The sequence below is a fragment of the Vanellus vanellus genome, assembly GCF_965231255.1.
Source record: "Vanellus vanellus genome assembly, chromosome: 6".
NCBI classification, from domain to species: domain Eukaryota; kingdom Metazoa; phylum Chordata; class Aves; order Charadriiformes; family Charadriidae; genus Vanellus; species Vanellus vanellus.
Window position 1 is genome coordinate 1,641,115 of NC_138911.1, and position 129,730 is coordinate 1,770,844.

Below are 129,730 nucleotides of genomic sequence, written 5' to 3' on the forward strand. Positions count from 1 at the left end.
CCAGCCCGGGGACTCGGGGAAGGGTCTCAACACGCTCCCCTCGACGCGCTTCACCCCCTGCATTGCCGGCCGGCGCGAGTGCTCAGGTCCCCTTCCATCCCCAAGGAGCGCAGGGATGCTCCAGCCCATGGGATGCCCACCGCCGGTGTCCCCAGGGAGTGACATTGCCCCAAGGAGGAGGAAGGGGACAGCCGTGCCGGCGGTGGCCCCCCACGCAGGGGTGACCGTTCGGCCCCGGTATCGCTGCCCGTCAGGCTGCCTTCCGCCGGGGCTGGGAGCTGCCGGAGCCGTGTGATCTTTAATCTGGCTTAACCCTATCTCCTCTATCAGCTCCGGCTTTCAAACCTCGAAACGCTGGGGACTAATCGGAGTCCCGTGCCGCCGCCGTATCTCGGCACGTGACATTGTCACTCCTCCGCACAATGGGTCATTCACACAACCCCCCCCCAAAAAAACCCCCTCCATCCTTCCCAGGGGTCCTCCTGCTCCCCTCTGGCCTCTGTTTGCCCCCCCGGCACCCCCGAGAGGGGATGCTCAGGTGCCGGCTGTGCTTCCCGCAGGCTGGTAGCGCTCCGGGTTTTGGGGGGGGGGGGGGAATGGACACAGGGGGACAGACCTGATCCTGCCCTGGCGTGACTCAGCGCCGCACCTTCTGCAGCAGAATTAGGTGGGAAATGCCCTGAGAGATGCAAATTTGGCTGCCCACCCCGCTCCTGCCTGCGCAGGCAGCCCTGGAGAGAGGGTTGAACCTTCGTCCCGGCTCCGGCACCCATCCTCACCGCCAGCCGGCCGGTGCCCCTCTCGGCTCTGCCCTCACCCACCGAGAGGTTCCTCGCCGGCTCCGTTTGCCAGCTTCCCGATGCCGAAATGCGGCTCATTAGCCATCCCGAGGGTCACGTCCCTCCCTGTTTACCCAGCATCGGCGCTGGTTCCAGCCTTAATTGGTGGAGGGGGGGGGGTTGGAGCAGCCGCAGAGCCGGGACGTGCCGAGCCAAGCGCGCCGTTTCCCCGCGGAGGAGCCGCTGCCATTTACCACCGCCGCTTTCCGAAGCCATTAACTTCGCTTTTGCTCTTTATTCTGTTTACCCTCCCGCCTGCCTCCCCGGCGCCGCGGCGTAAATGTGGTTACAGGCCCCGGGGAGGCTGTGCCGGTGGCGCCGGAGCGGGGTAAAGAGCCTCGGCCACGGCACCGCCACCTCCAACTCCAGGGATGGACGCTGGGATCTCGCTCCCTTCATGCTGTCCCGTTGTCCCCAGCCCCTCCGGGCACCTTCTCCCCCCCTCCCCACCCCACCTTGGCAGGACCTCAGCATCCTCCCTGCCTGGACCAGTGGAGGAGAGGGGTGGCAGCGGTACCCAGACGTGCCGGGCTCACCGAAGCCGGCACCTTTCTCCCTACAGCCCTCTGCGCCCATCCCGGACGTCATCTCCTGCGTAGGGACCGGCGGGCAGAGCCGGCGTCCCCTCGCCCTCGGGGGACCACGGGGTGCCACCGCTCCTGCCGGTTCCCCGCCTGATGCTGTGTTCTCCTCTCTCTTTCTCTCTCTCTCCCGCCGCCTGCGGGGCCGCCTGGGCAGGGAAGGCCGGATGGTGGTGTTATCCCTGGTTTTGGGACTCTCAGAGCAAGATGACTTTGCCAATATCCCCGACCTGCAACCCGCTGGGACGCAGCCGAACCAGCCGAACGCTCAGGGGGACAAGAGGTATGAGCGAGGAGCGAGGGCAGTCCCGCAGGAGGAGGAGGAGACGAGGGCTTCGCCCAGGGTGGAGGAGGAGGATGATGATGATGATGAGGAGGAGGAGGAGGAGGAGGAGGAGGAGGAGGCTGGCCTCGTGGAGCGCGAAGGTTGGAGCGGCACAGGGTGGCCCAGCGGGCACGGTGATGTCTGCAGCTATTCCCACCCCCCCCACCATCACCGGCACCCGCGGTTCTGCACCGGAGAGGACCCCCCCCCCCCATCCCTTCCTCCTCCCTCCCTGATGTCCCCCTCCTGCCACCCCCTGGCCGCCAGCCCCCCCCTCCCCCCCCCCCAAAACCCGGCTGCACGCTGCGGGGGGGCACACGCTCGGGAGCGGGGCGCAGGGCAGGGTGCCGGGGGGAGAATGGGGTGCAAGTTGGGGGAGGGGGGGCGCCCAGGCTCACCGGGACCCCCCCGATGATGCCGCGTCGGCAGCTGTACCGCATCCCATCCCAACGCATGTCTCGTGCGCCCTCCATCCCGGCGGAGCCGTATGCCACCCGGGATGGGGTGGGCAGCTCCCCTGGGGACGCGGGGACATCCCTGCGGTGGCGTGTGCCTCGGTGACCCCAAGGCTGAGCAAGCGGCACAGGTTGGGGGGGGGGGGGGATGCTTTACCCCCCCTTTTCTCCATCCCAGCAAGCAGCGCGGCACAGCCCCTCGCCTCCGGCTGCTCCCGGCCTTATGGTGGTGCCGAATGCTCAGCACCGCATCCAGCACCGGAGCCCGGCGAGGGCTGGCAGGAGCGGAGGGGCCCCGTGCCGCCGGGAGCGGGTGTTAATCCCCTCCGGAGCCGGGAGGAGGTGTGAAAGCCGACGGGCACTGCTGCCTCCCCGTGTGCTCGGCGTGTTAATGAACTGGCACCGGTTCTCGCCCGCCGGCTATTTTTACCCTGCTCGGCTTGGGTTCGCTCCATCTTTTAGCACTTCCCTCCCCGGCGTCGCGCTGCGCAGCCGGTCCCTTGCCGGGAGCACCGGCCACCGTGCCGTACCGTGCCGGTTGCCCCGTGCCGGGCGAGGGGAGGCTGGCTGCCGGGTATGGGGGTGGTGTGGGTGGCTGTGCCGCAGCAAGACCCTGCTCCCCGCTTTCGCTGGTCCGAAAACCCCGTCCCGCTGCACGCATGGCCTCCCCGCCTCCATCCCTCCCCCTGTTCCCCATCCTCCTGGATCCCAGCGGGACATGGGGGGGTTCGGCCGGCAGAGGGGACGGGCTCCGGCACCCTCCGCTCTCGCCAACCCACCCGGCGCTGCCGACCGCCCCTTCTTCTGCCTCGAAACGTCGTCCTCCATCCCTGTTTCTCAGCTTCTTCCTTCCAGCCCGTCCCCGGCGGCTCCAGCCCGGTGCCTCGGCGTGTCTCCCGTCCTGCCAACTAACCGCTCTCCGTCCGTCCATCCACCCCACTCCTCTCTCCCCCTTCCCTCCCGGCAGGCCGGCGGTGGACGACGCTTCTCCTCCTCTCTCTTGCTCTTTCCCTGCTTTTTCTCTCTCTCTCTCTCTCTCCCTCTTGCTGTCCGTGACCTCCGCCGGCGCGCGCCACCGCCCCGGCACCCGCGGCTGCACCGGCACCTCCTGACCCAGCGCTCTCCGCCGCCACCGGCTCCTCCGCCTTCATTTTCGCTCTGTTTTTAACCTGATTTTGCCTCCCCAGCTACCTCGGGCTCTCCGCTCCTCCCCGGGTGCCGTCCCACCGGGGTGGGAACCGCGTGTGTGCGTGGGTGTGCGAGAGGGCGGCCGCCCCGTGCCGCTGCGTGTGCCTCCGTCCCCATCGCCCCCAGGTTCTCCCGCCACCCCCTCCGCCCGCCGTCCATCGGCGCGTGTCTGCGTGCGCTTGGCGTGTCGGTGGGTGTCTCGTGGCATGCGTTGTGGCTTGGCCGTGCCGGCGGCGTGCTGCCCGCCGCTGGAGGGGGGTGTGTGTGTGTGTGTGTTTGTGTGTCCTGTCGGTCCGTCCGGTGGTTTGTCACCGTTGTCTTGGGCTCGGGCGGGAGCCGCGGTGGGGTGGGAGCGCGGGGTGCATCGTGGGGTGCCTGTCTGTGTGCGCATCCCCCCCCCTTGGATGTGTCCGCACCGCAGGAGCCACCCAGGGCTGCCCCGTCCCTGCCGCCACGTGCCGGTGGTGTCCCTCGTGGCAGCGTGGCCCCGGTGCGTGCCCGCCCGCTGCCATGGCTGCTCTGTCTTGTGCCCGCCGCAGCTCCCGGCTGCCCACCCTCCCGCCGGGCTTCTCCCTCCCCCGGCACCATGCCCGCCGTCCCGCCGGCGCAGCCCCCACCGACAGCCGGCTGCCGCAGCCGGGGTGTGCGGGGAAAACCGGGGCACGAGTCCTGGCTGCAGGACACCGCAGGGTGGAAGGGGGAGGGGGCTCGATGGCAGATGGCAAGGGGGACGGTTAACACCGGGCACCGCGGTGTCGAAGCACCGGTGGGTCGGCGGAGCACCCAGCGCCGTGTGAGGTGCAACCAGAGCCGCCGGCGCTGCTGGGGACACGGTAGCCACAGGGCCGGGTGGCACCATGGGCGCCGCGGTCGCTGGGAGGGGGACATGGGCGGCGTGGGACTTGCTGCCATGCTCCCAGGCGGCGCGCCGCACGTCCCGGGGCCCCGACGGCAGCGCGGGCAGAACCAGCTGCCCACACCGGCCAGGGTCCCGCTGCACCGGGAGGCTGCTGGGCTGCAGCGGGTGGCACGTAGCTGCCGGTGGCACAGCCCCGGGCATCCCTGCGCGCCAGCCGGCAGCCCGCCTCGGGGGCTGGCACAGCCCAGGCGCAGCGTCCGCCGGGAGAGGGTACCCGGGGAGCCCCTCGCCGTCTCCCCCTCGGCTCCCGGCCCCCTCTCCTCTGAGGCGCTGCCTCTCTGTCCCCAGGTTGCCGGCCGGCGGCAAAGCGGTGAACACGGCGCCGGTGCCCGGGCAGCCGCCGCACGATGAGTCCGACCGCAAGACGGAGCCGCGCTCCTCCGTCTCCGACCTGGTCAACTCCCTGACCAGCGAGATGCTCATGGTGGGTGGACCGGGGTGCACTGGGGAGGGCTTCCCCGGGGACGGCATCCCAGCCAGGCCTCTCCCCGCGCTCCTTTCCCCCCGCTCCTCCCCGTGCCCGCCGTGTGCCGCAAGCGCTCTTGCCACATCCCCGTCACAGCCGGGCATGGCGGCCGGCACAGCCGCGGCTCAGCCGAGGCGGCGCAGCCGGTTTCCCCCCCCCTTCCCCCGGGGCCGGTGCGAGGGAGAGGTGCCAGAGACATGAGGGACGGGCTGTCAGGAGGAATTTGGCTAATTGGTGCTCCACGTTGCTGGGACGCGTGGTGCCGAGCCGGGAGTCGTCTGAGGCGACGGCGGTGGCCGGGAGCCGGGGAGAGGCTGATGCCCTCTGACAGCTGGCGGGGCTGGGGGGGCCGGGGGCTGGTGTGAACCGAGTTCGGGTGCCAAAATTGGGGGGACAGGGGTGCGCAGAGCCCACACTGTTCATGTCCCCCCCCCCCCACCGGCACCCCGGCGCTGCGCTCACCGCCCTTCTCCCCCCGCTGCAGCTCTCCCCCGGCTCTGAGGATGACGAGGGCCACGACGGCGTCAGCCGGGAGAACCTGGGCCGCATCCAGTTCAGCGTCGGCTACAACTTCCAGGAGTCCACCCTGACCGTCAAGATCATGAAGGCGCAGGAGCTGCCGGCCAAGGACTTCAGCGGCACCAGCGACCCCTTTGTCAAGATCTACCTGCTCCCCGACAAGAAGCACAAGCTGGAGACCAAGGTGAAGCGGAAGAACCTCAACCCGCACTGGAACGAGACCTTCCTCTTCGAAGGTAGGGGCTGGGATGGACTGGAATGGACTGGGGTGGGAGCAGAGCGGTTGTAGGGCCCTCTGTCTTCCCTCCTGGACTGGATCAGCTCAGCTCGAGCTGCCAGCGTGGTGGCCATCGGTGATGAGATGGGTTGGCCAAGCCATCAAGGCCAGGTTGGAGGTGTTTGCTCTGCATCCCGTGAAGGTGACACGGGGGGAGGCTCCTTATCCCCCCAGAAGGCACCCATGGGTGGGTGCACCCAGGGGAGTTAGTCCGCTACCAGCCACCGTGGTGGCCATCGGTGATGAGATGGGCTGGCCAAGCCATCAAGGCCAGGTTGGAGGTGTTTGCTCTGCATCCCATGAAGGGAACATGGGGGGTGATGCATTTTCCCCCCAGCAGGCACCCATGGGTGGGTGCACCCAGGGGAGTTAGTCCGCTACCAGCCACCGTGGTGGCCCAAAGCCACGAGGGGTGCCCCATGATGTTGCCTGCTCCCCATCCACTGCCTGGTGCCACCATCTCCCCATCAGATCAAGCAAGGTGGGGTGGCACCAGCACCGGGTGTTGCTTGGCATGGCCGCCACGGCTCATCCTCTCCGTCTCTGGCACAGGGTTCCCCTACGAGAAGGTGGTGCAGCGGGTGCTGTACCTCCAGGTCCTGGACTACGATCGCTTCAGCCGCAACGACCCCATCGGGGAGGTGTCCATCCCCCTCAACAAGGTGGACCTCACCCAGATGCAGACCTTCTGGAAGGATCTGAAGCCGTGCAGCGATGGCAGCGTAAGGCCCTGGTCCCCCTCCCACCCCTTGGGGACAGTCCTCGAGGGGGGGCTACCCCTGTCCCTGTGGCGTCCCAGCGGGACGACCACCCTCTCGTTCCCCCAACAGGGACGTTTTCTGCTTTGCGAGAAGGTTCAACGTCCGATGGAGAGGTTTCTCTTCCCAAATCTTTATCTATAAATTAAGGCACTAAATAGCCCAAAGCGAGTGTCTCATTTTGGGTCAAAAAAGAGCTGTTTCAGGCAGATCTAAAATGAAAGTTTTCTTTATCTCCTGCCTCCGGCAAGACCGGAAAACGTCCCATTGGGGATGGCCCCGTTTCCTCCTGCCCTGATTTTCCATGCGGCCCCAAAGTCCACCCTTGGGATGGCTCTGGTGGGGGGGGAGGGTGTCCCAGCCCAGCACCCTCCTCCTGCAGGGGGACGCAGGACCTTTGGGTGTCCCATGAGGGCTTGGGCTGGGTGCCGCGACAAGGGGTGGGTGTTTTTGGGGCACCCACCTAACGGCCTCCGCGGGTCCTCCAGGGAAGCCGTGGGGAGCTGCTGCTGTCGCTGTGCTACAACCCCTCCGCCAACTCCATCGTGGTGAACATCATCAAAGCGAGGAACCTCAAAGCCATGGACATCGGGGGCACGTCAGGTACGAGCTCCGGCTCCCGCCACGCCGGGCACCGCTGCCCGATGCCCAGCCGGGGCTGAGAGCAGCTCCTCTCCCCCTCCAGACCCCTACGTGAAGGTGTGGCTGATGTACAAGGACAAGCGGGTGGAGAAGAAGAAGACAGTGGTGATGAAGCGGTGCCTGAACCCCGTCTTCAACGAGTCCTTCGCCTTCGACATCCCCACAGAGCGGCTGCGCGAGACGACCATCGTCATCACCGTCATGGATAAGGACAGGCTGAGCCGCAACGATGTCATCGGCAAGGTGGGTCCCGCGGCACTGGTGGGCGGTGGAGGGACCCCAGCGATGTATCTTGCCGAGGGATGGCAGCCGGGGACAGCCATGTCCCTGGCTGGTGGCGACCGGTGCCACCTCAAGCTGGAGAGGAAGGTGGAGCGCAGTGGGGGACCCTCGCGCCGGCTTTCCCCGGCCATCTCCGCTCACGGTGTGCCGGTGGCAAGGACTTGCCCGGCACAAAGCTGTGGTGGCCCCCATCCAGCGTGGCGAAGCCCCGCGCCTCCCACCGCGCTGCGGCACAGCCTGCGCCGGGCTGAGCGTCAACCTGCCAAAAAAAGTCTATTTATAGCCAGGCAAAAATCGAAGTCCCCGATGGCTCCTGTGTGCTGCCGGTGCCGGGTAGAGCCGGAGCCCCCCACCGCGCCGGCACCGTCCCCGGCTGCAGGGACAGGGCACAGGGCTCGGCTGGGGGTCCCCGGGGTCTGCGTCCACCACCGGATAGACCCCATCCCCCACGCCGGGATTACCCCACCCATGAGAGGAATGGAGGAATCCATCCTCTCTCGATTTGATCTGCGTTAAACCCATCCAGCTCTCCGCTCGTTAGGGTAACGGTGACAAACGAGCGCAGCAATCGCCGTTATTACCACTCGCCGCGGAGTCGGTGATGCCCCAAACGCGGCACCGTAACACGTAGATTGGGATAAACCCGGGGGGGGGGCGGCCACAGCGGCTCCGCACCCGAGAGGGACAGAGGTGCCGATGTCCCCAGAGGGGACATCGCCGGTGGCACAGGCACGGCTGCACCCAGGCTGGATGGACGGACAGACAGACGGTGCCCACGGTGTCTCCGCTTTGCATTAAAGCCGCCGGGAGCGTTGCGGCGTGAGCGCAAAGCGGTGCCGCCGGCGGCGGAGCCGGAGGAGGGGAGCGTGCCCTTCACGCCCCGGCCGCCCCGCCGCAGCCGGCAAACCTGGTAATCACTTTTGATTGCCTAATTAGCAACGAGCCCCGCTCCGGCACGACGATGCCGCTCAGCCAAAGCGGCGGCACGGGCTGCCCGGGGAAGGCTGGCACACGCGGTTTTCCGCGTCACCGTATGGAAAATCGATGGATAAAAATAACCCGGGGTTGGTGGCCACCGCCGCCGCCGGCACGCGCCGGGAGAGAGGAGGTTTGGGGGGCGAAGGGGGGAGCGGGATGGGGATGGGGGGGCCGGGAGCGGTGCCGGGGGGATGCCAAGAGCTGCTTGTCCCCGCAGATCTACCTGTCCTGGAAGAGCGGCCCCGGGGAGGTGAAGCACTGGAAGGACATGATCGCCCGTCCCCGGCAGGCGGTGGCACAGTGGCACCAGCTGAAGGCCTGAGCGCCCCAGGACTGCGGGGCTGGGGGGGCGTCCCCCTTCCCAAACCACCCCCCAACCCCCTCCTCCTCCTCCTCCTCCCCCCTCCGGGGCACCGGCGGGACAGCAGCACGGCTGGAGGGGACCCTGCGGTAGGAGGGGGACAGAGCATCCCCCCCCCCCCCCGGACCCCCTTCTTTCGCCTCTCCCCAACGCTGGGGTGTTGGGGGGGGGGGGGGGAACCGAAAAGGGCGCCAGAAGCGATGTCACCCCCACCCCCACCTCCCCGGTCCCCGTCTCCGTCCCCACCACCGGGCAGGACTTCTGCGAGTGCTTCCAGCCCCGGTCCCTGGGACCCCCTCTGCCCCTCCCCCTCCTCACCTCCCCCCTCCCCCCCCATTTCAGGGGGTCAGACTGTGGGTGCCAGAGGGTCCCCCCCCCATCCGTCCCTTCCCCTTACAGCTCAATAAAACCTCTCCGAGCCATCAGCGTCACCCAAGCGGGGCCACGGAGCCCCCATGCCCTGCCTCGTCCCCATCACCCTCCCCAAACCCCCCCCTGGCCGCACTGGGCTGGCAAAGTGGGGGGGGGGGTGGGGTGGGGGGCGGCGGGGGCAATGGCAGCCCCCTGCCCCGGGTCAGGCGCGGGCTGCTGGGATCGGAAGCCATGACACACAGTTCGTTAGCCAAAGCGGGCTCGTTTGCGCACTGCCTTCAGCCGGGTTTGATGCTTTACCTCCGTCTTCGGGCTCGGTGGGAGCGGGAGGTCGATAACCCCATCTTTGCCGGGGGCGGGGGGTGGGATGGGGTGGGGGGGTCACACACACTGTGCGGGGACACCCCCACCCCAGTATGTCCCCACGGGGCCGGGCAGGGGACTGGCGGTGGCCACCCCGGGGGGGGATGCTGAGCCCCAGAGCATCCCCTTCCAGCCAGGCTGGTCCAGACGCCGGGGCCGGCCGGGGACCCCCATGAGCCCCGTGTCCAGCACTGGGGTCCCTACGGGATGAGGGATGGCACCAGCGGTGGCGTCCCCATCCTGGGCAGGTGGCGTCCCTCGGGCCAGCCAGCCTGGCAGGAGCGGCGCCGGCAGCATCCCCGCGGTGCCTGTGTCGGGATGGACACGCCGGACCTTTGCCCGGTCCCCGAGGCTGAGGTGAGCGGGACAGGGGATCCCCAAAATGGGGACAGACCCAGCCGGGAGTCCCACGGTGTGGGGCACAGCGTCCTGGGGGTGACGGGGTGGCGAGCCCTCCTGGAGGAGAAGAAGAGGTGGGTGCTGCCACCTCCGCAGCCATCTCAGGTAGGGCACGGCCACCCGTGGGTGCGGGGGCACCCAGGGCCAGCCCGAAGGCATGGGGCCACCCCACCTGGCCTGGAGGGGGGGGACGGGGACGGAGTCCCCCATCCTCAGTCTTCCTGCTCCCCACCGTGGCACCCGCCACCTTTCGCCCCTTCTGTACCCACGGGGAGGACAATGACACCCCACTGCAGGGTGCCACCAAGCGGCAGCCCCCGGGTGCCACCGAGGCTACGGGATGTCCCCTTTTGGGGGGAGCTGTGTACAGCCGGAAACCCGGTTTTAGTGAGAGTGTTTCACCGCGTCACCATCGTCCCTGTCCCAACCCGGTACCCGGTGCACCCCACAGCAGGGACATCTCCGTGACACTTAATGCCACCCCACCGGGCTGCACGGGGCACTGGGGGGGGGGGGGGACGACACGACACCCACTTGAGCCCCCGAGGTGCTCCGTGTTTCTCCACTGCACGGGGGGGGAACCTGCACCACGACCCCCCCAAAAGTCCCCAGGGTGGCCAGCTTCTTGTTCCTCCTCCTGCCAAAGGGGACATCGCTGCCACCCCGGGGCCATGCGGGGACAAACCACCCGGGGACACGGTGGTGGCAGCGGGACCGTCCGGTGGCTGCAGCCGGGAAGGGTTCGGCAGCCCCCGGAGTCCCTCTTTAGACAATTTTGGACAATCTGGAGAGAAGTCATAATACTGCTACTACAGTAATAATAATGCTTTTAGGGACATTTGTATTTTTATCATATTCTCTCTTTTTTTAACATAAAAGAAGAGATTTACACACCTGGGGAAGGGGTCGGAGCTGAGGGGGTGGCAGGGTCAGGGCACCCCAAGGCCGGGCGCCGGCGGGGCTGTGCCAAACTGGGTGTCCCCGTCCCGTCCCCCCCCCCATCGCCCCACGGGCACCCCACTCCTCCGGGAAGGATTTCTTATTTGCCGTCGGCTCCCCGGGGCTTGTTGTGTTCATTTTTAACTCTAGAGCTCTTAGCCGTTATCTTGTTCAGGTATCTCTCTTCTTCATGTGACGGTAACATCCAACTGGTGTGTAAAATACAGAAAAACAGAAAAAAAAAAAAAAACCACACACACACACACACACAAAAAAAAAAACCAAAAAAAAAAAGACAAAAAAAAAAAAAATAAAGAGAAAAGCCCAGACCGGCTGAGGAGCGGCTGGAGCGAGGGGATGCCCGGCTGGCGATGCCATCCCGCTGCCGGTGGCTTTGCTGCTGGCCGGGGGGGGTGGGGGGTGGGGGGTGGCCGTGGCCCGCTGCCCCCCTTTTTTAATAACGGCGGGGAGGCCGGGGGGGGGGAGTACGAGGGCCGGGGCGCGCGGGTCAGGGCGCCTTCTTTGGAGAATCCTATTTTTGGGGAGCGGGGCCCCTCGTTTTCTGGAGGCAGCCCCTGTTCTCAGTAATAAAGGACAGTCAGTAACTGCCAGTGTGCCTCGTCTCTGGGCTTGGGGGGGGATAACGGGGGGGAGAGTGGGGGGGGGGTGGCTCCTGCGGTCCCCCAGCAGCTGTGCCCACAGCGAGCGCTGGTTGGAGTGGGGATGGGGGTCACAGTGTCACCTGCGCCTGGCTGAGCATCCCCTCCCTGCATGGAGCATCCCCCCAGCACACAGCATCCCCCCAACACTGAGTGTTCCCCCCAGCATCAAGCATTCCCCCCCAGCACCAAACACCCCCCTAGTATAGAGCATCCCTCCTAGCATTAAGCATCCTCCCCAGCATTAAGCTTCCCCCCCAGCATCAAGCATCCCCCCCCAGCGTCAAGCACCCCTCCCTGCACCGAGCATCCCCCCAGTATTGAGCATCCCACCCCCCGGGATCAAGCATGCCCCCCAGCACTGAGTATCCCTCCCTGCACTGAGCATCTCCCCAAATCATCAAGCATCCCCCCCCAGCGTCAAGCACCCCTCCCTGTGCTGAGCATCCCCCCAGTATTAAGCATCGCCCCCAGCACTGAGCATCCCCCCAGCACTGAGCATCCCCCCAGCACTGAGCATCCCTCCCAAATCATCAAGCATCCCGCCCCAGCATCAAGCACACCCCCCCAGCACTGAGCATCCCCCCCGGCATGGAGCATCCCCCCGGCATGGAGCATCCCCCCAGCACACAGCATCCCCCCAGCACTGAGCATTCCCCCCAACATCAAGCATCCCCCCCCAACATCAAGCATCCCCCCAGCATTAAGCATCCCCCCCCAGCATCAAGCTTCCCCCCCCAATCCTCAAGCATCCCCCCCCCCAGCATCAAGCACCCCTCCCTGCTCTGAGCATCCCCCCCACAATCGAGCATCCCCCCCAGCACCGAGCAACCCCCCCCTCCCCCCCCCCCCCCCCCCCGCATGCACAAGGACGTGGCGGGGACGAGGAAAGCCACCTGGCCAACCTGCAAGGGTGCAGGGTCAGGCCTGCTAACGAGGGCAGTTAACGAGGGCAATTAATAAGGGTTTATTAAGAGCAGCCCTAGAATGAGGCTCTTCCTCCAGGTGAGGTGGTTCCAAGTGGTGGTCGTGCTGGGAGGTGGCTCGCAGGAGCCTGCAGGGGTGGGCAATGGGGACTTTGGTGTCCCCCCATCCCCAGGGGACAACGCTGACAGCCGCAGCCTGCGCTGAGCCGGGTGACACAGCCAGCGGGTCCCCGTGGGCACCGACCGCGCCGGGAGGGTGAGTGCCCGTCCCAGTTGGGCAGGGGTTGGGGCTGGGACCCCGGCGGGGGGGGTGTGACATGCTGGGGAGGGACTGGAATATGGCTCCGGGGAGGGGACCACAACCTGGGCAAGGTGGCTGTTGGTGACGCGGGGGACACGTGGCTGCTTGGGAGCCCGGGGTGTTGGCTGGCACGGCAAAAGCTCGGGTGGCTGCGTTAAATAATTCACTGAACGCTGGTCTTGAATAAATAACGGAAACTCCAAACGCGGGGATGGCGGGAGAGCCGCGTCCTCTGTGCCCAGGATGGCATCTCCTCCGGATCTGCCTTTCAAGGGCTGAGATGTGGTGTTGGAGGTGATGGTGGAGAAGAGAAGGGGACAGACATCCCCTGGCTGGCTCCGGCATCGCGGCGGAGGTCAGGTCGCTGCCGCTCGCACCCGTTCAGGCTCTGGTTTACGTCCAACTGAGCCAAACCTGGAGATTTTGGCAGCGACAAACCGGCAACGGCATCGGTGCCAGCGAGCCCGGCGGCCGCCTGGGTTGCGTTACGCCGGAGACGGGTTTCTTTTATCAGGCTACATCTTCGAACGCGGCGAAAGGAAAACGCGCTTGGCCCCGTGCGGCCGTCCCGGTGCTCCTGTTGCACGGAGCCGGTCCGAACGGCAGCGGTTCCCCGAGCCCCTTTTCCCCTTTGCGTTGGCAGCCAGCGGGAGCAGATGGAAATAGCAGCGTGATCCCAGCTGCGGCGAGGCCACAAACCGCCGTACGCGGGGACGGGGGAGTAGGCAGGGATATATATAGAGACAGACGTATGGATGATGCACTGCGCGCACGCCTCGCCGGGTGCTGGGGCTCGCCGGTGCCAGCATCCCCCAAATACTTGTGCGTAGCAGCGACGTGTGAGGTTTCCGCTGACTGCGGCAGCTCCTGGCCCGCGTGTCACCGCGCCGGTTGCCACCGGTGCCGTGCCAACGCGGTGCCTGGACCCCAACCCAGCTCCTTCCCCACTGAAACCCCGGGGCTGAGAAAGGCTGGAGCGGTGGGAAAAAGCGACAGGGAGGCAGTGTCCCCCCCCCTCCCCAGGTGTCAGAGCTTCTGGCTCTGGTTCCTCCTGCGGGGACAGGCTGGTGGCACCCAAAACCACCTGCACCCCGTGGACTGGTGGCAGCAGATGGGTTGCGCGCGGCAGAAAAGGACATCTCGCTCGGAGCTGGGGCTCGGAATCTTCTCGGTCTCTGCCAGGGCCAGCACCCTGCGGGGACGATGGATAATTACCTGCTAATTAGCAGAAGTGTCTTCCCCAGGCGAAGCAGCAGCAGCAGCCGCCCCCCAGATCGATGGCGTGACCCCAGCGCACCCCTGGGGGCTGAAAGCCACCCGCTGCCATACTCAGCACCCCGGGGTGCCCCGTGCCGGGATGCTCTGCCTGCTACAAGCCACAACGGTGAAGGCTTCCCCAGGTGGCAGGAGGGACGGACAACCTGTCCCTGTCCCCAACAGGCAGACCTGAACCCAACAGGGGAAGAGCGAGCCGAGCTCCTGCCAAGCCCCGAACGCGCCGTCTGCGAGTGGGAATGGAAATGGGGCCTCGTTAGCGCTGCAAAGGTGGGGGCTTCGTCAGCCTCCGCTGTCGGAGAGGCTGGCGCCGACGGAACCTGCGCATCCCGCAGATGAGGATGCTCCGCTGGGTCTAAAATAGCCGCGGTTCTCGCTGCGGGGAGGGGTTGGCAGGAAAAAAAAAAAAAAAATCCGGGCAGCATCTGCCCCGGTGAGCGTGGGAGAGGATGTGGCAGGAGCGCTGGCTGCCTCCCAGCCACCAAACCCAAACCCCTCGCAATTAAAAGCGGATGCAAGGTTTGAAACCTCCAGCAAGCCCCAGCCCTCAGGAGGAGCATTCATTCAGGGCCGGGGCGGCCGTGCTCCCCGCCGGACCGGGATGGCTCTGTGGAGAGCGGGAGCACGGTTTGGGGACAGGCGGAGGAAAACGGGACTGCCTCGAACGTCAAAAATAAGAGGAGGTGGTGGTCTGGCACCAGAATGTGTCACTGTGTTTTAAGCGGCTCCCGAATAGGCTCTTCCCTGCCACAGCCCTCCCCCCCCCCCCCCGGAGAACAGATCCCATCACCGTTCTCTCCCTCCGGTTTGTGCTTTTTATTGCTTGAGTTTGGTACAAACAGCGCTCGGGGAAGGGGAGAGGAGAGACAAGGTGGCAGCCGAGGCTTCGGTACCCGTTTTGGGGCAGACAGAGCCGGAGCTGGGGCTCCTCTTTCCATACAGAGGCAAAACCCTTTCCAGGCTTGAGAGAAGCAGTGCTTGTGCCCAGGTGGAGTTTCCATCAGCTCCCCAAACTTTAGGACTGGGAGAACCCTGATAGGAGACCTCTCTCCCCATCCCCCAGCCCAATTCCAGCATCAGAATGGGGGTCTCAGGGGTGAGAAGGGCTCTGCGCCTTTGCTCTCAAACCCTGCTGCTTGTTGGGGTGACAGGGTCCGTGTGGGATGGATGTGAACCCCACGGAGCCAGGAGCGAAGGACACCTGTGGAGGTCACGGGGCAGCTGCAGTGCGTGGTTGGAAGGTCCCCGTGCTCGAGGATAGGCATTGTGGGGACACCCGACTCTCTGCGGCGCTGCACTGCCTGCCCAGCAGGCAAGTGGGGTCTGTGGGGTCACCCATCATGGCAGAGGGCCGTTTCCCCCATTCAAGGCACCCTGCGGTTAGGTGGGATACTCTAAGGTGGGCTCGTGGATCCCGATGGTGACCCACGAGCCTCGTGGATCCAGGCAGCAGCTCTTTGCCATCCTGAGTGGGAGATGCTGGTCCTCGGACCGTATGTTTTCCTTTGCGTGGGGGCTGTGAGCTTCCTTCTTCCCCAGCCCTACCTGGGAGACGGTGGTCCTTGGGAGCCCGGTGGAGGCTCCGCATCCCTCCGTGGTGCATCCCTGTAGGTGTCTGGCTGCAGCGTGGTGGCTCATGTTTCCCCTGGGGAGCCCGGCAGGGCTGCAAAGCCGCCCTCCCCATCCTCCAGCAGCGGGGAACCATCCCCGGGGGCCGCCGGTGGGGCCTCGGTGCCTTCGCCTTCCTCTTCCTCCTCCTCCTCCTGCTGCTGGAGGCTCTGTAGGCGCTCCTGTCGTGCCTCCATGAACTCCTGCGCCCCGTCGCCCACCAGCCGGACGGCGTCCCCGACGCACGGCGGCTGCCGGACGGGGTTGTGGTCGTAGGAGAGGAGGCGCAGGGCGGAGAGGCAGGTGAGGTCGGGGAAGTGGGCGATGCGGTTGCGGTCCAGGTCGAGGACGCGGAGGTGGACCATGCGCAGCAGGGCGGGGGGAAACTCCTCGAAACGGTTCCCGTAGAGCCAAAGGCCACGCAGGCCGGCCATGCGGGGCAGCCCGGCGGGCAGGCGGGTCAGGCGGTTGTCACCCAGCTGGAGGCTGCGGAGGTCGGGCAGGCGCAGGAGGGCGCGGGGGAAGCGGGCGAGGAAATTGCCCTCCAGCCACAGGCAGCGCAGGCTCTGCAGGCGGGCGAAGGCGGGCGGCAGCGCCTGCAGCCCGTTGCGGCCCAGGTAGAGGTGAGCCAAGCGGGGCAGGCGACACAGGGCCTCGGGTACCTCCATCAGCTCGTTGCCATCCAGCGCCAGGGTGCGGAGGTGCCGGAGGGCCGCCAGCTCGGCCGGTAGGTCCCGTAACCCCGCGCCGCTCAGGTAGAGCTTCCTCAGCCCCCGTTGGGCCCAGAGGGCCGCCGGTACCCGCCCTCCCCGCACCTCCAGCCGTTGTTCTCCCCCCTCCGGGCCCTCGGCCGCCGCCAGCCGGGCCCCGCGGCCCGCCGAGCCGCCGCTCCCCATCCCCGCCGCGGGGACCACGCCGCCGCCGTCGCCACGGCAACCAGCCGCAGCCAATGGGAGAGGGCGGTGGGAGGGAGGGCGGGGCTTGAGAGCGGGGGACACACCTCATTGGGGGAGTACCTGGGCTGCGCCACGCCCCCTTCCCGCGGCGCCACGCCCCCTCTCCCGCGGCTCCGCCCACCCCGTCCCCACCATTGCCCCAAGCCACCCTACTGGTGCCCCACCCTGCCCCATTGCTCCGCCCACCCTGTCCCCACCCTTGCCACGCCCATGCCCCGCCCTCCCCCTTTTCCTGCCTGCCTCATCCCTGTGTGCCCCGTCCGTCTCACCCCTCCCCGGGTGCTGGCCCGGGGGTGTCCCTCTGATCACCCACGTCCCCTGGGACACCCCCCCCTTCCCCCCCGGGAGCTGCTGCAGGGTCCTCATCCGTGGGTGTCCCCCCCCCACACCCCCCGGGGTACATCCACACCCCTCCCAGTGCTCTTCCACACCCCCACGAAGGCTGTTTGTACACCCCGTGGCCGGGGGGGGGGCTTGGATGGAGACCCCCATGCCATGGCTGCCCACCCTGCTGGGTGCTGCCGGACAGGCTGGGGCTCTCCTTCCTTCTTCCTCCTCCTCTTCCTCGCCCCCCACCCCACCCCCTCCAGCCCTGCCTGCTTTTTCCCTGCCGCAAATCAGCTGTGTCATCCCAAAAGCAGCGCAGAAAACCGGGTTCGTACAGCCCTCCAGCGGCTGCCGGCAAGGTGACACCCCCTCCACCCCACCCCCCCAAAAAAATTCTCCTGCCAGCCTTTGAGGGAGCAGGCAGCCCCCAAAAACGACAGTTGGGGGCAGCCACAGCCCCTCCACGGTGGGGGCAGGGGTGACAATGACACTGTGCCCAGGGAGGCTGGTTGCAGGTTTTATTTCTCCATGTGCTCCCAGGGACTCGGCGGGGGGCGGGGGGGGAGGAGGACACACGGGGATGGGGTGGTGGGATGGGGTCCCGTGGCTCACCGCCGTGCCCAGGCAGCCCGGCACCTCCCGGCTGAACCCGCTGCCTCGCTCGGTGCTGGGGACAGCCTGGGGGTCCTGCCTGTCCCCCTGCGTTTGGGGGTGGGCAGAGATGGGTGACACAGGGGAGGGGACCACCAACACCCTCAAACCCTCCTGGGGATGGACCTGGCTGCAGGAGCTTTGACACCCCCAAAACCGTACCGGGCTGGGCAGGAAGGGTGCGGTGGCCCTCTGCACCGTGCTCCCTGGATGCTTTGGGGAGTCCCTGGAGGTGCCACGTCTGCTGGGGAACTCACTGCCCTGGTGCGGAGGCAGGAAAGGGAGGACTCTTGGAGGTATCCACTCCCCAGCAGGTGGACGTGCCAGGGCAGGAGGCTCTGGCGGTCGGGGAGCCAGAAGGGCTTGAAGTGTTCGGTGGTGGTGGACGTGGCGGTGTCCTGGCAGTGGCTGTGGTGGGAGGCCAGCGTGGCTGTGATGGAGATGCCCCAAAACTTGTCCCCCTGTCCCCCCCTCCACAGAAGGGGTACCTAGCCCCCTGCTGCGCTGCATGGGTGGAGCAGGCAGGAGATGGCCGAGCGGTCGTTGGACACATAGCCGGTGTCGCTGTGGTGGCCGAGGCAGGGATGGAAACGTGGCTGGCCTGGGTGACGGCGGGGAGAGGGGGCTCAGCCCTGGGAATGAGCCCCCTCCTGCTTTAGGGGAAGCCTTCAGGACCCCCTACCGTGAGCCACCGAGTAGCTCGTGGTGTAGAAGTTCATGAGGTCAGCGCTTCCCCCAGTGCGTGCCTTTGCCGAGGGAGGGACGGTGCCCAGCCCCGCAGCAGGGACCGCAGCTTGGCACGGGGACGGACAAACGGACAGGCAGACACCATAGTAGGGCTGTCCCAGAGCAGCTCCCTTCCTGCCTGGAGGCAGGGGTGGCTGTGGAATGTGGACGTTGGGATTCTGACACCATCTCCTGGTAACCGGTGAGGTGACACATGGGGATCTCAGTCGCAGAGGGACTGTCACCGCTGCCTGTGGACCGCTGGCCCGGCTTGGACACCCCACAGAGGGCACCGGGGGAGCGGGATGCCCCACTCCAACCTCCTGTGGAAGGGATTACAGCCCCCTGGGTGTGGGGTCTCCTCCCCCAGGTCCCCAGAGAAAGGGTTTCGAAGGGACAGCTGGGAGGTGGAGACAGCAGTGAGGTGGCAGAGGCCAGAGCGAGCTCCGATTGCCTCTGCCTCCCCCAAGCACCCGCTCCCAACGCCACCGAAGATCAGAGCCCTGTGCCCACAACGCAGCAGGAGGACGGCAGCAGGGTTAGCAGCCATGGCTTTATTCATCATGCCCTGAAAGTCCGAGGGAGCCGCTGGCAGAGGAGGAGGAGGGAGAGCCTCAGAGAGGACAGCAGCGGTGTTTCCACGGGGCCCCGTGTCCCTCCTCTGCTCCAGGGGATGGGGAGGGAGAAGGTGCCCCCTCCCCCCCCATCAGTGGGATGGCTCAAAGAGGTACTCCAGGTCTGGCTGTCGCAGCCTCTGCTCCCTCTTCTTGTTCTTGGCGAACTCCCTCAGCATGGCCATCACATCGTTCTCAAATTCGGCCGGCGTGGGCTTCGCTTCTGCGGTAAAAACAGAAAGAGGCAGCAAGAGAACGGCTCCGTCCTGTCTTGAAGCACCCAGTACCACGGTCACCCTGCCAAGCCCAGCTCCCGCGGCCCCGAGCGGCGCCGATGCCCTGGCATCGGAGCGAACAGGGCAACGGGGAGCTGCACTGTACCTGTGGCCCAGTAGTAAATGTCCCAGTCATTGCTGGGCTCGTTGATGAGCCGGTCGTAGAGGTTCAGCTGCTGCTCGCTCATGCGGTTCAGGTTCTCCTTTGCAAAGAGGCTGGGAAGAGGACATAGAAGGATGAGCGCGGGTGACCGGAGGAAGACCCAGGCTGGCACACTGCTCCCGACCATGGCTGGTGCCCAGCGCTGTACATGAAGCCAGAAGAAATGGAGCAGCTGCGTCCAAAGTGACCTGCCTCCTGCCCTCAGCCCCTGCTCTCCGTTAACCACTACTTCAGTCCCGAAACCCAACTGGCTCTGCCTCGTTCATACATCCCAGAAATTACATACATCCTTCCCAAAGGATTTTGGCTCAGCCACCACCTCGGAGCTTTCCAGAGCTCTTGCATCCCTCCAGCCCAGCTGCCTCTGGCTCTGCCCCGTCCTGCCCAGCAGCAGCACTGATTGTTGCATCCCAGACTCAACCGAGGAAGCTCTTGCAGTGATTTATCCAATGGTGCACCCTTCTAACCTCTAAGCAACACCACATCTCTTTAGGTTTTGGATTATGGCTGTGCACTACACCACCGAACTCTTTCCCGCAATGCTCGGGACTCTTCCCTGTTAATTAAAAACCTGGGACAACTTTAAGGAGCTGAATTACACAGCAGCTACGCTCACCTCGACCGGCCTTTCTCCCTTAGCGCACCAGGGCTCATGTTACCCCTCCTGTGAAGCACACGCTATCCCTGCCCGCCCCTGTCTGCAGGGAATGAATTCTCAGGGTGCTGTGGGGAAGGACAGACAGCGGGGAGGTGGACAAGCGGCAGAGGGTGCCTGAGAAGTCGGGATGGAGGACAAGCACCCTGCACCTCACCTGAGCAGGATGCAGTTCTCCAGCATCCCCCTCTTCCGGCTCTCGTACAGCAGCCGGGCTCTCTTGGTCTTCAGTGGCTCGTTGGGACGCTCCTGCCAGGGGGGCAAGGGGATCTCCAGCACGTCCTTCCCCGAATCCGTCGGGGAGTCCCCGCGGTAGCCACGCTGCAGGCAGACCGGCCCCAAAATGCGCTGGCACAGAGCCCGCCCCGGCAGGGAGCAGAGCTGTGAAAGGGACACGGACAGTGTGGGGAGATGTCAGGCCTGGCTGTCCCAGCACAGTGGGTACAGGGAGATTCCGCAGCACGCACATGGCCCCCCCCAGACCCTGAGGGCCATGAACCCCCTGTGCCACCCCCCACCCACCCCCCCCGACCCTGCTGCCCCTACCCCTCCCCGTTCCCTTACTGCCCCTGATCCTGTGGCCCTTCCTCCCGGGCCCTGCTGCCCCCAAACCCCCATTCCACCCCCCCAAGACCCTGCTGCCTCCGATCCCACAGTCCCCCCCGAGCCCTGCTGCCCTTGATCCCGATCCCCTAACGCCCACCCCCCCCAGACCCTGCTGCCCCTGATCCCGTAGTCCATCCCCCCGCCGGCCCTGCTGTCCCCAATCACCCCGTCCCACACCCCACACAGACCCTGCTGCCCCAAATCCCCCCCAGCCGTCCCCCGGCTCTCCCCCTTGTCCCCGGACTCACAGTCCCCAGTAACACCCATTCGCCCCCCCAGTAAACTCACCCTGGCCGCCGCCATAGCCCCACGCAGCCGCTCTAGCCTCCGCCCGGGCCGCTCTGTGACGCGGAGGAGTTCCGACTCTATGGTGCGGCGGGAGGGGAGAGGGGGGCGGAAGGGGCGGGGCGCAGACCGGAAGGGGTGTGGCGTGGCGCGGCGGCGCTGGCGGTGGCGGTGAGCGCGGTTGGCGCGCGCGCTCGGGGCCTGCTGGCGGTAACGGGCGGGGCCGCGGGGGGAGGGGGGGGTGGAGGAGGAGGGGGGAACGGGGAACGGGGGGCCGGACCGGGGGGGGGGGAAAGGGCCGCGACCCGTAGCCCCCTCCCCTCCGCCCTCTCCCGCCCCCCTCAGGCCCCGCCGCTCGGCAGGGGCGGGCCGATATGGCGGTCTGGCCCCCAGTGGCGGCGGCGGCGGCGGCGGCGGCGGCGGCGGGGGGGGGGGGTGTCTGGGCCGGAGGAGCGGTGGCGGGCCCAGCTCGGGCCGGCGATAGGGCCCCCTCCGGGACCTCGTCGCTGGGGAGGGACTGCCCGGGGGGGGGGGGGGTGGGAGTCGGTATCCCCGGGTTTGGGGTCGGGGAGGGGCTGTAGGCCCCGGGGGGGCTGTTAGGTTGGGGTCGCCCCCTGGGGGGGAGATTGTTGCCTCTAGAGATGGGTAAGGTCTGGGGGAAACGGGGCCACGTTGCCCCTGGGGGTGGCCCTCAGTGAGGGTGGCGTCGGGGTGGGATTGCCCTCGGGGAGGGGGGTCCCAGGCAGAGGTCGAGGGGCGCTGCGGTCCCCGGGTGGGGTTGGGCTGAGGTTGTGGGCCCTCCTGGGGGGTTGGCTGCAGGGAAGCGGGGGCCACAGTCCTCTGGAGGGATGGGTGCGGGGGGGGGGGGGGGGGGGGCAAAGTGGACTGGGGGGACATGCGGAGTGGGTCCTTGGTGCCTCACTGACCTCCTTCTCCCCCCTCCTCTTGCCCAGCTGCAGTGCACCTTCCGTCTTCCTGCTTCACCCCGGTCCCAGCCCGGGTTCCTACTCCCGTCTCTGGAAATATGTCCGAAGGAGTGGATCTGATCGATATATACGCCGACGAGGAGTTCAACCAGGTGAGCGGCACGGCCGGGTGTGGGGCTGGGGGAGCAGATCCCCCTCGCTGAGGGGAGAACGTCATTACCTGCATCAGCCAACTCATTAGTGTGGATGTACACACCAGCTGGTGCGTATGCTCTGAGCGGAGGCAGAGGATACAACCGGTGTGCCCGGGAAAAGATGGCACAGCGCTGGAGAGTCCCTGTGGGGAACCGAGGCCTGGGACCCTTCCTAAATCCTGGTGGCTGCCATCTCGAGCTGGGAATAAAAGGTCTTTCTGTGGGTTTCACCAGAGGTTCAACACATCACAAAATATTTGGGAGGAGGAGGAGGCAGGGTTTGGACCAGAACATTTGCCAGGGCGGTGACGAGCGGGGATTGAAGGAGATAATTGCAGCCTGGTTGGAGAAATGAGAAATCCAAACTGGAAGAGGCACTGCCAGGGAACTGCATAGCGAGGGGACACAGAGCACAGAACCTGCGGGACCGCTGAGGCTGGGAAGCTGTGGCGGGGACTCACTGCGGTCGGAGAGGTGCCCGTGTGCCCCCTCTCCCATCCTGGGGCTGTCTGGGACACGCGGGAAAAAATGACAGAGAAGAGGAGGGAGTGTAACTGTTAGAGCAGAAGATTTTGGAGTTTGGGGATCTGTGAGAGCAAGTGTGAATGCAGGTGTTTGACTATTACAAACCTCTGTGGAAAGCCCGTGGAGGAAAGTTGGTCCGCACCAGAGAGCAAGCCGCGTGAACTGGAAGCAAAACCCACAGGGGAAGGAATCACCGTGGGCTCCCAGAGGGCTGAAGAGGAGCTGAGGGCTATAAACCCTTTGTTCTGAGGAGGTGGGAGGTTATCGGGGGAGAATACGCTGTGGGTTAGACCTTTAGGGAAAAGCAAAATGGCGGAAACCGTATTATCTGCCTCAGAGCTGAGGGGACTTCGAGGTGCTTTCCAGCCACCTGGGAAGAAGGAGGAGTTCTCTGCTGAGAGCAGTTGCCTTGGAGAAGGACAGGGTCGAAGCTGGCTGTAACATTGCCAAAATAACAAGAATCTTACTACAAAAGGTGAGCTGCAAAGCAAACGTCTGTGCTGCCTGTAGCAGCCGAGCAGCCCTGCCTGGACACCCTCTGACTGTGAAATACCACTTCCTGCATCCTTCCTGAAAAACTCCCGGAATAAACCCGATTCCCCATGTATTAAAGAATCTAATATTGTGCTGGGACCAAATGGAACTGCTCTGCCTTAGGAATTGTCTCAATGTGCATGTTTTCATGCAATTCACTTTTAACAGAATCAAGGAAATAGGTGTACCTGGACTTGGGAGCGGAAGGGAGAGCTGGATAGCTGCGGGAATAAGGGTGCGGAGTAAGAAAATGCATGGAGGTCACTGGGCTGGAGTTTAGAAGTGCACAGAATAACCAGGAAACTTCATTTGTGGCAATTACTCTGAACGCCAAAGGGAAGCAGTGAAAGCGGACGTGGTATCTACTGTCTGGAAAAGGAGAGCTGTCACCTTGACGGGTGTGAGTTGGGAAGTCTGTAAGGAAGGGAAGTCTTGGAGGACAACCGATGAACCACAGGAGAACCCTGCTGCTGCTTCAGGGGTGCTCTGCGAAGCCGGGCCAGTGCCTGCAGATAGGCTTTCCTGCAAAGACTCAGCCCCCGGGAGGCCTGGAACAGCAAAGGTGACAAAAGCGGTGGCTTAAGTTGACGCAGGAATGTCTGCTGGGGAGCAGAGAGCGTCTCTGATGGGTCTGGTTTGGTCTCAGTCGAGTCTCGGGGATCTTTAGGGGTAAAGAAGTTAAGCAGTGTTGAGAGGAAGACGGAGCAAGCCCGGCTGCACAGCGGGAAATGGCGTGGAACGATTTAACTGGAGGGTTTGGGGCGACATGACACAAAAAATCTTTGACACAGGCAAGTAGATGGAGGCTTCTTAAAGCTGGAAGTGATTATCAAGGCTGCCGACTCCAGTGTCTCGCTCGCCTCGGGCTGTGCGGCAGCAGGGAGAAACCCAGAGTTAATCTGTGCATGATGCCGCGCGTGGGATCAAAGCGTGATGGAAAGTTGCCCTGGCTGCCCCGTGGCACACCAGGGATGCCAGCGCGGTTCCAAATCCCACAGCGCACGTGGTAATTACCACTGATGATGCCCGGCTTCATCCCCGTGCACCTCGCAAAGCATCGCACCTGGGTTCAGAGCGCGTTTGCTGCGTCGGGGTTTGAATGGCAGTGAAGGTGTTCACTGGTGGGGTGGCACATGATGCAAGAAGCCTCTCGCTACCGTGGGTTTCGAGCAATGGGCTGCAAATTCAGTGTGACGGCGCTGGCAGAGGCCGGCAGAGTGGACTGTGAGCGCTTGGGCTGTGAGGACTTCTCCACCATCTTCCCATCAGGCTGTTAGTTTTTAAAGGAGAATGTTTTTAGAGATTTCAGAAGATCCCTGAGGATCTCTAAAAACTCCCAAGCTGAAGCATCCCCTAAGTAGCACAACTGAGGGGTTCTGAGCAATTTCTCCTCTAACCCCCCTATTTTCGTTCTTGACTTTCTGAAACTTTCAGGCAGAAATCTTCCAGCTTTGGGCTGTGTCCAGAGGCGCTTGGTGGGGGCAGGAGTGTGGGAGGCGGATTAAGCAAACAGTTGAGCTGTTTTGAGAATGAGTACAAAAATACTGCTCCCTGTTGAAATTCTTGTAAACTTTTTATCAGCTCTGCAGCTGAAATAGCCGGATGCAAAAGTTACAACTTGCCTTAGAAATGGATGTTGCTGTCAAGAAGAGTGTCTGGGGGAAAATGGTTTGATTTTTGTATTTCTGTGACCCTTTGAAAGCCGTGTGCTGAGCACCTTTCCCTGTCTCTCCCCTGAGCTCAGAAAGGGCTGTGTTGTATGTGTGTAGTTCCCTGACAGTCACAGTGTAGGGGATTTAACCGCCTCGTGCTCTCTCTAGCACAAGATGTTGTCCAAACTGCCTCTGAAGTGCTGGAATTAAAAATTTGGGAGCAGAGCCTCCGGTTTTTGTGCTGCACGGGACTTGTGTGCTTCTTCCCGTGGGACAAATACTGAAAGTAGTAATTTGTAGCATCAAGCGATGCTCAGCGCGCGCTGAATCCGGGTGAGCAATTAGTCTGAAGATCCGTAGTAAACACAGCACTTGCTGTACACTCCAAATTAAATATAGCCCAGAACAGAGTGGGAATTGGAAGGCAGATCTAGGACACTTGAGTTCGCAGCTCAGAAGCTTCCTCGGCGGCTGGTTCGTGCCGTGAAAGGCTGCGCTGCCGAGGGGAGGGGAGACGGCGTGCGCGCATCTGTGCGTGCCGACGGCGTGTGTAGCTCCTACCCTGAAGAGGGCTCTGCTGGCCCAAAAACGAGTGAGCTTGCGGTGGCGTAGCTGAGGCGAGCGGGGTTTGAGGATGGATGCACGGCCCCCAGGCTGGACTTGTGAAGCGCGTACCAGCCAAGGAGCGAGAGGTTCGTCCATTGAGGCCGTTTGGTTTTCCACCACTGAACTCTTGCCCTGGCGTGCTTACGAAAGGTGAGCTTTTTCCTGGTAGCCTCTCAGAGCAGCAAGTTGCGTCTTGCCCCCATTGCTCACATCCTAGTGAGGCAGTCCTCTGCTCGCCTGGGGCATCAGCGGAGGAGCGGACGGAAAAGCAAAGGGCTTGTAGATGAAGTTTGAGGGGTGGAAGATCAAGCCAGCATCAATCATCAGTGGGGTAAAGTTTCATGGCTCTGCTTCGTGGAGTATTCCTCCCTTGTCCACCTCCTTAGCTGTAAAAAATGCTCCAGGGTTATGTCAAGCGTGGCAAAGCAGAGCCCACCGCATTGTCTTCGGGGCACTGGTAATCCTCGTTGCTGGGGAAAAGAGATGTTGATCCCATTGCTGTGGGGCTCGCGTTAATACCTGGCCAGTTGGAGAGTTGGGCAGCTGGACTGGAGACGTGCAAGAGGGATTTCCGCATTGCTCTTCCGGGAGGAAGAGCAGATGCTGTGGTGGATTCCACGAGTGAGGAGTGGTCGTAAGCCTGGGGCACGGTGTGTTTTTGCGAGGCAGTGGAGTAGGGGCGAAGAGCAGTGCTGTGCTGGGAGGTGTCTGCTGGGCCAGGGGGGAAGTGCGGGGAGTTGTCATTACGAAAACGAAGTCCTGAACGAGGGACATACCGTGAAAGAGACAGCAGCATGCCACTGAGGGGAGGGGACAGGGCTCCGGGCCAGAGGAGCTGGCTCGTGAGAGATAACAGGCACCGGATCTGTTTGCTGTTGCTTTGTTCACGGCAGTGATTCACCACCTTCTCCGAGCTGTGAACGCACCTGAGACAAGTGGTTTGGGTGCTAAACCTTTGGGCTCGAGGCTTGTGCTGGCTAAGAAGAGCTCGTGCACACCGGCGCTCGGTGAATTGGGATGACTGGTTCACAAATAGTGAAAGAGGCTTCCTAACCTCCAGCATTGGGGGCACCTGCAGCAGAGCAGCAGCATGAGATGACTTTTAAGCATCTCCTCTGGTGGTTGCTGGTTGGCTTCTGCCGGACAATCAGTGCTGGGGGGTGTTGGAGGACTCCAGCAGAATGGGGCCGTCCTCCCGAGCCCCGTTTAGGCTCTTAACAGCCCACAGGTCTTCCTTCTGAGCTGCGGTTTCACCCTGGGAGTCTCCCCTCTGCGGAGGTGCTCACGGTCTTTCCGCTCACAGGACTCTGAATTCAGTAATGCTGATCAGATGGATCTGTACGACGACGTGTTAGCAGCCAGCTCGCAGCCCGCCGAAAGCCGCACCAGCAGCTCGGAGCCACCCCCGGAGATCCGCCAGGAGCCGTCCCCCAAGCCCAACAGCAAATCTCCCGCCATCCTGTACACGTACAGCGGGCTGCGCAACAAGAGAGCTGCCGTCTACGTGGGCAGCTTCTCCTGGGTGAGTGGCATCGCTCTCTGGCTGTGTTTGCCTGCCCAGGGGGTCTCCAGACCACCTGCGTGGGCAGTTTGGGGCTCCTGTGGTGCGGACGCAGGTGGGGGGTCCTCCAGAGAAACCCTCGAGGGGCTGCAGGGCTCTTTGGGGGGTGCTGTTCCCCCTCAGTCCACGCTGATCCGGTGTCCCAAGCTGGGTCATGAGCTGGGTTTGACCTTGTGATCCTGGGGGAAAAGGGATTCGTGGCCTTGAGGGGCTTCAGATCCAGTCTGGGGCGGCTGTAATGCCTCCCTCGCACCGGCTGCTGCCCCCACGGGGCTCTGCCTTCTTGGGGGCTGCACGGGCGAGTCTCCTCCCGTTGACAGATATGGGGACAGTCCCAGGAAGGCTCTGTCTTGTCCTGGTAGCCATGCCCAGGGCCTTTTTCAGACTTGAGGCTGATTTAAAATTCCCTGTAGGGGTTCTGAGGGTGTCTGTACTCAAGTGCGCTGCCCCAGCCCCCCCGAAGGCTGAGCCTGGGTTAGCTGGGGGGGCACTGGGGCCCAGCAAAGGGCTGCGTGAGCTGACACCGGCCTCTCCCCTCTTCCCCTCAGTGGACAACTGACCAACAGCTGATCCAGACCATCCGCTCGGTCGGTGTCTACGACGTAGTGGAGCTGAAATTCGCAGAGAACCGAGCCAATGGCCAGTCGAAAGGGTGAGAGCTGAGGGCGATGTTGGGGTATGGGGGAGTTAGGCTCTCGTGGCCACGTTTTGGGGGAGTTAGGGGGCAGCCGGTGTTTTTCCTGGCTGGCACAGGTGATGCACAGCCCGCCTGGAGCTGGGATGGTAAAGTGGAGACTCCCAAACAGCATGGGAAAGAGAGGAGGGCGCATATAACACCAAGCTGGGTTCAGCTGCCGGAGAAAGCGGCGGGAGGTGGTGGTGCTGGGTGGTCTCCACCAGCGAGGACGGATTGGAGCCCTGTGGGGTCTGGCGGGGGGTCCCTACCCGTTCCCAGGGGGTGAACGGTTTGGGGCTGGCTGACCACCGGGCTTTCCCACAGGTACGCAGAGGTGGTTGTCGCCTCTGAGAACTCAGTCCACAAACTCCTGGAGCTCCTGCCCGGCAAAATCCTCAACGGGGACAAGGTGGAGGTGAGGCTGGCAACCCGGCAGAACCTGTCACAGTTCGAGGCGCAGGCTCGCAAACGTGAGTTGAGGCGAAGGCGTGTCGGCGGGTACGGGGGGGTCTCCGTGCTGCGCAGCAGCTCCCGCGGGCCCCGCAGATCCCCAGCAAAGCTGTCAGGCTGAACCCCCCGAGACCTCAGGGTGGGGGGAACGCTGCCAGGAGTCTCTGGGGTTTTTTTCCTGTTGCTGCTGAGTCTGATTAGATCCTGACCCGAGTCTTTATGATCCCCTTTTAGGTGCTCACACACTGCGAAGATCCCTCGTAGCCTCCTCCTCCTCCTCTCCAAACTGAATGGGCTTAAGCTCTTCAGCCTATCAACATAGCTAAGACCCTCCATATCTATTAGTAGCTCTTCTCTGGATCTCCTCCAGAATTTGTCCATCCCTGCGGAGGTAAGGTGCCCAACACTGGACGCAATATTCCAGCTGGGGCCTGGCCCGTGGGCTTTCTACAATGGCAATAGGTGGTCCTCGCCTCACTCCGCAGCGATGTGACGCCCCAGTCCTGTGCCGGGGGGAGCTCTGCGGAGCTGCAGGGACTGTCTCGGCAGGAGCGTGTACGAGGAGGTCTTGGCCAGCTGCGGTCATTGTAGATCCCGTGGCTCGTTTCATGCAAGGAAAGCCCTTCTCTTTCTAAGCGCCCTGGCTGAGTTGCAGTGGGGTAGTTGTGACCTTCGCGCCCTCCCTTCAGCTCCAGTGCCCGCCGTGATCCGCTGCTTGGCAGCACCGTGCGGTTAGGCGGTGTGCCGACCTGCCCTCGTGTTTCGGTGGAGCAGGGTGCGTTCCCTTCTCCCACCCCTCGCCTCGCCGAGTTTCGGCCTGCCCCCAGAGGCCTTGCCACCGACACGGCTGAGCTCACATGAACCCTTGCTGCCGGCTCGGCAGCGCCAGCGCCTGAACGGTGCTCTGCTTGACGGCCGTAAGAGCGGAAATGCCCGGTGGGGAGCCGTGGCTCCCCCGAGAGGCTCAGGCAGAGGCAGTGCCCTCCATTGTATCTCTCCTGTCTCATCCTTGACACCTCTTTGGACACAGCAAGGGTTCCTGTCCCTCTCTTCAGGGGCAGATGGGCACTGAGTTTTCCTTCCTCCACTAGCTCCGTTGCTGTCGGCACTTGAGTTCTGTCCCCTTGTGTTCCTCCTCGCTCAGGCCTTTCCGAACCCATGTGCGGATCGCAGGCTCTCTGGGTCATTTAATGTCTTTGGGGATTCGGGACCCAGCGATCTCTCTGCTGGGGGTCTCTCACCATTTTTCGTGGCTTTTCGCTTCTGTCCCTGTAACCCGCTTGCTCGGCGGCTTCTGCAGAGCCCCGCTGGCCCCAGAACGAGCGTCTCCGGGGCATGTTGTGGGCAGCTGGGTCTTGCTGGAGCGCTGGTACCCTCTTGGAGGCACGTGGAAGCGGAGGCTACGTTTGGCTGGCTGGATCTTTCTCTGAGCACCTTTGAGCTCTCCCGAGGCCGGACCTCACGGGGCTGCGGGAGAGGACTGTCATTGCGCCGGTTACCATGGGTGGGGAGGAAGAGGAGGAGAAGGTCTCCGAGACCTGAAGGCCCTCTGGCCGCGACTCATGGCTCTTCCCTGTGCCGTTTGCAGGTGTGCCGCCGAGGGCCCACTCCCGGGACTCCGTGGACTCATTGGATGGCCGTGCCACGCCGACGGAGAATGCTTTGCCGCCTGCCCGCTTGGAGAAACCCCCCTCTGTCCTGCCTTTTTTCAACCGCCCCCCCGCCGCCCTGCCCCTCATGGGGCTGCCCCCACCACCGATGCCACCCCCGCCACCCCTCTCCTCCGGCTTCGGCGTCCCCCCTCCTCCACCCGGCATCCACTACCAGCATCTCATGCCCCCGCCACCTCGACTGCCCCCCCACCTGGCCGTGCCACCCCCAGGGGCTGTCCCCCCGGCCCTGCACCTCAACCCTGCCTTCTTCCCCCCACCCAACGCGGCCCTGGGTCCACCACCAGACACCTACGGCAAGGCCATGGCCCCCTACAACCACAGCAGGTGAGATGGGGCAGAAGGGGAGGGTGGGGGTACTAAATTTGGGAGGGGGGGGAGCTACGCTGACCCTCTATGTGCGCCTCCTATGCAGCCGGGAGCTCGGCCCACCACCTCCCCCTGTGAGCGAAGTGGAGTTTGAGGAGATCATGAACAGGAACCGGGCGATCTCCAGCAGCGCCATTTCCAAGGCGGTGTCCGGTGCCAGCGCAGGTAATGACAACCGTGTCCCCGTGCCCCTCGTGTGTGTCCCCCACCCCGCCGTCCTGCGGCAGATCCGCATCCCTCAGCGCTGCTCCGCTCCCCCAGGCGATTACAGCGATGCCATCGAGACCCTCCTCACGGCCATTGCCGTCATCAAGCAGTCCCGCGTCGCCAACGATGAGCGCTGCCGCGTCCTCCTCTCGTCCCTCAAAGACTGTCTGCACGGCATCGAAGCCAAATCTTACAGCACGAGCGCCAGCAGCAGCTCCTCCAGGTACGGACGGCTCTGGGCCTTGGAGCCGCGTGGGGGTGGCTTCGTTGAGGTCCATCCTCTGTCCCCACCCCACTGAGATCCTCCCCAGAGGTGACCAAAAGCTGCTGCTTCTTTTCTCTAGGAAAAGACACCGATCTCGGGAGCGCTCTCCCAGCCGGTCCCGCGAAAGCAGCCGGCGACACCGGGACCTTCTCCACAGTGAAGATCGGCACGAGGACTATTTCCAGGAGCGGAACCGGGAACACGAGCGACATCGGGACAGGGACAGAGAGAGGGACCGGCACCACTGAGACAGGTGAGCCGGTGCCGGGGTGCTGCCGTGCATGCCGCGCTGCCGTGTGGGGTCTCAGGGGGGGGGTCCCTCTCGAGGAGCGGGGGGCTGAGGTGGCGGGAAGGGTGCTTAGTGCTGCTCTTGACTGCTCCTCTTGTCTCTCCCCGCAGGAGTTTGGCAGTAAGTGGTTTTTAATGGACTTGTATCTCCTCACCTCGACCGGGACTACGTGACTGAGGCCGCTCCACCTCCCCCCCCCCCCCCAGCCCCTTCCCTGCCACCCCCAGCTCTCTCCGGGCACCCGAGGAAAGCCGTGCCGTGCCCCAGCGGGACTCCCACCGACACCTCGTGGCCTTGGGGCCTGAACCTTTGCCCGCACCCACCGCTACTGCTGCTTCCCGGGGAGAGGCGGGGATCCAGGGAACGCCCGGGCCACCCTGCTCCGCTCCGTGGACACTCGGACCCAAAGAGAAATGGTGCTTTTTTTCCACGGAGGGAGGTTTGTGAGCCCTTTCCTCTCCGGGGGTGGCCGGAGGGGGATGGATCCCGTGCTGTGCAGCGCCAGGGCTTGGAGGCGCACGGCTCCTGACACCACGCCTGGGTTCGCTGGAAGAGATACGGGGTTTTCTGCCACGTACCATCCTCTCGCCTCGTTTGGGGATGCTCATGTCCATGTCACCCTGTCAGTCCCAGCGTGGGTCGCCCTGTCCCGCGGGATGCTGCACCGCGCTCCTGCTTTATCCCCTCTGACGGAGTGGAAGCATGGCCGATTCCCTCCGTGGCCCTGCTCTCCCCCCTCACCCTGGGGGCAGCATGCCGGGGAGAGGGGGGGCTGGCGCTGGGCTGGGGGTCGCCCCCTCCCTCCGTCACAGCGTTCCTCTCCGCGGCATCACCACCTCCACACTCGTCTCCCAAAACCGGCTCAGAGCGCCGGCGGGGCCCTGCACAGCATCGGCCTCTCCCGCAGCGCTTTCCTTGTTTTAGAGGAAGCGGAGGAGGCAGAGCGCAGCAGGGGCAGGCTGTGACCCCACACACACCCCGTCCGGCTGCCCTCGGGGACCACCTGTCCCCCACGGGTGCTGGGGGCTCTCCCTTTCCCAACCCAGCTGCGCAACGGGCAGCCAGGCAGGAGCCCCCACCAAGCCCTGCGCCTCTCCGGGGCTGCGGCACCCCCCGCGGGTCCCTCTGGCAGGGAGAGGGGGGAGCCCAGGGAGGGTCGGGGGGAGCTGAGGAGATACAGGGTTACTTCCAAGGTGGGTGCCAGCCCCCAGGGCCGCCAGCCCCGCAGTATTGCCCTCTGAACTGTTGCTGGACAGGAGAAACCCGGCTCCGGAGGTCTTTTTAGGGTGAAATCCCATGAACAAACAAAAAAAAAACAAAAAAAAAAAAACCAACCAATCTTGTAAAGTACCGTGAGGTGCCGGCTTAGCGGGTGAGCGCCGGGGAGGAGCGCTCGGTGGGAGAGTTCTGTTTTGGGGGTTTTTTGTTTTGGATTTTTTTTTTTTTTTTTTTTACTTAACGACAAATTTTTAGTTTCTTTCCAAATAGTGGGGGAAAAGTGCAGAGCAAACCCCTATTAACCACCCAGCGAGGCGCTGCCCCCTCCTGCTCGCAGTGACTAGATTTGTTTGTCTTTCTGATAGGTTGGAAATTGTGTAATAAACTTGATGACGTTGTCAATCTTTTATACGGCGCTGTCAGGCTCTTCTGTTGCCTTTCCTCCCTATGATGGGCTTTTCGATAATGAGCTGGGTGAGAGTGTTTTAGGGCCACCGTAGGAGGGAAGAGCAGCGCTTGGGGACTGTTAGTGCCTCTGTGGCTGCTGTCCCTGACCCTCATCATCCTCCAACACTTCTGAGGAGCTCCTGTGCCCCCCGAGCCAGCTCAGGGGCAGCGCTGTGGGGCAGCAGTGCAGTGCTGGAAGCTCCTGAGCACTTCACGCCCAGCCTGCTTCCCCACTGGGGAAACAATGGGCCCAGGCACCAGGTAAAAATAAATATTTATTGGAAAATAGTGAATTATTTTGGAAGGCAGTAGAAAAAAAAAATACTTCTCCATACCTCAAACTGATCGGCATGTCGCAAGCCGTAGGGACTGCGTCCCGGGTGGCAGCGGGTTTGGTGCTGCCCAGCACATCCACTCGCACGTGCTGCAGGCGAAGCGGAGGGCAGGCAGGGTACGGGGATGTCCCCTGCCTGGTGTTGTCCCCTCCCTGGCGTTGCCTGTGGGCACCAGCATGGGCCTGGCGTGGGAGGTGGAGCTGGCACCGGTGCTCCCCAACGCCTTGTGTACCTGTGCCTCGTCCTTTGGCATGGCACGGGGCCTCAGTACGAATCTACGCTGCAAAGAAGTAAAGAGGGGGACATGTCAGCGCCAAAAGCCGCCTGGCAGTTCACCGTGCCGGTTCCTGCGGTGCCCCAGCGTTACCCAGTTCCCCACATGGCGTGGACGAGCAGCGGTACCTGGAGAAGGAGACCAGCGCGAGGATGCCCAGCAGCAGCTCCACGGCGTAGAAGAGGAGGAGGATGGCGTTGAGGATGGCTTCCAGGCGCAGGGCGTAGGTCTGCAGCAGCAGGTAATAGGCCGCCATCACGGCTGCCGGGACGGTCAGGGCCAAGCTGATGGAGAGTGGCACCTTCCGCTGGCACAGGTTGCCCTTCGACCCTGGGGGGGGCATGTGGTTAAGAGGGGGTGTCCCCTGCAGGGCCTGTGGTCTCCCCTGAGGGGGGGACATGGTAAATGGCACCACCGCAGTCCCAGCTCTGCCCCAGCGGTTCCTGTGGGGGCTCTGGAGCCCGGTGTCACCCCAGGGGATGCCACCCCCACCCCCCACTGCTGTCCCCAGGACTTACCGAAGAAGATGCGGGTAGCCTCAGTGCCGAGGTAGAGGAAGAGCAGCACCACGTCCAGCACCAGGTTGGTGAAGGGGTAGGGCAGCAGCAGCACTGCGGGCACAGCCACCCCCCGCCCTCAGGGCCTGGACCCACAGCCCGGCCCCGGGGCAGAGGGCTGCTGCCCTGGGGGTGGATGCACGGGGAAGGGGGTCCGGAGTTGGGGGGGGACTCACCCTTGTACACGAAGACGAAGGCCTCCAGGAGGAAGTAGGTAGCGCTGTACCAGCCGTTGAGGAACAGCAGGACCTGCAGCGGCGCCGAGGAGCGCTGGCGGCCTGCGGGCCCAAAGCGGCGGTGGGCGGGGGGCGGTACGGTCCGGCTCCGCTCCCCGCCCCGCTCAATCCCGCTCCAGGGCCCAGTCCAGGCTCCACTGCGCCTTAGCCGGCTCCCGGTCCCACCCCAAGCCCGGCTGCGCTCCTCCCACCCCCGCTTCCCCGCGGGTCCCGGCCCCGCTACCCACCGCGGCCCCGCACTCACTCCTGGGCGCCATCTTCCATCTCCATGGCAACCGGCCGCCGCCGCCGCCCTCGCTCCCGGCGGCGCTGGGCGGGAAAGCGCCTGGGCCGCTCTGTCCCTCCCTCTCTATGGTTCAGGAGGACTGGGACCGGTGAGCTACGGGTTCGAGTCCCGCGGCCGGCCGGGGCTGGGGAGGGGGCCCGGCCGTCCCCCGGTTTTGCCTCCGTTCCTACGTGGGGTCGAGCGTCCCACGCTGCCAAGTGGGACGTTCTGTGGCTGCAAACGCAGCGCTGAGCTGGGGTAAAGTGTGGGTAAGGCTGCCAGGGTGGCAGCCACTGTCACTGGGAGGGAAGGGAAGAGCCACGGAGGGGTCGCGGGGTGCACAGACATCAGGCAATTTCTGGAAAATACAGCCAATTTATTTCTTTACTCTTTACAAAACCACTCAAGTCCCAACAGGGGCTGTGGCGCCAGGACGGACCTTCCCACCGCACAGCCGGGATGCACCGCCAGCCTCCCACCGAGTCGCGACATCCGCAGGAGCTGCTCCAGCGCCGGCGGAACGGCTGTTCAGTGGGAGGAGGGTGGCTGAGCTGAAACTGTCCCCGATGGGGTCCGTGAGGTGCAGAGAGACGGCGGGAACTGCCGGGAAACCGATGGGAGAGACGGTGGGTGGCCCAGAAGCCGAGGGGAGCCATCAGCCGCGGAACTGCGCAAATTCCTTGCGCAGCCAGAGCGAGTCCTGGTAGAAGAGGGGGTCTCCCAGGTGCACCGCCGTCCTCTTGTAGAAGTAACAGTAGAGCACAGCCGCTGCGGGAGGGAGCGGGGGTGAGGGTGGGCCCCCACCTTGGCCTCACAGCCTCCCCAAAAAGGGGCAGGACCTTCCCACCAGGGAGCCTGCGACCGTGAGCCCTTACCCAGCCGTTGGAAAACAAAAAGGGTCTGCAGGCCTTCGGTCCACACGAAGCGGCCGGAGTCTCGCCACCGCAAGTTCTGAAACAGACAGACAGACAGACAGGAGCCGGGGAGAACCTGTCAGTTAGTTTGGGGGCTGTACATAGGCCAGGGGCGACGCTGCCAGCTCGGGGAGCAGACCCCCAAGCCCAAAGGTTAAGCAGCTCAGGGGGATTTAGCCAACGAGTCGGGACCTATTCTAGCTTCAGACTTCAGATCCTTGCAAATCCCTGTCAATCCCCTGCCCGGATGGCGTGGGCAGCACCGGCGCGGCCGCCTGCTCAGGCACCCTGGCACGGCGCGGCCCCTGGCCCAGCTCAAAGTGCTTCCCCCGTCCCAGGGCAGCAAGGTGGAGAAGGACCCTTGCCCAGAGGCTGGAGGTTGCCCAAGGGGCTGAGCAAAGCATGTGGGCTGCTCCTCTGGGGGCTGAGGCAGGGGAGAGGAGGGAGTTTAGATGAGGGAGAGAAGGGGAAGACAGCCTGGACAGGGCAAAAACCCCCAATAGCCCTCGGTGCCACTCCAGTGCCAGCAGGGAGGGGACCACCCCCAGGCTCTGAGCGCTGGCGTTTGCTGGGGATTAATCCCAGGTAATCCAGGAGCTGCTGTCACGGCCTTCAGCAGGGATTACCCCAGCGCGGGCTTCTGTGCCAGCACAGAGCTGGACCTGCTGGGCTTCCCCTGGGGAAAGAGGATTTTCCAGTATGTCACAGCCCTTAGGGAAAGAGCTGGGATGGGGCAGCTCCAGCTTGATGTCTATGGTGGGGTTGTGCAGGAAATCGTAGGTGGACACCGAACTGTCCCTGAGGTGGTTAGATTGTGGCTGCCTTCTCTTGAGGAAGGGACTGAAGGGATCAGGGGGTTGTGGCCAGCAAAGCAAGCAAACTGCTGCCCGTGCTGCCTGCCCTCAGGAGTGGCCCGACAGCCCCGAGCCCACCCCAGCCTACCATAACCCAGACGTGGAAGGAGATGCTGAGTGCCAGGTAGGCTGCCGACAACAGGATGGTCCCCTTGAACTTGTGGAAGAGGAGGTTGACCAGCCCGGCCTGGAAGACGAAGGTGTTGAAGAACATGAGGAAGATGATGATGACGTTGAAGAGAATAGCGATGTCCTGGATGCTGCAGGAGGAGAGAGACGTGGTGAAACCACAGCCCTCCTGCCCCACCGTGCTACCTTCTCCGCCTGCCCGGCACTCACATGAAGAGGACGAGCTGGACGGCAGGGGCCGTGCGGAGCAGCTCCGAGAAGGAGTTGACAAAGAGGTCGTAGAAAAGCAGGAGGAACTGCAGAAACAGCACCAGGCTGTAGTTGCTGGTTTGAAGCATTTTCCTTCTCCGGCGGTTGGAGCCCTCAGCCCCGGCATCCCCAGTGGCAGAGCCAGCTCATGGTCTGGAGCTGAGGGGCTCAGCGTCGCTTCTCGCTTCAACCAGGACCTGGAGGGGGAGTGGAGGTTTCGTTCGGCAGGGTGGAATGCACCCCTCCTGCACCTCCCAAACCCCCTCTGCCAGGAAACCCAAAGGAAGATCAAACCAACAGCAGCTCCTGCCAGTTTTTAGCATGCCGATGCAGATGCCATGCTCTGCCCCTGATCTGGAGGCTGGGCTGTCATGAATAAGCTGTCTCCATTCTCTTCTTACCACACAGAAGACTCAGGTTCAGTCTCTCCCCCAACTCTCCCAGCTGTCCTGATCTCAGGAAACAGACAGGAAGAAATGGTGGGACAAGGGAGATGTGCGAGTCCTGGGGAGCAGCGTCCAGGCAGGTTACTCACACCTCTTGCACTGGACAAACCCTAAACCTGCCGATGGCTCTGTGGGCAGTGCTGAGCAGGCCACGCTACAGGGGCAGGTTTGGGCATGCCATGTCCCAGTATTGCTCTCCTTCACCCCACCCCAGGACTACGTGCCCTGCCTTGGGGCAGCCGGTCAGAGAGGAGATGAGGACACGGTGAGGAAGCAGGGCTGTATGGGGACAAGCGAGGAGGCACGAGCCCTCCTGCCTGCTTCTCCCACCGCTGACAGCCATCCCGGGGTCCGCACTTCCTGGGGACAGCAGCACGGTGGGACGTGACACAGAGGGAGGTAAGTTGGTGCTCGCGGGGCGGGGAGGGTCCAGGAGAACGGGGCATCCCCTGTGTCCTGCTGCACTCAGGCCTTCCTCCTCAGAAAGGGAGCCACAGGGCTGGATGTGGGGGGGAAAGGGGCAGCTCCCCGCACCCCCAGGTCCCATGCCACCCCCAGGTCCCACGCCACCCCCCTTCACACAGCCACCACGCAGATGTCCTCTCCTTGCGTGGCCCCCGGGTTCCCTCTTGTCTCCCCACGCAGCTCCCGGCCTTGCCCCTAAGGAGGCCACAGCGCCACCGGGGCTCCCACAAGGCCGCCCCCCCTCAAGCTGCCGCCCCGATAGGCCGCCGTGTCCCCCCCTCCGGTGCATAGGCAATCCGCGGTGCCGGTGGTCCCCGCCGCCTCCCACCCTCCGCCCCCCGGCAGCGGCCCGAGCCCTGACCTGCGGCCGCCATCTTCCGTCTCCACGGCAACGGCGCGGCCAGCGAGGCGGGGGCGGAAGCGGGCGGCTGGAGGAACCGCGCGGGGGCCGCTCTGGCCGCCGCTCTCGTTGGTCGCTCGACCCGGGAGGGTTGGGCGGGAGCCACCACCGAGGCGGCGCCGGCCAACATGGAGGCGCCCGGCGAGGCCGAGGGGGCGGCGGGGGCCGGCGGGCGGCGGGCGGGGCTGAGGTACGGCCCCGGGACCAGACCGGGCTCCACGGCCCCGGGGCTGGGAGAGCCGTGGGGTCGGCTCCGTGTTCCCGGGGCCCGGAGGAGCTGCGGGGCTCTGTGTTCCGGGATCGGGAGAGACACAGGTGCCGGGCCCCGTGTCGCCAGGGCCCCGGGGGAGCCGTAGGGCCGGGCCCTGTGTTCCCGATATGGCGGAAGCTGTGGTGTCAGGCCCTGTGTTATCAGGTCTGGGGGAGCTATGGGGCCAAGCCCCATGTCCCCAGGCCCAGGGAAGCTGTGAGGCCCAGGCTTTGGGGAGCCGTGGGGCCCGGCCCAGGGGAGCTGTGCGGCCCAGGCTTTGGGGAGCTGCGGGGACAGGCCCGGGGGAGTTGTGGGGCCCAGGCTTTGGGGTAGCCATGGGGCCAGGCCCCCACATCCTGTGGCCCAGGCTTTGGAGGAGGTGTGGGGCCAGGCCCAGGAGAGCAGTGGGGCCGCTCAGCGCTGTGACGAGCATCGCAATGCCTCGGAGCGAGTGGGAGGCTGAGCTCGTGATCCCCACGTGGCGTAGGGGCCATGTCCCTGCCTCACGGTCCCATGGGGTGGCTGATGCGGGGCGGACAGGGCTGTCCCCCGCCCCGGGAGGAGGCATAAATATCTATTTCTGGAGGCAGATGCAAATCACCAGGCAAATAAGCGCAGCACCGTGCCTGCCAGTCGCCTACTCGAGCCCCATGGGCTGAGGGCAGCACCGAGGGCAGGGCTTTGCCAGTCCCGCTGCCCAGCCCAGACAGGATCGTGGGGCTGTTACCTGTGGGTCCCCCCAACTCTCGTGGAGCAGGTGGGGCAAGGGCTGGCCCAGAGCGGGCAGGGAGGAGCATGGGTGCTGGGACTGCCAGGGTCCGGGGCAAGGCGGTACGGGAATGCCTCCTTGCACCCAGCTGGGGCAAACCTTGTGCTGTGGGTGCTGTTGGAGGGGCACAAGGTGCTGAGGGGGGGTCTGAGAGGGAGTACAGATGGAAGGGGAACTGGGATGCAGGTTTGGGGTGCTGGGGGGGGATGGAGAGAGTGTAAGTATGTGTGAGAGGATCAAATCAGTGAGTTCTTGGGGACGATCTGGGGGTTCTGGGGGAGGGGAGAGACAGGAGACACCTGGACCCTCTATGAGGTTCCTTGCTCCTGTCCCCTAGGCACGGTTCTGGGGTGCAGCACGCCAGAGCGGTGAGGTGGGGTGCTGCCCAGTGACCTGGCTCTGAAGGGGCTGTTTTCGCCCTGCATGTCCCCAGCTGGCTGGCTCCAGCCCTGGCATCCTTCCCTGGCAAGGGAGCAGCTGCGCCAGGGCGGCCCTTCCTCAGGGTGCCTGGTTCCCCTTTTAGCCTGGCTCCTCCCTGCCGGTGTCTGCACACAGGCGAGAGCCCGCACGGTGTAGAGAGCCCCAGCGGAGGCTGAGCAGACGCCTTGTCCTTCCACAGGCACTGCCATCCCATCGCGGAGATGTTGGATCTGCCTTTTTTGCCCTTCTGCGCCTTCCTGGGCGGCCTGGGCTTCATGTGCGTGGCCTTCGTGAGTGCCTGGTGCCAGCACTGGCGCGGTGGCTTCGCCTTGGATGGCAGCGCTCAGATGTTCAACTGGCACCCGGTGCTGATGGTGACGGGCATGGTGGTGCTGTACGGTGCAGGTGAGCAGGGTGTGCGGGGTGGCGTGGTTGCGGCACGGCTCTTGCCTGACCCTCTTGCCCAACAGCGGCCCTGGTGTACCGTCTGCCCCCCGCCTGGAGAGGCCCCAAGTTCCCCTGGAAGGTGCTGCACGGTGCCCTGGCCCTGGCAGCCTTCATCCTGGCCGTGCTGGGGCTGGTCGCCGTCTTTCGCTTCCACAACGACCACGGGACGCCCAACATGTATTCACTGCACAGCTGGGTGGGACTGGCCACCGTGCTGCTCTTCTCCTGCCAGGTGGGTGCTGCTCCAGCCCCTCAGCACCCCAGCCCCTCGTCCCCGTCACCCTCTCACTTTCTCTCCCCGCAGTGGTTGGCCGGCTTCAGCGCCTTCTTGTTGCCCTGGGCTCCTACCTGGCTCCGTGCCCTCTACAAGCCTGTCCACGTCTTTTTCGGCTCCACCATCCTCATGCTGTCCGTGGCCTCCTGCGTGTCAGGCATCAACGAGAAGCTCTTCTTCAGCCTGTGAGCATTGTGGCGGGCGTGGGGAGAGAGCCCTTGCAGGGAGAGAGGCTTGGGAGGAGGGGGATGGATTGGTCTGTTCGTTGCCTCTAGGTGCCAGAAGTAGCATTGAGTGAAACCGAGCACAGGGCAGCAAAGGGAACTGAGCGATTCCTCCCTTAGGTGTGTGGTTAACCTGCACAGCTCCCTGCTGCAAGGGTGGGTGCGAGGTTGCATGGGCTTAGGGGAAGGTTGGGCACATCCAGGAAAGCTCTCGGTCCCTTTTCTCCCAAGGAAGAACGGGACGACAGAGTACAAGCGCCTGCCCGCCGAGGCTGTCTTTGCCAACACGCTGGGGCTCCTCATCCTCCTCTTTGGGGTGCTGGTCCTGGGTGCCCTGGCCAGGCCGAGCTGGAGGCGCCCCGACGCCGACTCCCCGGACTCTTGCCAGGTACGAGCTCCGCTGCGGGGGCACGCTGGGTGACAGGGTGGCTTTGGGGAGCCGAGCTGGGGGACATGCCTCACACCACAGCCCCGGCTGGCCCGTCCCTGGGGGGGGAAGGGATGGGGGGCCGGGCAGGGGGATGCAGGCACTGGGCTCACCCATGCTCTCCCCGCAGCCCCTGCTCACTGCCGAGCGCTGACGCCTGCGCGGCAGCCAAGGTCTCTCCCTGCCCTGCTGGGGCCGCCAGCCCCAAACTCTCCGTCCCCATCGCTCCCCTGCCTGCTCTGCCGGTCCTGCCCTCGGCCTGTCGCCTTGCCCTCACCGGAGACTCTTGCTGCCCATGCCCGACGCTCATCTGCCCGCAGGAGGAACGGGCTCAGCTCCCTTACAGCAGAGATGTGCTGCGGTGAGGACGTCTCTTTGCCTCTTTTGTGGCCTGGCCTTGGCCTCCTGCCTGCCGTAGGATGAGGGCAGCCACAGCGTGATGCTCCTGCCTGCATCCTCAGGCCTCTGCTTGCCAGTTCCTGCCGGGTCCAGCTGGCTCCTTGCGCCTGGACCTTGATCTGTGCCAAACTGGCTGCCCTTGAGCCCTCCCCGAACTGCACAGTGCCATCTTTCAACGCGGTGGCTGGAGCTGTCAGAGCCTCATCGGGTCAGAAGCCACCAAAGGAGCACCTCTGTGCCTGGCAGCGCTGCTGCCCCTGGACTATCTTCTGCATGGTGTCCCCTCCTTGGGACAGCAGGGATGGAAGGAACCCTCGCACTGTGCCTTGCCCTTCATCGGGCCGTCTGTGCCTCTCCCTCCGCCATTGGTGCGGGTGGTGGGACCAGCCAAGAAGCTTCACGGTGCCCTTGTGGACACGTAATAAACCGCTGGCTTCTGCAGCGCTCATGCGCCCGTGTCCTTGGGGACAAGGGGGGGGAGGGGGGGCAGGAGCTGGGACAGGGGAGGTGGATGATCAGGGAGCAGATCCCGGTGCTGGCTGACTCCAGCCATGCTGCCTGGGGTCCTTGTCCCCTCCGAGGGGCTGGCTTGTCCTCGCCTGGCTCCTACCCTCCCCTCCGCTGCTGGTAGCTGGAGCCCCCCTGGCAACCTGGGCTCACACCAGCCGGTCCCCCTCCTCACCCCCTCCTTGCCCCAGCTCGGGGCCACCCTGTGGTGCAGGGCAGGCTCTGCCCCATCCCCTGGTTTTATTTTGTCCCTTTCCCAGAGCCTCCTCCAGGCCCCGTGCCTGGGGCCATGTGAGCCCTGTGGTTTCCCCTCCCAGCACCCGGTGAGGAGAGCTTGTGGCCAGCCCAGAAGCTTCCTTCCTCCCCAGCGCAGTCACGCTCATGCTGGAGCACAGGACCAGCTGGATCAATTTTAAACTGAAAGAGGGTAGATTTAGATGAGATATCAGGAAGAAATTTTTCACTCAGTGTGGTGAGCCCCTGGCGCAGGTTGCCCAGAGAAGCTGTGGCTGCCCCATCCCTGGAGGTGTTCAAGGCCAGGTTGGACAGGGCTTGGAGCAACCGGCTCTAGTGGGAGGTGTCCCTGCCCGTGGCAGGGGGATGGAACGAGATGAGCTTTAAGGTCCCTTGCAACCCAACCATTCCACGATCTCCGCTCCTGTCCCCCTTCGTGTGGGAACATGTCCTGGAGGAGCTGGCTGCATCCCCACCAGCCCCAATCCCAACCATCCCATCCCCTTCATGTGGATGGATGCTCTGGGCCAGCTTAGGAGGACCACAAAGGTTTATTGGGGTTATGTGGGGCATGCTGCCAAGTCCCCTGGCACCACTGGCACCTCAGCTCCGCAGCCCCTCCAGTACAGCCCGCAGCACGGCCGCCACCGCCACTGCCCCCGGGTCGGGCTGCAGCAGCTGGGCAGAACTGATGTAGCTGGCTCTGCCCGCCCCGGCCTCCATGTGCTTGGTGGCCTCCGCTGCGGCCTCCGCGCTCTGCCGGGGGAAAAACGGGGTGCTTTTAGGATGTGGCCGGGACAGCTGGCGTGTCCCCGGGCCACCCCCGTGCGGCAATTCCCACCCCACCCCTTGCCAGCCCGGTTTCCGGCTGCCCGCTCCATGCTCTGCCTGCCGGGCTCCCCCTGCCCCGTTACCTCCACCGCGGCGGCAAGCACCGGCAGCAGTTCGGCGCCGGGGCTGCGCAGGGCATGCAGAGCCTGTGCCGCAGCGCACAGCGAATCCAGCTGGGAGAGATGGGGAAGGAGGCTGAGAGTCAGGGCTGTGGCCAGGCTGGCAGCCCCCGTGGCTCGTGGGCAGCGGGGTGGCTCTGCCCCACGTCCCTCGGGATGCCAGCACTCACCATCGTCCTGTCCCCTGGCGCAGCTCCTCCGTACCTGTGGGGGGTTGCAGGGGGTCGTCAGGGTCTTGTGGAGGGATTGGGGGTCCTGCAGGGAGATTGGGGGTCCCGCGGCACTCACCGCTGCATGGCTTCGATGCCGGCATCCATGGCGTCAGCCCACGCTGGGAGGTCGTTGCGGTTGAGCAGGGGCTGGGCGGCCGCCGTCAGAAACAACCCGTAGAGCTGCCGGGACACCATCCCCGTCACCGCCCGCGGTGGTGGCACAGCCGGGGTCCCATGGGGTGACAAGCCAGACCCACACCCCCCTCCTCTCGCCCCTTGCTCACCACGCCAGAGGAGCCACCCATCTTCTCCAGCAGCAGGTCAGCCAGGGCGGAGAGGAGCTGAGCCGGGGCTGCCGGTGGGGGCCGGGTGCGCACCCACTCCTGGATGGCTGCAGGGACGGAGGTGAGAATGGGCTGAGTGCGGTCCCTCAGCTCACCCATGGGGCCGCGGGGACCTCCACCTCCCCTGGGGGCAGCTGGGGACACCTAAGTACCACAGGGGCAACTGGAGATCTCTGTCCCTTGGGGACAAGCAGGGACCGCCACCTCTCATGCCTTAGGGCAGCTGCCACTGGACGCGGAGACACCTCAGGGCTGTGGTGACCCTGTCCCCTAGGAAGGGACAGCTGGGGGGGAGCTTGTTCCCCCCACATCCTGCTCCCCAGCTGGAGAGAAGAGTTCAGGATTCCCCGCTCCCCGAGAAGGGATGTCCCACGGAAGACCCCGCTCCTGGAAGGTGATGGCTGGGGCACCTTCTCCCCACGAATCCCCTGCCGATGGTCCCCCCCGGCCCTCCCCAGGGTGCCAGCACCCACCTCGGGCAGCCCGGGCGTGCGTGTGGCCGCAGTCCCCGTCACCCGCCGCACGGTCCAGCTCATTGAGCTTGTCCTGCATGTCGAGCAGGGTGCTGCACACCCGCTCCAGGACCAGCTGTGCCTGCGCTGCGCTGGGCCCTGCAGGGAAGAGACGTCACCCCTGTCCATCCCCGAGGGAGACAGGGAAACTGAGGCACGGGGAGGTGACAGCTCTTGGGGGACTCAGCCTCTATGGGGCTGCCCATACCTGTGCTGGTCTCACTCTGCGCGGTCCCTGGTCCCTCCTTCGGTGCCGGCACCTCCTGTCTCTGGCTCGTCGCAGGTGCTGCAGCCAGGTTGGGCCAAGCCATGGCCGTGGTCTCGGCATCTGGAATAGCAAGAGATGGGAGAGAGGCGAACGCTGGCGCAGCTGGGCTCTGCGGGAGCCTCACCAGCGTGTCCGGCAGCGCTGCCTGTGCAGGCAACCAGGCATCCAGCTCTGGGACGCCTCGGGACACCCCACTGGACCAGGTGTCCCCACCGGCCATCCCGTCACCCAGCACCCGGGGACATCCACGCCCCCGTCCCGTGCCACATCCCCGCTGGTGCGCACTCACCGATCAGCCCCACGAGCTCCTCGTCCACCAGCATGAGGGTGAGGGAGACCCCGGCCATCTCCAGCGCCGTCATGAAGGAGCCCACCAAGGCCCTGGCGATGCGGACGCCTCGGCTCTCTGTGGGCATAGCGGGTAGGGGGTGTCTGTGAATGGGGGGGGGGGAAGGGGGGGTGCAGGAAGGGTCCCCAGGAGCAAAAAAGCCAGGGAATAGTGCCCCAAGGTCCCCCCGTACTCACCCAGGCGGCGCACAGCTGCACCAGCCACGATGCCCAGCTCCAGGCAGGACAACCCACCCAGGTTGTTGACCACCAGCACCACGGAAGCTCCTGCAGGGCAGAGGACAGAATGAGACCCCCACCCAGAGGGTCTAGGGGGGCATGGAAGGCCAGGGGGGGCTCACCAGGGCTCAGGGGCAGGCGGGAGGCGTTGGAGGGGTCCGTCATGTGTGCCAGCATCGTCTCCACCGCCTCGTCCGCTGGCAGCACCTGAGGGGCACAAGGGGACCGTGAGGGCAGAGCAGGGGGGGGCGTTCAGGGAGCAGAAGGTGTGGGGGGGGACGGGGACACAACGGGGTTCTGTTCACCTTCATCCTGCGCACACCCGCCTCGCCGTGGATCCCTGCGGAGATGGGGCAGCATCACCCCTTGCTGCGGGCACCTCCCGAACCGGGCGATGCCCACTCCATGGCGGGGACAAGGGACACACAGCCCCACGGGGAGACATAGAGGGGACATGGGGTAGGGGGGAGAGGCTTCTCACCCAAACCCAGCTCCATCTCATCGTCAGCCAGCCGGAAGGTGGGCTTGGACCCCGGAACGCTGCAGGGGGACAGGCTGAGACCCAGCGTACCTTTGTGGGGAGGGAAAACGGGGTTAAACCTGGAGGATTTGGGGCTGGTGAGGGGCATTGAGGGGCTCTGATTTGCCCCGGGGTTGTGAACTGCCGAGAGGGATGGGGGGGACGGGGCTGGGGGACAAGGCACAGCATCCCCCGGGGGTCCCCACGGGGCAGCAAGGGGTCCCACATACGTACCCATGGCTTTTGCGGCCGCCGACACCTTCTCAACGATCTCGTTCAAGCTCGCCCCCGCCTCGGCCAGTGCCCCCGCCACCTGCGAAGGGCAGCAGTGGGTGAGGGACTGTCGAGCCCCATCCCCCAAAATCCCCCGTCTCCGTAGGGATGCGGTGGGGCCCTGGGGCCCGACAGCACCCTAAAAACCTTGTGTATGAGGACGGTGCCACACAGCCCACGGCGCCCGGCTTTCTTTGGGGCGGTGAAGGCACTGTCGTCCCCCACCACCACCATCTGCACGTCGGCCCCCTCCGCCCGCGCCCGCTCCAGCGCCAGCCCGAAGTTGAGCCGGTCCCCGGTGTAGTTCTTCACGATGAGGAGGGTCCCAGCTTGCGGGGGGAGATGGCGAGGCGAGGGGTGAAGCCATGGCAGGGGATGAAACCCCAACCCACGCCCCCCCGTGTCACCCTACCTGCGCCAGCCTGCGTCACCGCCCGGATGGCCGCCAGGATGCTGCCCACGGCCGGAGAGGTGAAGACGGCACCGGCCACCACGCCAGTCAGCATGCCCTTGCCGATGTACCCTACAGAGCGGGACGGGGTGCTCGGGGCTGTGCCGGGGGCAGCCAGACCGCAGCGGCAGCGGTGGGGGGCTCACCTGCGTGGGCAGGCTCGTGGCCGGACCCCCCCCCAGAGAGCAGGGCCACCCGGCCCCGTATGGCCACCAGGTCGGCACGCAGGACCACCCGGTGTCCCTGCAGGAGCCGGAGGCCGGGGTTGCAGGCAACCAGCCCCGCCAGCGCGTCATCGGCGCAGCACGCCACCGAGTTCACCAGCTTCTTCGGGACCTGGCGGCACAGAGAGGTGGCGGTGGTGGGGCACAGGGATGGCACCCCAACCCCACTGGGGTGGGGGGGGAGCAGGGGGCTCCCCGCCGCTCCGGGCTCACCTCCATGCGGGCCGTGTGGTGGAGGATCCTGTGCAGCCTTCAGCTCTGAGTCCAAACTCTGGTGGGAGGGCAAGGTCCACCAGCGGCAGGGACAGGTCCCCGTCCCACCCGGGGGTCCTGCGGCGTCAGCCTGGGCTGGCACGGGGATGGGGTGGGATGAGGGGTGCCTGATCAGAGGGGGGGAGTTGAGTTCAGTGTCATCCCCAAATGGGGACAACCTCCTAAAGTGGGGGTGGGGACACACCAGGGTGGGACAAGCCCCACAGCAGGGACTCCCTCATGGGGTGGGGGATCAAGATGGGAGCATCCCCCCAAAGAGAGACCCCATACTGGGGTGTGGGGGGGACTAAGGTGGGAGCACCCCCCCAGCGGTTATCCCCTCCAGGGTTGGGGGGTGACCACGGTGGGAGCATCCCCGTGAGCAGAGACCCCCTCCTGGGGCGGAGGGGAAGGGGGGACACTGCCCCTGGGGCAGAGGGGCACAAGGGTGGGTGCATCCCCCCCTTCAGGGACCCCTTTTTTGGGGGTGGGGGGGACCAGAGGGTGCGCCCCACCATCGGGGACCTCCTCTCTGCGTGGGACCTGGGTGGATGCACCCCCTCCCCAGCGGGGACCCCCTCTGGGGGTATGGGGGGGGGGGGGGAACACCAGGGGGTGCACCCCCTCCTCCCAGCATGGACCCACTCCCGGGGTGCAGCGCAAGGAGCAGGAGGGGGGCTGCACCCCGCTAAGTCGGGATATGGGGTGGATGGGGGGATCCCCCGGGGTGTGGAGGGACCAGGGGAGTGTGTGTGTCCCGTCCCCCCCGAGCAGGGACCCCTCGGAGCAGGGACCCGCCGGAGCATCCCCTTTCCCCACCTGCCGTCTCGCCTGCTCCTTAGGGTCCTCCCGGCCGCCTAGAGCGGCCTCGCCCCGCCCCTTCCGCTGACGTCGCGGCGGCGGCGGGCGGAAGGGGCGGTGACGGCGGCGCAGAGGCCGCGCCAGGCCCCGCCAGGCCCCGTTCTCGGTGCGCGCCGCGTCCTGCCCCGGTTTACCGACCTTCACCCGCCGCCGCCGCCGCCATGTCCTACAACTACGTCGTGACGGCGCAGAAGCCGACGGCCGTGAACGGCTGTGTCACCGGTACCGGCGGGGGAGAGGGGGGCGGCGTCAGGACCCCCGGCCTAACGGGGGGCGGCGGGGCCTGTGCGGCCGTGGGGGTGATGGAGGGCCGTGGGACACTGCGGGGCTGGAGGGACATTGAGGTTCTTGGGGATCAGTGGGGCACCGGGGCGCTGGGGGGTGCTGAGGCCCCCGGGGGGGTGTGGGGCACTGAGTGGGTCCTGAGGTCCCCGGGGGGGGTTGTGGGACACTGAGAGGATGCTGAGGTCACTTGGGGGGGTTGCGTAGCACTGAGGGGGTACTGAGGCTTCTGGGGCGGTTGTGTGGCACTGAGAGGGTGCTGAGGCCCCTGGAGGAGTTAGGGGACACTGGGGGGATGCTGAGGCTCCTTGGGGGGGTTGTGTGGCACTGAGGGGATGCTGAGGCCCCCTGGGGGGGTTGTGGGGTACTGTGGAGGGAGAGCCAGAGGGTTCCCTGAGGTCTGAGGGGTGGCTAGGAGTACACTGTGGTGCCTTGGGGTGTGCTGAGGTGTGGGTGGATCTTGGGGGGGCTGCGGGAGCACTGAGTGACCTGCAGGTGCCCTGAGGTTCGTAGGCGTGTTGGTGGAGCACCAAGGGTAGCTGGGGGGGAGGATGCTTAAGAGGTTATTGGGGTGCTGTGGGGCATTGAGGGAGCTGGAAGGGGGGTCTTGAGATTCTTAGGGGGATGCTGTGGGGCACTGGGGACTCGTTGAGGTTCTTGGAGGTGGTGTGGGGCACTGGGGTTGCACTGAGGATGCTGGTGATGCAGTGGGGTTTCTCTGGGGGACTTGAGGTTTCTGAGAGATTAGTGGGGTTTTAGTGTGTGAGGGTGAAGTGGGATTCTTGGGGGGGTTATGGAGCAGCAGAGGGTTGGGGTGCTGCGGGGAGAGGCGATGGTGATGGCTGTCTCTGTGTCTTGCCTTACTGTGAGGTCTTTTGGGGTGTTGCAGTGCACTCTGGAGAGGGAGTGTAGGGGAAAAGGCCCCCAGGAACGAGGTTCACTGGGGAAAGAAGGAAAGTCAGAGCTCAGGGAAGGTGGTTGCTGAGGTGGCCAGATGTTGTGGGAGGAAGATGCTGGGGTTTTGGGGTGCAGCAGGGAGGCTGGTACTTGGGGCGAGGCTGTAGGTTGCAGGCCAGACTCCCCAGAATCAGCAGACTCCTGCAGGTTGTTCAGTGAGAGCACCCCAAGGTGCTGTCTCGTCGCTTCTTTGTGGCTCAATAGTGATTTCTTCTCTCTGTTTCCCAGGCCACTTCACCTCGGCAGAGGACTTGAACCTGCTAATTGCTAAGAACACGCGACTGGAGATCTATGTGGTGACAGCGGAGGGGCTGCGGCCTGTCAAAGAGGTGGGGATGTACGGCAAGACTGCTGTCATGGAGCTCTTCCGCCCCAAGGTGGGTACGCTGTGGTGAGGGGGCTGCGTGCCAGCTGGGGAGGGCAGGCACGGGTGCGCCGGCGCCGCTGGCTCTGACACGCTCCTGAAGGCACGCCGCTGCTCTGCTTTCACAGGGGGAGAGCAAGGATTTGTTGTTCATCCTGACAGCAAAGTATAACGCCTGCATCCTCGAATACAAGCAGAATGGGGACAGCATTGATATTATAACCCGTGCTCATGGCAACGTGCAGGTGAGTGAAGCTGTAGCACCTGGAAAGGGTGAATTTCTTTCCTTGGGGATGGTTTTACTTTGCCAGTGATGAGAGCGAGCTTAGGTGACGGGTTTCTGCCTTGTTATTTATGATTCTTTGCATACCACTGACTCCGGTGTGGTTGTCCTGCTGCCGCTGTTACTTTCAGAGGTTTTTGCCTGTAGCAAGTCAGTCTGGGGGCTCAAGAACTGAGGACACCACTCAGCTACAACTGTCTCCCAATGGGGCAGTTTGCAGAATAATAAGATTAATTTGAGATACTCCTACTGTAATGAGAATTAGTGCTCAAAACTCAATGTAAGGTAGAATTTTCCGTGGGAAATGACTACAGTATTTCGTGGCTGATCTCTACTTGCTGCATACCAGAAGCATGACTACTGAAGTTACTCTTATCATCATGGCCATACAACGTTGTTAGTAATTGTAGATGTTCTCCATTGCTCTGTTTTATGTGGATTAAAATCACACCTTCTGAGCAGGTCAGAAATCCACATCTCTCTTTGGATTTATGTTAGTCATTAGCCAAATTATTTCCATCAGCTGTCAAGACAAAATATCTTCCATCTGTTTCCAGGCACTGAGCTTCTGCTGATGTACTGTTGGTGGAGCTGAGCAGGGGGTTACAGGCAGGAGATGTAGGTGGGCATGTCCTGTCAGTAATGTGTTAGTGTGTTTGGGGAAAAGTGCTTAATCTTCCCGTGCCACGGTTCTGCCTCATGACATATGGAGATGCTGATATCACCCCATGCCGAGTAACGCCGAGGGATCTGTGGAGGCTGATAATGGGGCTGGATTTCTGAAGGGTGATTTTTAGTTATGGATATCAAAGCTCTTCACAGCAGCGGAGAGCAGCGCGCCCTGTCAGTGATAGAAAGCGGAGGCACAGGACAGCGATGTGGCTTTTCTGAGATCATTCAGTAGAGAGTTGGGATGGCAAAACCAGTTGTAGGGTCTGCTCCTGGAGCTCCTGGTTCCCAGGAGAGAGAAACTGTGCGCTGTGGGAGCTCTGGCGGGCTTGCTGGTGGAAAGGACCTGCTGCTTGAGGCAGGAGATGCCTGGATCACCTTTGGCTTGTCAGATGGTATTTTAAGGCCTGTTGGGAAGTGTGCAGGGAGTCGTTACTCAGCTGAGGGGTGGTAACTATTCTCAAGTCCCACATGAGGATCTTTTTCTGACACTAATCGCCCTTTCTTTTTCCCCTCTCTGTGGATCTCTCGCTCAGGATCGCATTGGCCGTCCCTCAGAGACCGGCATAATTGGCATCATTGACCCAGAGTGCCGGATGATCGGCCTGCGGCTCTATGATGGCCTCTTCAAGGTCATTCCCCTGGACCGGGAGAACAAGGAGTTAAAGGCTTTTAACATCCGCCTGGAAGAGCTCCAAGTCATCGATGTGAAGTTTCTCTATGGCTGTCAGGCTCCGACCATCTGCTTCGTCTACCAGGTACCTTGTTGTCGATCGGTGACTCAGGTGGAGGGTGCTGGAGATCGCTTCTGTGCTAGCCAAGGTCTCTAAAGGTCTTCCAAAGGGCTTGGAGCAGCAGCAGTGGCCTGGAGCCCACGGAAAGCAGTGCTTTGGGCAGAGCGAGAGACAGTTCTGGCTCCTGCAGGCTCATTGTGTAGCCGAGGAAAGTCCATGTTCCTCTGTGCTGCTTTTTTCCATTTCTGGGAGAGAGAAATCCATGCTTTCCCACGGGAGAGCTGGGTAGCTGATGCTTTGGATGGGACCGTTTCCTGGTCAAACACTCAGGAGGAGCTCATGGAGTCTTTCCAGCGAGTGCTTAACAGGTGGATTAGAGCTGGAGTCAGTAGTTTCCTACAGGCATCGCTGTAAGACTTGAACCTTCCCCTTAAAAAAAAAAAAAAAAAAAGGCAGTATGTCTTGTTTGCTATTTGCTGTACACTCCAGGATTGTAAAGAGGGGCCATAACCTCTCCTATCACCAAGGTCCTCACAGAGGCAGTGTTTGTAGGCTCTTCTCTAAATGCTTATTGTGAACCAAAGAGCCTTTGCTGCGCTGACTGAGCGAGGGATTATCTTTGCTTTGTCAAAGTCGGGGCCAGCCTGGGCCTAGCGAAAAGTTCCTGAGATGGCAGCACAGGATCTGGAGTGAATTTAGTTCAGCTTCAGCATAGTCCTTAGTGGCAAACTCATACAATGAGAGCTACTAATCATGTGGCAGCAGTGACTTGATTATTCCCGATCTGTTTTCAAAAGTCACTATTACTGTTTTCAAGAGGGGTGGGTGCTGTTGAACCCCCCTGGCAGTTACTGAATAGAGATGGGGGGGAAAAGTCACTTTGTCACCACGTAACTAGGAGTTGGGAGGACAGCCCAGATTCCCTGTGTCGGGACAGTGCTCTTCGCCTGCCCTGTGGGTAGCTGGTGTTCTCCCTTGTCACCTGAACAAATGTCAGCGTGCTCTTCAGCCTTGCTGGAGAGTGTCCCCAGCCGTCATGTATCCTCCCCACCTCGCAGACACTTGTGTGACGATTTAACAGTACGCACAAAAAAGGAAGAAAACGGGGGGGGGGGGGACGGGACGACGGGGTTTGAATACCTGAAAAAGCAAAGGATTTTCAGCAATTGCTGATGCATAGGAACAAGCACTGGTTTTGTACAAAAAGCTGTTTAGGGAAGAGGGAGTCATGATCTCTTGCACGACAGAGCGGAGCCTGACCTGCAGGGCTGTGCCGTGCACGCTTTCACAACACGTGGCTGTCTTGTTTCTGTGTGACTGGGGATGTGGGGACCGTAATTTTATCCCACGCAGCCACGCCGACTTTGAAACCCGACGTCAGAAGGGAAGCGGGTAGCCAGTCTTTGCTCTAGAAATACGCGCGAAGGGTGGCTGGCTGATTATGGATTTCTGGTTTTGACTTGCTGCCTGGGTGACTTCCCCAAAGCTCGGAAGCCCTAGCGGTGGTGATGTGCTGCTCTGAAAAGTGCCGAGCGTACCCGTGAGTTTGATTAGTATCGTTGCTGTTGCGTGCTGGGGAAACTGAGGCAGAAAGGGGTGGTGATTTGGACAAATTCTTGAACTCCGTGTCAGGGTCTGGACAGGAGCACACCAGTTTTCACGGAAGAGTGTCTTAAAGGAGGAGCTTGGTCGTCTCATGTAGTCAGCGAGTAAAAAAGGTTTTATCTGGAGATCTGACTTCTTTAACAGATTTGCTCTGATTTAATCTGTAACGGTTCATTCGTTATAAACAGGTATTATATGAATAAAGAGTAAATTAATAGCTTGCTCCATGTCTAACACTCTTAATACGGTTTTTATCTTTGCGGCAGGAGCGAGATGCGAGTTCTCTCTGACTCATTAGGCCTTACATAAAACTCTGGCTTTGTTTTGGTCCCTGGGTGTCTGACTTGCGTGTGTGTGGAGAGGGGAACGTTTCCAAGCTGCTGCTTTGATTCCTTCTCAATTTATTAATCATTATCACAGGATTTGGACTGAACAGCATAGCAGTGTCTGAGATAATTTTTGTGTCGTTCTGAAACCAGCGGAAGATACCACAAAAAGGGGAAGTTCATAAAAATGCACAAAACAGCTTGAGAGCTGCTGTGGTGTGGAGTAAAAAAGTCTAGAAATGTCAGAAGTTTCATTAATGACCCCTCTGCCCCATTTTAACAGCCACCCTCTTCAATTTTCTCCTCCCCACGGAGCTATTTCTCCTCCTGGCTTCCCCTTCGCTGTCAGCCGGTACTGCTCTTTGCTTCCTTCGGTGTTGCACCGCTGGCTCTTGCCAGGACCTCGGGCTCCGGAGTGCCGTCAGTGAGGATGTTTGCCAAGCGGCAGAGGCTCTGAGGGGTGAGCCAGGAGGTGCCCAGCTTTCCTGCGAGTGTTTGTTTACAAAGCTGACGGCTACAGGGAGGCAAAAAAAGCGCTTTTACTCTGATCTGGAAAGTGGTGAGGCATAATAAATAAAAAGATGAATGACTCTTTTTAAGTAGTCCTATGAACAGCGTGACTAAGGAAACCTGGTTCCCTGTGATTTAGAGCCTTGTCTTAACTTTTGGGACGTGAAATTGGTCAGTGGATTATGTTCAAAGCCCTCCCTGTGCTTTGGGTGCCCATATGTCTATTCCCCGTGCGGGTTCCCAAACGCTTCTTGGCGTAGACCACCTTTCCCGTAGTGGGGTGCTGATTTGGGGGCCTCTTCTCCACCCACAGCGTATTTCGGTGAAGCCTTTGTGGACTCACTGCCTCGGCGACCTCTGCGCGCATCGGGTTTGGTGGAAACTGCCCACTGGGCTGGGAATTACTGGAATGGCTGAGCCGTTGGGGGATTATTTGGCAAGGAGATTATGTTTCCTCAGGAAAGCAGGCTGAAAGGCCTGAGGAGCATCGAGATAGGAGCTCAGCTGCTCTGGCACCTGCGCCGCTACAGCGGAGCTAAATTCCTGAATGCCTTGCTGGAGCTGGAGGCGGTGGCGATATTGCGTAGTGCCACTCATGCCCAGATTCGTAGAGCTGTGCGTCAGATGAATCTGAGTCCCAGAAAATCGCTGGTATAAAAAAAACTGCAAAAGTAGTTTTCAGTCCTTTTTGGCTCAGGGATTTATTCAAAGATTGTTCTGCATATGGATAAGGTTAGGGAGAACATTGGTGTGTGTCTGTTGAGACACGTGTGTGGTTTGAGGGAGACTGGGGAGGAGGTGGGCAGGGTGGGAAGCCTCAGCAGCTCGCTGGTGAGGGTGCTCTTGCAGGAGATGAGGTGGAGTCTCCTCGTTTCGCAGGTTGGTAGTCAGCTCTGCTTCTGGAGCCTGTTGCTGTGCACGTGAGGCTGTCGTCAGCGTATGTTGTCATTCGCGGCTTCTCTTTCAGGACCCTCAGGGTCGCCACGTCAAGACGTACGAGGTATCCTTGCGTGAGAAGGAGTTTAACAAAGGTCCTTGGAAACAGGAGAACGTAGAGGCTGAAGCCTCCATGGTCATTGCAGGTTGGTCCTTCTTTGTAAAAGATCTTCCCTCCCGTTTCTTTCTCAAGGCTGAATGCCTCAGTCATGCTGTACAGGTTCTCTAATAAGACATATGTCTTCTCCCCTGCACAGTGCCAGAGCCTTTTGGAGGCGCCATCATCATTGGGCAGGAGTCTATCACGTATCACAACGGAGATAAATATCTAGCTATAGCTCCACCTATCATCAAGGTGAGTGACTACCGAGATCTAGAAATGCGTCCCATGTAATTCCTCCGTTCCCAGGCGTCTCTCAGAGTGCTGGTAGGGTATCGGGCTACTTGTCTCCAAGTGGAGTCTGATAAAGCCAGTTACACCCAGAGGTTTGGTGAGTGTGGGTGTTTCACATGATGCCTGGTCTGTGTTTTTGGGGATGGAGCGACATGTGTTATCCTTCTGCTGGTGGCAGTGTGTGCTTGCACTGCAGTGTGTGGCTCTGCTCTCTGTTGAGCGCTTAGAAATGGTGCAGGAAAGCTGAAATCTTGTTTGGGCCCCAGAGAAAGGGATTAATTAGGAGGTAGTGCGTGGTTTGGGCATGGGTCCAGGCTGGAGCCTGGTTTCAGTTTAGGCAGCAAAAGATATGAACGAGCCCCTTGGAGACTTGAGTCCACCGGTGTATGATTGGGGCACTTGTTCAAAGGAAAAAAAGACTTACAGAGTTTGTGACAGAAGTTGAGCTTGTGGTTTTTGTCAGAGGGCCGGGCCAGTTCCCACATTTAAACGGTGCAGGAAGCCCAAATGGCATGGCTGAGGTGCCGCCCGGGGCTGACAGAGGGCTTGAACTATGATCAAAAGGTTCTTTTAAGCTGGGAATAATGACAGGCTAGAAAAGAGCTATAAATCTTGGGTAAAGAAATACTAATATTGTTGTCTGAATGCCTACAGGCTCTCAGACCACTACTGGAGCTCTGTGATGGAGAGTGTTACATTGGAGCATGCGGAGCGAATCGCCTTTGCTCTGCTGACATACAGATCTGGGCCTTGACCTGTAAGCAGAGTGCAGGCTCCTCTGTGCTCAAGGCCAGTGGGCTGTTTGCGTACAATAAAGATCTGCAAGATCAGGATTTTTAAGCCAAAATGTTGACAGGAGGCCAGGGAGCATCCACCACGCAGAGCGAAATATCTGCAGAGCTTGAGTCCGGAGATGCAGCAGGCTTGGAGCTCTGCAGGTCCCAAATAGCATCCCTGTGTCTGTGGAAGGCAGTTAGGAAAACGGGCTTTCTGATGGCATCTTGCCTGGGCTGTGAACAAGCTAGCGACATGTTTCATTTAGGAACGTGAGGTGGTTCCTAGTGACCAAAAGTGAGACCGTTTGACCACAGATTCTGGTTGTGCTTGCTGATACGGTTTGTTGAAGGGTAAATCCAGCCCTTTCTCTCTAGACAGGAGGAGTGGGACTTTGCTGTGGATGTGGTTATTCCCTTCTGGTGTGTACAGAGGTGATCCCCGCTAGATGCCCGTTTGGGACTGTTTCAATGGGTTCCTAAAAATTCCCTTTCTCCTTTGCGTGCAGCAAAGTACGATTGTGTGCCACAACCGTGTGGATCCCAACGGGTCCCGTTACTTGCTGGGGGACATGGAAGGACGCCTCTTCATGCTGCTCCTGGAGAAGGAAGAACAGATGGACGGCACTGTCACTTTGAAGGACCTGCGTGTGGAACTGCTCGGCGAGGTAAGACTCGACCACGTTGCATGTGCTGTCCTTGTTGCTTCTCACCGCGAGGCTGGGAGACTCCGCAGGCTGGAAATGCTCTGCTGAGAGCTGAGCAGCAGGAACGGAGTCTCTTGGAGCCCGGGATGGGGGGATGTTTCACAGTTGTCACAGCTCTGAACTGTCCGTTGCTGGGAAATTCCCCATCGGGGCACTTGGAAGTTGTCACCGTCTTCCCCGGTTTTTGCCTGGTGTTTGTGCGCTGTCCCTGGGGGAAGCTCAGACTCTCCCTTGGTTTTGTAAAGGGATTAAATTCCCCTCCTGTGCCCAGGGTCTTCCTGTTGGGCTGCTGCTCAGATGTGGTGCTTGCAGGGTGTGGCAGGGTCCTTTTCACGCTAGTTGTGGTTCACCTGCCTCTTCTCGATTCCCAGACATCCATTGCAGAGTGCTTGACCTACCTGGACAATGGAGTTGTGTTTGTCGGCTCTCGGCTTGGGGATTCCCAGCTTGTGAAGGTACGTGGCAGCCGCCTTCTGGCTTAGTTGTGTGTTCAGACAGGATTTTGTACTTATTTATTTTCACCGTGGCCTTGAGAGGTGTATGTGGATAAATTTTCCTTTCTTCTTGTGTGCCCTATTCCCTTTCCACTTGCTTGTTCTTGCTTGTTGAAAGGCGATAATTGTGTTTATTCGTAGCTCAACGTGGACAGCAATGAGCAGGGCTCCTATGTAGTGGCTATGGAGACCTTCACCAACCTCGGTCCCATCGTCGACATGTGTGTAGTGGACCTGGAAAGACAAGGCCAAGGGCAGGTAACGTTCATTCTGCTTTTCTGTTCTGGGTGCTGGGGATGTCTGGGCCAGCCAGGTGTGCGTGTGTGGGTTGTGAATGGCCAATGCGGCCTAAACCACGACACCGTGGAAGGAAAAGTCTACAAACCGTTTATTGGAGGACCTCAAAGTCTTATCCAGGTGCAGGGATGGGACTGAGGTCTTACACTGAAGAGTGGGGAGGCTAATTCTTAGATACCCCTGTTCATGAGGAAGGGGTTACCTTTATGCAATGAGGAAGGATCAGCTGCCAAAAAACTTCCTCTGAGAAGTGGAGACAATGGGTACCCCATCTTCCCTTGAACCCATCACTTCCCAGCAATGGTTGGTAAAGATCATCTGCTTTTCATCCAGCTGGTCACGTGCTCGGGTGCATTTAAAGAAGGTTCACTGCGGATCATTCGGAACGGCATTGGGATTCATGAGCACGCCAGCATTGACTTGCCGGGGATTAAAGGTGCGTGAGCTGTTCAGTGCTGCCCAATACAACCCACAGCCTGAGAGGGCCCAGTTTGGGACACGTCACGTGCACAGACTGAGGTTGGGGTGTGAGGCAGGGGGCTCGCCACCCACCAACTCTTGAAATATTCGCTGTGAGCAAATGTGGCCTTTCTTTGTTGCAGGCTTGTGGCCCCTGAGGTCGGACTGTCATCGTGAAACGGACAATACGTTGGTGCTGTCCTTTGTTGGCCAGACCAGGTAAGGTGGGGTTAACGCTGAGCCAGGCACTCAGCCACGTGTTGGAGCAGGATATAACGGGAGCTCCCTTTCCCGTTCAGGGTCCTTATGTTAAATGGAGAGGAAGTAGAAGAGACGGAGCTCACAGGGTTTGTGGATGATCAGCAGACTTTCTTCTGCGGCAACGTAGCACATCAGCAATTGATCCAGGTGATGCCAGTTCTAGGCAAATGGAGGTGTCTCTCTCGCGATAACCCTACAGCCCTTATTGATTGTGGGGCTAACTTCGATCTGTGCCGCTTGTCAGCGGCATGGTCTGCAGTACTTCCTTGGGCTGATGTCAGAAGGCAGGTGGTGTTCTGGCTCTGAGCAGAGGTGTCCTCTCTCCCCAGATCACCTCTGCCTCTGTAAGACTGGTTAGTCAGGAGCCCAAAGCCCTGGTGAGCGAGTGGAAAGAGCCCAACGGAAAGAACATCAGCGTGGCTTCCTGTAACAGTAACCAGGTAGTGGTGGCTGTGGGACGAGCCCTGTACTACCTGGAGATCCGACCCCAGGAGCTCAGGCAGATCAGGTGGGTGGACCGAGGGCTCTCAGCCTCTGCTGTTTGTCTTCGGGCTCAAGACTGACACCTCTGTCTGCTTCCTCCTTCCCACCAGCTGCACAGAAATGGAGCATGAAGTTGCCTGCCTGGACATCACCCCTTTGGGGGACACTAACGGCATGTCCCCACTGTGTGCGATCGGGCTCTGGACAGACATCTCTGCCCGCATCCTAAAGCTGCCTTCCTTTGAACTGCTGCACAAAGAGATGCTGGGAGGAGGTAGGGCCCTCCTGGGGCTGCTGGGTGGGGGCAGCGGTCACTGACCTGGCTGAGTCATGAATGACATCAGCTTTCTCTTCTCCTGCTCCCTACAGAAATTATCCCTCGCTCCATCCTGATGACGACCTTCGAGAGCAGCCATTACCTTCTGTGTGCCCTGGGGGACGGAGCTCTCTTCTACTTTGGGCTCAGCCTCGAGACAGGTGACTGCAGGGCCTGGCACTGAGCGGGTGGCTGGAGTCGTGCCCTCTTACTTGCTTGACATGCTTGCTTTCACCCCTCTGGAGACATCTCTCTTTTTCTTGCTTGCTCACTGCGATGGGTTGTGCTTGGGTGGCACTGGCTGTGGGAGTTGGTGGGTTTCTCCAGCAGACTCTGGAGAAAGGAGATTGATGCTTACATCCGTTCCTTTGTGTTGACAGCAGGATGCGTTTACCCACACTAATTTCATCCAAAGGTGTTGCAGCCGCGTTGCACTCTGCCGCCGTGCTTTTGGGAGCTCCGTTGCGGCAGCTCCCAACACCGGTGTTCATTTTCTGCAGGCTTGCTGAGTGACCGAAAGAAGGTGACCCTTGGGACCCAGCCCACCGTCCTGAGGACTTTCCGCTCTCTGTCTACCACCAATGTGTTTGCCTGCTCCGACCGCCCCACCGTCATCTACAGCAGTAACCACAAGCTGGTCTTCTCCAACGTCAACCTGAAGGAGGTGAACTACATGTGTCCCCTCAACTCGGATGGGTATCCCGACAGGTGAGCCTTCACCTTGCCTGGTGTGACACAGGGTGGGGAAGGTTTGGACTCTGCAACGAGATCCTGGGATCAGCAAATGGGATCCTGGGATCAGCAAACGGGATTCTGAGATCAGCAGTTTTGAGGGGTATGGAGGAGAGGGAGTTTCTTGCTGTGCCACCCGCCTTATAAGCGCCATTGCTCATGTGTTTGGGGTTATTTTCTTCCCCCCGAAACAGCTTGGCGTTGGCCAATAACAGCACCCTGACAATTGGCACCATCGACGAGATCCAGAAGCTGCACATCCGCACGGTTCCTCTCTATGAATCGCCCAGGTGAGCTGAGCAGGGGGGAGGGAGCCTGGCTTGAGGCTCCGTGCTCTGCTGCGTGGGACAAGGCTGGGGGTAGACTTTGCAGTCAGCATTCCTGTTGTGGGCTCAGTTAGCACGCAGACTGAATTGGTGGCTTGTGCTGAGAGCAGTCCGGGCAAGCGAGCAGCTCTGTCTCTTCTTGTCTCCGGAGCATCTGTGCTCTCCTTGGAGTGGCCTGTCTTGGCCCTCCTACCCACGCAGCTCTGTCTGTCCCGCAGGAAGATCTGCTACCAAGAGGTATCGCAGTGTTTCGGCGTGCTCTCAAGTCGTATCGAGGTGCAGGATGCCAGCGGAGGCACCACTGCGCTCAGACCCAGCGCCAGCACCCAGGTAAGAGGTAGCTGCTAGATCGCCCCTGAGCTCTGGGCTATGGCTATCGTAGTTCCTCAGGCCAAACCGTGATGCAGATCATCCTTGACAATCTTCTCTTCCAAAGCTCTGAGCGCAAGCTCTCCCCTTTGGCAGCCTGGGAGCAGATGGGGTGGTAAGATCTCCCCGTGGTGGTGAGAAGGGCTCTCTGCGCTGCTCTCTGGCAGCCTTGGCATGCTCACTGTTCTGAAGATCACCTTTGGTTTTGGATGCGGCTCCTTCAGTCCCCCATACAGGCTTCTGTTCGGTCTCAAGTGGTTTCCTCTTCCTGGGAATGCAGGCACAAGTCCTCTTGAGGCAGTAGCTCTGGTGGAAGCCACAACACTGCACAAACTGTTTTATTAATGCTGTTGCTCAGCAGTGCTACCTCTGCCGTGCATGTCACACATCTCTACTGGTGCAGGGAGCGTGTCCCTTTACTCGGGCCCAGGGAGCTCCTTGCTTCACCTTCTCTCCCATTCATTCTTCTGGTTCCCGGTTCCCTCAGCCTGTGTGGTGCAGCGTGGGGATGTGCCAAGTAGCACAAGGATGTGACCGATTTTTACTGTGTCCTAGGCCCTGTCCAGCAGTGTGAGCACCAGCAAACTGTTCTCCAGCAGCACAGCACCGCACGAGACCTCCTTCGGAGAGGAGGTGGAGGTGCACAACCTGCTCATCATAGACCAGCACACCTTCGAAGGTACCGGTCCCAAATGCTGGCCATACCCTCGTCAAGTTTTCTCCTCCAGGACAAGCCCATCAGCGTGTGGCTGACTTGTGATCTGTGAAGATCACAGATCTTGTGAAGATCGATGATCTTGCACGTCTCCTTCAGACGAAGCATTTTTCCTGGAGGGGTGTCAGCCACAGGGCAGAAGGTTAAGGCATAGCGGGTTTTTGATGGCACAAGGTGGTGGTGGGGAGTAGGAGAGGGCATCTCCAGGCAGCTATCTTGGATATGTCTTAAGTTTTCAGCTGCTCCTAGGCGAGCTGCTCTGCCCACGCGTGGAGGTGGTGCCTGTTGGGACCCCGGGGGACCCAGTTGTTTCTGCCTTTCCCTCTTTGCGCAGTGCTTCATGCTCACCAGTTTCTGCAAAACGAGTACGCCCTCAGCCTGGTCTCCTGCAAGCTTGGCAAAGATCCGAACACCTACTTCATCGTGGGCACTGCCATGGTATATCCCGAGGAGGCAGAGCCCAAACAGGGCCGCATCGTCGTCTTCCACTACTCTGATGGTAAGAGCAAGGTCTTCTCGCGTGGCCAAGTCTAGCTGCTTGAGGGACATCAGAGGTGAGCTCCTCAAACCCAAGAGAGCTCACATCTCGGTAGCAGGCAGAGTTTTTCCCGAGGGGTCTGCTGTCAGCTGCCCACAAACAAGATCCGTAGGTGCTGTTACTCCGCTGCAGCCCACCGCAGCGTGTTCCCTTTCCCCTCCATCTCCTAGAGAAGCCCAAGAATCCCTCACCAGAACTGGATTCTGGGATTTGCTTTCTGTGTGGCTGCCCCTGCTGTCGTGTTACTCCTGTGTTACTTGCCCGCAGATCCTCTGAGAGAGTTTCTAGGGGGAGTGATGTTTAGAGCAGCTCGTCTGTATTTCCTTGGCTTGCCGCCCTTGGGAGCGCGGGGCAAATAACCGGGTGGCGCGTGGGTTTATTCCAGGGAAGCTGCAGAGCCTGGCTGAGAAGGAGGTCAAGGGGGCTGTGTATTCCATGGTGGAGTTCAACGGGAAGCTGTTAGCCAGCATCAACAGCACGGTAGGGCTCTCGCAAGACCCTGACTTGGTTTTGGGAGGGTGTTTCAGAGCTGGAAGCTGCTCCAGCTGTGCAGATGTCAGCCAGGTCTCCCGTCTCTGTTGGGGAACGTGTCCTGGCTGGCGTGGGTGTCCCTGCTGGCTCAGAGTTGTGTCCCTTCCTACAGGTGCGCCTGTATGAGTGGACAGCAGAGAAAGAGCTGCGCACGGAGTGCAACCATTACAACAACATCATGGCGCTCTACCTGAAGACCAAGGGAGACTTCATCCTTGTGGGAGATCTCATGCGGTCTGTCCTCCTCCTTGCGTACAAGCCCATGGAAGGAAACTTCGAGGAGGTATCAATGCTGTTGAATAGTCGTGGTTGAAGGTGTGCTGGGAGCCTGTGCTGCCTGTTCCAGTAGGCTCTGGGCAGGGGGAACAACGTTTAAGGTGATAAAAGAAGGAGCCTGGCTCACCCCACCTTGGTAGCCCTTTGAAGACAAGGCTGTAAGGCTGCGCAACGAGAGCAGCGTCACCTGGACATGCTTTTAGATGGATCCCTGTGGTTTCTGGAGGGACGGATCCCTGTGCTTCCAGGAAACTGGGCAATCAATCAGCAGCCTGAGGAGAGCAGGCTTTGGGTGCGTGCTTGGCTCCCGCCAGGGTGGGGAGCTGCCATCTGGACTGCCTGGTGGATAGTTGGAATGGCTTAGTGCGACTGCGGCTGCATCTCTGTCAGTGAACGCAGCGTAGCTGAGGGACGGACCAGGCACTGAGATGGTCTGTGCACTTAAATCGTTAGAGTGGCTCTGGGCACGGCTTCGGCACAGGCTGGTCTGCGTTTGCCCGTGGAGTGCCCTGGCGTTGTCCGAGTGCCACTTGGGCCAGAGCCATCTGCAGAAGGCACCTTTTGTGCCTTTTGCTCAGCTGCCTTCACCTAGCAGAGAGGGACAGACTGGATCCTACCTTGCTCCTGAAAGTTGGTGTTGGGTGGAATGAAGATGCTGGCTCACAGGACGGGCCATCTGTGCACGCTGCATCTCCTCTTCTCCCCTTCCAGATTGCCCGGGACTTCAATCCAAACTGGATGAGTGCCGTGGAGATCCTGGACGATGACAACTTCTTGGGAGCAGAGAATGCTTTCAATCTTTTTGTGTGCCAGAAGGACAGGTGAGCTGGCTGTGAGAGGGATGTGGCACTGCGTGATGGGAGGGATGGGGTGATAGGACCTTCTGGTCTCCTCCACATTACAGCTATGGAGACGTGTGTCAGGCAGGAAAACTGGGAGGAGCATGCCCAGCCCTGAGGAGCAGTGAGGTGGGAGCAGGGGAAGCTTTCATGTCACCCCAGCACGGACTGAGCAGGGTGCTTTGGATTTCAGTGCGGCCACGACCGATGAGGAGCGCCAACACTTGCAGGAGGTGGGGCTGTCCCACCTGGGAGAGTTCGTCAATGTCTTCTGCCATGGGTCTCTCGTCATGCAGAACCTGGGCGAGACGTCCACACCAACGCAGGGCTCGGTTCTCTTCGGCACAGTCAACGGCATGATCGGTAAGGGCCGGGGTTGCCCAGCCTGAGTAGGAGGGTAGCATGTCCCCTTCCCTGCTGCCAAACCTGAGCTGGGTTTTCCTCATGGCTCCGTTCTCCTCTGTTTCCCAGTCGAGTGACGATCTGTGCCGCAGTCCCCTCAGAAACCCGCTTTTCTCTCTGCTTTGCTTCCGGGAGAGGAAAGTGCTGTGGCTTTCTTTGAAACTCCTTCCCTTGTCCCAGCCCTCCCAGGCGCCAGCTTCCAGCACGACTCCAGTCCCGGAAGCCTGTCCCAATCCCTGCCTGCGCTGGGAGCTGCCGGAACGCCCTGCGGTGAGCCCTCAACCTCCCTCTCCGTTTTACCTTTTGCAGGATTGGTGACCTCGCTGTCGGAGAGTTGGTACAACCTCCTCCTGGACATGCAGAACAGGCTGAATAAAGTCATCAAGAGCGTGGGCAAGATCGAACACTCCTTATATCCTTTCGCAGTTCTGCCGGGAGCCTCTGCTGGTCAATACTGGGGGCTGGCTTGTGAATCTGGCCTGAGCCAGGCGTGGGGTGGGATTTTGGAGGTTTATCTTTGTTGGGACACTCCGGTGGAGGTGTACATCGGCTGGAGAGGGTGGTAGTGGTGTTTGCCAGGCGCTCAGGGCGTTGTGCTTGAAGAAAAGTTGCCTGGGGTAGAGAGAGGTCTATCTGGCAGGGTTTGAGGATGAAATACGGCTTTGTGGTAGCCCTAAAAACACGGTGCAAATTCTGTGGTCCTCCTGACGCGGCAGCATCGTCAGGCTGGGTGGGACGGCTGCTGCGTGCACCCAGAGTCTGGGGTTGGTGTTACTCCATGTGGATTCGGCTCCTTTACGGTGGCACCTGGAGATCATTTCACACCGAACGCAAGACAGAACCGGCTACGGGCTTCATCGACGGTGACCTGATTGAAAGCTTTCTGGACATCAGCAGGCCCAAGATGCAGGAGGTGGTGGCAAACTTGCAGGTGAGATGGTTGATGTGAGCTTAGGCCCTTCAAAATTAGCAATTAGGGATCCCTGCTCTGGAATCCAGGCTGCGGTAAATCCTAAATGCACTCCACGATGATCTGGGAGCGTTCTTCAGCACCTGCTGATGTCTCCACGCTCTGATACCTTTTTCTCTCCTTGCAGATTGATGACGGCAGCGGCATGAAGAGGGAGGCCACCGTAGATGACCTGATAAAGATTGTGGAGGAGCTGACCCGGATCCATTAGCAGGATTCGGAGTCGTTCCCTAGCGCCTTCCTCCACGTAAAGCAAGGGAGTCTTTTTTTTTTTTTTTATTTCCCCACCTGCAGCTTGGGGACCCCTGGCCGGCTGCACTCAACACCGGCGGTGGTGGCCCTTGCCCGAGGGGACGTGGGGGAAGGAGTCTCTGAAGGGGAGCCGGCTTTGCTAGGGATTTGGGGGGGTGTTGCTCAGGCACCACGTCATCGCCTGCTTGGATTCACGAATCCTGCGGACTCGGCTGCTGACCCCGAACTGGGCTTCGCTGGTCGCCCTTCGTTGGGTGACCGACCGATAGCGCTTGGCTGATGCGGTGCCCTTGCCTGGATTCACTCTTCACTGTCGTCTTTAGTATCTTTTTAATTTTTTTTTTTTTTTTGGCTTTGTTTCATTTTTTGGATTTTTTTTTTGATCCTTGTGGGTTGTTTAGTTGTTTGGGTTGTTTTTTTTGGTTTTTTTTTTTTGGAAGAGGGAGCGAAGCTGCCTCGAGGGTGAGGGCTGGAGGAGTCATCTGGGGCTGGTGAGACGCGCGGAGGGGGAGGATTTCTCTACGTCTGGGTGAGGAAGCGGAGCGGGGACAGGCGCGCTTCTCTCTCTCTCCACAGGATCTGTGGCTCGCTCAGGGAGGGAAGTTCTGGGAAGCTCGATCAGTTGTTGGTTTCTGAGTTTTACCAAATAAAGTAGTCCAAGAGGAAAGGTCTGGCTCCTCACCGTGACTGCAGGGGTGGTACCCGCTGTGCAGAGCCGTGTCCTCGGCTGGCCGGAGGGATCCCCCCGCCCTTCCCGAGCCAAGGCGGTTTCTGGAGGTATTCCCTACGTCGAAACACGGTTCCGTGCTTGGTGCCGGCGAGAGCAGCGCTGGGGGGGGGTCGCAGGCTCAGCGGGATCAGGCTGCAGGTGCTGGGAGCGCGTGGCTGTTTTCCAGATGTATTTTTACGGCTTTTGGGTTTGGGTTTTTTGTTGTTTTTTTTTTTTTTGACTTCCAAGAAATTATAGTTTCGCCTCCTGGTTTGCACGTGCCCTGGTGCAAACGGCTCGGCGGTGGTGTTGCTGAGCGCCGCTGGTAGGGAGGCAGATCTTTTGCCGAATTTTTTGAGGAGACCTTGCCCCGTGTACGTCTCTTTGGAAGAAACGCATCTCCGCGGCGTTTCTCGGCAGCTTGTGGCCCCAGCTCGCGCGGAGGTGGGAGAGGAGACCGTGTTGTGATGCCGCAGCGCTTCCCACCCTCCCGGGACCGTCCCTGGCAGCGGCTGGTGTTAGCAGCAGAGCTCATGGCAGCCAAAGGCTCTTCTCCAGCAGCCGTGGCTTTGTCCTTGAGACCCTCAGGTCCGCTGCAGGAGTCAGCCCGTGTCCCTGCGGCGTCGGGGATTTTTCTCAGCCCCTCGTTGCCACGTGGTCCCGCTCTGGCTGCTCATTACCGCTGTTCTCGCTCCCTGCGACGGTGAGCTGAGCTGACGTTGGATGAGGCTGAGGGGCGCGGGGTCTCAGGCTGGTCCTCCTCAAGCGTCAATTAGCAGTAACGATGCCAAAATTCTTCTGGTGACTTGCAACTCGACGCCTGGGCTGCTGCTCCCCTGCAGGAGGGCTCGCGTTGAGGGTCCCTCTGGCTCCGCACCCCCATATCTGCCGAGGCGCCCTGCGGGAGCGCAGCGTGGGGAGCGATTCCCTCCCCGCTGGGCGGCGGTTCTCCGTGCATAGCGTACGGATTAATAATTATCCTCCCGTTCGCCCATTTGTCTATTTACCCTGTAAACTGTCCAAGCCAGGGGCTGCCCCGGCTCACTCCTGCCCTCACCTGTGGGTTACTACTGCCAAAATGCACATGAGGGTGGCAGAGGAGTCCCCGGCTGCCATCCTCCTCCTCCTCCTCCTCACGGAGCTCACAGCATCGGAGGTTATCCCGGGCTTCTCCGTGCCTCTGTGTCCGCTCTCCCCACCTGAGCCAGGCTGGATCTCTGTGTTAAGATCCCCCCCCCAGTCCCATCCTGGGTAGGTTTGGGTCAGCACAAGTTTCCCCCCCCCCCCTCCCAAATCCTTCGCTCCCTGCAGTGCAGCATCCTGAAAGCATCCTTGGGCTCCCGCTAACATCTCTTTAACTGTTGGGCAGTTTTTTCGAGGAGGTGGCAGGGAGAAGGCTATATTTGGACATGTCTTTGCCCGGAGAAGCTGTTTAGGACTGGGGGAAGCGGACTGTGACCCTTCGTAACGAGCCTGGACTGCGTGTTCGCGCCGGCTGCGAGTAGACAGGGGGTTTTATTAGCCCTGGGTGTTTGGGCTCCGCATTCCCCTGCCTGCAGAGCCGCTTGCTTCCTTGGCCCCTCACCAAAAATTGGGGTCCCAGCGGAGGACGCTTGGCTCTGCACAGCTCCCGTACGCGCTATCCCTCCAGCAAAACTGGGGATGCTGGTGCCGAGGCCATGCTGGCAGCATCCCCTTTTTTTTATTATTATTTTGGGGGGGGGGGGGGTGCAAACAGCTTCCTGCGGTTGGGTTAGAAACGCTGCCGGCCAGGGCAAGGGCCGGCTATTTATCCCGTGCCACTGGCCACGCTCCAGCCGTGTTCAACGCAGCCGCTTCCCCGGGCTGGTAGCCGATGGCCGGGACTGGCGTGACCTCCCCCCAAAGGCAGAAGTTTCCTCGGTGGCTCCTGAGGGTCCTACACCCGTAGAACCGGCGTGTAGCCCCCACCCAGCATCCCGTAACTCTCAATTTCTAAGCGTTTAGGGGGCGATGCTGCAGGGGAAGGCTTGTGCCCAGTGCTGGGTGACCCCAACCTTTGGGTAGGGGTGTAATTTTGGGGGGGGGGGGGGGGGGGGGGAATCCACACCGGGTGGGGAGATGAAGGTGACGGGTCGGTCCCTCTGCGGTGACGCTGCAGGTATTGACCTCAGCTCTGCGCTCACCGGGAGGGGGGTCGGTAGCGCCAGCCCTTTGCTCCCTGGTATCAATCATTTACCTGCCTGCGACCTTCGCTTCAGCCCCCCGGCCCCGAGAAGGGGTTGAGGGGTCGGGGAGGGGAGTTTGGTTGGAGTGGGGTATCCCCCACCATCCCGCGCCCCTCTCTCCCCGCCGGGTGCACCCCACCGTCCCCGGCTCCACTTTGGCCCCTTTATCTGCTGCGTTCTCCTCTTTGGTGGGTCCCCGTGCAGGACTGGGAAAGCGGCCCAGTGCCGCCAGGAGGAGGAGGAGGAGGAGGAGGAGGAGGAGGGGTGGGGAGAGGCCATGCCGGAGCTTTGCCAGATGTGGGAAAGGAGAGGAGAAGGAGGGGGGGGTGTGGGGTGTGTGGGGGGGGGGAACGACGACGACACACGCTTTCGCTGCTGCTTCCCGCCGCGTTGGGGACCCCTTCTCCTACAGCCGCCACGCTCGTGGCTGGGATGGAGCCGCCAAGCCGGCCAGCCTTGGGGCGAGCATCCTTGGGGCCAAACGCATCCCTCCTCCCCCCCCCCCCCATACCGGCGTGGGTGGAGAGTTGGGTGCCGATGGTTTTTTTTTTTATTATTTTTTTTTTTTTTTTTTTTTTTTTTATATTCTCCCCCCCCCCCTCCCCTCTTCCCTGCTCTCGCCTCCCTCCACCCCCCGCATTGTTCCCGGCCCTGGCGGGCGGGAGGAGGAGCAGGGCCAAGGGCCAACATGCGGTAGGCGCCCCGTGCCGCCGAGGCAGGCAGGAAGGAAGGCAGGCGTCGGGGAGCGTGCCGCCGGCCGGAGCCGCCTGTCATGTTGGTCGAACTACTCTTCCAGGCTGCCTGTGTGTCCCTGTTCCTCCCGGGCGGCCACGGCAGGGTGTACCCCGGGAGGAAGAAGCCGGCCAGCTTTGCCGTGGAGAGGTAGCCGGGTTCCCCCCCCTCTTTTTGGTTTGTTTTTTCTCCTCCTTCTCCTTCTCCCCAGCTACACCTGGGGACGGCGGCGTTGCCGCGCCGAGCTCCCGCCATCCGCCCTCTCGGCTGCCTTCGGGGCTCCCGGTCGTGCTTTCCATCCCGGCCGGAGGGGCTGGCATCCCACGCGTCCCTCCCTCTGCCCCGGGGTGGCCGGGACCAGGACCAGGACCAGGACCAGGAGAGCGTGAACCTTGCGGGGATCCTGCTCCCCGCATCCCTGTCCTGCTCCCCGCATCCCTGTCCTGCTCCCCGTGTCCTGCCGGGGGACGTTTCTCCCCTGTCGCCACCCTGTGCCGGGGTGTTTGGGAGAGCTGGGACATGGTCCTCTCCCCCTGTCCCACCTTGTTTTGGGGTCACACTGCACCCCGGTTCGCCCCGTGCCTGCCTGCCTCCCCCTGGAGCCATGCCGTGCTCTGCCACCTGGGATGGGGTGGCCGTGGGCACGTCGTGACCGCTCCTGTGTGTCCCCATGTCCCGGTGATCCCGGGGCAGAGGGGTCCCCGCCGGTCGGAGGAGCGACCCCAGGACCTTTGCTCTTCTGTCCTGGGGGCTCGGGGCAGGGTGGCCTCATCCTCTCGTCGGTCGCGCAGGCGCCGCGTGGGGCCCCACGTCTGCTTCTCGGGCTTCGGCAGCGGATGTTGCCCCGGGTGGATGCTGTCCCCGGGCAGCGGGCAGTGCACCCTGCGTGAGTAGAGGTTCTGGGGGCGCAGGGACGGACGGACGGACGGGCCGGGGGAGGGGGGGGAGGGTGTCCCTGCTCTCCTGACGGCCGCCTGTCCCCATTCCCTGCAGCGCTCTGCTCCTTCGGCTGCGGCGGCGGTTTGTGCATCGCTCCCAACCTCTGCTCGTGCCCGGATGGAGAGCAGGGCATCACTTGTCCAGGTACCCACCCCCGCTCCCGGTCACGCCGAAATTTGGGACGCCCCGGGTTTTCCTGGCAGGGCGCGTCGCTCCTTGTCACCTCACCCCCGGCGCGGTCCCCATCCCTGGCGGGGGTAGGGGTGCTCCCGTGGCGGGGCGCAGTCCCCGGGGGATCCGGGCAGGGGGTGCCGCCGGGGTGGGCGCCGGGGTGGCATGGGTGCCCTGCGGTCCCCCTGCCCGTGTTTCAGAGCCGCCGGGGACGTGCGGGGAGTACGGCTGCGACCTCTCCTGTAACCACGGCGGCTGCCAAGAAGTGGCCCGCGTTTGCCCCCTGGGCTTCTCCATGGTGGAGACGGCCAACGGCATCCGCTGCACCGGTGAGGCGGGATGGGGAGGTGCCGGTGGGACGCATCGGGGGTCGCGGCGGCGGTGGTCGCCCGTCTCCATCTCTCCCCCCTCGCCCCCCCCAGACATCGACGAGTGCCTGAGCGCTGCCTGCGAAGGTCTCTGCGTCAACACCGAGGGCGGCTTCGTCTGCGAGTGCGGCCCCGGCATGCAGCTCTCCGCCGATCGCCACAGCTGCCAGGGTGCGGGGCGCCGGGGCCGCATGGCGGGGGCACGCGGGGGGGGTCAGCCAGGGCTGCCGACCCTCAGTCTCTGCCCCCCCCCCCGCAGATACGGACGAGTGCTTGGCCACCCCGTGCCAGCACCGCTGCAAGAACAGCATCGGCAGTTACCGCTGCTCCTGCCGGCCCGGCTACCACCTCCACGGGAACCGGCACTCCTGCGTGGGTGAGCGCCGCGTCCCGGCCCCCCTCGTCCCTCTCCATGCCGTGAAGCCCAGGGGACGGAGGTGGCCGTTGAGCCCGTCAGCACAGGGTGCTGCCACCTTGCCCTCATCCTCGCGTGGGCTGCGCTGGAGGGGATGTCTCGGTGCACCCCGGAGCCGTTTCCCGGGGTGCGGCACCTCCTGCCCCAGGCACCAACGTGTCCCCGTGTCCCCCAGATGTCAACGAGTGCCGGCGGCCGGGAGAGCGCCGAGCGTGCCAGCACGCCTGCCACAACACGCCGGGCAGCTACCTCTGCTCCTGCCGCCCCGGGTACCGGCTCAGCGGTGACAGGGTCTCCTGCGAAGGTATCCGGTTCCTTCTCCGGGAGCGGAGCGGGACACCTCCGGCTCCCCGCCTGCCCCAAGTGACATCTTTTCCTTCTTTTCCTTCCTTTCCAGGCTACCCCAAATCCATCCTGGCCCCGTCACCCATCCTGCAGTCCCTGCAGCATCCCCCCACCCTCGTCCTGCTCCCTCCCGGCTCTGGGGGACCCCTCTTGGTCCCCAGGGGCTCCCCCTCCCCCCACCTCCCTGCTGCAGCTCCCGGTACCCAACTCCCTTCCTCCTCTCCCGCCTCAATGTCCCTGGCCACCGAGCCGTCCCCGCGGATAGCGGGACCCCCTGGTACCTCCACTCCATCGGCCTCTCACTGCTGGTACCGGGGGGCCCCCCGGGAGCCCGGTGCTCGCTGGACGGAACCGGGATGCCGGAGCTGTGCCTGCCAGGTAAGCCCTCCTGCATCCCATCCCATCGCATCCCATCCCATCGCATCCCATCGCATCCCATCCCATCGCATCCCATCCCATCCCATCGCATCCCATCGCATCCCATCGCATCCCATCGCATCCCATCCCATCGCATCCCATCGCATCCCATCGCATCCCATCGCATCCCATCGCATCCCATCGCATCCCATCGCATCCCATCGCATCCCATCGCATCCCATCGCATCCCATCGCATCGCATCGCATCGCATCCCATCCCATCCCATCCCATCCCATCCCATCGCATCCCATCGCATCCCATCCCCACCGTACCAGCCTGACGTGGGGCTGAGCCGGCGTATGCCCTTTGCAGGGGGGACGAGTGCTGTGCGAGGCTGTGAGCTGCTCCGTGAGCTGCTCCCACCCGCTGCCCGCCCCAGCCGGGGGCTGCTGCCCCAGCTGCGCAGGTGAGCCCCGGTTCCCCTTCCAGCCCCGCTCTCCCCCTCGGTCCCCCCACTCTGACCCACCTGCCTTGGTAGGCTGCCTGCACGAGGGGGTGGCCCGGGCCGAGGGTGACGTCTTCACCCCATCCGATGGGAACTGCACCGTCTGCGTCTGCCTGGTGAGCCCGCACCACCCCGGGGTGGGATGGGAGCATCCCCCCGCATCCCCGCTCAGCCTAGGGGTGATGGAGAGGGATGCGCTGGGGTGGATGGTACCCCCCCCGACACACATCCCATCACCGTCCCCACCGTGTCACAGCCCCACGGTCTCCTCCACAGGCTGGTAACATCTCCTGCATCTCCCCCGAGTGCCCCCCGGGCTCCTGCCCCAGCGCCTCACCATCCGACTGCTGCTCCTGCCAGCCAGGTGGGTCCCCCGGGACCCCCAGCCCCGGGGGTGGGGGGACCCCAGGGTTCTCCCGGGGTGGGGGTTCAGCAGGAGCCGTGCTTCGCTCCCCGACCCCAGTCCCGGCCCCGCTGCTTCTCTCCTCCCCAGCAAAGTGCAGTTTTCGGGGCCGCACGTACGCGCACGGCGCCCGGTTCAGCCTGGACGGGGACGACTGCACCACCTGCGTCTGCCGGGTAGGTCCTGGGTGGGGGGGGGGTTGGGGGTGTCCCCAGGGATGCTCCAGGGTTTCCCCGCACCATCCCGCTGTGGGGGATCCAGCCTTTGCTCGGGGCTGAGGCAGGATGGGTGGATGCGGGGCCGGGGCCGGCTGCGGGGCCAGCGGGGTGACATGTCCCCCCCGTGTCCCCAGGGCGGCGAGGTGGAGTGCTCCTTCGCCCCCTGCCCGGTGCTGGACTGTCCGCAGCACCAGCGGCATCTGGGTCCCGGGCAGTGCTGCTTCACCTGCCGGGACCCCCCGGCCCCCGCCGGTGAGCCCACGCTGCGGGGGGCAACTGGGGATGGGCAGGGCAGGATTGGGGGGGGGACAGCTGGGGGACAGCGAGGGGAGGATGCAGGGGACATCTGGGGATGGGCAAGGGTGGGATGTGGGGGACACTTAGGGATGGGGAGGGCGGGAGGTGGGGAATACTCTGGTACAGGGAGGGTGGGAGGTATGGGACAGCTGGGGACAACAAGGGGATGTTGGGGACACCCGGGGATGGGGAGGGCAGGGGAAAGTCGGGAGGGGGGGGGGGGATGGATGTGGGGGTGCACGGGGACCGGCAGGGTGTTTGTGGGGCTGCACAGCCACGGGGTTTGGAGGTGGGGAGCGGGCAGGGGATGGAAACACGGCTCCAGCCGTGCCCGCACACGCCTGAGCGTGCATCAGGAGCGTGATGGGCCGGGGGGTGCCCGCGTCCCCTTGTCCCCCCCCACCCCAGGTTGCTTCGTGGATGACAACGGGGTGGAGTTTCCCATCGGACAGATCTGGTCTCCGGGCGATCCCTGTGAGTTATGCATCTGCCAGGTGAATGAGAACCTGCTCTGCTTCACCCCTCCTACCTGCCCCTGCCCCGGCGCACGGCTCCTCTCCCCCTCCTGCCCTCGGGATGCCATGCTGCTCGTGGCCGGGGTCCCCGGCAGCTCCCCGCCTTCGTGGGCTTTAAACCCCGTGGTTTGGGGCAGCCCGAGGTCTCTGTCAAGTGCTTCTCCCCTGCAGGCAGACGGTTCGGTGAGCTGCAAGCGGACGGACTGCGTGGAGACCTGTCCTTACCCCATCCGCATCCCCGGGCAGTGCTGCCCCGACTGCTCGGCAGGTGATGGATGCTGGCTCCCCTCCATCCCCCCCTCCATCCCCCCCTCCATCCCCCCCTCCATCCCCCCCCCCATCTCCCCCCCCATCCCCCCCTCCATCCCCCCCTCCATCCCCTCCCCACAGCCCCGGGACGCAGAGGGGTCCCCGGCAGGTCCCCGATTCACCTGGGGACCACAAATGCCCCTCTCCCTCCCCACAGGCTGCACCTACATGGGAAGGATCTTCTACAACAATGAGACCTTCCCCTCCGTCCTGGACCCCTGTCTCAGCTGCATCTGCCTGGTGAGGGCTGCGCCGGGGACCACCGGATGGTTTTTTGGCTCCTGCCCCATGGGCTGACCCCTAGTTTTTGCCTCCGTCACAGGAAAAAGTTCCTGGGCGTTTCGGGGCTGTGTCCCCCGTCCCCCCCCCCCTTTTCTTTTTCCCCAGCCCACCCCGGCGGGCGCTAACACCCGCTCCTCGCACGTCTCTCCCCGTCTCTCGCAGCTGGGCTCGGTGGCCTGCTCGCCCGTGGACTGTGCCATCTTCTGCACTTACCCCTTCCACCCCGAGGGCGAGTGCTGCCCCGTCTGTAACGGTAAGAGCCGGGGCTCGGCGGGGGGGAGCAGGGCACCCCGTCCCCATCATCCCGTGACCCCCCCCACCACCACCACGCTCCCCGCAGACTGCAACTACCAGGGTAGGAAGGTGGGGAACGGCCAAACCTTCACCCCCGAGGGACAGCCGTGCACCCGCTGTACCTGCCAGGTGAGCGGGGCGCCGGTGCCCATGCCCGTGGGGTGCCCGTGCCCACCGGCTGCCCGTCCCGGCGGCAGAGGGGACCGGGGAAGGGATACCGGGGATGGCTGAGCCCCACTTTCGCCCCTCGCTGCCAGCTCGGGGAGGTGAGCTGCGAGAAGCGGCTGTGTCCCCCCTCCTGCGCCGAGCCCGCCGCGCTGCCCGCCGCCTGCTGCCCGCCCTGCCAAGGTAACGGGGATACCGGTGGCACCGTCTGGCTTCGGCACCCGCTGCCCTGTGGGACACGGCCATGCCGCGGCACCCCGGGGCGGTTGGGTGCCCCCCGCACAGGCTGGAGGGGGGGTGTCCCGGGAGGGAGGTGGGTGCTAACCAAAAGCATCTCTCCGTTAGCCACAGAGGTCCGGCTCCCGCTGCAGAGCAGCGATCCGTATCCGTCCCCATCCCACGAGGACTCACCCACTGGTACCCCACATCCCAACCCCCCAGCGTCGACCCGCTCCCCCCGCCACCGCCTGGCGCAGCTCCTGTTCCTCAACACAGCCCCCCTCAACCCCTCTCCGGGGGCTGGGGAGCCCCCTCCCACCACGCTGAGCCCCACTGGGTACCCATCGACAGCCGGTCTGTCCCCCGACACCCCCTCTGAGGCCACGGCCCCCCCAACTCCCACAGGCAGCCCCAGCTCGAGCCCCTGGGCTCAGGGACCCCCCGGGGACGCGGACCCCTCTGCAGTGCCACCGGCCAGCGGGGAGAGCCCTGGTGGGCAGGCGGCTCCCTAGGGATGGACGGATGGACGGAGGATGAAGAAGGAGAGAGGAGGAAGGGGTCTTGGCAGGACCAGCAGGTCTGGCCCACCAAGTCCTCGGGGAGGGGGGGGTATGGGGTGGGTGGGTGGCTGGGGAGGGGGGGGTGCCGAGCAGACAGGGTGGGCAACAGCATCCCCGGTCCCGCGGGTGCCTCTCTCTCTCTCGGGTCCCCATCTACCCCCGGGTCCCCCAGACCCTCACTGCCCCACCGAGGCAGGACTGTGGGGCTGGACCAGCCCCCCCTTTTTTGCCCCCCCACCCCCCCGCACCTCTCCAGCTCTCTGGGCACAGGATGGGGGACTGGGAGATGCTCCTGGCTGGGCTGGGGTGTCCCGTGCCAGCCCCCCAACCGCGGCACGTACCCCCCCCCCGCCCCGCAGTGGGTGCTGCCCCCGGCTAGTGGCGTGGGGAGGGGGGCGAGCTGCCCTCCCCGCCACCAATAAAGTCACCCTGGTATTTATACCCCGTCCCCCTGCTCCTGCTTGCTCCCCTTGGCATGCTGAACCCGGCCGTGGGGCTTTCCCTCGTGGGAAGGGGGGCTTTGGGGTGAGTTGCCCCACCCCCCCGGGATGAAGAGGGCGGTGCTGGAAGTGTTTGTCCCCCCACTGAGCGGGGTTTGGGGACAGCAGGGACGTGTGCCAGTGGAAGGAGCGCAGCTGCGGACTTCATCGCGGCTGGATGGGGTCTCTGTGGGCTGAGCCTGGGGGGGCAGGGAGGGGGGGGGAGAGGGGTTTCTGGGGGCCGGCACCAGATTTTGGCTGCTCCTGGTGGAGAATTTCCAGGGGCTTGACCTGAGCGAAGCGTCCAATCCTGGGAAGTGCTTGCGAGGTGCTGAGTCCCCGCGAAGAGGCTCCCAGAGCACGGCTCTGCCCAGGGAGGCGGTGAAAAGACAGGTCCGTGGCTCCCGAGGGCATCCTGGGGGGGTTATCCAGGAAGTGTCCAGCAAGGAGAGATGGTGGTTAGCGGCACAAAGCACCTCCAGCACCAGGATGGGACCCAGCACCGTGGCAGGCACTGTCCCCCGTGGCGGCCGAGTCAGCCCTTCCCCGAGAAACGTGGCACAAGAGGGCTTCTCCACAGTTTTATTGTGCTCGGTGGCCGCGGCTGGAGGGGACAGGAGCGCTGGGCAAGGGCCAGCCCTGCCAGCCACTGGGTTGGGGACACCAGGGCAAGCGGGGTGCGCTGCCCGTCCCCGTCCCCAGCGCGGTGACGCACTCAGGGCAGCCGGGACAGCCCCACCATGTTGTTGGCCCTGTTGAAGATCACGTAGTACTCGCGGATGAAGACATCCCCGAGGATCCAGAGCTCGCCCGACTCGGTGGGGACGTCCATGCCTTGAAAGCCGAGGGTGCAGTACCCGTTGCTCTGCAGCGAGGACACGGTGGACGGTGGTTACCACCTGCTGGACACCTCCCCGTGTCCCTCCAGTCCCCTCCCCAGTGGGATGCTCACCTCCATCACGTAGGCGCTGGGAGACACGGGGAAGGCTTTGCCGTTGATGTGGAAGACGACGCTGGGCAGTCTGCTGGCCTCCTTGCAGCTGATCTAGGGGGGGGACAGCAGCAGGTGGGGGTCAGCAGCCACCCCAAGAGGGACCACATACTCCGGGGAGCGATGGGGACCAGTGCGCCATGGAGCAGCCCCAGGATCCAGCCGGGCACCCCTGCAGAGCCCCAAAGCCCCTACGTGGTCCCCTGGGGCCTCACCTCACCGCTGGAGCTGGCACCGAGGATGCTCAGGATGACTCTGAGGACTCTGTCGGGCACGGCCAGCAGCGAGGTGCCCGTGTCCACGATGGCCTGGCAGCCGAAGGCACAGGCAATGCCCTCCCCACCGATGGAGACGCTAGGGAGAGGGATGCGCGGTGAGCCTCCCAAGCGTGGGACGTGGGGCTGCACCTCCCAAAATACTGGCTGGGGGACAAAGGGGAGCCCCCGAGCCTGGGGGCTGTGCCGGGACTACCTGTCCATGGTGATCTGCCAGTAGGTTTCGGCAGAGAGGGGGATCCACGTGATGCCGTTGGTGGTGTAGAAGGGATCAATGGCGCCGAAGAGGACAAAGCTGCCGCTCTGCCCGTCCCTGCAAGAGCAGAGCCATCAGGTGGGGGTCCCACCCCACCACCCTTCTGGCAGTGCCACCGCCGAGGGGGGCTTTGCTGCCATCCTCCTCCACCGGTGCTGATGCCAGCAGCGGTGAGCCATGTCCCCCAGGAGTCACGGGGCGTCACGCCACGGGGGAACGGTGCTGGAGCCAGCGCCGGCGGGAGGGAAACGGGAGAAAATCTTTGGTAAGAGCGGGGTGGCTCCAGCCAGGGCTTACTTGCTCAGGTAGACGGAGAAGAGGTCCTTGGCCACGAGGCCTTGTGTCATCATGTTGTCGAAGACGGGGGTGGCTCCGGAAGAGGCGATGCTGGGGAAAGCCAGCCCCAGGATGCCATCGAAGGGGGTGTAGTAGAAGAAAGCGCCAGGCTCGGTCTCAGCCAGCCCAAAGATCTGATTGATGACCTTGATGTCCGCGACCTGGTCGGGGAGAGGAAGAGGGGGGTCGGTTTGGGTGGACAATGGCCGTGTGTCCCTGCTCCCATGGGATAGGGGGGGCTGGTGCGTCTCGGCTTACGGTGACGGTGTCGTAGCCCAGCACGCCGGACATGCTGCCAGTGCCGTAGGCGATGTAGAGGCTTTCGTTGGTGCTGATGAAGGTGGAGGAGTCTGCTGGGTTGAAGCGTTTGTGGTTGCCTGTGGGTACAGGAGGGAGACGGTCAAGGTCCATCCTGTCCCCAGGGACCAAGGATGCCTCTCCAGTGGCTCCCCCACCGCCTGATGTCCCTTGGGAGGGACAGGGCAGAGCCGTCCTCAGCTCCCAGCCCCTCTGGGGGCTTCAGGAGCCGGACAGGGCAGGGGGTTGGCCAAGCCCAGGGCTTCCCCTGCCTTCACCCCTCGCCCGGTGGCCGCGGGGCCGCCGGACACCTACTGCAGGCCAGGCTGGAGCAGTACACCGAGGGCACCCACAGGTTGGAGGAGCCGGTGTCAAAGACAACGGTGAACTCCTGGGCTGGGGTACCGATGGAGATGGTGCCGAAGTACTCATTCTGTCAAAGCGGGATGGGTAAGGGGTTAGTGGGATCGGTGAGGGGCTAGCAGGATGAGTGAGAGGCTAGCAGGATGGATAAGGGGTTAGCAGGATAGGTAAGGGGCTAGTGGGATGGGTAACAGGTTAGAGGAATGGGTAAGGGGCTAGTGGATCAGGTCAGGGGTTAGGCAGATGGGTAAGGGGCTAGCGGGTCAGGTCAGGGGTTACAGGGTCAGGTAAGGGACTAGTGTGACGGGTAAGGGGCTAGTGGGTCGGGTAGGGGGTTAGGAGGACAGGTAAGGGGCTAGGGAAAAGGCTAAGGGGTTAATGGGTCAGGTAAGGGGCTAGGAGGCTGGGTAAGGGACTAGTGGGTCAGATAAGGGGCTAGGAGGATGGGTAAGGGGCTAAGGGGCCAGATTAGGGGCTAGTGGGTGAGGCAAGGGGTTAGGAGGATGGGTAAGGGGCTAAGGAAAAGGACAAGGGGCTAATGGATGAGATAAGGGGTTGGGTGGATGGGAAAGGGGCTAGTGGGTCAGGCAAGGGGTTCGGAGGACAGGTAAGGGGCTAGTGGGTCGGGTAAGGGGCTAGGAGGACGGATAAGGGGGCAGCAGCCAGTGCCAGCCCCTCTGCCCCGCCATGCTCACGTCCAGGTAGTTCTGCAGGGGCTCGGCGGAGACGCGGGTGGGGAAGTACTTGGCGGCCAGGTTGTAGGGGTGCTGCTTCAGGTAGGTCTCCAGCAAGCCCCGCTCCAGCAGCGTCTGCCGCAAGGACTTCACCTTCCTCAGCGGGACCCTGGGTGCAGGGGAGAACAATCCATCACCGGGAGGTGGCCACGAAGCGCCCCGGGAGGGCGGCGGGTCCTCCCCGCCACGAGCTCGCCTCGGTGGTGATGGCCGAGGGAGGGCTGTAGGTTGTGACCACCCCATCCCTGCTGGGACCCTGCTCGCCTCCCCCAGCGTGGGTCCTCAGGACCATGGTGGCTGCGTGGGCACCCCAAAACCCCGGTGCTCACCTGTAGACAAGTCCCTGGGCCAGGGCCACCGAGACGAGGAGCAGGAGCAGCTTCATGGTGTCTGCTACCAGCCAGCGACCGAGGCGAAGAGACACACCACGTATGCCACCAGCTCCAGCCCGGCTCCTTATATCCCGGCCACGCTTGTTTGGCCGGCGTCCCCCCCGCGATAAGAAAGGTAAACGGCTCCGGGGGCAGTTATCACAACGTCCTTAAGGGTGACGAGGAGGGGGGGGGGAATGTCAAGTTGAGGGCTCTCCATCTTCACTGGTGTCCAACACGGTGGTCGGGGCGCAGGGATGCTCGCGGCAGGCTGAGGCTGGGAGAGAAGCACCCACCAGTTACTCTGCTACTCCCGAGGGGGAGGCACTGGGAGATTGGGGGTGGGGGTGGGGACATGGGGCTGGTGATGGCCGTTTCTGGGTATTTCCCCCTCCATCTGACCACCCGGGCATTACGCAAGCTGACAACACTGCCATGGCGGAGGAACCGCAGCATAAATCACGTACCGTAAGATAAAAGCGCTTATTTTCCAGTTGTCTTGGGGTGGGGGGGCGCAGCCGGGGATGACATTTTTCCCATCCCCAGGGTAACTGTGTTACCAAGGGTCCTGGAGCCGCTCCGGACCATCCCTGCCCCACTGCGAAGGTCAGAGTTTTTATCTGGAGAGGTTTATCAGGGTAGAGCTGGCGTGGAGATGTGGAACTGACATGGGAGCACCGGTCCTGTGGGGTCCCCCTGTCCCCCCGTGTCCCCTCCCAACCTGGGGGTTGCAGCCTCATGTCCCCTCCTGCAGCCACTGCCTGAGGGTGGTCCCTTGGGGGGAGCTGGGGACAGCTGGTGGCCCCCTTGCCGCTACCCATGGGTGGCAGCTGACCCATGGCTTCATCACGCACGTGGGCTGTGGGTGGCCGTAATCCTGTGGTGGACATGGGGGTCTGCACCACGAGGGGCTCCACCAGTGCCAGGGGCTTGGTAACGATGCTGGGACGAATTTGTTTTATCGTGCCCCGACATCCAATGGGCAAACGCAGTTGTTCTTCACCGGCTTTATGCGTTACAGATGGCAGCTCCTGTTAGCTCACACGACGTCTCGCTGGCCGCCTGCCCCGGGGCTCTGGGCTTGGAGGGTGGAAGCCCACATCCTCCACTGTGGCTGAGCCGAGCTGCCGGGGTCAGCCTGGGCAGAGCGTGGTGGAGGAGCTGTGCTGCTGGGGTCTGGCTTGGAATCACAGAAGGGTTTGGGTTGGAAGGGACCTTGAAGATCATCATCTGTTCCACCCCCCCGTGCCATCCTCAGGGACACCTCCCCCCAGCCCAGGTTGCTCCCAGCCCTGTCCAACCTGGCCTTGAACACCTCCAGGGATGGGGCAGCCACAGCTTCTTGGGGCAACCTGGGCCAGGGGGTCACTGCCCTCACAGTGAAAAATTTCCTCCTAATATTCATCTCAATCTCCCCTCTTCCAGTTTAAAACCATTCCCCCTCGTCCTATCACCCCATGCCCTTGTAAAAAGTCCCTCCCCAGCTCTCCTGGAGCCTCTTTAGGCACTGAAAGGGGCTCTGAGGTCTTCCCGGAGCCTTCTCTTCTCCAGGCTGAACCCCCCCAACTCTCCCAGCCTGTCCTCCCAGCATCTTCGTGGCCTCCTCTGGCCCTGCTCCAACAAGTCCATGTCCTGATGTTGGGGCTTCCTCCACCTCCATCTGCCCCAGGGCTACCTGCGGAACTGGGACCAGCTGAGGGGGTGAAACTGGGACCAGCTGGGAGAAAGACCAGCTCAGGATGCCGCTGGTTGAACAATGCCAAGGTCGCCCGCGCTGGGCTGCGTCAGAGGCGCCCGGTGCTGGACCAGGCGTCCCAGCCTCCCTCGCAGCAGCACCACGTGTGTGAGATGTGGCTGCTGGCACGGTCACCTTGTCCGCTGCTTGGAGGAAAACAAAGCCAGAAGCTGCACCAACGAGCTGGGGACCAGCCTGCCCAGAGGCACCGTACGGGCTGGAACTGGCTTTCCTCCCTCGGTACCAGTTTCACTCCAGCTCTGAATAACAAAAGAATTGAGGATAGATGCTAAATCACACCGGGGGAATGAAATGAGTAAGAACCTGGTAGGATCTGATGGGCGATGTTGAGGGAAAAGGGATGAAACACCCAATTCTCCCTGAGGGAAAAAGGAAGATGGGATGTTTTCATGTTTGGGGGCGGGGGTCTGGAAAGGAGAAGGTCTTGGCTGACCCCCAAAATGGAAAGTCTGGACCCGGCAGGAGGCCGCGGCCTGAAAACCCCGCGGGGAGCCTTGGCACCGTGTTCCCCACCGGCCTCGGGAGCCAGCCTGTGCCTGCAGGTAGCTGTAAACTACAGAGAAAAATCAGGAAATTGGACAACGGCAGCATCTCCTCCACGCTTCACTCCCCCGGCCCCCGTGCAAGGCAGCGGCGCGTTTCGGTGAACACGAGCTCAGACGAGACGCGGCCCTAACGAAGGGGCTGGTTGGCTGCAAACACGTCCTCGCTGCGCTACACACAGAAAATGTTTAAATTGTAGAAGGTTACGGGAGCGGAGCACCGGAGGATGCGTCCCTCGGCGGGGGAGCTGCGGTAGCGCTGCGCTGGGGCTGCTCCGAAGGGCCTCTTCGATCGCATTTCTGTCCTCTGCCGCACCGGGTGTCTGCGCGCAGGGATGAAGACGGGTCCCACCAGGCAAAGCTGCTTCTTCCACAGCACATGGGGGGTTTCACCGCAGGGTGATTTACTCCAGCTGCTGCAGATATTAGGAAGAGCTGCTGCCAATCCCGTTTGTAGATAACGGAGATGCAAAACTGGAGCTTACTGGTTTGCCTGTGCTGGGAGACCTTTACGAGCTTCCTTGTGCCTCGGTGCTGGTGGAAGGCAGAGGTTGTGCTCTTGTAGAGATCAGCCTGTTGATGGCAGTGCTCATGGGGTGGTTTGGAGAGCTCCCACCTTCCCATCCGTTCACCCTCCAAGGGTTGAGGCTCGGGGCTTCCACTGGGGAGGCTGCTCAGGAGCTGCTGGGCTTGGCACATGTTCCATGCTGGGGCAGGTAATGCCGTAGGTGGTCTGCAGGAGCTGGTGTGGGCTGCAGGAGGTGGTGGCTGGAGATCCACCAAATCATAGAAGGGTTTAGGTTGGAAGGGACCTTGAAGATCATCATGTGTTCCACTCCCCTGCCATCCTCAGGGACACCTCCCCAAAGCCCAGGGGGAGCCCCGTCCAACCTGGCCTTGAACACCTCCAGGGATGGGGCAGCCACAGCTTCTCGGGGCAACCTGCACCAGGGGCTCACCACCCTCAGAGTGGAAAATTTCCTCCTAATATTCATCTAAATCTCCCCTCTTCCAGTTTGAAGCCATTCCCCCTCATCCTATCACAACATGCCCTCGTAAAAAGTCCCTCCCCAGCTCTCCTGGAGCCCCTTTAGGGACTGGAAGGCCACAATAAGGTCTCCCCAGAGCCTTCTGTCCCCCAGGCTGAACAACCCCAACTCTCTCGGCCTGTCAGAACTGGTAGCCATTGGCATGTGTTGGTGTGGCTCCCGCATGAGCCTGTGATGAAGAGGAAGGTCCTGCTGGAAGGTGGAAACAGTCCTTGGTCCAGCACTGCAGTGGGGAACGGGAGGTAACTGATGGGCGCAAGCGAGGAGCGACGCGGTGGGGCAGCAGAGCGGTAAGTGCTCCCTCTCCTCGGGCAGTGATGGAGGTCCTGGTGATGCCGGGGTGGACTTTCCTCTATTTGTGGGAAAGGTGTTAGCTGGGACATCCGTTGAGCAGAACACACCTGCGCAGGGTGGGGCGATGTGGGGGCGAGCTGCCTCCATGGTGTCCCTCCATACCGATGCTCATCCTGCGCTGATTTTGGACATTTGGACAGAACTTGAACCTCTCTGGTCACAGAATGGAGGGGGTAACCTGTGCTCTCGTGGCAGTCCTCTTTCTGGGCAAAGAGGATGGTTGGGGTGAACGCTCTCCTTGTATTTAAAAAACAAACTGGAGAAGCCTCATGCTCAGGACCAGTGTTTTGGTGAAATTAACTTGTTTTGTAACGTTAGGGAAACATAACTGGTTTTAAAAAGGCACCTCCTGTGTTTCTGGGCTGATATACGGGCCTCTAGGTGAGCTGGCCTCTTCCCAACACCCAAACCGTATCCCAAATTTGGGGATTGTATCATGTCACGAAGACTCAAAGGAATTTTTCAGTCTTTTATTGCAGACCCCTTACTGCATGCAATTGTTACTGAAACCGAGCTCCAGGCGCAAAGTTGTAATCGCTGTCATTTTAATTTTTGGTTTTTCAATGGAGAGAAGTAATTTGTCAAATTATGGGAAGTTTGGGGATGAGCTCATTCTTCTATCAGTAGACCCCATCGTCAGAAGCCAATGAAAAACTGTGTGTATTCAGACAGGCATTGATTTTTTTTTTTTAATTTTTTTTTTTGGATGCCTCATTATACACAGAACGAAGAAGTTGTGGAATTTGGCAGCGGCAAAATCACAGAAGAAATATTTAACACCATTAGAGTCAAGAACAAAAGAAACCGGGGAGGATGCCCTCCGGGAATGGCTCCGGAGATAGCGATGCTGGGAATGGCCAGGCTCAGGATGCCATCGAAGGGGATGCAGCGCAGAAAGGAGCCAGGTAGGGACGGTCCGGTTGCTCACTGGGAAGTTTCCAACCTTGGTAGAGAAATGGAGGGAACAAGACACACTGGATTCTGGAAAAAAAATCTACCCTTTGCTCGCAAAGGGAGCAGGGAACCCTGAGGAAACTCAAAACCGAGCTGCAAAGAGCTCAAAACACAACTCTGCCGCATCGCCGCCATGGCAGAGAAGGCGGCTGAGGGGAGGGCAGGGAGCAGGCAGTGCCTGCGGCGCACGGCGGGGCACTGGGTGCCCAGTTTGGGTGCCCGGGCCGGGTGGCAGAGGGTGGCTGTTCTGTTGTAGCTCCGCTTGGCGGCAGAGGGCACCAAACGATGCGGAGATCCCCGCCGAGTTCTCCAAAAGCAGATGAAGACCAGCTGGAGGGATGGATGCGGAGGCTTTTAGTTCTGGTTTGCCAGTTCCTCATGCAGCTGGGGCTGGGTCAGGATTCCTGCTCAATAAAATCCCCCAGGAGTTATAATTGTGTCCAGAAAAATGTAAGATTTCGACGTCTGAGTAAGGCTGGACTTGGCGCCCGGCGTGCAGAGGCTCTACCCGTGTTCACAGTGAGCTCGGGCTACGCAGAAGCATTAAAAGATTCGTACAGAGCAGTAAAATAAAGCACTCGGCAGCCGCAGAGGGGGGGGACAGCTGGTGTTTGAAGTTCTTGTGCAAAGGCAGAAGAGTCGGGTGGTGACCATGACCTCCCCCTGCAGAGAAGCACTGAGGCGGCGCAGGACCACTGACAAGAACGTTTCATGCTTTGCTGCTTCCAGTGATGGGCAGCAATTCGTGCGTGAAGAGACAGTCCCTCTAAAGGTTACATGAGATAACACTTGGAGGTAACTCCTAGGATTCTCCGAGCAATCTAAGTCCCTATCAACAGGAGACGGGCACCTCCAAAGGCTGCCTTGGCTCGAAGATGGGCCCCGAGTGGCAAATAAATAAATGCCTGTCAGGAACGCCATGGCCGCGAGGTCGGGAGACCGTTGCAAATTATACGCTCAATGCCGATGCCAGGTGCCTGAAAGTCTCAATGGGAACCGTACGAGATTAGGCAACACCACTTCTGTGGCTCACCCCGTGGGGCAAAGAGGACTGTATACGAATTTTCAGGCTTTCTGTACGGCAAAGGACTTTGCTGACTAAGCTCAGGAACAACTTTATCCAACTTTATCTGCGCAGGCTTGAAAAGCTCAGCCTGGAAAAAAAAAAATCACCTTATTGAGATATACTTTATCTTAGTAACTGCAGATTAAGGAAGTAAACTTGTTTTCCAGTCCCTGGTCCCGGATTTTTCTCTGTCCCTCCCATAAAGCATTATCGTACGTCGCACGCTTGCTTTATCAGAACTGTCAGATGAAAGGCACAAAGGCAGAGAGAGGTCTGGTTTGAGGCTCCTGAGGTGTCAAACTCCTAAGATTTGATGTAAGAATGTTTGATTTCAGTTATGAAGGAAGCCCCCAGAGATGTAGGCTGATCCTCGCCGAGCCGGCGGTGGGTGGACTTCTGCTGGGGTAGGACTTGGGGGCGGTCAGGCCAAGCTCTCTCCACGGGCTGATCTCGGACGGTGACTTAACACCTTCGGTGACCTCGGTCTGTGGTTGCTAAATCAGTGAACGTTATTCTCTGACCCGGTTGCCTAGATAGCGGCTGGACCACGTAGACCTCAAAGCTTCCTGGTTGTACAAGGGCAAGCGCAGAAAGGGAACTGGTTTGCTTGCGGCTTGCTTGCGAGAGAGGCGGCGAGCAGACAGACGGCCAGCAGTATGTCTGGGACACGGCGCTGAGAAGAACGGAGAGAAACGGTGCTTTCTGGTAAACCCCCGATTAAAAAAATGGGTCGGATTCTGAGAAAGGCCCTTATGTCATCTGAATCCTTTCCCATTGAGGAACACAGATAAGATTGTCTTGAAAACAAACAGCATCACATTAAAAGAAGAAAGAACAGCACTATCAATTCTTTTTTTTTTCCTTCTATCGGGAAACGCTCCAAATTTCATTTGACTCCCGGGCTCAGAAGGAACATTCAAGCAAAACCACAAATGAACTTGGCCAGATAATAAACAAAAGGTGAAATCCGACAAAGGATCGGGATTGCTGAGATCAATCCTTTTGCACAGGAGGGTTTTTTTTTAACCTTTCGCTAATTGTGTGTTAATTTGCTCTCTAGTCTTATGCTGCCACCCTCCACTTTGGAGCCCGCGGTGCTGCAAACAACATCAGCTGCGCTAATGAGGTCCTGCATTGATAGCAGACTCCGGAAAGTTTCCATTTCACTCCAAAACATTCTAGATTACAGTTTCATTTCCTCAAGGGAGTAACACTTCAAACTGACCTAAGCTGCTTCAGAAGGCGGCTCTGTAGCTGAACGCTCCTTACCAAAAACGTTTTACTCCTTTCCACCAGCCTTGTCCTAGGCCACGAGCGCTCCGGTGATGCAGAACGGCTCAGCTGGTGCACACGCTCGAAATTTGGTACTCGGTCTAATTTGGACATTTACCCATTTTCAGTCATTTTCACTCGTGGTGTGTATTGGGTATCAGCCTTTGTGCTTTGGAGTCTTTCACGTGATAAAGTAACTGTGTGAAGTATCATAATGACCAGATGAAACCATCTCTCATCCAAATTAAGGATGTTAGTAAACAGGTAACGGGCACATCCTTCAGTGCTAACCCGAAAAATACCCATCTATCACATTTTTGATTGCTAGGTAACACTTTTTCATTTAACTGGAAATTTTCTGTTTCTTCCTTTTCATTGCAAAGAACAAATTTGAACACAACTTAGTTTATTCTTTACTCAGTCCTTACGTTTTAATATAAATTCTTAATTAAACGCGCTCCAGCCCTTCCACGTCCGTGGAGACCGCTTTTCAAACAAGCCCTGAAAAATATCGATCTCCCTTTGGAAAGTCAAGTTCCCTTTCTCGCAATAACATTGGGTTTTGACCGGGTTATCAGCCAACGCTACGAACAAATTGTCCTTGGTTAAACCATAGGCTACCTATTAGGATTCATATGACTCGTATTTATTATACAACAGGCCTCACGTGGCGTGTGTCTCTGGCAGGGACGAGGTGCCTTTCCCAAGATATGTGCCCTGATTGCAGCACTTCTCCAACAGCTGGGTGACCTTGTCCAGCCTCCTGCAGTCTCCTTCACGTTCCTCTGCCCTCAGCACCTTGAGCCTGTCTCATCCGGCAACGCGGAGCTTTTCCCCATCCTAACGCAATCCTTAGCCCCACTAACGTCTGCGGGACTGTGGAAGTGCAGGTGGAAAAATGGAGGCTGGTGTCGTGTACAGGGTGATGGCATCACCGCTTCCTGTCTCCTGCTGCTCAGCAACTTTCCCGTTTCATGCCAGGAAGACCTAACGCAGGTATTCAAGAGGGATTTGCTTTTATCTCTTGGATCCGGCTTTGCCACCTGGTAAAAAAAGACGTTCTATGAATTTCTGGCACTTTGCTGAAGTCTGTACGTGCTGGTTTGGCACAGCGGTATCTCAGCCCATGGTAAGCGCTCTGTATGCATTATCTCACCTCCTCTGCTTCTCTGTCCTCTCTTCTCTTGCACTTCCATCAACTCTTATTCGCCATCTCCAGTTCTGCTACACCTTTACTGCCACTTACCTTGCCATGCTTGCTTTGCCTCCATCCCTTTACCCATCACGAAAGTTTAATTTAATTTTAATTTCTCACAGGGCTGGACTTACCAGGATTACAGCCAACAGAATCCCAAGTCACCCAGAACAACAGGCGTTTGAGTGCCCGTAACACCAGCTGCTACGCAGCATGAGACGGCCTGCGGAGAAAAACGTGGCTTTGCAGCAGCTCTACTTGTTCTTAGATCTCCGCAAAGCAGGACTGGCAGGAGGAGGCTGCCTGCGTGGGAGGCCCCAGCCACGAGGCACTGGTGAGGTCATGACAAGGCAGAAACTGCTTCAAATCTCACCGTAAATCCAACTCAAACCCGCTATGCCTGAATTTCAACCAGCTGCCTGCTCTGTAGGCGATGATAAGCTTTGTTGTAATGCCCTCTTTTTAACTCTTGTCATCATGATTAATCTCGCCTAATCTTTGTCTGGGGTTCTATGGCTTTCCGCTTTTCGGAACGAGCCGGCGAAGACAAAAGTGTCCACGCAGCAGCTGCTGCTCAGAGCTCACGTGGAGGCTTTGAATTGACGTACAGAAGAATGGCAGAGCTGCCCTCACTGCTCCAAACCTTGATAGCCCCGAGGGCTGGCGGGACGACTGGGGGAACACGTGCTCACACGGAGGAGCAGCTCCTGCTTTACCATCCCTGGGCTGACCGGGGTAGCTGGCAAATCTGTTACTCACAGTGCTCAAGCTCAGGCAACACTGCCAGCCATACCCAGGTATTTGCTCTGAAGAGTCACGACGTATCAATAACGCCAAATAATTTAGCAGACTGGCAACTCCTCCAGGAAAGCATAAAAGAAAAACTCAATTAGAGTCAATTATAAGGGAGGCAGCTGGGGGAAAAGTACCAGAGCGTAAGGGCAGGCCCTGTGTGACACGAACAGGTAGGATGCAAAGGCTCGAGCAGGCCATAGCTCGAGGAAAGCTACACCGGCAGGCAAAGAAGCGGTATTTATCTAAAAAGAATATTATATAGTTATAAAATGCCGCCTCTTTGCACAGACACCTGAAACACAGGCTGAAGCTGCAGCGCCCTCCTCCCGCCTCACCGCCACAAGATGGCGGCGGCGGGATGTACCACCCGCCTACTCCCCCCCCCCCCCCCCTCCGGCCTCGCAGTGGTACCGCCCACTTCCGCTCCCGCGCCGGAAGCCGGAAGTGCGCGGCAGAGGGAGGGCCCCGGTTGCGCGGCGGTGAGTCCCCGGCAGGCGCGGCGGAGCCGGTAACGGGGCCGCCTCCGGTGTGTCGCAAAAAGGAGGCAGGTCCACCCACCGCTGCCCTCGGTGTTCACGGCCCCTCCGGTGGGCGATTCCAGCAGTTACCCCGCCGGGGGGGGTGGGGGGGGGTCGGCCGGGCCTTACACCGGGAGCCGGAGCCGGAGCCGGAGCCGTGGGGGAAGCCCCGTCCCGCCCGCTCCGTGGGCCGCAGCCTCTCGGTTGTCGTTCCCCTCACCTCCCTGGACGGGCCCGCTGTTGGCGGAGTCAGCCTCCGCCGTTTCCCCGGTTGGAGGACGGCCCGGGACGGGCCTCGCTCTCCGCTCCCCCGGGGTGGTGGGACGCAGAGGCCTTGGGCGAGCACCCCCGGGGCTGGGGAGGTGTCTCTAACCGGGGACAGAGCACCGAGGCGGTGAGCGGGGTACGGCAGCCCCTCACCAGTGCCTACAGCCTTTGTGAGCCACGGGGACTCATGTGTTGCCCCTCGGAGAGACAAAGTGTCACCTCGCTGGCTGTGTCTTACGGGAACGTTGCTAAAAACCGGTGATGTCGGTGAGGGGGGAGCCCCAGCCCCGTGCTGGCGCCTGGCTGGAGCCGGGGCAGTACCCTGTTCTTGCATCCCTCCTCCTGCATGCTTTTTGGATGTTTCCCACAGACCATCCCTCACCTCTGTGCCCACATGGCGGTGGGGGTTGAGCTTCCCGTTTGCCACTATTCCTACTTTTTCCTTTTAATACTCTGTGAGCCTTATTAATAACAAAAAAAAAAAAACAAACATAAGTTTATTTTTGTTTTCAGGGTGATGAAGTTCCGCACGTATATACGTAGTAAAGGAGCTAATTTCTCAGCTTTTAGGTGGTTAGTACTCAGACGGGTTTGGCTGGATCCTGGGTGAAGAGATTTGGTAACCCTGAGCCTTACCATGTCATTCTGTGTTACGTGCAGAGGCTGACGCAACGTTCCCAGAGTGATATCGTTGGGATGTCTCAGCCGCATGAAAGGTAGAAGAGCCACGAGCAATTAGGACAACGCTGAAATCCCCACTGGCTGATTGGTATGTCCCTTTCCCTCTGGGTGGGAGCGTGCTGCTCCTGTGTTTCTCGCCTGGTTTTTAGTGTATTCCCACGTTATTGCATCCCACATCTTAGAACCTTTGATGTGAATATCTGATACTGGCTAAATATTATCAGACGGCCCAGATTATTTGGAATAAGTCACGGACGTAGTGCTGAAAATCCATTACTTTCCTGATTTTAGTAATGTTTTGCCAATTTTAAAAATCACAAGTATTGCATCAAGTTCACCACGTATGGATAACGCCATCACTTCATGATTCCTAAGGGAAAACACAGTGAGGGAAGCGATGGCACCACATAGCTAGTAAATAAAATGCATCAAATGAGACGGGAGCTTAGGAACTGGAGAGGGTGTGATGTGGGAAAGCACAGGTGGCGATGATGGCCCCACCGGTGACCGTGGGCATGGCCAGGTGTGAGCAGATCTGGGAGGTTTGCTCAGGAGAGCGGGAAGCTGGAATGGGACAGTGCAGCAAGAGCCAGCTGGAGTTTGAGAGTCAGGGTGACGTCGCCCTGCTAGCAAGTGGCTGTGAGTAGGCGTTTTCTTGACAAAACCGTCTGGCACACACAAGCAATCCTTCCAAATACGCTGTGAAAAGGAAAAAAAGTCAGTTTCTAAAGCAGGAAGGAGTAAAGTTGTTCTGTTTTCCTTCTCGCTCTGCCCTCGGTCTCGCTGGTTCTTTATAGCACAGGGGAACCTCACTGGCGTAGCTGTTTCAAGCAGTTTAGCGAAGCTGGTTTTAAATCCCTAATAGGATTAGTACCTATTTGCAGTGGGTTTTAGAAAACCTCGTCTTCGTTTGACTTCCTTTCCCTGTCTTAGGAGTCCGCAGCTCCTCTGGGAGGATGGACACCCTGAGGAACCGGACGGTGGAGGAGCTCCGGGAGCTGCAGGACAATGCGGAGGAGATCGAGCGCCTGGCCCTGGAGTCCCAGGAGGTGCGTGCGGACGGCGTGGTGCAGGCAGGGCTTCGTTAGCACCTCGCCCGCTGTGACTGTCCCGTCTCCTTCCGCAGGTTCAGGAGCTGCAGCTGGAAAGGGAGATGGCCCTCGCTGCCAACCGGAGCTTGGCTGAGCAGAACCTGAAGTTCCAGGCGCCGCTGGAGACGGGGCGCACCGACCTCTCTAACAAATATGAAGAGCTGCAGAAGCTGGCGGAGCGGTGTAAAGAGCAAAAGGCAAAACTGGGTGAGCGTTTGCAAACCTTGCACCCTTTCCGATGGAGTCACGTGGGCTGTAGTTAGTGCAACATCCTTCCCTTTTGCTTCTGCCTACCTTGGCCATACTGAGCAGAGAAACTCTCTAGACCGGTGGCAGAATGGACTCTGCTGCATAAAAAAATCGATATTCTCCTGTTTCCTGGTCAAACTCAGTTGGACAGATCGAGAATGCTATCCTAGCAAAAAAAAAAACAACCTCTTAGTGCAACAGTGGCTAAGATTCTTTCCTCTTTAGATTTTCTCCTCGCACCAACAGTTTCCAAGGCAGGAGGGTGCTCCCGTGAGAGCGCAACAGGGCTCTGTGCTAATGATTTTGCCCTGTTTTGTGTTTTAACGTTTTGCTCTGCTGCTCTCTTGTTTTCCCAGAGAAATTTTCAGCAGCGATGCATCCTCAGACCTTGCTGGATCTCCTGCAGGTGGAAAGCCAGAAAATCGAAGAGGAGTCTGAGGTGAGCTTAAGGTTTAAATCCATTAGTAAGTCAAGTGATTAGTCCTCAAAGACTTGAAGTTACACTCCCAAGACTAATCCCTTAAATCAAGGATTATCTCTTTGTAGATTTGGCGTTGTTGCTCCAAAAAATTGGATTGCCCTTTGTTTGGTTGTGTGTGGTGCGATGGTCTCTGACAGAGATGTAAATCCTAAGCTGGGCTTGGGGAAGAAGAGTAGAAGGAATGCAGCCCTGATGTCTGTCTTCTCTTCCAGAAAATGGCCGAGAAGTTCCTGGAGGGTGAGGTGCCCCTGGAAACGTTTCTCGAACAGTTTTCCGTGATGAGGAAGTTGTCCCACTTGCGCCGGGTCAGAGTTGAAAAACTGCAGGAGATACTGAGGAAGTTGGAAACGTCGCAGGAGCCCGGCAGGGACTCTCAGCAGCAGCTGCCTCCTCACGTACCTGGGCCCGCAGACCCACCGAAGCCCCAGACCTTCCCATCGGGGGCTCCTTCCTTCCCTTTACCCTACAGCTCAGCTCCGAGCATGCCGGTCGGCCCCACAGCCCACGGAGCTCTCCCACCCGCTCCTTTCTCTGGCTCCCCGGTCACCGTGGGACACGTTGCTTCCTCTCAGCCCAGCACCCAGCCCGCCTTTCCGTATACGCCTCCTCCAGGTCCCGGATACCCGCCAGCGCAGGCTGCCGATTCCGCGCTGGGGTATCCCAAACCCCCCTCGGGAGGCTCATCTCCGGCGCCGGGCTATTCCTGGTCTCCGTCTAGGGGTCCGCCTCAGCCCGCAGCGTTTCCTGGCTCTGGCCCCTCTCCTCCGCCACCCAGACCCGGGTATCCTCCCTACTTCCCCCCTGGGGCAGGGAGACCGCAGTGCCCCTACCCGACCCAGCCCCCTCTCCCGAATTTCCCAATCCCTCAGCAGCCTCCCTATCCTCCTGGACCTCCCCCACCCTTTGGCTACCCCCCACCTCCGACCCCTCAGCGCCCTGCTTGGCATGGCTACTAAATCAGGACTCCCGGGGAGCATCCCAACTGCTGCTCCCTCCTCTTTTTGTGGACGCGAGGAAGAAGAGCGAGGCGAGAGAGTGTTGCTCTTCGATGGGTGCGAAAGCGTTACGCAGAAGAGACGGGTGCTGCAACTCTGTGCCGATCGCCGGCGGGCTGAAGTGTCGGCTTCCAAATCGGCTCGTCCAAGCTCTGGTGTGAAAGGCGGGTAGTCGGCCGGGGTACGTGGGGACGATGTGCACCGACTGCCACCCTCCTCCTCCTCTGCGTGTGGGTGAGCGCGAGAGACTGCGCCGCGTGCGCGCCTGTCGTTTGCTATGTGGGTAACGGGTGTAATATCGTAATTCTAAGCTTTTTCACGGGTGTTTAAAAGACACGCTGGGAATCTCTGACAGTATTTCTGACCCAAAATTACTCGCTGCTTTCCGAGGACCTTCTTGGAAGCGGCAGGCAGAGCCGGCCCGGCTCGCGGGGGGTCCGTAACTGATTGCAGGAGGGAGAAGCAGCTCCTTCGCCCCTTGGGTGGGCCGAGCCTTGAGATCTGTCTGTGGTTTTATGCTGGGGCGGGATAACTTCCCCCTCCAGCTCTGCTCCAGCCCTCCCCGCGAGTGCCGGTGTGTTCCAAAGCAGAGGCTGGTCCCAATTCTGTTGGGTTTAGGTGCTCCCAGCTCAGCAGGGAGCAAAACCCTCTATCGCTGCTGCTCTTTCCCAGCCTGTGCCGGCTGTGCGTTGTCTCACCGAGGGCACAAAGGCTCCGGTGGCTCCCCGGAGTTCAACGCCTGGATATTATCTGTGCTTTTGAAGTCAGATAGGGTGGTACGACGTCTCGGACTGCTGCTGCTGCTTTGGGTGCATGTTGTCTCGGGTCACAGGGAGGAGTGGGAGTCGGTGTTTCCCGCCCGGCTTTGGGAAACGCTGGGGCTCGGCAGCCTCCCAGATCCCCCGCCTCTCCTGCAGCACCCAGGGGAACGGGGTGGTTATTTAGGGTGCTACAGGCCCCAGCCTTCCTCACGTCCCCCTTCTCAGGAAACACTAGGTAACGGAGGGAGCGACAAGTTAATGTTAATGGAAATGGGATTTGCTTTGCTCAGCACTTTATCCTACGAATCCTGCCTGTATCCCTGTAACTTATTTATAAGGAACGATTACTAATGGACTAGAACAAGGCAAACGCCTGTGGGGTTTGATGGAAGCAATTCCGTATCTGTGGTTAATTACAGTAATAAAATCTGATGAATTGCACGCGGGGTCACGGCAGTGGTTGCTTTCGGAAATGACGGGGCATCCAGCTGACACTTTCTATTGATCTTTTTATGCCCTCCTGACGTCCCTACACCAGCTTCCTCTCAATTTTTGTCAATAAAACCTTTCGCCCTCTTACAGGACCGTCTTCTTCCAACCCATCCCTCCTGCTCTCTTGTTTTCATCTTTCCTAAGGGGCCCGTTTGCCTGGGGCTCGTCAGCATCAGCCCATCTCTCCCCTCCTCTGGCACCGTCCTGCGTTTTCCCTCCCCGGCTGGGAAGGAGACAGCGGAAGGAACGGCACCGGTGGTGTTGGAAGAGAACAAGACATCATTACTAGAAAAAAACAATTTTATTAGAACGGTTATTGCTTATTAAATATCTCAGACTTCTTCTCAGTATTTCTACCCTCCCCGTGCTCCTCGCAGCCGTGCTTTGCTTTCGGCGTCTGCCCAAATCTCACGCCAGCCCACGCAAACAACAGCCAAGAGCGTGTCTTCGCAGCTTCCCCCCCCCACCCCCGGCAGACGTGGGTCTCGCTGCCTTTCTCGCGAAGCTCAGCACCCCGCTATCGGGCCGCCTGGCAGACAGCAGCCGATTTTGCTTTCAGCCCCGCCGGATTGGGAGGACGAGTGCGGTTATCCCGGTTTCAAGAGATGGAGAAGCTGGCAAACCCCCTCCGAACGGCCGTGAGCGTGGCTGCGCCGCTCTCGGTGCAGGTATGAAGCCTGCCGCAACCCGGCTGCCTTTGAGACTCATACAAATAGCTTAAAAAAAAACCTCAAAACAAACCCAAAAAACCTCCCCACCTCGCACTCTCCCACGAGGGAGGCTCAAAAGCAAGAGGAAGTTTTCTCGGAAAGGCGCTGGGCTACTGGGGCGCAGCCGAAGCCGAGCTAAGCTGGGTTAGAGCTGAGCCCTGCGTGCCCGGTGCCCGCTATGAGCAGGTATGGAGGAGCACGGGTGAGTTTGGCTCCCAGTTTGGCCGGGACTGGGGGGGGGGGAAACCAGCCCCGGAGGTCTCCCATCGCATTTCGAGGAGGTGAGGGAGGGGGGGATGCGGGCAGGCTTTCTTCCGAGGCGCTCAGCGCAGGTATTTGTCATCTCATGCGTCGGCATCGTTCAGTTCATCGTCGCGTAGAATCGTGGCAGCGTTTGGGGTTGGAAAGGACCTTCCAAGATCGTCTCCTTCGGTGTGTGTCGTCGTCCCCCGCCGCCGCGGGCAGGGACGGCTTTCCCTAGCTGGGGTTGCGCCAAAATTTACCCTTCTTGCGCTGCATCCCACCTCTGCCTGCAGGGCGGGGGCGGAGACAAGGTGGCTTGCCAAAAAAAAAAAGAATGCAAGAAAAGCCGCTAATTCAGCAGTCGCTGTGCTGCCACGTGCGTGACCACCCGGGGACAGCGCTGGGTGGCCGTGGCCGGGGTGGGGGGGGGGTGGGGGGGAGAGGTATGGCTCTGCTGGGGACCAGGGCAGCCCGAGGGGGGTCCCAGCCTTTGCGAGGACGATGGCGGGGAGGGTGTCACACTCTACGGGTGGAGTGCAGGTCGTAGTCGCTGTCGGAGGAGTTGTCCGGAGGGTTGGATGCTCTGCATGCGCCTTCCAGAGCTGTGGGGGGGGGGGGGGGGAATTGATGCGGTGAGCTATGGCGGCTGGAGGGGGGGGGGGGGTGTCGGCAAAAGTCTCGCCGTGATGCTCTTGCCTGGGTGGTCCATTCCCACCGGGGCGCGCGGGAACGGAGCGTGGAGGAGCCGTTCCCGGCCCCCTCCTGCCCTTACCTGGGTAAGCCGAGAGGTAGGAGCTCTTCTGGGGGGGCTGAACGTAGTCGTTGTCCCCTCCCTGCACCCGCTGCCCCTCCGCCCGCGGCCTCGTGGTGACGGTGCTGTTGCGGTGGAAGGAGACTGGAAGCCATGGTGGGAAAGGAGTCAAGATTTGGGGAAAATGGGAAAGGCCGGGGGGGGGGGGGGGGGCATTTGGGGCTGCAGCAGCAGGTTCGAGGCGATGCACCCACCGCAGGAGGGGAAAGGGGGGGGGGGGGCTGAGTAAAAGCGGGACCCACTCCGGTGCCGCCAACCGAAGTTCGGCTTTCCCGGCTGAGTTAATATCGTGCCGATGAGTCAACGCGGCGACAGGAAGCGAGAGCCGGGGTTGGGCGCGAGCCCGCTCACACCTCCGCCCGCCGGCGCCTGCTGCGGGTCCGGGGGCGAGCGGACCCCCCCTCACCCTCCCCAGCCAGCCCCAGCCCCACAGCACTGGGGGGGGGGGGGGGCGCGGGAAAACACGGCCGTGGTGCTCCTCACCCGTCTGGTTGAGTCCCGTGGGGCCGATCCACTGGCGCTGCTTCTTTTTGGAGACTGGAAAGCGGAGGTGGGCGGTGAGAGGGGGGGGCATCTCTCTGATCCCCCTGCCCCAAGCTTGGCTTCCCTCCGGCTGCCCCCCCCCACCCCCCGCCGGCCCCATATGCCATCCTGAACAATGCCCCCCCCCGCCCCGGTAATCCCCCCCGCCGTCCCGCGAGACCCTCCGCCTGCTCTTTTATGTCCGCTCAGTGCCTAATCCTCCCGCCGTGGCCAAGGAGATGGGGGGGGAAGCAGCGGGGATGGATGCCCGGAGCTGCCACGTGGTGATGGCAGAGCGGGAGGAAGAAGAGGAGGAGGAGGAGAGGCTCCAGAGTTCGTCACCTACTTCTCTTCATCAGCCTCCTGTAGGCAGGAGGGCCGCAGATGAGCAGGAGGATGCCGAAGAGGAGCAGGGCCAGGCAGATGCTCACGATGGTGCCTGCCGACGTGCCGACAGGATGCGGCTTCGAGTCCTGGCCTGGGGAGAGGATGGGTGTCGCCGGAGGAGACCCTCGTGCCCAGGCGGAGGCTGATGCCGGGAGCTTGAGCACCCACCGCCCTGCCGGCAAGGCTTCCCCCATCCCCTGCCCCGAGCTCGCGGCCTCTGCCCCTTCCCCAGGCGGTCAGGCGTGGAAATCCCAGCTCCCGGCATCAGGGGGGACGCCTGGCACCGGCTGCTGCAGGCGGCACTGCCCGTACCCCACGGTCCTCCTCCCCTTCCCCCCCCCCGGGGATCAAACCCGGCGCGGCGGCTTACACACGACTCTGGTCCGGGAGCAGCTCTGGGAAGCCCCGAGGTTGGCGGGGCAGAGGTGTAAGGTGGGGACCTTACAGGTGACACCCATCGCGGGAGGGTCCCGGACCTCGGCGCTGGAGGAGAGGTTGCCGCACCGCAGCTCCTGGCACAGCTGCCTGCCCCGCTGGGCGCGCTGCGCCCGGTTGTCGCACAGCACCCGCCACCGCCCCTCGTGGAAGACCTCGATGTCCCCTTCGCAAGGCGTGGGGCCGGCCGCCAGTCTCCGCAGGGCTTGGGGCTGGGAGCCTGGGGGAGAGAGGCAGAGAGGGGTCAGATCCGCAGGGAGACCCCACGGCCCGGCTGAGGGGGTCCGGCATCCTGCCGGCTCCCGGTCCTCCATCCCCCGGGACCACCTCGCGGCACAAGGATGCTCACGGCGTCTCGGCTTCCCCATGTGCCGCGGGGACTGGGGGATGCCCGCGAGCCGTACCGGGGCCACGCGTCGAGGAGCTTTGAGCCGTCCCCGTGGGAAACGCAGCGGGGAAGCCCGCTCTGCCAGCTGCCGCCAGGCAGCCCGTTAAAGCCCCGAATCCCGCAGGAGGGCTTCTAAGCTCGGGCAGATGGCAAAACTCGGAGCAAGCCCGCTCCTCGCCCCGCGGCTTGGCTCTCTGTGCTGTGGCGGCAGCGCCGAGCTGTTCTGCGGGGAGATGCTGGTGGCAGGGAGGTGCTCGCCGCAGGGGGATGCTCAGGGCAGGCGGGTATTTGTGGCAGGGAGATGCTCACAGCAGGGAGATGCTGGTGGCACGGGGATGCTCGTGGTAGGGGGATGCTGGTGGCATGGGGATGCTCGTGGCAGGGGGACGCTCGCAGCAGGGGGATGCTCGTGGCAGGGGGATGCTCACGGCAGGGGGATGCTCACGGCAGGGGGATGCTGGTGGCAGAGGGATGCTTGCAGCAGGGGGATGCTGGTGGCAGGAGATGCTCATGGCAGGGAGATGCTGGTGGCAGGGAGATGCTCACAGCAGGGAGACGCTCGTGGCAGGGAGATGCTGGTGGCAGGGGGATGCTCACAGCAGGGTGATGCTCACGGCATGGGGATGCTCGCGGCAGGGGGATGCTCAGGGCAGGGAGATGCTCATGGCAGGGGGATGCTGGTGGCAGAGGGATGCTGGTGGCGGGAGATGCTCATGACAGGGGAGATGCTCGCAGCAGGGGGATGCTCGTGGCAGGGAGGTCCTCATGGCAGGGAGGTGCTTGTGGCTAAGGATGCTTATGGCAAGGAGATGCTTGTGGCAGGGGGATGCTCAGGGCAGGGAGATGCTCACAGCAGGGGGATGCTGGTGGCAGAGGGATGCTTGCAGCAGGGGGATGCTGGTGGCGGGAGATGCTCGTGGCAGGGAGATGCTGGTGGCAGGGAGATGCTCGCAGCAGGGGGATGCTGGTGGCGGGAGATGCTCGTGGCAGGGAGATGCTGGTGGCAGGGAGATGCTCGCAGCAGGGGGATGCTCACGGCATGGGGATGCTCGCGGCAGGGGGATGCTCAGGGCAGGGAGATGCTCATGGCAGGGAGATGCTGGTGGCAGAGGGATGCTGGTGGCGGGAGATGCTCATGACAGGGGAGATGCTCGCAGCAGGGTGATGCTCACGGCAGAGGGATGCTGGTGGCAGAGGGATGCTTGCAGCAGGGGGATGCTGGTGGCGGGAGATGCTCATGACAGGGGAGATGCTCGCAGCAGGGAGATGCTCACGGCAGGGAGATGCTGGTGGCAGAGGGATGCTTGCAGCAGGGGGATGCTGGTGGCGGGAGATGCTCGTGGCAGGGAGGTGCTTAGGGCAGGGAGATACCCGTGGCAAGGAGATGCTGGTGGCAGGGGGATGCTGGTGGTGGGAGATGCTTGCAGCAGGGAGATGCTGGTGGTGGGAGATGCTCAGGGCGGGGAGATGCTCAGGGCGGTGAGATACCCATGGCAAGGAGATGCTCGTGGCAGGGAGGTCCTCGTGGCAGGGAGGTGCTTGTGGCTAAGGATGCTTATGGCAAGGAGATGCTGGTGGCAGGGGGGGATGCTCATGACAGGGGAGATGCTCGCAGCAGGGAGATGCTCATGGCACGGGGATACCCATGGCGGGGGATACCCATGGCAGGGGGATGCTCGTGACAGGGAGATGCTTGCGGCAGGGAGATGCTTATGGCAAGCACCCGAGAGGTGTGGACCAGCAGGGCAGTGGGCTCTGCCAGGACACCCCGCGCATCCGCGTTGGGTTTCGGGGTGCTAACACGGCGCTTGCTGCGCGCTGCTCTCGCCCCCCGCCTTTTCCTACTCGCAGCGTTGCTGCGTTGGAAGCCCCGGGGCTGGGGGGGATGGGGGGGGTGCCGCTGCCGGGAACCGAGCGAGCGCGCCGGGGAGATTTCCTGTTTTGCCTTCGCAGGCAGGAGAGGAAGAGCAGGAGTGGGTGGCCGGGGTGCGTGGGGCAGGCGGGGATGGGGCTGTTGGCCCTGCTCGGGGCTTCAGCCGCCCGGCCAACCTGCAGCCGAGCATCCCTGCACGGGGAAAACCATCCCGTGGCCCCGGAGCACACCGGGGGCAGCTCAGCCGGTCGGCGAGGGGTCCGGGGAAGGAGCGGGGCTGTGCCGGGGCGAGCTCTCACCAGAGCAGATGATGAAGGCAGGCGTTTTCCCCCGCCGGGCGCCGGTCCTGTTGAAGCAGTCGAGGAGCAGATGGCTCTCGCAGGGCTCCGCCGCCTCCCACCGCACCGGCAAGTGGCTTCCCCGCTCCGGCTTGGTGTGGTCGTGGCCGTCGTCGATGGCGGTGCCGCAGCGGAGAGCCTGGCAGATGCGGGTGGCCAGGGCCGGTGAGACCCCCGGGCTGTCGGCCACGGCCCCCCACAGCCCCTGCCTGTGCAGCTCCACGAAGCCCGAGCAGCCGAAATCCCCGTCCACCAACCGCAGCCTGGCGGGTCCTGGCGAGGGATGGGAAAAAACATCTCGTTACACACCGGGACGTCGTTTCTTCCCGTTATTGAGCCAAAAGTCCCCGAGCCCGCCACCTCCGAAGCTTAATTGCCCCATTGATGCTGCAAAAACTATTAATGAGGTGGTGGTGGGGGGGCAGTTTGCTTTGCCGTGCGTGCCCCAGTTTTGGCCATTGCCACCGTTCACGGGGACCAGACGGGGATGAGGGTCTCACCGGCGGGCTCCGGGGTGGTGGTCGGGGGTGCCGGCGGGGGCTCGGTGGTGGTTTTCACCGGCTCTGAAATGAGAAGAGAGGGGCCAGGTTGGGGCGGCCGGTCCCCGTGGATGCGTGCGAGCGTGGTGGGGGTCCAGGCTCACCGCTGCAGGCCAGGGCGGCGTGCTCCGTGCAGTTTATCGGTGTCCAGCGGCACCCCGCCAGGTTGGCCGCCGGCCCCTGGCACCACAGCGGCGACGCGCGTGGCTCCTTCCCGCCGGCGGAGATGACATAGATGGGTCCGGCGACGTGGGGGCCGCAGCCCAGCCGCCGGCAGATGCTGTCCGCGCCGGCTTCGCTCACGCTATCCCGGCACACGCGGCTCCACCGGCCCTTCCACTTCACCTCCAGCATCCCGGTGCAGCGGCAGCCGCCGCCGGTGAGCTGCAGGCTGAGCTCTGCGGGGAAACCGCGGGGCGTGAGGGGCTTCCCTTTCCCTTCGCAAGCGCTTTTTTTCCACCCCGGGGTTGGGAAAGCCATCGCCGGATCGCCGCCGCGGCCAGGCGTGCCGCTCAGCACCAGCGTGCCCGAGCGGCAAAGCAGGGCAGGAAGGAAACAGAGCATCGGGGGGTGGTGGTGGGGGGGGTGTTGCGAAAGGGGGGCTCAGGGGGGCACGGGCGCCGCGGGGCTGAGCTGGGAGACCCGGCTGCAGGAAGGCTGCGATGCAGCGGAGCCGGCTTCCCGGCCGAGGCTAACGAAGCGGTGGCCGAGGAGCCGCTAACGAAGCCGTGACGCCGTCCCCGAGGCGCTGCCCCCATGCGCGCTCACCTCCAGGGTTCGGGATGGCACCATCACGGCCGGAGACGGCTGCAAGAAAGAAGGGGGACGGGGTGTCAGTCCTGCTGCTCGCCCCGGGGGGAGGTGGGACCCCCCCCAGGTTTGGGCAGCGGCTCCCGGTTCTTGGCCTGTCGCCGGTTATTTTTTGTGGGGAAAAGGTGATTCTGGAGGCTCAGGTCAGCCTTTCGCCGGGGCAAAGATGCCGCTGGTGGAAAGGAGCTGGCGACGGCGGTGGGCGGCAACTCCGCGGCCGTGCCATGCTCTGCGCCGACCCGGCTCGGGGGACACCTCCGTCCCCAAAGCTCAGCGGTGGGGACAGAGCCCCGTGTGCCCCCGGGGGCCGGAGGAGGAGGAGGCTGCGTCGTGCCGGCTTCTTCCCTCGGCAACAGAAGAGCGGTTTCTGGCTTTCTGGGTGAAACTGCTCTCCCTCCTCCTCCTCCTCCTCACCCCTTTTAATTAAAATAAATAAATACGACCGACCTCCCGCAACTGGCCCTGGCGCTGCCCGCCGGGCCGCCCACCCGGCCGCTGGTGGATAATTATGGCTGAAAAAAGGCAAACAAGGGCACCTGCTAATTACCGCTAACTAGCCAACATGGCTCCTGGTAGGAAGGTACAGCCAAACAGCGGGGGACGGTGCCACCGTCACTGTGGTGAGCCGGAGCGGCGCGGTGCCTGCGGCTGCCCGCTGTGCCGTGTGGATGGTGGCTGGGGACGGCAGGAGCCGGCGGGCAACGAGGATGGGGATGGATGGCTGGTTGCCCCCCGGCACCCATAGGCTCACTCCTGGGGTGTGCCGAGCATCCCGGGGACCCCCAGGGTTGGGGAGGACCGGATCCGCATGGCCCCGGCCGAGGCGTGCCGGCGTTCTCGCTGCCCGCGTTTCGGTGAGGGCTCGGCAGCCTCGTCACTGGTCACCGGCCACCGGCCCCCTGCCTGGCCCGAGCCCCCATGCTTGGGGCTTGCCCAGGGTGGGTACATGGGACCCCAAACACAGTGCCATGGGTGAGCCGAGATGGGCACCCTGCCGTCCCCATGGCCAAGGGTATGGGGCTGAACCCCCCCCGAAACATGCCTGGCAGCGGCAAAGCCGGCGGGTTTCACCGTGGGATTTCAGGATCTCCTTGGCCATCCCCGGCACGCCAGACCCGCCGGCACGGCGGCTGCGCCCTGGTAAAGCAGCCGTAGCCCCGGCACCCCGAGATCCCCCGCCGTTACTCACCCCACGTCCCCAATAAGAGCAGCAGGAGCAGGGCGGGCAAGCGGGCTGCCATCGGCATGGCCGGCCGCCTCCTCCGCCCCGACGCCGGGCGGCTGAGCGGGAGGCTGCCGGGGCTACCGCCGCCTCTGCTACCCGGCCTGGGGAAGGCAGGCGAGGGGGGACGGGCAGGAACAGGCTGTTTTTCCTCCCTCTGTGGTTTTCTGCGTCACGGCTGCGCTCTCGTTTGAAGTCTCAACCCGGCGGCTGCCTCCCCAGGTCCCGCTGAGCGTGAGAGCAAGAGCAAAGGGAGGAGAAACCCATGGGGTGGAGGTGGGGGGGTGGGGGGGACTTGGCCCCCATCCCCATCCTGGGGTGTCCTCCATCACCCCCCCCATCTCCGCAGAGGGTGTGGGCACGGAGGGGTGATGAACATACCCAGCGCTGGGGTGGGGGTGGTGGTGTGGGGGGGGGATGTCTGGAGGGGACCCCAACTCTCCGTTGGGTCCCCATGAAGCTGCCGGTGGCTGGAAGGCGGCGTGGCCGAGCGAGAGCCCGGAGTCCCCAAAGCTGGGACTTGAAGGAGGGGTGTGAGGCACAAAACAGGGGGTGGTGGTGGTGGTAATTGTGGGTGGTCGGAGCCGACGGCATTCACCGAGGGCAATCCCAGCCCCACCGGCAGCTCCTTGGTGCTGGTGGGCCGTTTCGGGAGCCGGCGCGTTGGTTTGCAGTGGGGAAAACTGGTGACGGCCACTAAACCCAACAGCCCAAGTTCCCACGGGGGGTCGCATCCCACCATCGCTGCCCCGGCGGGGACCTGCGCCCGCTCGCACCTAACACCATCCCCTGCCAAAAATAGCCTCCCCTTCCCTTGCTTCCCTCCTCCTCCTCGCCGGCTTGCTTCGGCTCTGCCCCGGCTTCGCCGCCACCCTCGCCGCCGCCTGCGGTCACCGGTCGAGGCGAGCGGCACCGGGGGGCAGGAAACGTGCCGTGCCGGGCGCTGCCCGTGCCACCGGCTCCTACAAAGGAGCTGATGCACGCCACGCCACGCCGTGCCACGCCACGTCACGCCACGCCGTGCCGAGCCACCACGTGCCCCACAGTCCACGGCAGCGCCCCAAGCGCCGTGATGGCCCCCCGGGATGCGGACCGGGGAGGTTTCATCCCAGCATGTCCCCGCTTCTCCCAGATGCTGGCACCCCAGGGACGCTGTATGTCCCTGGCAAGGGCACGTGGGGCACAGGCGGTGACGGACCGGGGAAGGGAGAGGCGTTAATTGATTCTGCCCTAATTAATTCCTCCAAATCCAGGTCACGCGTGCTAACGAGGGCAGCTGTTTTCCATTGAGCCGGTGATGTTTTTGCTGAAAGGAGAGTGCCTGGCTGGTTCCTTGGGGAGTGATGCTGGGAGGAACTGGGCTTCTCCAGGCAGCTTTGGCCAGGTTAGGGAGAGCTCCTGTCCCCTCCCGCTGCCACCAGCCTGGGCTCCTGAGCCATGGGATGCTCTGGTCCTCAACCCCAGAGCTGGGGCTCGGCTCCCCTGGGAGTTTCCTGCCCTGAAACCCTCTCCAGGTTGAAGATTTTTCCATGACTCGAGAGGAAGCTTGCGGGGGTGCGGTGGGCAGCAGGCACGGCCGTGGGCTGCCGGGCAGAGATGGTCAGGGGAGGTGGGGCGGAGATGCCGGCAGCGTGAGCACGCCGTTCCCAACCAGGTCCCCGGCATCCCTGGAGGTAACCCAGCCCGGCGATCCCCTGCCGGCTCCTTTGGGAGCCTCCACGTCCCCTTGGCCAGGCAGCGCCGAGCCCACCGCGGTGCAGGGCTGGGGGGCTGTTTCCCGCAGCCCCCACTTGTTCCCATCCTCCCCGTTATCCGAGGGTGTCTGAACCCCACAAAAAAATGGGTCCAGACCTCCCTTCCGAGCCGTGGGTGGCTCTGGAGAGGCCCTGAGATGCTGCGGGCAGGGTTGGTGCCGTGGCTCGGTTAGAGCATCCTCGCTCGCTGCCGGTGAGGCGAGTCAGCTCGGCATCTTCTGCACGCTGTGACAGATAAGGATGATTATAATATCTTTCCGGAGGGGTCGGGGAGGAGGTGGGGAGGGAGGGAGGAAGCGCTGGGACGTGCCGACAAGCTGCCTGCCCGTGAGAAGCCTTTTAAGAGGCAGGAGGTGCCTTTGGTGCGAGCAGGGATGAGCTTGTCGGCTGTCAGCACGCCGCTGTTATCCTAATGATGGTGGGAAGTGGCGCTTCCCGGCACCTGTCACCGCGGGCAGGAGCAGCAGCGGCTCCAATAAACGGTTGGCACCGATGTACCTGTTTTGTGGCTGGAGGTGACACGCGGACCATTCGCCATACCCCAACGGGAACTGGTTTGTCCCCCCAGGGGGCATCGGTACCCCCACGCGGGGCATCGGTACCCCGTACAACTTGGTACCCTCCGAGCATCAGCATCCCCCGAGCGGTCCCAACAGCCTCCCCGGCAAAAGTGCCACCATCTCCTGTCCCAGCCTCGCCGCCCCGGCACTGGTGTGGTTGGGGCCACCCCCCGTGCCCGCTCCCGGCCCTGCTCCGCTGGCGGCAGCCGGCTCCTTGCCCTCGCCTCGCTCCTCTTCCCCCTTTGTCTGGGGCTTTGTTGCTATTTTGGTGCTTCCTCCGTTGTTGCGGCGTGGCCCTTTTGTTCGGGGCTGCCGGAGCCTCTCGTCTCGGTAAACAGCTGAAGGATGTGGCGGGAAGGTGGTGGTGGTGGTAGGGGGGGGGGGGAACGACGACAAATTTTCCACGGGGGTGGGTCTGAACCCCAACCTCCGCCGAGGCTCCACCCGGCGAGATGGAAACCCGCCGGCGGGTAGCGGGGCGGGAGGCTGTGCCGCGGGGTTCGGCTTGCCGTTGGAAAGAGCCAGGGAAGCCCCCCAGCCCGGGGCAGGGGGGATGGAGGGGTCCCATCCCAGGGGTGACGGCTGGGTGGCCGTGTCCGGCTCAACTGGGCGCAGCCCCCGAGCCCACCAGTGTCCCCGTCCCACGGTGACGCTGCTTCGCTCAGGCGTCCCGCCGGGGCTCGGGTGGACCGTGGGGCGCCCCAGATTTCACCGCGGTACGGGGGATGCCGGAGGGGGTTATCCCTCCCTCGGGGGCTCTATCCCACCCCCTGAGCTCTGGGTGAGGGGGGACGAATCCATCCTGCCTGGAAACTGGCTGGGTCCCGCTTCCCAGCTTGGTACCTGCCCCATAGCCCCAGGAGGGGGTGAGAAGGGTCCGGGACCCCCCCAGCATCGCCATACGGCACCAGTCCAGCATCCCTCCAGCCCCCCGGCCAGGGTTTATGGGCACGGTGGCCGGTGTGTCCCCGGGATAGAGAGGACTGTGGCCCAGTGGGGTGCAGAAAATTTATGGTGGGGGCTCTGTATCCTTTGCCACGGAGAGTCGGGGACGGCTGTGGGACATTGTCACCCCGCATCCCCACCACCTGCCTCCCTGCAGGGCCACCGCCGGGGACCGATCGCACCACCAGCCACGAGGATCTCCGGTGCTGTGGGGCTGGATGAGACCCCGCTGTCCCCCCTCCCCGCCACCCGGGGCTGGGGACACAGGGGTCTGGCTGCTCCTGCCCTTGGGGACAGCTGTGTGGGCAGCGGGGGGACATCACCTCTGCCGGCAGCCGGGTCCTGCAGGCGATGCTGCTCCCGGTGACCGGCCAGGCAGGGGACTGCAAGAAGGGACATCTTTGGGTCACTTATCCCTTGCCGCCCCGTGGGAGCGCTTGGTGGCCCAGCCTCGCGGCGGGGCTGGTGACCAGCCGCCCCTATGGCCAAGGGAGACGGCGACCCGCTGGGAAAAGCTTTTAATGATGGCATGGAGGAGACGGCCGGAGAAATCCAGGAGACGTCGGCAGCGGGATGGCGAGTCCTTGGCCGCACGCGGTGCCAGGTCGTGTCCCCCCCCCCCCGCCCATGTCCCTCTGTCCGTGGCGGTCGGGCAGCCTCAGTAGGCAGAGCCCTGGATGTCATCGTAGTCGCTGCCCTCAGAGGAGTCGGGGTCCTGCGCGTGTCCCCCCAAGGGGCAGGACGGAGCCGGCCAGCCTGAAAAGGGAGAGAGACCATCAGGGAGTGGGATGAGGATGGTGCAGGGGCAAAGGAGCCCCCCACACACACCCCCCCCCCCGTGCTGCCCCGCTCCTGCCCTGCCAGCACAGGGTCCTCACCAGGGTGCGGGGACGCGTCCCCGGGGGGCTCCTCGCCCTGCACGTTCTCGTACCACTCCCCCGAGGAGGTGCTGGAGCTGTCGGCGGGATCGGGGTCTGCTGGAGGCACAGGTACCCAGGGGTGGGAGGGCGCTGGGGCGGGCTCGTGGGGCGCTGCTGGGGGAACTGGGAGAAACAGGGTCTCTTACTGGCATCTTCCATGCTTGCACCCGTCCCCGCTCCCATTCCCTCCTTGGGGTTGTCCCCATCCCTGGTCCCATCCTGGGGGTCTCTCCATCCCTATTCCCATCCCTGAAGTTTCTCCATCCCAGTTTCCGTCCCCAGGGCTGTCCCCGTCCCTGTTCCCATCCCTGGGGTCTCTTCATCCCTTGTTCCCACCCCCAGGATTTCTCCATCCCCATTCCCATCCCCAGGGCTGGCCCCATCCCTGCTCCCATCCTTGGGGTCCCCTCACCCCCATTCCCCTCCCCTGGGGTGTCCCCATCCCTGTTCCCATCCCTGGGGTGTCTCCATCCCACCTCCTGTCCCCATCCCTGGGGTGTCTCCATCCCACCTCCTGTCCCCATCCCTGTTCCCATCCCAGCTCCCGTCCCCATCCCTGCTCCCATCCCTGGGGTTTCTCCATCCCTGTTCCCCTCTCCATCCCTATTCCCATCCCTGGGCTCTCTCCATCCCTTGTTCCTATCCCTGAGGTCTCTCCATCCCTTGTTCCCATCCCTGGGCTCTCTCCATCCCTTCTCCTCTCCACAGGGCTATCCCCATCCCCGCTCCGGTCCCCGGGACCACGCCGCCCACCTGTGCCCGGGTAATCGGTGTAGCCGTGGGCGGTGGGTGCTGCGTGCCAGCGGGTGCCATCGTTTGGGGGCGGCGGGCAGACCCGGCCGTGCGGGGGGGCCGTGCTGTCGTTGCAGTAGGGCTCGGTGGAGGAGGAGGAGGAAGAGGAGGTGGAGGAGTTGCTCGCCCTGCCACGGGATGGGGGGCCCGGCCTGGCTGGCACTGCGGGGCACAGGGCTCGCGTCAGTCCCCGGGCTGCGGGGCGGCCCCTCGCCCACCCGCGGGCAGGACGGGCAGACGTGGAGGTGGAGGACAGAGGGACGGGCACACCCCTCGTGTCGTACCCTCCGCCGGGAACGGCTCCATCCCATCCTGGCTGGGTGGGATGCAACTGCTCAGCAGGACCAACTGCTCCCCGGGCTGCCGGCGCAGCGAGTCTGCGGGGAGGGGGCCATCAGCCGGGGCACCCCGGGACACCCCGGGCAGGACAGGGTGCTGGGGGTCCTGGGGCAGGGTGGCGGGGATACTGGTGCCGGTGGGATGCTCACTGTAGAAGGTGGAGAGGGCGACGGGCGGCTTGCTGCTGAAGTCGTAGTGTTCGTAGTCGGAGTCGGAGTCCAAATCCTTGGCAGCGGGAAGGGCTGTGACCGGCGGGTCTGGGGGACGAGATGGGGACGGGGCAGCCATCGCTGGGACCCCCGGCCCCACAGCCCCCCGGGGTGGACTGGTGACCTGCCAGACCTACCTGGTCCTTTGGGAAGGCTGTGGGGCATCTCCCTGTAGTCGTTGGAGGTTCCGGAGGGCACATCGGGGCTCTGGGCGCTGTGGGTCACCAGGACCGGACCGGCTAAGCCCGGGGAGGACACAGCGTGGGCTGTGGGGACAAAGAGGGGGTGCACCCCCTCAGCGGCTCCGTGGCGCGGCCGGCCCCGCTCCCGCAGCTGAGCTGAGCCCAGGGAGGGAGGGAGGTGGCCCTGGCTGGGTTGGTAGTGTCACACCCCCCCCCCACCCCCCCCTCCATGGCCAGAGCCTGCCGTGTCCCCGCGGGGGCTCCTTACCGCTCATCTTCCTCACCCTCAGCAGGGCGGCGGTGAAGGCCGTCAGGGTGAGCAGCAGCAGCGCTGCCAGCACCAGGCAGAGGACGAAGAGGGGCATGTGCAGGGGGGACTGTGGCCCCGCCATCGGGGACCCCTCCTCAGCTGAGGCAGAGAACAGGCACAGCTCGTGACACCTGGGACGTCCTTCCTCCAGGTAAAGGGAAAGGGGGGGGGGGGGGGGGGCGAGTTGGGTGGTCCCTGCAGCCCCCCTCCCCCCCCACACACACCCCCAGGTCATGGCTGACACTCACCGCTCAGGAACGGGACGTTGCTCGGTGTCACCGTGGCCACCGGGGTCGGCGTCTGCAAGCCCTGGGAGCCTGGCGGGGGGTGGGGGGGGACAACGACGGGACGGGGATGGTGGGGAGGGAGGGGGTAGAAGAAGCTGGGTTGCAGCTCATCTGCAGTGGACCCCCGTGGCCGAAAAGCCCCCCGCCCCGGCGTAGGGGGTTGGGGGGTGGGGGGGTGGGGGGTGTCCCGTACCGTTGCAGACCACGCCGGCTGCCCGGGACTGGTGGCACGGAGCCGATTTATTGTAGATCCACTGGCAGTGGGCCAGCGAGGGCTGGAGGCTCTCGCACTGGTAGAGCATCCTGCCGGGCAGCGTGTGGTCGAAGGAGAGTCGCCGGAGGGGTTCCCCGCAGCCCAAAGTACGGCACAGCACGCTGGCCTCCAGCTCGTACCACGTGCTGTCGCACACCGTGCTCCACGTGCCGCGGAAGGAGACCTCGACCCGGCCAGCGCAGCCATCCCGACCGCCGGAGAGCTGCCATTCCTGGTGCTCTGCGGGCAGAGAGCGGAATTGGGGATGCGCTGCCCGCACCCTGCCTGCACCCTGCCTGATATCTCCGCCCACCGGAGCCCAAACCCTCCGTGATGCCCGCCGGGCACGCACCGGACCCGGCACGCACCGGACCCACCTGAGCACACCACGCCGGCGTCTTCCTTGTGGCTGCAGTCGTGTTCCATCACCGCCGGACAATCCCAGAGATGCTCCTCGTGCCCCTCGCAGCCCACCTCGTCCCGGAGGATGGGGCCGCCGCCCCGGCCGAAAGCGGCACTGCCGCGGACACGTATGGCCCAGCCGCACCGCAGCTGCCGGCACACCACCTCGGCGTCGGCCAGATCCCAGGAATCGTCGCACACCGTACCCCAAACACCCGCCTGTTCCACCTCCACTCGGCCCTCGCACCGGCTCCGGCCGCCGGCCAGCCGCAGCGCGCCGGGACCTGGGAGAGATGGAAGGGAAGAGGGTGAGGGTGGCAGGATGGGACGCCGCCACCCCCAGGCTCCCCCCGTCCCCCACCAAAACAGGGGGGCAGGGATGTCCCTGGCTCTCCCGCGCTCACCTGGTGCCGCCGAGGTGTTGCCAGCCGTGCCGCCCGCCGGCGTGCTGGGAGGTCCCGGCGGCTCCGTGGGGGCTGCCAGGAGGAAGGGGGAGGGGGGGTATGAGGGGCTGAGCCCACCAGGAAAAAACGGGGGAAGAGGGAGGGGGATGAAGCAGAATTTGGCCCTAAATATGGCGATATTGGGACGCGGCAGAATCTGGCCCTAAATATGGCGATATCGGGACGCGGCAGAATCTGGCCCTAAATATGGCGATATCGGGACGCGGCAGAATCTGGCCCTAAATATGGCGATATCGGGACGCGGCAGAATCTGGCCCTAAATATGGCGATATCGGGGCGCGACTCACCGGTGGGAACGCCGAAGCGCCGGGTGCCGTCACGCGTCCAGGGTGCCGTTGCCGCCCCTGCCAAGAGAGAGGCGCTGCCCGTACCTGCCCGCCCGCACCCCCAGCACCGTCCCCTCCCAATTGGGGCCGCGGGTGAGGGGATGCTCACATTTAAGTTTGGGGGTTTTTTTCCCTTCTCCTGGGACGCGGCGTCATTTCGGCCACCAGGCTCGATCCCGTCCTCCCTGTCCCCCCCGTCCCCCCCCCGTCGCTTTCCTCCAACGCACATCAGCATCCCGCCGGATCCGAGCCGCTCGTCGAGCTCCCACCGAAAAAAAAAATCACCCTTTGGCTCCTCAGGGGCAAAGGATTCGCCCCCCCCCCCCCCACCGCCCCCCACCCGAGGGAGAGGCGAAGGTGCGTTGGCTGTCGTCACCGCCGCCACCGAAATTGTGGCTTCCTCCTGTACCCCGACTGCGCGGGGCGCCATCACAAAATAATTGCCGTAATGATTTCTGACCAAAAAAGGGCAATTTTGGCAAACGCTACGGCAACCCGCCGCGCCGAGCGATCCCGCTCCCGCCGTTGCCCGTCGACCGCTGCGAGAGGCACCTATAGCTGTTTCGGGGGGGGCGGGGGGGAGGGGGGAATGGGTGCTGGTGGGGTGCGTTGGGTGGGTGTCCCGGGCAGCCGGTGGCCTCCATGGGGAACCACCACCTCAACCGGTGGGCTCTGGTTTAGTGTCCCAAAATATTAAAGGCAAAGGTAAGGGATGAGCGCGGGAGAGGGGGGATGTGGTGGGGAAGAGCTGCTCGGTGGGGTCCCGGTGCCGGGCAGCGCCGTGCCTGGAGCCCGGAGGCAGCCGGCAGCGTGTCGGTGAAGGTGTGGGAAGGAGCCGTTAGCGGAAACGGGGGCGATGGCGACCGTTCCCCCATTGATCGGAGGCGTCAAGGCTGCTTCTGGCAGCCATTTCGGGTGTGAAACCACCCCAAACCCTGCCAGGCTGGGGGGCAGCAGGTGGCATGTCCCCAAAACCCATCCTGGGGTGACGCTGGTGGCACGAGCAGGTGGGATGGGTGTCCCAAAACCCATCCCGGGGTGACGCTGGTGGCACGAGCAGATGGGATGGGTGTCCCAAAACCCATCCCGGGGTGACGCTGGTGGCACGAGCAGATGGGATGAGTGTCCCAACACCCATCCCGGGGTGACGCTGGTGGCACGAGTAGACCCGTGCCTGCCAAAACCAAGAGAGCATCGCCCTGTCCCCACAGTGCCGGGACCTGGTGAGCAGGCTGACCCCAAGAGCCCTTTTAAGGTCCCCAGAGTGACCGGTCCCCAAGCAGGGACCCCCTTCCCTCGGTCCCACCGGGCGTCGAGGAGGAGCAGAGGTGGGACCGGCCATGGCGGGCTCCTGGGGAAGGAGAAGAGCTGAGCTTTGCGGCGCTGCCTGCAGAGCATCCTCGCTCGGCGCCAAACCGCTGCCGGTAACAGCCGTATGCACCGACACCGGGAGGGAGACAGCAGGTACCCAGCGCCAAAACCAGCAGAGCCGTCACCCCGGCACACGGAGAGGGACAGGAAGGGACATTGACGTACCTTGTGCGGGCACCGCGGCGGAGAGAGCCACCACGAGCAGGCAGAGCCCCTCCATCCTGCTCAGCGGCCGTGGGGCAGCCCCATGGCGGGTGGGGAGCCGGGGGGGGGGGTGGTCCCGTCCTCTCGCCGCCTCTCTCAGCGGCCCGGGGACACGGTCGGGACGCGGCCCCGTGGCCCGCCTGCCGCTCGTACGCTCGCCGCTCCCGGCTTGTGGTCGAGGGCTGCAGGAAGCCAGCTCGGCGCCGTGGGGCGGAGGAGCGCGATGGGGTGGCTCCATCCTGCGCGCTGGCGGGGGGGAAGAGGGGGGTCGGGCTCCGCTGGGGGACCACGCCGGGAGCCTGCGGTGGCCCTCGGGGTCACGGGAGCCACGGGGACCTGGTGGTCCCACCCCAGGTCACCCTCGGCCGTAGGGGGACAAGGATCTGGCAGCTCCTGGTGTGCCACCGTGTCATGGGCTTGGGACAACGTCACCGGTGGCACTCAGGCTGCCCCAAGCTCTGGGACCTCCATGGGGTGATGGAGCAGAGGGTGGGGGGTCCTTCCTTCTCCCCAATTTTCTAGGGCTGGGGTGGGCAGGAGGGTGCTTGTGAGGCCACGGGCAGGGGTGACATGGCCGGCACATTTCGGTGCTGCCTGCGGGAGGGTCCTTCACACCCGTCACATCCCATGGTGACCCCAAAGAAGTGCCACCCTCCTCCCCTGCCTCTCTGCCCGCCGTGCCCTGGCAGGAGGGAGGTCGGTGGCAGGTGGGTGGCTGTGCTGGCTCCCTCCCCTGCTGCCAAAAACAAGGATTTAAGGCTCTTCCCTTGCCCAGCTGCTGGTCATCACAGAGCTCATCAAACCCCATGTCCTGGAGACCTCGTCCCTCTGCCAGGTGGGGCTGCTGGGGGGGTGGGGGGCTGCTGGATGGATGTGGGGATGCGGGGGGGAGGCTGTGGGGATGCTGGGGGGGGGCTGTGGGGATGCTGGGGGGGGGCTGTGGGGATGCTGGATGGATGTGGGGATGCTGGGGGCCATGGGGATGCCAGGGGGGGCACAGGGATGCCGGATGGATGTGGGGATGCCGGGGGGGGGGGGCGTGGGGATGCTGGGGGGCTGTGGGGATGCTGGATGGATGTGGGGATGCTGGGGGGGAGGCTGGGGGGATGCTGGGGGGAGGCTGTGGGGATGCTGGATGGATGTGGGGATGCTGGGGGCCATGGGGATGCCAGGGGGGGCACAGGGATGCTGGATGGATGTGGGGATGCCGGGGGGGGGGGGGGGGGGTCGTGGGGATGCTGGGGGGCTGTGGGGATGCTGGATGGATGTGGGGATGCTGGGGGCCATGGGGATGCCAGGGGGGGCACAGGGATGCCGGATGGATGTGGGGATGCCGGGGGGGGGGGGCTCCGGGAATGCTGGGGGGGAGGGCTGCAGGAATGTGGGGGGGCTGTGGGGATGCTGGATGGATGTGGGGATGCCGGGGACCGTGGCTGCAGGGTGGGAAGCGCTGCTTTTGGGCTCCTCCCAAAAGCTCCTCCCAAGCCGGAGGGGTTTGTTTGGGCAGGAAGGGGGGTACGAAGGCATGGAGGATCTGGAGGATGCTGTAAGGGGTGGGAAAATTTGGGGGGGTGGAGGGCTGGGAGGGTGCCTGCCCGTTGGCTCTCTCCCTTGAGCTTCCTGCCTTTCTCAGCTATAATTTTTTTTATTTATTAACTTAAAAAAAAACCAACAAAACAAAACCAACAAACTTACAGAAACTTAAAAGCCTGTCTCGCCCGCCGAGTCCGGTGGAAAATATCAGAGCGCGAGAGGCACACGCAGCCCCCCCACCCCCCACCCCCCCATCCCCATCCTTACGAAATCAGGCTGCAAACCAAACCCCTGCGCTCTCATGGGTCGGGGATTTTGGGTACTCGTGGGGAAGAAGGCGGTGCGGTAACCCTGAGCTCGGCTCAGCCTGGCTTTACGCCGGCCCTGGGACATTCCGGTCGGGTACGCGACATTCCCCGGCACACGGCGGGGCTCGGGGGACACCGGAGCAGAGGGACAGCGGAGCTGTGGTGGGGATGGGGAGCAAAGCCCCCGACGGAGGTGGGAGGTGGGGGGCGCGGGGAAATCCCCCAGGAAGGAGAAGCCGCGCTGGCTGATGGGGATTTTTCGCTTCTGAGCCATCAGATGACGCGTCGGTTCAGCAGGAATGGGGAACTGGGAGCTGGGGAGGGACGGGGGCGGGAGGACGCCCGCCCGGCGAAGGGGGTGACCCGGGGAAGGACCGCGGGGGACGGAGAAGGGACCGCGGCAGGACGGGGACCCCCGGCCGTGCTGCCCGCTCGGGGCGGTGAAGGGCAGCAGAACCAACGCCGAGAACCGCGGTGCTCCGGTGGTGGTGGGAGGAGGGGCGGGGGGACAGCCGGGATGGGGGACAACGGGGAGCGGAGCCCCTTGTTGGGGGGGACACCCCTGAAGGGGCAGGGGGTGGCGTGCGTGGCTCTGCTGGCGGTGGAGGGGCTGGAGCGGGCGGCCTTCTTCGGCATCATGGCCAACTTGGTGCTCTACCTCAGCGGCGACACCTTCGGTTGGGGGGGTACCCAGGCGTCCCGCGCCTGCCTGCTCTTCCTGGGGGGTTCCTACCTGCTGTCCCCCATCGGCGGCTGGTTGGCCGACGTCTACCTGGGCCGCTACGCCACCGTGGTCATCAGCTTCTTCCTCTACCTGCTGGCAGCGTCCCTGCTGCCCGTCACCACGTGGCCGGACGGGCGCCTCTCGGTGTGCGGGCAGCTGCCGGCTGACACCATCCAAAACTGCTCTCGGCACCGCGGTGGGATGTGCCGGGGGCAGCCCCCCGAGCAGTACTGTGCCCCCACCATCTACACCGGCCTCCTGCTCTTGGTGTTGGGCGTCAGCTCCGTCAGAGCCAACCTCACCCCCTTCGGCGCCGACCAGGTGAGCGTTGGGCAGCCGGTGGCATCCTTCTCCCTCTGCCCCTTCCCAAGCGGCCACGGACATGTGGGGGTCTCCCTTCCCCAGCTGCTGAGCCGAGGTGGGTAGGGTCTCCCATGGGGTGGAGGAGATGTGGTTGCACCTCCATAGATCACCTTTGAGCCCCTTGGGACATCCTTGCTTGGGGGAAGGAGGGAGGGAAGCCGGGAGGTGACGGGTGGGATGGGGTGTGGGATGGCGGTGGGATGGGACATGGGGGATGCGGGAGGGTGGTGGAACAAGGGATGAAGCAGAAGCCCTGAGTTGAGGTTTGGCGCTGCCGGGGCTGAGAATGCCCATCCATCCATGCTGGCAGGTGAGGGACCGGGGCGGTGACGCCACACGGCGCTTCTTCAACTGGTTCTACTGGAGCATCAACATCGGGGCCGTCTTCTCCCTGCTGGTGGTGGCATTTGTCCAGCAGAACATCAGCTTTCTGGCTGGTTACCTCATCCCCGTCGCCTGTCTGGCCTTGGCCCTCCTCATCTTCCTCCTGGCCACCCCCACCTTCGTCACCAAGCCCCCCACGGGCAGCCAGGTCTCTGCCATGATCAAGCTGGCACTGCAGAGCTGTGGTTGCGCCTGGTTGGGGGGCACCAGGGCCAGGTGAGAAGGGTTGGGGGGGGTCTGCGGGGGGTTGAGCCCTCCCACCCTGGCCTTTCCCATGCTGTCCCTCTGCCCAGGACGAGCGCTCACCCGTGGGAGGCTGCGGACCCGCTCCCCAACGGCGGAGCTCAGCCTGGAGCTCCTTCACCCGAGGAGGACCTTGCCAACTTCAAGGTGCTGGCCCGGATCCTGCCCGTGATGCTGACCTTCATCCCTTACTGGATGGTCTACTTCCAGGTGAGGTGCGGGGTGGGCTCTGCACCAGGCAGGGACCTTTGGCGGTGGCAGGTCTGTCCGGGAGCTGAGCCCGCGGAGCCACCATCCCGCTGCCTTTCAGATGCAGTCCACGTATTACCTGCAAGGTCTGCACCTCAGCATCCCCGGCATCTTCCAGCACGGCCAGGACCGTGCTGACACCCGCCAGGGCTACACGGTGAGGGATGGGGCCGGCGGCTCCGTGGACACGATGAGTGAGGGTTGCGATGGGACCTGGAGCATCCCATGGGATGCTGAGCTCCCCACCATGGGTGAGGGTTAGAGCTTGACCTGCTTCTACCCCGCAGTTCCCCAATGCTTGGCTGCTCCTGGCCAACGTGGTGGTCTTGCTGGCCTTGGTGCCCCTGAAGGACCACGTCATCGACCCCTTCCTAGCCAGGCGGAGGCTGCTGCCCTCGGCGCTCAAGCGGATGGCCCTGGGCATGTTCTTCAGCCTCGCCTCCATCCTCGTGGCAGGTAGGACCCAGGCTGGGGTGGGATGCTGCCACTACGGGTGGAGGCTCGGTGGGTTCTCAGCCCCCTGCCCGCATCCCGCAGGCATCCTGGAGAGGGAACGGCTGCAGTACGTGCGCCGCAACCAGACTGTGCCGCAGCTCATCGGCAAGGACCGCTACCTGGCTGCCACGCTGCCCATCTGGTGGCAGGTCCCCCAGTACCTGCTCATTGGCATCAGCGAACTCTTCACCAGCATCCCCGGTGAGCGGTCCCCACCTCTCCCTGGCGTTGGGGCGTCCACCGCAGCCCCCCACCGCGGCGGGCAGGTTTGGTGGAGGAACCTCGAAGGGTTCCAACCTTTTCCCCGTCCTCTCTCCGCTTTCCCGCAGGCTTGGAGTTTGCCTATTCCGAGGCCCCCAAGTCCATGAAAGGAGCCATCATGGGTCTCTTCTTCTTCATCTCCGGGGTGGGCTCGCTGCTGGGGTGGGGGCTGCTGACCCTCCTCTCGCTGCCCGCCCACGGGTGGATGCGCTGCCCGGAGGACTACGGTGAGGCGACGGCATGGGGACACACGGGTGTCACCTCCTGTTTTGGGGCGCCTTTTTTGGCCGGCGGGGGGACGGGGTGGCCAAAAAGGATGTGGCCAGCCCCCCTCCGCCCCCCCCCCCAGGCTCTGACCACCCTCCCGTTTGCAGGGAGCATCAACGGTTGCCACATGGACAACTACTTCTTCCTGCTGGCCGGGATACAGTCGGTCACCTGCCTGCTCTTCGCCTGGATCTCCAGGCGCTACCAGAGCCGGCCACCATGGCCGGGTGCCCCCCACCACTGTACGGGGCCGGCGGAGGACTGACACTCCCCAACCTCCCCACTCCCCCCCCCCCCCCCTTCCCTGGGGACAGGGATGATGGTGGTCCTAAAGTCGGGAAGGCAGAGGTGGGGGTGAGGACACAGGGCAAGGGACCACTCCCCCGGCAGCCAGGGGGGTCACCCCATCTCTGTGGGGTTGGTGGTTTTTTTTTTTTGGGGGGGGGGGGAGCTGTGGGGATGGGTCGAGCGCCGGTGTGGGGCAGAGGGAGGGGGGAAGGGGGGGTGGGTGCCAGCCCGGCATCGGGAGCCGGGTGATGGGATGGGGACGGGGTGTCTCCTGCTGTCACCCAGGGTGATTTGGGGGCGTCTCGGGCTCACCGGGACAGACTGGGGGGGCTACGGCAGGGGGGGGTACTGGAGAGGTGGAAATCCCCGTGGCGTCCCTGAATAAAGGGACGCGGTGGCCCGTTGCCTGTGGCTGCTGTTGCCACAGGAGGGACATTTTGCTGAGGTTTTGGGGGAATTGGGGACCACCCATGGGTGAAGGAGGGGGGGGGGACGGACACAAGCCAGGACCAGTCAGGGACGGGCTGCTCGCTGGTCCGGGGGGCTGGGGCTGGAAGGGCTGAGGAGGAGGAAGGTGGCAGGACAGGGAGGAAGGAGGGCGCTCGCCCCAAGGTCACCCCGGCTGGGCCAGGGCCAGGATCGGCCCCCGAGCCCTTCCCGTGACCAGCGCTCCCACGTTTGTCCCCACGTGGAACCAACGTCAAGGGCACGTGCCCGTCCCCGGCGACCCGGCCGTGCCTGGCAGAGCCCACCCCCGCCGGCAGCACCGCGCTGGTGCCCCCAGCACCCCACCTCCATCTTCCCTCCCACCCCCCCCCAACTCCATCCTCGCCGTCCCTACCCTGGGACGGCGGCAGGATGCGACCCGGTGATGGCAAACCAGACGTCACGGCGCGGGGTGGGCTGCCTGTCATTTTTTTTTTATTATTTTTTTTTTTTTTTTTTAAATATTTTATTTTTGTAACAACGTCAGAATTAAAAATCTTCCATAAATAACAGCCCCTTGCTGCAGCCCCTTCCGGGGGCGTTACAGGTAGAAAATGCCGGTCGTACAAAACGGATGCGTGGCCGGGGTGGGGGGCACGGGGACCCTTCCCCGGGATCACACCACAGGACTCCATCGTCATCATCATCATCATCATCATCACTATGAACACAATGTCGCAATGAGACCCAAAGCAGTAAGGGCACCCCGGCTTCCTCCCCGATGCCACCGAGGCATGGGGCGGGGGGGGGGGGTGGGGGATGTGTCTCACGGACCCCAAGGATGCTCTGAGCTGGGTGAAGACCCCCCCCGCCCTCCCCGCCGCGGGCATCTGGGGCTGGTCCCTTTGGTGGCCACGCTGCGGTAGGACTCGGGCCACCAGGAGGGACGGCCAGCGGTCCCCAGGAGCAGCACAGCCCGCTGCAGGTAGGAGATGGGGGGGACATGTCCCCCCCCCAGGGTGACGTGAGGAGGAGGTCGGTCCCTTACTGGTTTGTCCGGGGCTGGGGGGGAGGGGGGGGCAAGGGGTCGCCCCCCGGGGGTCAGGAGCTGCCCCGGATCCTCTCCATGTAGCTCCTGAGCTCCTCGGGGTCCCGCAGCCCCATGTCCTCGCACACCCAGCGGATGTCATCCTCGCTGGCCACCAGGATGGACTGGACGTTGGGGGCGGGCTGGGGGGGCTCCTCGGGGACTCGGGGGGGAGCGAAGGTGACGAATTCCACCCGCTTCCTCCGGCCGCCCCCCCCCGGCGTACCCCCTTCCTTGCGGGGCAGGGGAGCCCCGGGGGTGGGGGTGCTGGTGGGACCCCCAGCTTCGGAGCCCGGGGCCACCCCGCAACAACAGCGCCCGGTTTGGGTGCCCGCCTCCGGGGGGGCCGCCGGGGGCTCGGGCTGCCGGCGGTCCAGTTGCCGGCTCAGCTCCTCCTGGTCGGTGCCCAGCCAGACCCAGTTGTGGGGTTGGGGGGCCGAGGGGGCCGCGCCGGCATCCGGCAGCTCCTTCTGCTGGTACCGCAGGACGAAGAAGATGCAGTTGACGAGGAAGATGAAGATGGCCAGGCAGAAGACGCCCAGCAGGACGTACATGCCGATTTCCAGGTCAGTCACCCGCTCGGGAGCCTTCACCATCTCATCTTCCTCCTCTTCCTCCCCGCCGGCGCGGTTGCGGCCGTAGCCTTCCTCCTCCTCTTCCTCCGCCTCCTCCGAGGAAGACCCCAACCCCTGGAGCTTGGTGGAGGCAGGTCCCACGCCGGCGGGGTCCCTCCGCCGCGGCTCGCTGGCCGCCGTCACCGCTTCCCCCGACATGGCCCCCTCGGCCCGCGGGAAGGGCAAGCTGGGGCGGGGGTGGCCACCGCGGGGCCGGGGGCTACCGGGGGTTGGGGCGCTCTGGCCGGTCCCCACCTCCAGCCAAGCGGTGCCGGTGGCCAGCGCGGCTGCCCGGTGCCGGCCCCGGCGGCAAGCATCCGGGGGATGCAGGCTGAGCTGCAGCAGAGCCCCCCGACCCGGTCCCTCCGCCACCACCCACGGGCGAGCGGTGGGGACACCGGGCGAGCCCCCCACGGTGGCCACGGAGGGGTCCAGCGAGGCGACGGTCAACGCCGCGTCCTGCCAGCCGTAGAGCTCCAGCGGGGCCAGCGTGCCGTCGGAGAAGGACAGCCAGACGGACAGCGTCGCCTCCTACCAGGGATGCCAGGTGGGATGTCACCCGAGGCGGGGGGGGGGGGGGGGGGACAGGGACGGGGCACCCCGGTATATCCAAGATCACCCCACCACCCCTCTCACCTGCTTGGGGCTACGCAGGGTGGCCGTCCCCTGGGCGGTGGCGGTGACCACGGCGGGGTGACCCGGCTCTGCCCGCAGCGTCAGGGACAGCCCCGAAACCACCTGGGCACGCAGCTCCGTCACCGTCACCTTCTCCTCCGACACCACCAGCATCTGCTCCCCCAGGATGGACTCCGAGAGCGGGGAGCGGACCTGGGGGCATGGAGGCGGGGGGGGGACGGGGGGGGACACGGACACCTTGTGAGCCCCCAGACTTGATGACCTCCATCCTCTACCGCCCTGCCCTGGCCCCCCCAGCCCCCCCCTTTTCCCCATCTCTCCGGCCCCCGCACCCCCCAGGTCCCCTCTTCCCCCGGGACCCCCTCCAGCCCCCTATTTCTATCTATCCATCCCCTGCGCCCCCCCCCAGTTCCCCCCAGGATCTTCCTCCAGCCTCCACACCCCCCAGGACCCCCTCCACCCCCCCCGTCTCCCTCCCTCTGCCCCCAGGACCCCCCTCCAGCCCCCCCGTCTCCCACCCTCTGCCCCCAGGACCCCCTCCACCCCCCCCGTCTCCCTCCCTCTGCCCCCAGGACCCCCCTCCACCCCCCCCGTCTCCCACCCTCTGCCCCCAGGACCCCCCTCCACCCCCCCCGTCTCCCACCCTCTGCCCCCAGGACCCCCTCCAGCCCCCCCGTCTCCCTCCCTCTGCCCCCAGGACCCCCTCCACCCCCCCCGTCTCCCTCCCTCTGCCCCCAGGACCCCCTCCACCCCCCCGTCTCCCACCCTCTGCCCCCAGGACCCCCTCCACCCCCCCCGTCTCCCTCCCTCTGCCCCCAGGACCCCCCTCCACCCCCCCCCCGTCTCCCACCCTCTGCCCCCAGGACCACCCCCCCCCTTCCACCCCCTACCTCCCCCAAAAAAGATGACACCCCCCCCAAGCCTACCTCCACGGAGGTGACCCCGGGCTCCCGGCCGACCACCACGGTGCCCCCCTCCAGCGAAGCCACGCGAGGGTCCTGCACCCGGGTCCGGCTGGCCACCAGGTGGGTGACATCCAGGAGCCATTCGGGGCCAGGCAGGTAGGCGAGGTGACGGCCACCATCGAGCGGGTGGGCCACGAAGTGCGCCAGGACCCTCAGCGCCGTCCGCTGGTACTGGGGGCGGCAGCCCCGCGCCCGCCGCTCAGCCTCCTCCCCGGGCTCCTCCGCCTCCGCCGCGGCGCTGGGGGTGGCGGGGACACGGGTGTCACCGGTGTCACCAGCAGGGCTGCTGGGGCGTGTGCCGTGGGGGGCGGGAGGGGCGGACATGTCACAAGTGCGTGGGGGCTCAGCGGGGCAGGGGGGCACAGCACCATGGGGCTCAGTGGGGTAGGGATGTGTGTCACGAGTGCGTGGGGGCTCAGCGGGGCAGGGGTGCATCCCATGGGTGCCGTGGGGCTCCGTGGGGCAGGGGTGCGCAGCCCAAGCTCCATGGGACTCAGCGGGGCAGGGACACGTGTCACGAGTGCCACAGTGCTCAGCAGGGCAGGAGTACATGTCACAGGCGCAGTGGGGCTCAGCACCTCCTCCGGGCTCCCTCCTCTCCCGCTGCCTCAATGGTGGGGGGCGGTGGCAAGGACCCCCCTCCCACCCCCACCCCAGGGCCACCGACTCACCTCTCGGGGCCACCGGGCAGGCGCCAGCCCCGCACTTGCTCCAGCGCGGTGTCACCCAGCTGGACGCGCAGGGGCAGCAGCGGTGCCCAGACGGTGAAGCGCAATGAGGCGTGCAGGCGCCGGGACCAGAAGTCCACCCGTGCCCCCCGTGCCCCCCGACTCTCCTTGCCCCCCACGAACACCGCGTCACAGGCATCCGAGACCTGGGAGGGGAGGGACGGGGACACAGGCAGAGGGGAAAGGGGAGCGGGGCAGGGTGGGGGGGACACCGGGGGGACACCGGGAGCGCCGCTCACCTGCAGCACCTGCTTGTCGGCCGACTCGCATCCCGGCGGCTCGGTGAGCTCCGTCACGCCGCCCCCCGCCTCCACCGCCACCAGCTTCACCGGGACGGCGCGGGGGACCCCCGTCAGCGGGGCCGTGTTTAGGATCTCCAGCTCCTACGGGGCAGTGAGGGGCTGAGATTGCGGCCCCTTTCCCCCAAGACTGGGGTGGGGACCGGGGTGAGGGTCACCCACCTGCACCAGGGGGACGAGGGCACGGACGTCCCGCTCCGACACCTGGATCTCCCACACCAGTTTGTCCTTCTGGGCTTCGGGGTCCTGGCCGGGGTACTCCACCTGCCAGGTGAGGGGTCGCGCCGGCGCCAGCCCCCCCGTCCCGTTCTCCACCGCCAGGTCCAAGTGCAGGAACGCGGTCGAGTCGGCCACCCTGTGCCACCGCACGGGGGGTTGGGGCTGTCCCGTGCCCCCCAGACCCCCACTGGGCCATACTGGGACGGGAGTAGTGGAATGCATAGGTCCCCCTGCTCTAACTGGGCCATACTGGGGTAGGAGCGGTGCAACACACAAGTTCCCTTGTTCCGACTGGACCATACTGGGACAGGGGTGGTGCAATGCACAGGTTCCCCTGCTCTAACTGGGCCATACTGGGATGGGAGCAGGGCAATGCACAGGTCCCCCTGGACCAAACTGGGAGGGGAGTGGTGCAACCCACAGGTGCCCCCTGCTCCAACCAGGTCATACTGGGATTGGGAGTGGTGCAGAACACAGGTCCCCCTGCTTCAACTGGGCCATACTGGGCCGGGAGTGGTGTGGTGTACAGATCTCCCTGCTGTACCTGGGTCATACTGGGATGGGGAGTGGTGCAACCCACAGGTCAGCCTGGGTCATACTGGGATGAGAGTGGTGCAACTCACAGGTCCCCCTGCTCTAACTGGACCACACTGGGATGGGAGCAGGGCAATGCACAGGTCCCCCTGGGCCAAACTGGGATGGGAGCGGTGCAACACACAGCTGCCCCCTGCCCCAACCAGGTCATACTGGGTCGGCAGCAGTGTCATGCACAGGTCCCCTTTGCTCTGACTGGGCACTACTGGGCTGCACTGGTCCCATATGCAGAAGCCCCAATCCCATACCGGGCGTCCCCAGGGACCGGGGTGACGCGCTGCTCCCTACCTCCAGCCACCGCGGGCGTCCCCGCTGCGCCGGCATGTCACCACGGCCGTCGAGTGCTTGGGACCCCGGGTGCGCTCCAACTGGGTGGTCCAAGCGGTGGGGGACCCGGGGCGGGCGGCCACCACCTGCAGCCCCTTCTTCGCCTTGATCCTACCGGCAGACCCCCCCCCCGTCACGCAACGTCCCCTTCCCGGCACCCGCCACCCTCCACCGGGGGGGGAGGGGGGGTCTCTCGCCCACCCGGAGGGTCTCACCGGAGCGTCAGCTGGTCGGCGGTGAAGTTGTGCCGCAGGGCGAGGGTGGCGGTGAAGCGCTGCCCCGGGCGCAGGGTGGCATCGGGGACCCGCAGCAGCACCTTGTCATCCAACCGGACCTCCTGCCGCCGCGCCGGCTCGGCCGCCCGCAGCTCCAGCGCGCCCAGGTACCGGGATGCCTCCCCACCGCGGCTCCGTTCCCGAGCCCCGGCACGGCCGCACTCCCCGGACCCCACAACGCCGTAGTGCAGCTCGGCCGGCTCGGGGGGCTCGGGGCGGCCGGGGGGGTCGGCTGCGCGCCGGCGGCTGCGCGGGGTGGGGGACGCCGAGGAGAACCAGCGCGGGGGGATCTCCAGCTCCACCACGCAGGCGCCCAGCGGTGCCTGGAGGGGAAAAGGGGGCTCCAGCTCGGGTTGAGGGGTGGGGAGCTGAGCGGGGTGACACCATCCCCCTCCCCAATTCCAAGCTCCGGTGGGTGGCACTGACCTGCAGGCGGCATGTCCCACGGGCCACCCGGCCACGGTGGTGTGCATGGAGGGCGACGCAGGGAAGGTCCCGCTGCCCGGGGTGGTCCCGCTGCCCAGGTTGGTCCCGCTGCCCGGGGTGGTCCCGCTGCCCGGGCAGCCAGTCGGGACCCTGCAGGTGGAAAAGGACACGGGCGACGGGCTCTGCCGGGGACACGGCGCTCTCGAGGGACACGGCGCGGATGGCCCAGGCTGCCAAGCCGTCCCTCGCCGGGGGGTTCTCCGTGGGCATCTCCTGCGAAGAGACAGAGATGGGCGGCAGGGGGTAGCCGGGCTGCGCCGGGGGCGGTGGGGACCACGAGAGGGGACCGTTTTACCTGCCGGGTGCTGAAGGGCGGGTAGGTGGCCTGGACGAGGGGCTGCGCGGCGGAGCGGTGGGACAGCAGCAGGTAGGTCTCGGTGCGGGCGCGCAGGGAGGCGTTGGCGGGCAGGTCCCGGTCTGCCCGCTGCAGCCGGTAGTACTGGGGCACGCCGAGCACCTCCAGGTGTGCCGGGAGGTAGACGGGGTCAGGGGGGTCCCCGTCCCCCCTCGCTGCGAGGAGAGGGGCTGTGTCACCGACCTCAGGGGCTGGCAAGTGGTGGTGGTGGTGGGGGGGGGATGTCTCTGCGCCCACCTCCACGGCTGAGGCTGCAGCTTGGCGCCGCGAGAAGAAAACCGGCTTCGGCGCTGCCGCGGCACGGCACAGCCCCGCGGCCATCCCAGCCCCCTTCGGGGACGGGGTCACCCTGCTCCCCCCAACCCGCACCCCCGGGGGTTGTCACTGGTTTGACGCTGCGCCAGCGCAGCCCCCCCCCAGGAGTGGGTGGCGTGGCACCCCACTGGTGCCGGGGTCAGTGGGGTTCCCGCAGGCCTGGCTGCTCTCCGCTAACGAAGCGACGCTCGTCAAGCTGCCCCGCTGCGCCAGCGGCGTGGGGATCCGCTCCCCCGGTGCGGGAGTGGGGACGGTGCCGGGTCCCCCAGGGTAGGATCCAGGGTCGGGGCACCCATCTCACCGGGATCCCCGTGTGCACAGAACGGATCCCACCGGGATGCCCGGTACCGACGGATCCAGGGATGGATCCCACTCGAGCCACAGCTCCCCGTGTGCACGGAGCAGATCCCACTGGGATGCCCGGTACCGACAGATCCAGGGATGGATCCCACTCGAGCCACAGCTCCCCGTGCGCACGGAGCAGATCCCACTGGGATGCCCGGTACCGACAGATCCAGGGATGGATCCCACTCGAGCCACAGCTCCCCGTGCGCACGGAGCAGATCCCACTGGGATGCCCGGTACCGACAGATCCATGGATGGATCCCACTCGAGCCACAGCTCCCCGTGTGCACGGAGCAGACCCCACTGGGATGCCCGGTACCGACGGATCCAGGGATGGATCCCACTCGAGCCACAGCTCCCCGTGCGCACGGAGCAGATCCCACTGGGATGCCCGGTACCGACGGATCCAGGGATGGATCCCACTCGAGCCACAGCTCCCCGTGGGTATTGGAGGGGGGTGGCAGCTCCCCGGGCAGATCGCAGGGGATCCGGTGAGCGGGGAGGTGGGAAGAGGACCGAGGCAGATCACCGTGGGTCGGGGGGAGCGGATCCCCCCCGCCCCGGGATTGCGGGGATCCCGTGTGGACGGGGTAGGGGGGAGATTCCCCCCAAGATCCCAGCGGATCCCACGATGCTCGGGGGATCCCCGGCGGGTGGCGGGGGATCCCGTGGGGTGGCGGGGGCGGGGGGGGGGGCGGCTGCCCTCGGAGGGGATCCTGCCGGCGTGGGGGAGCGGATCCCCCCCGGGATCGCGGCGGGGGGGGAGCGGATCCCGGCGATCCCGAATGCGGGAGGGCAGGTGGGCTCCGGATGGCGGGACGCCGGGCGGGACGGATCCACCCGGGATGGCGGAGATCCCCCGCGATCGGGTACGGACCCCGGCTCGGGGGCTGCCGGCGCTGCCCGCGGCGGTGCCGGTGCCGGTGCCGGTGCCGGTGCCGGTGCCGGTGCCGGTGCGGCCGCACTCACCTGAGGCGCAGAGCAGGGCGGCGGCTAGCAGCGCCAGCCGGGTCCCCGGTGCCGGTGCCGGTGCGGGGGCCATGGCCGGGAGGGCTCCGCCGCGCGTCCGTGCGAGCGGCGCCGCCGCTCCCGTCCCTCCGCCTCCGCGCCCAGACAATGGGGCCGGGGCGGGACCGGCACCGGCGCCGCCTCGTCCCGCCGGGTCCTAAACACCGGCTCTGCCCGCCCTGCGCAGCGCCGGGCACTGCTCCAGCCCCAGCCCTGTTCCCGACCCCTGCACCCCATCCCCATCCCACTCCCCATCCCACTCCCCATCCCCATCCCACTCCCCGTCCCCATCCCTGCTCCCCGTCCCCATCCCACCCCATCCCGATTCCCATTCCCATCCCTATCCCATCCCATCCCATCTCCATCCCCATCCCAGTCCCCATTCCCATCCCATCCCATCCCATCCCATCCCATCCCATCCCATCCCATCCCCATCCCCACCCCATTCCCATCCCCACCCCATTCCCATCCCCATCCCATCCCATCCCATCCCATCCCACTCCCCATCCCCATCCCATCCCATCCCATCCCATCCCATCCCATCCCATCCCATCCCCATCCCATCCCATCCCCATCCCCATTCCCATCCCTTCTCCCTGTCCCCATCCCCGCTCCAGGGCACAGCACAGGGCACAACGGACCATGCGGAGAGACCCCCAAGCAGGGAAGGGGGGTCCCACACTGGCTGGTGTCCATCCTTCCCCATCCCACCCCCATCAGGGTGACTGGGGGACACTGGGGGGGGGGGACACCGGGAGGGCCTGTAGGGCAGAGGTGCAGTGGGGACAGCTGGAGGGTGATGGGGATGGAGAAGGGGCCAGATCCTGGCACGGATTAACTTCCCCCTCTTCCTCCTCCTCCTCGCTCAGCACCGGCCTCAGCAAACAGAGAGGGACATGCGCAGGGCGAGCGTGGGGTACCCTCCCCGCACCCCCCCATGTCCCCCACACCTGCACACCCCGAGTGGGGCGGGGGGGAGGGGGCGGGCAACCCCTGAGGGGAGCCCCCACGTTGCTGTGCCCCTTCCCCGCAGGGAGAGCAGCCGAGCCAGGCTGGGATGAAACCGTGTTTATTCGGAATCACATATCAAAACAGTTTAAAAAGCAGCTGAAAACCCAAGGACTGACAGCGTGGTGCCCCCCCCTCTCCCCCGAGATGGGGGGGGGGGGGTGTTGTATGTCCTCCCCCCCCCCCCCCCCGCACAAGCAGAGCTCCCATTTTGGGTTGGGGTGATGCCCGGGGTGGGAAGCAAGTTCCCCTCTGCGTTCCAGAGCCGGAATTGGGCGAGTGGGGATTAGGGTGGTCTCCTCTTCCCCCCCCCCCCCCATGGCGGGCCTGGATTTGGGGCTCGGGGGGGGACACACAGGGCCATAGGAGGACTCCCCCCCCCCTTCCCCAGGGGAAGGCACTCTTGGCTTGCGTGAAGGCACTGCGGTGTGTGCGCAGGGAGCAGATACACAGGTTTTTTTTGGGGGGGTGGGCGGGACATCCCCTTCCTCTGTGCCCCCAGTGGGACTGGGGGGGCTCCCGGGCTGACGTCCACCCCACGGCGAAGGGGGGGACTAACGGGAGGAGGGCCCCCAGGGAGAACTGGGACAGCAGTGGCGGCAGGGTGGGGGTAGAAGAAGGAGGACACATGCTCGGAGGTGGGGGGGGGGGGGACGGAGCCAAGCCAAGGGGGCGCGCTGGGGACAGTGCTGTCCCGTCCCATGTCCCTCCCCGGGGTGAAGGAGAGGGGGTCACTCCTCCCGGTTCCGCGGACCCCCCCACCTCTGCCGCCGCCGCAGCTCCTCCACCTTCCACTCCAGGCTGCGCACGGCGGCGTCCAGTTGGGTGCTGGGGCTGGGGGGGGCCGCCAGACCCCCCATCAGGGTATAGAGCACCCACAGCCCCAGCAGCATCCCCGCCTGGGCCGTGGGGCTCTCCCGGGAGGTGGCCACGTGGAGGAAGGCAGCCAGGAAACAGCAGATCTTAGCCCACCGCAGCAGGGGCAGCAGTAGCCCCCGCAGGCGGGACAGTAGCCAGGAGGCCACCAAGGCGGCTAGTCCCCACAGGAGCACCCGTTGCACCTCGCCGGGACCCAACGCCGCCACCCGAACCAGCCGGTCCCCTGGGAGGGAGGCGGGGAGGGCGGGGGGGTCACCAACTGCAGGAGGTGGCCACCAACCACGGCAGTGGCTACCAACCACAGTGGTGGCTACCAAGCACAGCAGTGGCAGCGGGGCTGGGTGCCAAACCCGCCCCGTAGCCAGGTTTGTGTCCCGTGTCCCCCGTCCCCCTCCTCCTTCAGAACTCACCGCTGACGCCGGAGGCGGCCAGGAGGTCCGCAAAGATGCCACAGAGCGTGGTCAGGGCTACCGAGATCCCCGAGGACACGAGCCAGAGGGTGGCGGAGAGGCTCTGCGGGGAGAAACGGGGATGAGGGGACTCGGGGGGGGGGGGGGGGAGTGACGGACGGACACACAGCCCACCCCCCCACCCCCCATGTCACTGCAGGGGACACCGGCCACGCCGTGGGGCCGGGATCTTACCTCGGCCACTAGCCGCAGGGGTTGGGGGCCCAGCCAGCTCTCCCCGGCCTCCCAAGCGGCTCGGCCCAGCCGCGACAGCAGGTCATCGCCGGCGGTGACATCCTGAAAGCCAGCGTCCCTCCTGTCCTCCGCCTGGTCCCCCGCCGTCCCCCCGAGGAAGGGGGTCCACAGCAGCACGGCCAGCAGGGCCCGGCGCCCCAACTCGCCCTCCATCTTGGGGCCTGCCTGAAGACCGGGGTCTCTGCGGGGGGGGGGAACGGGACTTTAACAGGGCGGGGGGGCGGTTTGGGGACAGCGGGGTGTGTCCCCCCCCCTGCTTTTGGGGTCCGGGAGGGCCGCGGGCCTGTGTGTGTTCCCCCCCCCGTGCCGTGTCACCCGGCTATATTTAGGACGGGTGTCAGCGGGACGCGGCGCCTGCCCTGCCCAAGGGCACGGGCCCGGCGGTGGAGGGGGGGGCCCGGTTCCCCCAACCCCCCCCGGGACCCCCGATACCCCCCACCTCCGGGAACCCCCCCACCGGTCCCCCCACCCCTAGTACGCCAACCCCCCCCGGTCCCCCTCTCCCCGGTCCCGCCAATCCCCCCGGGACTCCCCCCCCCGGTACCCGCCTCCCCGGTCCCGCCAATCCTCCTGGATCCCCCCACCCCACCGGGAACCCCTCCCGTAACCCCCCCGGGAACCCCACCCCGTCTACCCCCCTCCGTTAATCCCCCCCCCCCCCCGCCGGGACTCCCCCACCCTGTCCGTCCCGGGACACCCCGGCCCCCCCCCCCCCCCGGGGGTATCGTCGTCCCCCCCCCACGGTGGGGCGGCGCTCACCGCCGCCGCACGGGGGCGCTGCGGAGCCGGGCGGGCGGGAGCGCGCGCACGGCCCTCCCCGCCCGCCGCGGGGCACGACGGGAGCTGTAGTCTGGAGGCGCCGCGCGCTCCGTTGCATGCCGGGCCACGGTCGCTATGGTAACGCCCCCCCGCCCCCCCCGTGGCGGCGCGCGGGGCATGCCGGGAGGTGCCGTTCCCGGTGGTAGGGAAGGGGCGCGCGCGCGCGCTGGCGCGGTGCAGGCCGGGAGCGTTTCCGTTTCCGGCGGTGTCCGCGTGAGCCGTCGGGAGCGTCGCGGCGGCCGCTCGACCCGCCCGGAACCGGAACCAGAAGCGGAACCGCCACTGGAACCGGAGCGGGCCGCAGTCGGAGAGCGGCGGCTGCTCCGCGTCCGCTATGGCCCTCATCTGCTCCAGTGAGTGCGGAGGCCGCGGAGAAGGCCTCGCGGAGCGGGGGCGATACCGGGAGGGGTTTACCGGGGCGGTGGGGTTACCGGGCTGGGGGGTTACCGGCTGCTCGGCCGGCAGGCGGCGGTGCCATAACCCCTGCTCCCTTCCCTCTCTCCTTCGGTCCCCGCTGCAGTTTCCAACGAGGTGCCCGAGCACCCCTGCGTCTCCCCGGTCTCCAACCATGTCTACGAACGGCGGCTGATTGAGAAGTACATCGCCGAGAACGGCACCGACCCCGTTAACAACCAGCCCCTCTCCGAGGAGCAGCTCATCGACATCAAAGGTAGCGAGATGGGATGGGGAGGGGGGACACTTCTGCCACTTCTCCCGGGAGAAGCTCCTGGCCACAGTGGCCAGGCTGGGGGGAGCTGTGAGTCCCCTGTGGGCAGCTGGCACCCTGGGAAAGGATTTCCCGAGGGAAATCCGTGATGTTCTCCTGAGTGGAGTTCCTCAGGGGTCACTATTAGGACTGGCGCTTTTGGGACCAACGCTTTTGTTGGTGACACGGACACTGGGCTCGAGTGCATCCTCAGCAAATTTGCCGGTGGCACCGAGCTGTGTGGTGTTGTTGGCACGCTGGAGGGAAGGGATATGTCATCCAGAGGGACCTGGATAGGCTCGAGTGGTGGGCTCGTGCGAACCTCAAGAAGTTCAACAGGGCCAAGTGCAGGGTCCTGCACATGGGTCGGAGCAATCCCAAACACAAATCCAGGCTGGGTGGAAAATGGGTGGAGAGCAGCCTTGAGGAGAAGGACTTGGGGGTGTTGGTGGATGAGAAGCTCAAAATGAGCCAGCAATGTGTGCTGGCAGCCCAGAGAGCCATCCGCATCCTGGGTTGCATCCCCAGCAGCATGGCCAGCGGGGCGAGGGAGGGGATTCTGCCCCTCTCCTGCACTCTGGAGAGACCCCCTTGCAGTGCTGCCTCCAACTCTGAGGCCTCAGCACAGCGGAGACGTGGACCTGTTGGAGCAGGACCAGAGGAGGCCACAGAGATGCTGGGAGGGCTGGAGCCCCTCTGCTGGGAGGACAGGCTGGGAGAGTTGGGGGGTTCAGCCTGGAGAAGAGAAGGCTCCGGGGAGACCTTAGAGCCCCTTCCAGTGCCTAAAAGGGCTCCAGGAGAGCTGGGGAGGGACTCTTGATCAGGGAGGGGCGTGATGGGATGAGGGGGAATGGTTTTAAACTGGAAGAGGGGAGATTTAGATGAGATATGATGAAGAAATTGTTGCCTGTGAGGGTGGTGAGCCCCTGGTGCAGGTTGCCCCGAGAAGCTGTGGCTGCCCCATCCCTGGAGGTGTTCAAGGCCAGGCTGGATGGAGCTTGGAGCAACCTGGGCTGGTGGAGGTGTCCCTGCCCAGGGCAGGGGCTTGGAACTAGCTTTAAGGTCCCTTCCAACCCAAACCATTCTATGATAAATCCACAATGCTCTCCCTGATAGCCAGGGGAGACAAACCGTCAGCCTGATGTGGTCGGAAAGCTGAGCTGCAGGGCCCAGGCTGCTGGGGGATGTAGACGTGGCAGTGTGTCTGTCTAAAGGGATTGACAGGAGCATTTGGGACGTGGCTGATATGTTCACGCTGTCTCGTTGGCAGTTGCTCACCCCATCCGGCCCAAGCCTCCGTCTGCCACGAGCATCCCAGCCATTCTGAAAGCTCTCCAGGATGAGTGGGTAAGTGCTGGGTCACGGCTGGGAATGGAGCTGAGTGCCGGCAGCTGCCTGCACTGGGGCTAATGCGTTTCCCTGCTGGACTCTGCCTCGTCCCACTAGGATGCCGTCATGCTGCACAGCTTCACTCTCCGTCAGCAGCTGCAGACTACGCGCCAGGAGCTGTCCCACGCGCTCTACCAGCATGATGCCGCCTGCCGTGTCATTGCTCGGCTCACCAAGGAGGTCACTGCCGCCAGAGAAGGTGACGTGGTGTGACGTGGGGTGGGGGCTGTGGGCCGCAGGGAAGGGGGAGCTGGGGAGGAGCAAGCAGCGTGTGGCACAGCAGCGGGTAGTCTCGGTAGCGATCGCTGCACTAGGTGCTATCTCCTTTGTCCTTCCAACGCGTGTTAACTCTCAGCCTTTCTCTGCTTCTGCAGCTTTGGCAACTCTGAAGCCGCAGGCTGGCCTCATCGTGCCCCAGACGGTGCCATCCGCCCAGCCAAATGTGGCGGTGAGTCCCCACTGCCCCTCTCACTGCTTTTTCCCTTGGTCCCCTGCTGCAAATCTCCGCTTGTTTCCCCTGCGTTCCCCCTGTGGGTGTAACCAGCCCCTTTCTCCATCCCATGCAGGGAGCCGGGGAGTCCATGGATCTGGGAGAGCTTGCGGGCATGACCCCCGA

The 129,730-nt window shown here is 63.4% G+C and overlaps 18 protein-coding genes across 20 annotated transcripts in view; 8 read left to right on the forward strand and 10 right to left on the reverse strand.

Annotated features, from left to right (window-relative positions):
• Window positions 1-8,551, forward strand: part of SYT7 (synaptotagmin 7) — a gene marked incomplete at both ends in the record, with an annotated part of 21,819 nt that extends 13,268 nt beyond the window's left edge. Inside the window, 7 exons of the mRNA XM_082485027.1 lie at window positions 1,578-1,703; window positions 4,596-4,731; window positions 5,258-5,528; window positions 6,122-6,291; window positions 6,816-6,930; window positions 7,013-7,212; window positions 8,447-8,551. Coding sequence (XP_082341153.1) covers window positions 1,578-1,703; window positions 4,596-4,731; window positions 5,258-5,528; window positions 6,122-6,291; window positions 6,816-6,930; window positions 7,013-7,212; window positions 8,447-8,551 — 1,123 coding nt within the window. The remainder of the gene's footprint in view (window positions 1-1,577; window positions 1,704-4,595; window positions 4,732-5,257; window positions 5,529-6,121; window positions 6,292-6,815; window positions 6,931-7,012; window positions 7,213-8,446) is intronic.
• A 6,902-nt stretch (window positions 8,552-15,453) lies between these two features.
• On the reverse strand, window positions 15,454-16,328 carry LRRC10B (leucine rich repeat containing 10B; the record flags this gene model as incomplete). Its single annotated transcript, XM_082485172.1, has 1 exon — window positions 15,454-16,328. The coding sequence occupies one exon, from the start codon at window positions 16,326-16,328 to the stop codon at window positions 15,459-15,461; it is 870 nt and encodes a 289-aa protein (XP_082341298.1). The 3' UTR covers window positions 15,454-15,458.
• A 2,303-nt stretch (window positions 16,329-18,631) lies between these two features.
• Window positions 18,632-20,775, reverse strand: SDHAF2 (succinate dehydrogenase complex assembly factor 2). The gene is made up of 4 exons (XM_082485339.1): window positions 20,694-20,775; window positions 19,957-20,180; window positions 19,088-19,197; window positions 18,632-18,929 (listed from the first exon to the last, which is right to left on the reverse strand). The coding sequence occupies exons 1-4, from the start codon at window positions 20,706-20,708 to the stop codon at window positions 18,799-18,801; spliced, it is 480 nt and encodes a 159-aa protein (XP_082341465.1). The 5' UTR covers window positions 20,709-20,775; the 3' UTR covers window positions 18,632-18,798.
• Window positions 20,776-20,861: 86 nt separating this feature from the next.
• CPSF7 (cleavage and polyadenylation specific factor 7) lies at window positions 20,862-30,573 on the forward strand (the record flags this gene model as incomplete). The annotated part of the gene is made up of 9 exons (XM_082485858.1): window positions 20,862-20,900; window positions 21,644-21,768; window positions 26,431-26,649; window positions 27,237-27,340; window positions 27,689-27,834; window positions 29,403-29,811; window positions 29,900-30,018; window positions 30,115-30,283; window positions 30,405-30,573. Exons 2-9 carry the CDS (start codon window positions 21,715-21,717, stop codon window positions 30,571-30,573), a joined length of 1,389 nt encoding a protein of 462 aa, XP_082341984.1. The 5' UTR covers window positions 20,862-20,900; window positions 21,644-21,714.
• Window positions 30,574-31,534: 961 nt separating this feature from the next.
• Window positions 31,535-34,438, reverse strand: TMEM216 (transmembrane protein 216; the record flags this gene model as incomplete). Its single annotated transcript, XM_082485028.1, has 6 exons — window positions 31,535-31,739; window positions 32,615-32,776; window positions 33,017-33,218; window positions 33,407-33,499; window positions 33,622-33,900; window positions 34,426-34,438. The coding sequence occupies 6 exons, from the start codon at window positions 34,436-34,438 to the stop codon at window positions 31,535-31,537; spliced, it is 954 nt and encodes a 317-aa protein (XP_082341154.1).
• TMEM138 (transmembrane protein 138) lies at window positions 34,313-37,390 on the reverse strand. Its single transcript, XM_082485959.1, has 5 exons — window positions 37,365-37,390; window positions 36,054-36,289; window positions 35,803-35,974; window positions 34,822-34,897; window positions 34,313-34,714 (listed from the first exon to the last, which is right to left on the reverse strand). Exons 2-5 carry the CDS (start codon window positions 36,179-36,181, stop codon window positions 34,602-34,604), a joined length of 489 nt encoding a protein of 162 aa, XP_082342085.1. The 5' UTR covers window positions 36,182-36,289; window positions 37,365-37,390; the 3' UTR covers window positions 34,313-34,601.
• CYB561A3 (cytochrome b561 family member A3) lies at window positions 36,875-40,467 on the forward strand. Its single transcript, XM_082485958.1, has 6 exons — window positions 36,875-36,937; window positions 39,042-39,247; window positions 39,313-39,521; window positions 39,594-39,748; window positions 40,019-40,175; window positions 40,345-40,467. The coding sequence occupies exons 2-6, from the start codon at window positions 39,064-39,066 to the stop codon at window positions 40,366-40,368; spliced, it is 729 nt and encodes a 242-aa protein (XP_082342084.1). The 5' UTR covers window positions 36,875-36,937; window positions 39,042-39,063; the 3' UTR covers window positions 40,369-40,467.
• A 1,425-nt stretch (window positions 40,468-41,892) lies between these two features.
• Window positions 41,893-46,773, reverse strand: TKFC (triokinase and FMN cyclase). The gene is made up of 18 exons (XM_082484812.1): window positions 46,747-46,773; window positions 45,889-45,946; window positions 45,598-45,787; window positions 45,413-45,523; window positions 45,148-45,329; window positions 44,962-45,040; window positions 44,689-44,778; window positions 44,513-44,547; window positions 44,330-44,414; window positions 44,166-44,255; window positions 43,930-44,046; window positions 43,581-43,700; window positions 43,334-43,471; window positions 42,801-42,907; window positions 42,593-42,696; window positions 42,475-42,508; window positions 42,269-42,358; window positions 41,893-42,110 (listed from the first exon to the last, which is right to left on the reverse strand). Exons 2-18 carry the CDS (start codon window positions 45,892-45,894, stop codon window positions 41,958-41,960), a joined length of 1,731 nt encoding a protein of 576 aa, XP_082340938.1. The 5' UTR covers window positions 45,895-45,946; window positions 46,747-46,773; the 3' UTR covers window positions 41,893-41,957.
• Window positions 46,774-46,851: 78 nt separating this feature from the next.
• On the forward strand, window positions 46,852-64,249 carry DDB1 (damage specific DNA binding protein 1). Its single transcript, XM_082485277.1, has 27 exons — window positions 46,852-47,010; window positions 48,256-48,404; window positions 48,520-48,636; window positions 49,880-50,101; window positions 53,486-53,600; window positions 53,712-53,809; window positions 55,131-55,289; window positions 55,700-55,783; window positions 55,964-56,080; window positions 56,453-56,555; window positions 56,722-56,797; window positions 56,878-56,986; window positions 57,169-57,347; window positions 57,433-57,596; window positions 57,692-57,799; window positions 58,139-58,346; window positions 58,565-58,660; window positions 58,915-59,026; window positions 59,621-59,744; window positions 60,115-60,279; window positions 60,704-60,798; window positions 60,962-61,132; window positions 61,837-61,946; window positions 62,158-62,327; window positions 62,676-62,778; window positions 63,174-63,297; window positions 63,464-64,249. The coding sequence occupies exons 1-27, from the start codon at window positions 46,950-46,952 to the stop codon at window positions 63,545-63,547; spliced, it is 3,423 nt and encodes a 1,140-aa protein (XP_082341403.1). The 5' UTR covers window positions 46,852-46,949; the 3' UTR covers window positions 63,548-64,249.
• A 2,874-nt stretch (window positions 64,250-67,123) lies between these two features.
• On the forward strand, window positions 67,124-73,614 carry VWCE (von Willebrand factor C and EGF domains). Its single transcript, XM_082485029.1, has 20 exons — window positions 67,124-67,386; window positions 68,028-68,122; window positions 68,230-68,319; window positions 68,547-68,675; window positions 68,769-68,885; window positions 68,974-69,090; window positions 69,305-69,433; window positions 69,527-69,852; window positions 70,205-70,298; window positions 70,371-70,453; window positions 70,614-70,701; window positions 70,831-70,916; window positions 71,093-71,210; window positions 71,664-71,749; window positions 71,942-72,038; window positions 72,237-72,319; window positions 72,524-72,614; window positions 72,702-72,784; window positions 72,913-73,003; window positions 73,166-73,614. The coding sequence occupies exons 1-20, from the start codon at window positions 67,277-67,279 to the stop codon at window positions 73,549-73,551; spliced, it is 2,499 nt and encodes an 832-aa protein (XP_082341155.1). The 5' UTR covers window positions 67,124-67,276; the 3' UTR covers window positions 73,552-73,614.
• Window positions 73,615-74,793: 1,179 nt separating this feature from the next.
• On the reverse strand, window positions 74,794-77,715 carry LOC309673969 (pepsin A-like; the record flags this gene model as incomplete). Its single annotated transcript, XM_082485859.1, has 9 exons — window positions 74,794-74,943; window positions 75,031-75,123; window positions 75,285-75,423; window positions 75,541-75,657; window positions 75,898-76,097; window positions 76,195-76,313; window positions 76,549-76,666; window positions 77,292-77,439; window positions 77,660-77,715. The coding sequence occupies 9 exons, from the start codon at window positions 77,713-77,715 to the stop codon at window positions 74,794-74,796; spliced, it is 1,140 nt and encodes a 379-aa protein (XP_082341985.1).
• A 9,431-nt stretch (window positions 77,716-87,146) lies between these two features.
• VPS37C (VPS37C subunit of ESCRT-I) lies at window positions 87,147-92,164 on the forward strand. 3 transcript variants are annotated; one of them, XM_082485478.1, is made up of 6 exons: window positions 87,147-87,163; window positions 88,130-88,238; window positions 89,084-89,199; window positions 89,277-89,448; window positions 89,847-89,929; window positions 90,184-92,164. In XM_082485478.1, exons 3-6 carry the CDS (start codon window positions 89,107-89,109, stop codon window positions 90,925-90,927), a joined length of 1,092 nt encoding a protein of 363 aa, XP_082341604.1. In that variant the 5' UTR covers window positions 87,147-87,163; window positions 88,130-88,238; window positions 89,084-89,106; the 3' UTR covers window positions 90,928-92,164. The 3 variants fall into 3 exon arrangements, with proteins under 3 accessions (XP_082341604.1, XP_082341603.1, XP_082341605.1); XM_082485477.1 differs by lacking the exon at window positions 87,147-87,163 and adding an exon at window positions 87,164-87,271; XM_082485479.1 differs by lacking the exon at window positions 87,147-87,163 and adding an exon at window positions 87,998-88,042.
• A 1,524-nt stretch (window positions 92,165-93,688) lies between these two features.
• Window positions 93,689-100,516, reverse strand: CD5 (CD5 molecule; the record flags this gene model as incomplete). Its single annotated transcript, XM_082485030.1, is given in 10 exon segments — window positions 93,689-93,870; window positions 93,873-94,067; window positions 94,467-94,520; window positions 94,852-94,983; window positions 95,263-95,547; window positions 97,888-98,199; window positions 98,427-98,489; window positions 98,570-98,863; window positions 99,234-99,272; window positions 100,465-100,516. Coding segments are annotated over 10 exon segments (1,608 nt in total).
• Window positions 100,517-104,388: 3,872 nt separating this feature from the next.
• CD6 (CD6 molecule) lies at window positions 104,389-109,831 on the reverse strand (the record flags this gene model as incomplete). Its single annotated transcript, XM_082485031.1, has 12 exons — window positions 104,389-104,512; window positions 104,635-104,799; window positions 105,430-105,663; window positions 105,801-105,845; window positions 105,957-106,064; window positions 106,154-106,282; window positions 106,467-106,607; window positions 106,757-106,825; window positions 106,989-107,288; window positions 107,426-107,734; window positions 107,855-107,926; window positions 109,777-109,831. The coding sequence occupies 12 exons, from the start codon at window positions 109,829-109,831 to the stop codon at window positions 104,415-104,417; spliced, it is 1,725 nt and encodes a 574-aa protein (XP_082341157.1). The 3' UTR covers window positions 104,389-104,414.
• Window positions 109,832-112,173: 2,342 nt separating this feature from the next.
• On the forward strand, window positions 112,174-115,128 carry SLC15A3 (solute carrier family 15 member 3; the record flags this gene model as incomplete). The annotated part of the gene is made up of 8 exons (XM_082485032.1): window positions 112,174-112,701; window positions 113,054-113,343; window positions 113,421-113,580; window positions 113,681-113,776; window positions 113,907-114,075; window positions 114,157-114,315; window positions 114,444-114,602; window positions 114,750-115,128. The coding sequence occupies 8 exons, from the start codon at window positions 112,174-112,176 to the stop codon at window positions 114,905-114,907; spliced, it is 1,719 nt and encodes a 572-aa protein (XP_082341158.1). The 3' UTR covers window positions 114,908-115,128.
• Window positions 115,129-115,387: 259 nt separating this feature from the next.
• On the reverse strand, window positions 115,388-123,643 carry TMEM132A (transmembrane protein 132A; the record flags this gene model as incomplete). The annotated part of the gene is made up of 11 exons (XM_082485033.1): window positions 115,388-117,588; window positions 117,694-117,885; window positions 118,620-118,896; window positions 119,330-119,532; window positions 119,626-119,769; window positions 119,848-120,040; window positions 120,787-120,936; window positions 121,041-121,423; window positions 121,527-121,799; window positions 121,882-122,096; window positions 123,571-123,643. 11 exons carry the CDS (start codon window positions 123,641-123,643, stop codon window positions 116,458-116,460), a joined length of 3,234 nt encoding a protein of 1,077 aa, XP_082341159.1. The 3' UTR covers window positions 115,388-116,457.
• Window positions 123,644-124,662: 1,019 nt separating this feature from the next.
• TMEM109 (transmembrane protein 109) lies at window positions 124,663-126,667 on the reverse strand. The gene is made up of 3 exons (XM_082485106.1): window positions 126,141-126,667; window positions 125,907-126,009; window positions 124,663-125,719 (listed from the first exon to the last, which is right to left on the reverse strand). The coding sequence occupies exons 1-3, from the start codon at window positions 126,351-126,353 to the stop codon at window positions 125,349-125,351; spliced, it is 687 nt and encodes a 228-aa protein (XP_082341232.1). The 5' UTR covers window positions 126,354-126,667; the 3' UTR covers window positions 124,663-125,348.
• A 542-nt stretch (window positions 126,668-127,209) lies between these two features.
• Window positions 127,210-129,730, forward strand: part of PRPF19 (pre-mRNA processing factor 19) — a 5,572-nt gene continuing 3,051 nt past the window's right edge. Inside the window, exons 1-6 of the mRNA XM_082485173.1 lie at window positions 127,210-127,372; window positions 127,540-127,689; window positions 128,996-129,072; window positions 129,172-129,313; window positions 129,489-129,562; window positions 129,681-129,730. The exon at window positions 129,681-129,730 is cut by the window's right edge and continues 13 nt beyond it. Of these exons, the coding sequence (XP_082341299.1) occupies window positions 127,354-127,372; window positions 127,540-127,689; window positions 128,996-129,072; window positions 129,172-129,313; window positions 129,489-129,562; window positions 129,681-129,730 (512 nt within the window). The 5' untranslated portion in view covers window positions 127,210-127,353. The remainder of the gene's footprint in view (window positions 127,373-127,539; window positions 127,690-128,995; window positions 129,073-129,171; window positions 129,314-129,488; window positions 129,563-129,680) is intronic.

What these genes read in the sequence shown, in the direction of transcription:
- DDB1 (XM_082485277.1), top strand. Translation starts at nt 46,950, where the DNA reads ATGTCCTACAACTACGTCGTGACGGCGCAGAAGCCGACGGCCGTGAAC. An exon ending in TCGGATGGGTATCCCGACAG is followed by an intron (nt 58,347 to 58,564) that starts GTGAGCCTTCAC and finishes CCCCCGAAACAG; the next exon opens with CTTGGCGTTGGCCAATAACA. An exon ending in GACCCAGCGCCAGCACCCAG is followed by an intron (nt 59,027 to 59,620) that starts GTAAGAGGTAGC and finishes ACTGTGTCCTAG; the next exon opens with GCCCTGTCCAGCAGTGTGAG.
- TKFC (XM_082484812.1), bottom strand. An exon ending in TGAGATGGAGCTGGGTTTGG is followed by an intron (nt 44,548 to 44,688) that starts GTGAGAAGCCTC and finishes CCATCTCCGCAG; the next exon opens with GGATCCACGGCGAGGCGGGT. An exon ending in GCAGAGTGAGACCAGCACAG is followed by an intron (nt 43,472 to 43,580) that starts GTATGGGCAGCC and finishes TCTTCCCTGCAG; the next exon opens with GGCCCAGCGCAGCGCAGGCA.
- VPS37C (XM_082485478.1), top strand. Translation starts at nt 89,107, where the DNA reads ATGGACACCCTGAGGAACCGGACGGTGGAGGAGCTCCGGGAGCTGCAG. An exon ending in TGGCCCTGGAGTCCCAGGAG is followed by an intron (nt 89,200 to 89,276) that starts GTGCGTGCGGAC and finishes CTCCTTCCGCAG; the next exon opens with GTTCAGGAGCTGCAGCTGGA. An exon ending in AGAGCAAAAGGCAAAACTGG is followed by an intron (nt 89,449 to 89,846) that starts GTGAGCGTTTGC and finishes TTGTTTTCCCAG; the next exon opens with AGAAATTTTCAGCAGCGATG.
- SDHAF2 (XM_082485339.1), bottom strand. An exon ending in GAGAACTGCATCCTGCTCAG is followed by an intron (nt 19,198 to 19,956) that starts GTGAGGTGCAGG and finishes TCCTCTTCCCAG; the next exon opens with CCTCTTTGCAAAGGAGAACC. An exon ending in CATTTACTACTGGGCCACAG is followed by an intron (nt 18,930 to 19,087) that starts GTACAGTGCAGC and finishes TTTTTACCGCAG; the next exon opens with AAGCGAAGCCCACGCCGGCC.
- TMEM109 (XM_082485106.1), bottom strand. Translation starts at nt 126,353, where the DNA reads ATGGAGGGCGAGTTGGGGCGCCGGGCCCTGCTGGCCGTGCTGCTGTGG. An exon ending in CCCTGCGGCTAGTGGCCGAG is followed by an intron (nt 126,010 to 126,140) that starts GTAAGATCCCGG and finishes TTCTCCCCGCAG; the next exon opens with AGCCTCTCCGCCACCCTCTG. An exon ending in GGCCGCCTCCGGCGTCAGCG is followed by an intron (nt 125,720 to 125,906) that starts GTGAGTTCTGAA and finishes CCTCCCTCCCAG; the next exon opens with GGGACCGGCTGGTTCGGGTG.
- VWCE (XM_082485029.1), top strand. Translation starts at nt 67,277, where the DNA reads ATGTTGGTCGAACTACTCTTCCAGGCTGCCTGTGTGTCCCTGTTCCTC. An exon ending in CAACGGCATCCGCTGCACCG is followed by an intron (nt 68,676 to 68,768) that starts GTGAGGCGGGAT and finishes CGCCCCCCCCAG; the next exon opens with ACATCGACGAGTGCCTGAGC. An exon ending in GTCTCAGCTGCATCTGCCTG is followed by an intron (nt 72,320 to 72,523) that starts GTGAGGGCTGCG and finishes CGTCTCTCGCAG; the next exon opens with CTGGGCTCGGTGGCCTGCTC.
- CYB561A3 (XM_082485958.1), top strand. Translation starts at nt 39,064, where the DNA reads ATGTTGGATCTGCCTTTTTTGCCCTTCTGCGCCTTCCTGGGCGGCCTG. An exon ending in GAGAAGCTCTTCTTCAGCCT is followed by an intron (nt 39,749 to 40,018) that starts GTGAGCATTGTG and finishes TTTTCTCCCAAG; the next exon opens with GAAGAACGGGACGACAGAGT. An exon ending in ACTCCCCGGACTCTTGCCAG is followed by an intron (nt 40,176 to 40,344) that starts GTACGAGCTCCG and finishes CTCTCCCCGCAG; the next exon opens with CCCCTGCTCACTGCCGAGCG.
- TMEM138 (XM_082485959.1), bottom strand. Translation starts at nt 36,181, where the DNA reads ATGCTTCAAACCAGCAACTACAGCCTGGTGCTGTTTCTGCAGTTCCTC. An exon ending in GTCCAGCTCGTCCTCTTCAT is followed by an intron (nt 35,975 to 36,053) that starts GTGAGTGCCGGG and finishes CTCCTCCTGCAG; the next exon opens with CATCCAGGACATCGCTATTC. An exon ending in CCTTCCACGTCTGGGTTATG is followed by an intron (nt 34,898 to 35,802) that starts GTAGGCTGGGGT and finishes TGTCTGTTTCAG; the next exon opens with AACTTGCGGTGGCGAGACTC.